General features: G+C 40.7%; 1 protein-coding gene, 1 long non-coding RNA gene and 2 pseudogenes across 3 annotated transcripts; 3 read left to right on the forward strand and 1 right to left on the reverse strand.

Moving 5' to 3' along the window:
• Positions 1-9,660: 9,660 nt before the first annotated feature.
• Positions 9,661-66,624, forward strand: ACBD3 (acyl-CoA binding domain containing 3). The gene is made up of 8 exons (XM_077168574.1): positions 9,661-10,029; positions 36,237-36,378; positions 37,015-37,155; positions 48,653-48,811; positions 50,648-50,822; positions 58,792-58,978; positions 60,852-61,136; positions 64,013-66,624. Exons 1-8 carry the CDS (start codon positions 9,744-9,746, stop codon positions 64,222-64,224), a joined length of 1,587 nt encoding a protein of 528 aa, XP_077024689.1. The 5' UTR covers positions 9,661-9,743; the 3' UTR covers positions 64,225-66,624.
• Positions 51,353-58,409, forward strand: LOC143690862 (low molecular weight phosphotyrosine protein phosphatase pseudogene; annotated as a pseudogene).
• A 10,920-nt stretch (positions 66,625-77,544) lies between the features above and the next one.
• LOC143690861 (DNA primase small subunit pseudogene) lies at positions 77,545-78,898 on the reverse strand (annotated as a pseudogene).
• Positions 78,899-115,547: 36,649 nt separating this feature from the next.
• Positions 115,548-135,630, forward strand: LOC143690863 (uncharacterized). 2 transcript variants are annotated; one of them, XR_013179233.1, is made up of 4 exons: positions 115,548-115,633; positions 115,727-115,772; positions 133,536-133,625; positions 134,932-135,630. It is a non-coding gene; the product is annotated as an uncharacterized LOC143690863 (long non-coding RNA). The 2 variants fall into 2 exon arrangements; XR_013179232.1 differs by having other exon boundaries at positions 115,573-115,772.
• The last annotated feature ends 8,549 nt before the right edge of the window (positions 135,631-144,179 follow it).

Here is a 144,179-nt window from a genome sequence, read left to right on the forward strand (position 1 = left end):
GCAGACCAATCTCTCTAATGAATATAGATGCAAAAATCCTCAATAAAATTCTAGCAAATCATATCCAACAACACATTAAAAGAATTATACATCATGACCAAGTAGGATTCATCCCAGGTATGCAAGGCTGGTTCAACATAAGAAAATCAATTAATGTAATACACCATATCAACAAATCAAAGCAGAAAAATCACATGATCATCTCAATTGATGCAGAGAAGGCATTTGACAAGATTCAACATCCTTTCTTGTTGAAAACACTTCAAAAGATAGGAATACAAGGGAACTTCCTTAAAATGATAGAGGGAATATATGAAAAACCCACAGCTAATATCATCCTCAATGGGGAAAAATTGAAAACTTTCCCCCTAAGATCAGGAACAAGACAAGGATGTCCACTATCACCACTATTATTCAACATTGTGTTGGAGGTTCTAGCCAGAGCAATTAGACAAGAAAAAGAAATACAAGGCATCAAAATTGGAAAGGAAGAAGTAAAACTATCACTGTTTGCAGACGATATGATACTATACGTCGAAAACCCGGAAAAATCCACAACAAAACTACTAGAGCTAATAAATGAGTACAGCAAAGTAGCAGGTTACAAGATCAACATTCAAAAATCTGTAGCATTTCTATACACTAGCAATGAACAAGCGGAGGGGGAAATCAAGAAACGAATCCCATTTACAATTGCAACTAAAAGAATAAAATACCTAGGAATAAATTTAACTAAAGAGACAAAAAACCTATATAAAGAAAACTACAAAAAACTGCTAAAAGAAATCACAGAAGACCTAAATAGATGGAAGGGCATACCGTGTTCATGGATTGGAAGACTAAATATAGTTAAGATGTCAATCCTACCTAAATTGATTTACAGATTCAATGCAATACCAATCAAAATCCCAACAACTTATTTTTCAGAAATAGAAAAACCAATAAGCAAATTTATCTGGAAGGGCAGGGTGCCCCGAATTGCTAAAAACATCTTGAGGAAAAAAACGAAGCTGGAGGTCTCACGCTGCCTGACTTTAAGGCATATTATGAAGCCACAGTGGTCAAAACAGCATGGTATTGGCATAAAGATAGATATATCGACCAATGGAATCGAATAGAGTGCTCAGATATAGACCCTCTCATCTATGGACATTTGATCTTTGATAAGGCAGTCAAGCCAACTCACCTGGGACAGAACAGTCTCTTCAATAAATGATGCCTAGAGAACTGGATATCCATATGCAAAAGAATGAAAGAAGACCCATGTCTCACACCCTATACAAAAGTTAACTCCAAATGGATCAAAGATCTAAACATTAGGTCTAAGACCATAAAACAGTTAGAGGAAAATGTAGGGAGATATCTTATGAAACTTACAATTGGAGGTGGTTTTATGGACCTTAAACCTAAAGCAAGGGCACTGAAGAAGGAAATAAATAAATCAGAACTCCTCAAAATTAAACACTTTTGTGCATCAAAGAACTTCATCAAGAAAGTAGAAAGACAGCCTACACAATGGGAGACAATATTTGGAAATGACATATCAGATAAAGGTCTAGTATCCAGAATTTATAAAGAGATTGTTCAACTCAACAACAAAAAGACAGCCAACCCAATTACAAAATGGGAAAAAGACTTGAACAGACACCTATCAGAAGAGGAAATACAAATGGCCAAAAGGCACATGAAGAGATGCTCAATGTCCCTGGCCATTAGAGAAATGCAAATCAAAACCACAATGAGATATCATCTCACACCCACCAGAATGGCCATTATCAACAAAACAGAAAATGACAAGTGCTGGAGAGGATGCGGAGAAAGAGGCACACTTATCCACTGTTGGTGGGAATGTCAAAGGGTGCAACCACTGTGGAAGGCAGTTTGGCGGTTCCTCAAAAAGCTGAATATAGAATTGCCATATGACCCAGCAATACCATTGCTGGGTATCTACTCAAAGGACTTAAGGGCAAAGACACAAACGGACATTTGCACACCAATGTTTATAGCAGCGTTATTTATAATTGCAAAGAGATGGAAACAGCCAAAATGTCCATCAACAGACAAGTGGCTAAACAAACTGTGGTATATACATACAATGGAATATTATGCAGCTTTAAGACAGGATAAACTTATGAAGCATGTAATAACATGGATGGACCTAGAGAACATTATGCTGAGTGAGTCCAGCCAAAAACTAAAGGACAAATACTGTATGGTCCCACTGATGTGAACCGACATTCGAGAATAAACTTGGAATATGTCATTGGTAACAGAGTCCAGCAGGAGTTAGAAACAGGGTAAGATAATGGGTAATTGGAGCTGAAGGGATACAGACTGTGCAACAGGACTAGATACAAAAACTCAAAAATGGACAGCACAATAATACCTAATTGTAAAGTAATCATGTTAAAACACTGAATGAAGCTGCATCTGAGCTATAGGTTTTTGTTTTGTTTTGTTTTTTTACTATTATTATTACTTCTATTTTTTTCTCTATATTAACATTCTATATCTTTTTCTGTTGTGTTGCTAGTTCTTCTAAACTGATGCAAATGTACTAGAATAAAAGAAACGATGATCATGCATCTTTGTGATGATAAGAATTACTGATTGCATATGTAGAATGGTATGATTTCTAAATGTTGGGTTAATTTCTTTTTTTCCGTTAATTAATATAAAAAAAAAAAAGAATTATACAGGGATGTGCGATGGTGGCTCAGCAGACAGAATTCTTGCTTGCCATGCTGGAGACCGGGGTTCGTTTCCTGGTACCTGCACATGCAAAAAAAAAAAAAAAAAAAGAATTGTACACCACAATCAAGTGAGATTTATCCCGGATATGCAAGGATGTTTCAACATAAGAAATAAATTAATGCAATATACCACATGAATAGAATGAAGGAAAAACCCACGTGATCATCTAATTGATGCAGAAAAGGCACGTAGACAGTATCCAGCACCTCTTCTTGATAAAAACTTACAGCAAACTAGGAATAGAAGGAAATTTCCTCAGCATGATAAAGGGTACTTGTGAAAAACTCACAGCTAACATCATACTCACTGGTGAAAGATGGAAAGCTTTCCATCTACGATCAGAAACAAGACAAGGATGCCCACTGTCACCAAAGGTGTTTAATACGTACTGGAAGTTTTAGCCAGGGCAATTAGGCAAGAAAAAGAAATAAGAGGCATTGAAATTGGAAAGGAAAAAGTAAAACTTTCCCTATTTGCACACAACATGATTCTATATATTGAAATCTTTAAAAACTGTATTTTCTGTAAACCTATAACTTCTCTAATAAATTAAAAATATATATATAAATAGCACCGGATATAAGTTCATGGTAAATACTATCAACAGGGCAGGCAATGGTGGCGCAGTGGCAGAGTTCTTGCCTGCCATGCTGGAGATCCGGATTCGATTCCCGGTGCTTACCCATGTAAAAAAAAAAAAAAATAGGGAAATACTATGAACAGTGTCTGTCACAAGGGTAAAAAGACTGTTGCAAACTTGTGAACATGTGCTCTAACTAAGGAGACAGCCTCTATACAGCTCCAGCTGAAACCACCACCGACTAACCCACTTTTCCACTGAAATAGCCCCTCCCATTGTGGTTTGCATACATTTTCATTTCCTTTGTTTAAGCTCTCACCTCCTCATGTTTATTCACTGAAAGAAAAGTTACTGTTTCTTCTCCCTTTGCAGCATCTATTAAAGCCCATTCTAGGTACCTCTAGCCACTCCCATGCACTGGGGCAGGCAGGAGAATCCCTGATCTAAAGTCACCTCTGCCTAATTATAATAGTAAAAACCACACCCACTGATCATGCTAAACCACCATTTTGAACAGGAGATGGATCGAAGTAGCATGATTTGGAACTGCGCATGCTGCACTTTAGCCTCCCTTAACCATGTCTTCTCACCCTATCCTTGCCCTCCCTTAAGCCCACCTTCCCTAAGCAGTCTAAGACCCATAAACCCCTTTTGCTGGGGCGACAGATCTGAGGTTTACCTCCTGATCCTTGCTGAGCTGCTTGCAATCAACTCTTTTTTTTCTTGAAATCCTGGTGTCACACTATTGATTTTCGTGCACATTGTGAGCAATGAGCCCACTTTGTGTGGTAACATAACTCCTTGTTATGTGCCAGTGCCAGTGCTGTGTCAGATGTCTTAATTTGTTAAAGTAAGTCAGAAATCGGATTTTAAGAATTCCATATTTTAAAATACTAGCAACCAATTCAAAATTTTTTTCTTCTTTTTTTTGCATGAGCAGGCATCGGGAATCGAACCCTGATCTCCGGCCTGGCAGGCCGAACTCTGCCTGTTGAGCCACCACGGCCCGCCTGCAACCAATTCAAATTTAAAGCATTATGGGGAGCCAATTCTTAGAAACCACATAAAAAATAGTGGGCTGGCTTTATCCTATTAGCCCCTAATTTGCAACCTCTCTTCTGCATTTTAACGGAATGTTGTACATAAGAGTGGCCAATATTTATTAAAAACTAGCTAAGTGCCAGGCAGGTCCTTTTCTAAGTGCTTTACACGTACTTACCCTTTCAATTCTCTCAACAGCCAAACATGTTGTATTAGTTAGGGTTCTCTAGAGAAACAGAACCAACAGGGAACACTTGCAAATATAAAATTTATGAAAGTGTCTCACGTGACCGTAGGAACGCAGAGTCCAAAATCCACAGGGCAGGCTGCGAAGCCGATGACTCCAATGGATGGCCTGGACGAACTCCACAGGAGAGGCTCACCAGCCAAAGCAGGAATGCAACCTGTCTCCTCTGAGTCCTCCTTAAAAGGCTTCCCATGATTAGATTTAGCATCACTAATTGCAGGAGACACTCCCCTTTGGCTGATTACAAATGGAATCAGCTGTGGATGTAGCTGACGTGATCATGACCTAATCCTATGAAATGTCCTCATTGCAACAGACAGGCCAGCGCTTGCCCAATCAGATGAACAGGTACCACAACTTGGCCAAGTTGACACCTGTCCCTAACCATGACACATGTGAACACTATTATTTTCCCTATTTAAAAGATGAGGAAATAGAAGTTAAGGAACCTGCTCAAGGTCACTGATTTGTTAAGTGAATTGCAGCCCTAGCTGCCCTAACGTAGTGCTACTCAAATGATCTCACCTACTGGATTCTGATTCCTTGAATTCAGACACTACAGCCATTCACCTTTGTGTTTCCGACAGTGCTGAGCATACTACACAGTTCCTAACTGTACGCTGAGCTGAATTGTATGTAATAGATGCAATTATACCTTCATTCACTCAATAAAACTTCCTGGGTGGCTGCCATGTTTCCTGTTGAGAGTGGGGTCCAAGGGCATGGGTCTTGCCCTCCAGGTGCTTGCAGTTTAAGGGGCACAAAAATAACTATCACTACTCAACTGCATTGAATTACTAAATAAGATTAACTGCAAAATTTTACTGAGTACCAATAATTAGTTCACTGTATAAAGCAGGAAACGTAAAATTAACACCCTGTCTGGTGACCTAACATATTTAACAAAGAAGATGAAAATATGCAAAGAAAGGGAAGGAGAACAAAGGGAAAGGCTGATTTTAGGGAAGAAACTTCAGAATGCATTTCAGAAATGTTAACACTTCTGGCACATGATTGAAGGCAATGGAGCTTAACTGAAATTCACAAAGTGAAGTCAGTAGGTCAAAAAGTACCCTCTTTTGTATACGAACATATTAGGAGAAGATGTCTGAAAGGTTTCAGAAAACTTACCTTTTAGTAATTCTGTGCTTCTCCTCGCATATATAAAAGAAGGTAATGGAAAAGCAGGAAGTTCTGAACTACATATATAAGTCAGATTCTATTGTGACTAGCACATTATAACAATGTTTATTGAAAAAGACATTTGGAAGAGAAAGAGATTACAAAATGGCCCAAGAAACTTTTAGGGATAATGGATATATTTATCTTGATTGTGGTAATGGTTTATGAGTATATAAATACGTCCAAACTCATCAAATCGTCAATATTTGCAGTTTATAGACCATCAATTTTATCTCAAAAAAAGATGCAAAAAAAGTTTCCTAGGCTCTTACTATTGAAAGTGTAGACGTAGACTACATCAGCATCACCAGAAAGTATATCAGAAATGCAGACCCTTGGTCCCTCTCCCCAGACCTACTGAATCAGAAATCTGTGGTTTAATAAGATCTTCAGGTAAATCTTATGCATATTAAAATTTGATCTATTACAATGATGTCTGGAATTCATATCCCACAACGAGCTGTTAAGGGAAGCTAGTTGTTAAAAAGGAAGTTATATTTCTTAATCTTTTTTTAGGTTATTAAGAACAACCTCCTACGGATGTATCTTTTTTCTTTTTAAAAAAATTTTTTATTTATTTAATTTATATAATTTAATTTTATTTATAATTACATATTTATATTTATTTATAATTTAAATAATTACATTTATTTATAATTTAAATATTTTTTATTTATATAATTTTATTTTTTATTTTTAATTAATAAAAAATTATAAGAAACACAAACATTCCGAACACATACACTCAGCAATTCACAATATCATCACATAGTTGCATATTCATCATCATGATCATTTCTTAGAACATTTGCATCAATTCAGAAAAGGAAATAAAAAGACAACAGAAAAATAAAACAAAAACAGAAAAAAAATTTTTACATACCATACCCTTTACCCCTCCCTTTCACTGATCGCTAGCATTTCAAATTAAATTTATTTTAACATTTGTTCCCCCTATTATTTATTTTTATTCCATATGTTCTACTCATCTGTCGACAAAGTAGATAAAAGGAGCATCAGACACAAGGTTTTCACAATCACACAGTCACATTGTGAAAGCTATATTCTTATACAATCATCACCAAGAAACATGGCTACTGGAACACAGCTCTACATTTTCAGGCAGTTCCCTCCAGCCTCTCCATTACATCTTGGATAACAAGGTGATATCTACTTAATGTGTAAGAATAACCTCCAGGATAACCTCTCGACTCTGTTTGGAATCTCTCAGCCATTCACACTTTGTCTAATTTCACTCTTCCCCCTTTTGGTCGAGGTTTTCTCAATCCCTTGATGCTCAGTCTCAGCTCATTCTAGAGTTTTTCTCAATCACTTGATGCTGAATCTCAGCTCATTCTAGGATTTCTGTCCCATGTTGCCAGGAAGATCCACACCCCTGGGAGTCATGTCCCACGTAGACAGGGGGCGGATGTCTCTTGATGGTTTCACTAGCACAGGGATTAGATGTTTGGTCTGTAAGATAGGCTCTTCAAGAATATTCAGTATGCTAAATTTAAAAAAAAACTGCAATGATTAGTTTCTTATATTCTATTTATCCATCTGTATTCTCTAGGTTTTAATATTTATACTCTTGAAAAATAGCTTTTTTTATTACAAAAGCAGTGTTTATTGTAGAAAACTTGGAAAACAGAAACTATAATTCTATGAGCAGAGTTATATACCCATCTCATTATCACTCTCAAAACTTATTGTATGCTAAAGATAGATAAAACAAAGTAATTATATTTATGACTTATTGGTGGGTAGGCCTTGTAATGTGCTTATTTTTAAACTAATTAAATCTAAAGATCCAAGCTAAGTGGGAAAATCATTGAACCTGGAGCAGAGGCTTAGTTTTGAGTCCCCTACAACTAGAAGTGAGTTTACCATAAAGTTAATGCTGTTTAAGCTTCAGGGCTCTTAACTTACACAGGCCCATTCTAAGGTCTTTGGAGGAAACATGGCGATATATTCACATGGTCAAATGTATTTATAAGATTTGCAGTGTAATATATTTAAGATGACTGTCTCTGCATTTTGACTTTTCTTCCATCACTCTTCTCATCTGTGTTAGGTGGTTTTCGGAATGGCCATCAGGTTTTTGAGGATCTGGCTAAGGTCCAACGATAGAGAAAGGGATACATTTAATTTGGGTTTAATAGCATACATTCATGTAGTTCACAGTCACTTCCACATACCATTAAAGTATTGCTCACCACAGGGGGAAGAATGATTTTCTGGAATACACCTACCGCCCATTATGCCAGCTCATTCAGCACCATGTCACAAAGCTGCAGGGCCAGAGGGCAAAGGAGAGTTGGAGTGCCTGGCACTGTGAGTGTGTAGACAGCAGAGGAGAAACAAATTTTGAAATAAAAGGAGTAAGAAGCTAGACCATAGAAAAGTCTCTCAACCATCTGAAGAAAAAATGGTAAATGGAGGAACTGATTCTCTCAATGCCTAATCAAATGTCAGTTCTTACTCTTCAGGGATCTACTAATGTTGTATATACAATTATAAATGCACTGTACTTCTTTTTGTTTATGGGATGTGAACTTTTAATTGTACTACAATGAGTGTCTGTATATGAAGTTGCATGTTTTATTCATCCCAATGGATCAGATCGTATCTTAATGTAGCAGACAAACCTTGTCCTGAAAAATTCTAGGGTTCCAGTAAAAACCATACAGCCCTGAAAATCTGTAGTTCATATGAGAGAAACTTGATACAAGTTTTCCCAAATTTGACAATAACCCTAAAAACACACACAAAACAATGTCAGTAATGAATTGTGAAGCTAAAGAAACTTATTAAACAATAATACAAATAAAATTCGATCAACCAGCTAAAGACTGATCTGTTTTTTTGTAGAAAATACTACAAAAATAATTGTCAATGGGAATGTTGCCAAAAAACGTGGGGAAAATTATCATAAATGGTGTTAAGTTTGGAAACAGATGAGTATACATAATTCCATTAAGATTATCTTCAATCCTTAAAAACAAAAAATAATTGTTTCCAGCCTTTATGGACATATAAGTATATTGGGGTTAATAAAAACATCATGGTTAGGGCGGGCAATGGTGGCTCAGTGGTCCAGCTCTTGCCTGCCATACCAGGGACCCAGGTTCGGTTCCCACTGCCTGCCCATGAGAGACAAGAAAAAAAAAAAAACACAAACTTTATGGTTGCATGTTTGTGGTTTTAACTTTTAAAAATGTCATTTGTGATTTCTTTCTCATGCTGAATATACATTCACTTTCCTACCTTTCTGTTCATAATTTTTTTGTATTTTTTTCTTAAAGAGGGCCTCACAAATTGCATGAGCCTTAGTACTTGCAAAACCATGATCTGCCCTCAGAGAACAAGCGCAGAGAAGCCATTCAATTCATCTCAGCCTCAGTTTCCTCTTATAAAAAAAAATTGGCTTATGCCCTGCATTTCCCTCAGAGTTGCTCTGGAGATCAAACGAAATCGTTGCGAAAAAGACTTGTGCAAACCACATAACTCCTTCCGACTGTGAAGGATGTGTGAGCCAAACGGGCCCCTCCCCACACGGACTCTCCAAGCAGAGCTCCGGCTTGACTCTATCCACTAAGGACAGGGCCGAGGGGCGACGGCGGCCGGGGAGGCCCAAGCAAAGGCGCAGCACCCAGGACCACTAGGAACTAGAATTGGCGAGGAGCGGGTGAGGGCGGGGCACGGCTGCGGGCCGCACGGGGGGAGGGGCTACGGAGAGAGAAAGCGCTGGGGGCGGTGCTGGTGCTGGCGGATGGTCCCCGAGGGGGCGGGACACCAGGCCTTCAGCGCCCCCCTCCCAGAGCCTTCGATACTTCACGGCAACGGAAGTTCCGGTATCGGCGAGTGGAGGTCAGAGGTCAGCAGGAAGTCGATACGTGGCCGCCGCCTGTCCCCGCCGAGGAGGCGCAGCAGCCGGAGATGGCGGCGGTGCTGAATGCAGAGCGACTCGAGGTCTCTGTGGACGGCCTCACACTAAGTCCGGATCCAGAGGAGCGACCCGGTGCCGAGGGCGCCCCGCTGCTGCCGCCGCCGTTGCCGCCGCCTTCGCCTCCGGGATCTGGTCGGGGCCCGGGCGCCCCAGGGGAGCAACTGGAGTCCGGGGAGGCGGTGGCTGGTGGCGCGGCGGCGGAGGCGCGGCGTCTAGAGCTGCACTGGGGCTTTGGCCTGGAGGACCTCTACGGCCTGGCACTCCGCTTCTTCAAAGGTGAGCCGGACCAGCCCCGCCGCCGCCGCCTCCGCCTCCTCCCGGCGCTGACTGTAGACCCCAGGGTAACTGGACCAGTCTTACATCCACCGCGATGACCGGAGCAGGGTTCCGTCCTTGGGGGTTACCCGAAGCTTGTCACTACCCGCTTGGCCACTAGATCACACCCCATAGAGGCCTGGAACCTTGGCTTAACAGCCCAAGTCTCGTCTCCCTGAGATTGCCAGGGACATTTCACCTGATTAAGTTTCTGAATTTCCAAGAGTCTGGAGACCTCTGTGAGCCCTTACTCTCCCAGAGATCCCATTCCGGGATTTTTTTTTTTTTTTAACCGTCGTTTTCCTTTCCCGTTTCCCATGGCTTGGCACATCAGGCATCGCTGAAATTTTCCCCCTTTCACATGGTGGGATTTCCATAGGTTCCATACATACTCTTTCTAGGAAACATAAACTCGAATAGGACTTTATCAGCTTGCAGTAATGATGTGACAGAGAGGAGAAAGTAAAGTATTAAGCCAATACATCCCCTCCGGCTTGTCAAACTCGAAAGAGAAAGGATGTAACTTCTAGATGGCTAAAATTTCACCTTGTAAGTAATTCGTAAAAATGAGTTCTCAGATCTAATGAGTATCTCTGTACTTCTCGTAGAATTAATTGTATAATGGCTTTTTTTCTTAGAGCAAGATTGTGGTATGTGGTATTTTTTTATTGGATGATTCACTTAGTCAAATGGTGGTGATAGTGCTCACATGATTTTTTTTCAGTGGGAAAGACTGATCAGAAGCCTGTTGGTTGATTCTTAGAGATATTTAGACTCCTGGGGCAGATGGGTGGGGAGAAAACTGGCAAATAAGACTTTTAAAAGTGGTTACTAGGTTCTGTAGACATTCCAGAACAGCATATTTATGACTCTTCCTAGAGGTAGTATCTTTTGAAGTACATATTCACCACCTGAAGTTGAGTAGTTCAGTATACTGTACATACTGTTTGTTTCCTTTCAGATAACTGCAAACTATTGAAAATGTCACTTTTATAAATTTTCCAGAACATGTGCTCATTCCACATTCATTGCTTTTTTTTTTTGATTAGAGAAGTGGGTTTACAGAACAATCATGTACAATGCGTTCATTGTAGTTTTTATTAAAATGTTTACTTTTGAAATATTCATCATCATTGCACAATGAGTTCAGCCGGTTGTGTTGGTAATGGCTAATGGGTTCTGAATCACTTGACCCCTTAGGTCGCTGGCTTGAATTTAGAGTGTTCAGGATGTTGTGCCACTTACATAAAAATCTGCTGGTTTCTGTAAGATTCATATAATTACACACTACCTTAAATTTTTATTGTTGAAACATATTTTTCCAGTATTCAATAACAAGAACTATATTGTAGCAGAGAGAGAGTGTACAAACTAAGATAAAAATCATCTTCTAATCCAAGCTTCTGCCACATGACTAACAAGAAGATAAATGGGTGATTTCATCTTCTGAGCCTATCTTCTCATTTCAAAATGGTAGTAAAGGATTTAAACACCACATAATTGCAGTGGATTTACCATAGTGTTGGAAGTCAGGAAGCCCTGGGTTCTAGTTACCATGTAAATTCTTAGACAATTTACTTTTCCTGACTCATTTTACTCTAATATTAAAAAAAAGAAGGCAGGGAGGGGGCTGGAATAGATGAGATTTGAATCCCCAGATTTAAAATTTAGTAGTTTAAACCTAGCAGATTATTTTAGCATGTTTGTTGAGTGATAGGAATCACAGGGGAGTCTGTAATTTGGACACCTAGTTATTATCATCGTAGAGAAAATCTACATTGATAGCTGTGGTTCATTTAGTTCCTAGGTAAGCTATCAAGCAATATACAAGTACTTACAAGAGAACTAGCATAATAGCAATTACAAGCTACCTTTCTGCATGGATCATTACTAACAGTGAAGAGACTAATTGAAAAAATAAAAAGGATCCAAAAATGTTCAGGTGAATTATGGGGAGCCAAATGTTGCTGGCTTTTCTTGTTGCTTTACTGCCTTTTCTTTTAATGAATGAATTTTTCTAGTGGAATACTTGTGTTTTTATCAGTTTGTGAAGACCCCTAATAGATCATTATTTTGTATCAGTATCTCACGTTAGACATCACATTACATTTTCTTTTCTTCTGTAGAGTAAATAGGAATCTTGAAAGTATGGGTATCTCTTTATATTGAAAATAGCTTGGGTTGAGACTCAGAAACCCATTATGACAACTGCCTACCCTCTTAATTTTGTGAAGGTAAAAATAATATAAAAGATGAAACTATAGGCAATTATAACACATTTTACCATCTTTATACAATTCGGAAGACATTTGTTGAATCCTTTTTATGATAAAGTTTTTTGGTTTTTTTTTTTTTAGAAAAGCTTTTACTTTGAATTTTTGATTCACATAGAAGTTGCACAAATGGTACAGAGTTCTCATGTACCCCTAGCTTCTACCAGTGATAACATCTGACAACCATTGTATGGTTATCATTGAGGAAATTGACATTGGTATAGGACTGTTAACTACAAACTTTGGATTTCACCAGTTTTTATATGTGTTCTTTTTCTTTTTTGGTAGATAATTCTGGGGAATTTTAATGCATGTATAGTTTTGTATAACAACTCCACAATCAGCATGTAGAACAGTTCCAAAGAAATTCATCACCCAAAATAAACTCCCTTATTGTCCTGCTAGCTGCATGCTCTTTTTTTTTTAGATTTTTACATGCTATTTAACCTGAAAAGGAAATTTAGAAAACAGTTCCATCCATGATAGCGTGAAAAAGAATAAAATACTTAGGAGTAGAGTTAATAAAAGAAATACAGGACTTGTACACTAAAAACTACAAAACATTGTAAGAAATTCTTGAATTGATTGGAGTACTTAATATCGTTAAAATGTCCCCAAATTGATCTACAGATTCAGTGCAATCTGTATCAAAATACCAGCTGGCATATTTATGGAAATTGACAAAATAGTCTATATATACATATGGAAATTCAGGAGACCCAAAACATTCAAAGCAATCTTCACCATCACACATTCACAGTGTAAACGCTGTGTAGTTATACAGCCATCTTCAAGAATCAAGGCTACTGGAATACCATTCAGAAGTTTCAGGTACTTCCCCCAAGCCACTCCAATACACCATAAACTAAAAAAGAATATCAGTATAATGCATAAGAATAACCTCCAGGATAACCCCTTGACTCTGTTTGAAATCTCTCAGCCACTGAAACTTTAATGTGTCTCATTTCTCTCTTCCCCTTTTGGTCAAGAATGCTTTCTCAATCCCATGTTGCCAGGTCCTGACTCACACCTGGGAGTCATGTCCATGTTACCAGGGAGATTTACACCCCTGGGAGTCACGTCCCATGTAGGCAGAGAGGACACTGAGTTTACCTGCCGAGCTGGTATAGAGAGAGAGGCCACATCTAAGTAACATAAGAGGTTCTAGAGGTTCTCTAGGGGTGACTCTTAGGCATAATTATAAGTAGGCTAAACTTCTCCTTTGCAGAAATAGAATCCCAAGATTAAGGGCTCAGCCTGTTGAATTGGTTGTCCCCACTGCTTGTGAGAATATTAGGAATTCTCCAGATGGGGAAGTTTAATTTTAATTTCCTCAGTCCAGTCTCCCAAGGGAACTTGGCAAATACTTTTTTATTCTCTACCCAGATTTACTCCAGGATGCATCAGGGCATCACACTAACTAATAAATCAACAAGATTTCATTCCCTATTCAAGAGTCCATGTAATTATGGTGTTTGAATAAACTGACCATACAAGTTAAATTAGATAATGCCCTACCCAAAATATAAACTTCATGCCAAATAAACATCTCTTCCTTTGGTCTCACACAGAAGTTGAAGTTTTAAAATATAGACCATATCATCCTTTACCCTATCCAGATCAGCTTCATTCATATCTTTAGTTGAAGTCAGATCACTTTTTCAACTTTTTTAACAGTTGCTGTATGGGTTAATGCTGACTTTCTTAGCTTCAGAGCTCTAACTCTGAGTCTCAGATGTTAGTTACACAAATACCGTAAGTTCCAGAGAATGACCAGGTTATACGCAAGTAGCTCAGCATCTCAGGATTTAGAAATAGCAGTTACAACTCCTGAATATATATGACTAAGAGCTTACAATCTAGGAACCTTTACAATAGGCCCCAACCTGATAATCTCTGCTCTTGACTTCAGTTCTCCAAGTTTATATATTATAGTTAGTCCATGAGTGAGACGTGATAATATTTGTCTTTTTTTCCTTACGTTTCATTCAACATACTGTCCTTGAGGTTCATTCACCTAGCTGCATGCCTCACAACTTCATTCCTTCTTGCAGCTGCTCAGTAATCTGTTGTATATCTACCACAGATCCCAGCTCCATTCCTTAGTTGTTGTACCCTTAGGCCATCTCCATCCATTGCAGATTGCAAACACTGCCTCCATAAACACCAATATTCATAAACACCAGTGTGCAAATGTCCAGTCGAGTCCTCTCTGTCAGTTCCTCCAAGTATGTACCTAACAATGGGGTTTCAGAATCTTGCAGCAGTCCCACCTCTAGCCTCCTATGGAACCATCAGAATGCCTTCCAGAGGGACTGCACCATTCTACTTTCCAACAAACAGTGAATAGGTACAACTTTCTCCACGGTTTCTCCAGTACTTGTATCTCTCAGTTCACTTTTAAGTGATTTTATTTACACATCATACAATCCAACCTAAGTAGAAAATCAGTGATTCTGGTATAATTACATAGCCATACCTTTACCGTCATAAACTATGAGGATGTCTCTTTCCCATATCCCTCCTTCATATTCCCCACTTATTGACATTAGCATATTGCCTTAGTTACATTCAGTGGAAGCCTATTACTGTTAACTATAGGCCCTAGTTTGCATTGATTGTATTGTATTTTTTCCTGTATACCACCCCATTTTCAACACCTTGCAATGTTGACATTGATTTGTTCTCCCTCATGCAAAAACATTCTTATATTTGTACATTTAATCACCATCATCTACTCTAGGCATTCCTAAGTTACACCATCTCAGTCTTTAGCTTCTGTCTTTCCTTCTGGTATCATACATGCCCCCAGCCCTTCTCCCTCAACCATACTCACATTCAGCTTTGTTCAGTGTACTTATATTATTGTGCTCTTTATATTTTATAGTAGGTTAGCACTGGGGGTGAATAGTACATTCCCTTTTGCCATCCAGGAACTTAGAGTCCAAAAGATGAGATAGAAGCCCAGTGACAACATCAGTACATTGTGGAGGATTGAAAGAGAAAATGCCATTCCAGAGAAGGAAAAAGGCCAAAAGTCATGAAGGTCTAAAAGGACATATGTGTCTGGAAAATGGTAAATAGGAAATAGTTTCCAAGAGAGCTAGAAAGGTAAGTTGAGCTCAGATCCTGGAGGGACTTGTATGCCGCTGGAAATACTTGGCCTTCTCTTTTTTTAATAGACGGTGGGGAATCATTGAAGATTTTAAAAGAGAATAGCAGAGTTGCCCAATTCTGGTTCTTCAAAGTTTAAGCTAAGGTTTATGAATTTTCTTTTCTTCTTGGGTTGAAGACCAATTGGATTGTAACCTTTATACTTTTTGGATGGAGTTGGAGAGTTGTAGTACTAGATTTTTCTTCTCAGAATACTTTATTCCCTCATTAAATCAAGTTGATAGATTACATTACTTCAGAATTCCAGAATAATAATTGCCACCAGTTATTGAGCAGATGTTCACTAAATGTCAGATATTATGCTGAAAGTTGTATATATACTGTTTTGTTTAATCCTCCCACCATTCCTTCAGTGAGGAACCTACCCTTGGCACTTCGTTTTTATTAGCAAGAGGCAGAATTTTTTCTCAAGTCTGTCTTAGGTCCAAAAATAGTTTTTCCCACTAGAGGCTGAACCAACCATACATTCTGATGGTGTATTGAGGAAATATTCAAAACAGTTTTCTCTTACCTTGCAACATTTTGGAATTTCTTTAATGTATTTACTTTTTTAAAAAATGTATTTACTTTTAAGTGTTAATCTAAGTTGATTAATTTTTTTAAGCATGATCACTTTAATGAGAGTCTCTTCAGGTGTCTGGAAAAAGAAAGTATAGGTTGGAGAACCTTCTACTCTGAATTCTCATGTACTATCAGGTTTGAAATTTTGAATGTAATGGAAAAATCCCCTCCTAAGGACTGAAGTAAATGTGCCCATTGAAAATATTGATAGCTTCATCCAATTGTTATTAATATAATATTCAAACTTTTCTTTGGAATGAATTAATCTCACCTTTCAGGAGGTCTGTATTTAATTTATGCAATCATTGTGTCACCTCTTTTACTGTTATAAACTAAAAATGGATGTGGAAAATTTAAAAATTATTTTTATTTAAAATTTTTTTTAACTTTCTTATTGTATAGTATAGCATATATACAAAGCAAAGAAAGAAAAAAACAATAATTTCAAGGCACTCTTCAACAGGTAGTTACAGACAGATCCCAGAGTTTGTCATGGGCTACCATTCCATCATCTCAGATTTTTCCTTCTGGCAAAATCTCTGGAACATTGGAGGCTAAAAGGAATATATATATATTTTTTTATCATCACAATTGACTTTTTTTTTCTTTTTTGTCAGAAATATATACAAAACAATAAATTTCAAAGCACAGTGCAACAATTAGTTGTAGAACAGACTTGAGAGTTTGGTATGGGTTACAATCCACAATTTTAGGTTTTTACTTTAGCTGCTCTAAGACCCTGGAGGCCAAAAGAAATAACAATATAATGATTCAGCAGTCATACTCATTTGTTAAACCCGACCTTCTCTGTATAACTCCACCATCACCTTTGATCTTTCTACCACTATTTAGAGGTATTTGTAACTTTTTCGTGTTGGAAGGGGCTATCGATAATATGGAGTAGGAAGTGAAATTAGCTGATGTTCTGAAGAGGCTGGCCCCTCTAGGTTTCAGGACTTGCCTGGTCTGGGGACCCATCTGGAGGTTATGGGTTTCTGGAAAATTACCCTAGTACATGGAACCTTTGTAGAATTTTATATATTGCCTAGGTATTCTTTAGGGTTGGCTGGAATGCTTTTGGTTGGAGTTTGGCAAGTAATGATAGGTAGCAGTGTCTAACTGAAGCTAGCATAAAAGCACCTTCCAGAGTAGCCTCTCGACTCTATTTGAACTCTCTCTGTCATGATACTTTATTAGTTACACTTCTTTTCCCCATTTTGTTCAGGATGGGATGGTTGATCCCACAGTGCCAGGGCTGGATTCATCCCTGGGAGGCATCTCCCATGTCACCAGGGAAACTTTCACCCCTGGATGTCTTGTCCTTTGTAGTGGGAAAGGCAGTGATTTCACTAGCAGAGTTGAGCTTTGAGAGAGTGAAGCCACATCTTAGCAACAAAAAGGCCCTCCAGAAGTAACTCTTAGGCATGACTATAGGTAGGCTAAACTTCACCGCCACCCACATAATTTCACAAGAGCAAGCCTAAAGGTCAAAGGCAGGGCCTATTGATTTGAGTGCCCCTAATATTTGACACAGTATCAGGGAATTTCCTGATGGTAAAGTTTAATAGTTCCATATTTTTTCTTATTGTGGAGAATTTTGAACATGCATTGTTGTAGTTTGCTAGCTGCTGGAATGCAACACACCAGAGATGGATTGGCTTTCAATAAAAGGGGATTTATTTAGTTAACATATAGTTCTTCAGAGGAAAGGCAGCTAACTTTCAACGGAGATTCTTTCTTACGTGGGAAGGCGCAGGGCGATCTCTGCTGGTCTTCTCTCCAGGCCTCTGGGTCCCTACAACTTTCCCCGGGGTGATTCCTTTCTGCATCTCCAAAGGCCTGGTTTGAGCTGCAAGTGCCGAGATGAGGTACGCTGAGCTGCTTGGGCTGTGCTATGTTGTGCTCTCTCATTTAAGAACCAGCTAATTAAATCAAACATCATTCATTGCAGCAGGCATGCCTCCTAGCTGACTGCAGATGTAATCAGCAACAGATGAGGTTCACATGCCATTGGCTTATGTCCACAGCAATAGAACTAGGAACCTTCACCTAGCTAAGTTGACACCTGAATCTAACTACCACATACACAAAAACTGACAGAATAGTGTAGTGGGCCTCATGTACCCATTACCAGCCAGACCTACTCCATCCATTTCCCAGGTCATCTGTAAATATTTCATGTGTATCTTTAAAAGATCGGGGTTCATTTTTTTCTAAAGTAACCACAATATCATACATAAAAAAATTAAAATTTATAGTAATTCTCTATACCATAAAATCAGTCAACTGATGAAATTTCCTGTTTCATAAATATCATAACTGTTTTTTTTAACAGTTTATTTAAATTAGTATTCAAATAGGATCTGCACATTGGGAATTAGTTGATATGTTCTCCTTTTTATTTCCCTTGCATTTGAAGAAGTTGGGTGATTTTTCAGTAGATTTTGCTGATTCCATCTATATAGTTATTAACGTATTCCTCTGATCTTTTTATTTCCTGCAGTTGGAGCTAAAGACTTGATCAGATTCTAGCTTTTTGGCAAGTCTATTTCATACTGTATCTCTTTTAGTGATATTAGGAGGATTGATGATCAATATCTGAATCTGTTAATTCATTAAGGATTGAAAATGTTGATATTCTAGTTGTCTCTTCTTTGGAATACTTTCCCTCTGCTATTTGATTTCCTAAAGGCACAGTTCAAACAGGAAAGAAAAGATTAAGTGCTTTTTCCCAGTTAGTTTTCAAAATGATGAGTGGCAGTTTTTAAAATATCATTATGAACTCATGCTTTAAATATATATATATATTTTGTTTTTGTTTTTGTTTTTGCTGTTATTAGTACTGATACTCAAATTCTACTGCCTTTGGATAGTGGAAGCCTCTTCTGATTGGATCCTGAGTTCCTTGGACATGATTTTGATAGTCTTCTATAGCTTCCTTGCTGTCTGGTATGAAAAAGTGATCAAGATTCGTCTTATACATTTCCTGCTCAGACCAGGAGGCAACCATTTTTCCAAAGAGCTATGGTTCCTTTTAGTGGGAAATGGCGTTTAAAGAGCCAGAATCCGATGGGGCAGGGTGTAACTCACTGCTCATTGTTACTGGATTGCTCATTGTTTCTAGGCTTTTTCAGTAGCCAATCTAGGTTGGGGGAGAGGTGAGGGAGAGTTTGATTATATATGTGAAAGGTAAAAAGAAAGCTGTGTTGGGTTCCAAGAGACTTACATTTCTGATTTAGTTTTTTTATGGAATAGTTAATGTGTTTCTGCTAGCATTGCTCTTGATTTCTCTCAGTTACATTACTGACAGCAGAGAGGCAATCTAATGGAAATCCTGGAATAGTTCATTTCCTCTTGTCGTCCTTTAATCAAAGACATCTACAAGAACTTTTATAAATGGCCTCATTAACATTTTAACATACATCCTGTGTAATTTATTCATTGTCAATTTATATGTAATTAGCTTATGTGTCCAGAACCTGAGCATTCTAGCCTCAGAAAATTTCAAATTTAATTGTTACTAACAGCCATTACATTTTGAGTTTATTTTCCCCTTCCTTCTTTACAGTGTTTACCTTTGATACAGGTGTTTAATCGTATAGAAGTCTGAGACAGTCAAAAGTCAGAAAAAAAAATCGTATCCACAAGGAACAGTAATGCTTTTTAAACATCTAAGTTTTGATTTGCTGATTCATAATACATTTGAACTGGACTAAAATTTTCCTTTGAAGACTGAAATCAAGGAGATGTATGTGTATATTTTAATATAAATGATTTTAACAGTTGCCTGAGGGCTCCCCTCTTTTATTTCCCATACATAAGAGAGAAGTACACAAATTGCATGTGTATAGCTTGGTGAATTTTCATGAACAGAACACAACTAATGTAACCCACACCCAGGAGATGTTTACTTTTAACACTTCACTAAAATGAAAACTCTTGTGACTCAATATTTAGAAAGGTAGGCTGTGGAGTCAACACTGCCTAGGGTATGTTTTCCTCCTAGTTTGCCACTTAATTGTTTAAGCTGTGCCTTTCTTTTCTCAAAGGTTTGTAAGTGTGTATATGAACTCTTAGGCAGAGCACCTGGTAGTTGGTGTTCCGTGGCTCTTATGTTGTTGAAGAGGAGGGATTACCCAAAATTGATTATGGGTTGTGCTGAATTAATGTGGGAGAAGTCTTGACTTCTGTTAAGCACTTACTACATACTAAGCAGTTTCCAAGGTGTTTTATTTTGGCTCAGGAATATTGCATTTTATTATTCTTTCAAAGTGTCTTCTGTGTAAGGTAACAATGTTATGTGGCCATGAAGGAAAAAGGATTTGGTGTTAGACTGGTTTGGTGGAAATAGATATCTAGACTGAAGGACCAGAACGATGGTCCCACTCTCTTCTGCACTTGTCACACAAGGCCAAGATAGTTCTTTCAGTTTGTGGTTTCATCTTCTAGGGTGATTAAAGAAAAATGGAGCAACTTGTATGGGTAGGAATTCAGATCCCTGCTATCATTATTAAACTACTGTTTAGTCAGTGTCTGCTCTGTGGAGGCACTATGCCATGCACTTCTTAACACATTATTTTTTACCCTCACTAGAATCCTAAGGAGAAGTATTATCTCCACTTTTTAAACTGAGGCTTAAAAATGTTTAATAGCTCGTCCATCTAGTTAGTAAATAAATAGCAGAGCTGGGATTTAAACTTAGGTCTTTTTATCTCATGAGGTATAATTAAGCCAGGGATATTTAGCATAGAGAAGAGAGAACCCAGGGCAAACATAATGGGTATTTTGTTTTGTTTTTTTTTTTTTTTTGAGGTCTCCTTAATTAGAAGTGTTTCAGTTAACACTGAGGACTAGAAATATATCCTGTTGATAGAAATTAGAGATAGCAACTCAAAGGACTAAAAATCACAGCTATCAAAGTGGGAATGGTGTTGAAATGGTGAGCTCCCATCACCAGAAAGTGTTCAAGCATAAGTTAGCAATTGCTAGGGGAAATATAGAGGGGACTTGAGCTTTGATTATGTAATTTAATCATTTTTCTTTAATATCCCTTCTAACCGATAGATTTTATGGCCTTCATTTCATCAAACGAAGGCTAGAAGGGACATTGAAGTAATTTGGTACAACTGCTTACCTTTACCTCTGGAGAGAGGAGAAAAATACAAGTTCTCCTGTAAACGTATTCTAGGTCATTGAGGTGTGAGTCTAGTAATCATTTTTTAAATGCAATTTTATTGAAATATATTCATGTACCATACACCCCATCTGAAGTATACAATCACTGGCTTACTGTAACATCACAGAGTTTTGCATACATAGTCTTGGTCAATTTTAGAACATTTTCATTACTCCAGAAAAGAGATAAAAATTAAAAAGAAAACCCAATTCCCCCCATACCCCTTATCTTCCCCATTATTGATCCGTAGTATTGGTGTGGCGCATTTGTTACTGTTGATGAAAGAGTATTAAAATATTACTGTTAACTATAATCTATAATTTGAAATAGATAAAAATTTCTACATACCCCTTTATCATTAACTCCTTGTCATAGTGTCATACATTTGCTCTAGTTCATGAAAGAACTTTTTTCTGTTTGAACAATTGATCACAGACATTGTTCACCACAGGATTCACTTTGTTAAACATTCCCGTGTTTTAACCTCCAACTTTCCTTCTGTTGACATACATGATTCTAAACTTCTCCTTTCCACTAATAACCTTTTGTGTTACTAATTACAGTGGAATGGACTCCATTTAAATCTTTGAGAGGTTTGGGTTTGACAACTCTGATTATAAAGCTATTGCCAAATTATTTATGCAGCCTTATTAGAACTATAAAGTTAAATACTTATGAATTTAATAACTCAGAAGCCACTTCTGTTTTAATTGCTTGGAAAAATATTTTGAATGTTGTATTAATTTTGTATTGCTGCTGTAACAAATTAACACAAACGGTGGCTTCAAACAACACTCATTATTTTAAAGTTCTGGAGATCAGAAGTTCTAAGTGGATTTTACTGGGCTAAAATTCAGGTGTCTACAGGGTTGTGGTCCTTCTGAAGGCTCTAAGGGATAATATTAGATAATTCCTTGGCTTTTCCTCTTTCTAAAGGCTAGGGTTCCTTCTTTCATCTTCAGATCTCTGCATCTTCTGCCTACCTTTCCACTGAGGCAACCGTCTTCAGTATCTTAACTGTTTCTTTTGAAACTCACCTCCATTTTCCTGGTCCTTCCTGAATTTAAAAAATGAAAAAATTCTATCTTGTGTGTGTGTGTCTCTTACTCCTTCCCTCTGCCAATTCCTAATTTTAGGATGTTACATTTTGTGGTTAAATCAATATTGTCCATATTAGTTTTATTCATAGCCCAGACAGTTTGTATGTTTTGATTACATTTTGGCTCTTGCATAAACTCTTTGTCTTAGTTTCTTTGACCTCAAATAAACTTTTTTTTTAAAGGCATCTCTCCTAGATGCTCTTAAATTCTTTTTTTTTAAATTTAATTTAATTTGTATTATCAAACCAAAACAACGTATAGACATGAATATTCTTAACATACAAACCTTCCAAGTATGATGTACAATCATTGGCTCACAGTATCATCACATAGTAGTATATTCATCACCATGATCTTTTTTTAGAACATTTGCATCACTCCAGAAAAAGAAATGAAAAAAGAAAAAGTCACACATACCACTTATCCCTCCCTCTCATTGACCACTAATATTTCCATCTATTCAGTAGATTTTAACCTTTGTTGCCCCCTTTTTTTTCTATATCCCTTACCACTCCCTTTCATTGTTCACTAGTATTTCAATCCATTCAATTTATTTTAACATTTGTTCCCCCTAGTATTTATTTATTTATTTGCATGGGCAGGCACCAGGAATCTAACCCGGGTCTTGGGCATTGACAGATGAGAACTCTGTCACTGAGCCACCATGTCATGCCCTATTTATTTATTTTTAATCCTTATTTTGTACTCATCTGTCAAATAGTAGATAGAAGGAGTATCTGACACAAGGTTTTCACAGTTACAGTCACATTGCAAAAGCATTATCATTATATATTCATCTTCAAGAAACAGAGCTACTGGAACACAGTTCTACAGTTTCAGGCACTTCCCTCTAGCCTCTCTAATACACCTTAAACTACACTAAACTAAAAAGGGGATATCTATATAAAGTATACGAATAACCTCCAGGATAACTTCTCAAATCTATTTGAAATCTCTCAATGACTGACACTTTATTTTGTCTCATTTCTCTCTTCCCCCTTCCCGTCAAGAAGGTTTTCTCAATCCCTTGATGTTGAGTCCCTGCTCATTCTAGGATTTCTGTGCCACATTGCCAGGGAGGTTTACACCCCTGGGAGTCATGTCCAATGTAGAGTGGGGAGCACGGTGAGTTTGCCTGCTGTGTTGGCTGAGAGAGAGAGATAGGCCACAAGTGAGCAACAAAAGAGGTTCTTTGGGGGTGACTCCTATGCCTAATTTAAAGTAGGCTTAGTCTGCCCTTTATGATGATAAATTTTGAACAAACCCCAAGATTGAGGGCTCAGTCTATTGATTTGGTTGTCCCCACTGCTTGTGAGAATATCAGGAATTCCCCAAATGGGGAAGTAGAATTTTCCCCCCTTTCTCACCATTCCCCCAAGGGGACTTTGCAAATTCTTTTTTATTCACCATTCGAATCACTCTGGAATTTATTAGGGCATCACTCTGGACAAACCTACAAAATCTCACGCCCTATTCAAGGTTCCATGTACTTACGGTGTTCAGTTAACCTAAATTGTTATATTAGGAAATGCACTAGTCAAAATATAAATTTCGTACCCAGTAAACATTTTTTTGCTTTAATCTCACACATAAGTTAAAGTTTTTTTTAATTAATAAAAAATTTTTTAAAATAAAAAAAATAGTAAACACAAACTTTGTTCCTATAAGTTGAAGTTTTAAAATATGATTTACCATTTATTTTCAGCACCCTGCAATGTTGACATTCCTTTGTTCCTCCTCATACAAAAACATTTTTTTCCCCTCTTCGGTTCTTTTTTTCTTAATTAATTTTTAACTTTTTTTAAGAGTATAACAACAAACACAAACATTCTTAATGTATGATCATTCCATTCTACATATATAATCAGTAATTCAAAATATCATCACATAGTTGCATATTCATCATCATGATCATTTCTTAGAACATTTGCATCAATTCAGAAAAAGAAAAAATAACAGAAAAAGATTCATACATACCATGCCCCTTACCCCTTCCTTTCATTGATCACTAGCATTTCAATCTAAGTTTATTTTAACTTTTGTTCCCCCTATTATTTATTTTTATTCCATATGTTTTACTCGTCTGTTGATAAGGTAGATAAAAGGAGCATCAGACACAAGGTTTTCACAATCACACAGTCACATTATGAAAGCTATATCATTATACAATCATTTTCAAGAAACATGGCTACTGGAACATAGCTCTGCATTTTCAGGCAGTTCCCTCCAGCCTCTCCATTACATCTTGGCTAACAAGATGTTATCTATTTAAGGCTTAAGAATAACCTCCAGGATAACCTCTCAACTCTGTTTGGAATCTCTCAGCCATTGACACTTTATTTTGTCCCATTTCACTCTTCCCCCTTTCGGTCAAGAAGGTTTTCTCAATCCCTTGATGCTGAGTCCCAGCTCATTCTAGGGTTTCTGTCCCACGTTGCCAGGAAGGTCCACACCCCTGGGAGTCATGTCCCATGTAGACGGGGAGGGCAGTGAGTTTGCGTCTCATGTTAGCTGAGAGAGAGAGAGGCCACATCTGAGCAACAAAAGAGGTTCTCTTGGAGGTAAATCTTAGGCCTAATTTTAAGTAAGCTTAGCTTATCCTTTGTGGGGTTAAGTTTCATATGAACAACCCCCCAGATTGGGGGCATAGCCTATTGCTTTGGTTGTCCCCACTGCTTATGAGAATATCAAGAATTCTCCACTTGGGGAAATTGAATTTTCCCCCTTTCTCACCATTCCCCCAAGGGGACTTTGCAAATACTTTTTTACTCACTGTTCATATCACTCTGGGATTTATTGGGGCATCGCTTTGGACAAACTTTACAAAATCTTATGCCCTACTCAAGATTCCATGTACTTATGGTGTTCATTTAAGCTGTCTCCATAAGTTATGTTAGGAACTGCACTAGTCAGAATATAAATTTTGTACCAAATAAACATTTGCAAAAACATTTTTTAATTTGTACATTTAGTCAGTATCATTGTATACTCCAGACATTCCTAGATTATACCATCTCAGTCTTTATTGTCTATCTTTCCTTCTGGTTTCATTTGTGCCCCCAGCCCTCCTCTCTATCATTCTGACATTCAGCTTCATTCAGTGTCCTAACATTATTGTGCTACAATTAGGTAGTATTTTACTATCCGTTTCTGAATTTTTACAATCAGTCCTGTTGCTCAATCTGTATCCCTTCTGCTCCGGTTACCCCAAATCTACCCTATTTCTCTCTTTGATGGCCTCTGTTCTTAACTGAGATTCTCTAAGTTCATTCATTAATGTTAGTTCACATCAGTGAGACCATACAGTATTTGGCCTTTTGTTTCTGGCTAATCTCTCTCAGCATAATGTCCTGAAGGTCCATCCATGTTGTTATATGCTTTATTACTTTATTCTGTCTTATAGCTGTGTGCCATTCCATCGTATGTATATACTACAGCTTGTTTAGCTACTTGTCTGTTGATGGACATTTGGCCGGTTTCCATCTCTTGGCAATTGGTAGATAATGCTGCTATAAATGTTGGTGTATAAATGTCCGCTTGTGTTCTTGCCCTCATGTTCTCTAACGGATACCTAGCAATGGTATTCCTGGATCATATGGCCATTCTATACTTAGCTTCCTGAGGAACCACCAAACTGTCTTCCACAGCAGTTGTACCATTTTACATTCCCACCAACAGTGGATAAGTGTGCTTCTTTCTCTCTTAAATTCTTGATCCATTCTTAGCTTTCCACCTTTTAGGTCTACTGCCCAGTTGTCATCCTGGAAAGTACACTGACCACTGTGTTCTGTTTTCCCTGAATTCCTTATTTCTTTTGTTGTTGCTGTTTGTTACTTTACTTTAGAAGTACATATCTTCTAATAACTTCTTGAGAAAAGAAAAGGGTGATGGGAAGTAAGATTTTGGATACCTTGCCTTTCCAAAAATGTCTTTGCTTTACTTTCATATTTGATTGACATGATTGGGTATAAAAGTCCAGATTGAAAATAACTTCCCCCTAGAATTTTAAAGACATTATTCAGTTGTTTTCTAGTTTTTATTATTCTTAAGAAGTCATTCTAATTCTTGGTCCTATGTATGTGACCTGTTTTTCTCTTTGGAAGGTTTTAGGCTTTATCTTCCCTGATAAAAAATTTCTGAATTATTGCCTGTTTGTTTATTTTTTATCAGTGATCATGCTGAGTGTTTGTTAGTACTTTCAGTCTGGGAATGTGTGTTCTTAATTTCTGGGAAACTTTCTTGTGTTATTTCGTCTATACCTTCCTCTCCTTTTTCTCTTTTCACTCTCTGGTACTGCTAACTATTCAGATATTCCATCTTCTGGATTGAACTACTAATTTTCTTATCTTTTCTCTCTTATTTTCCGTCTTAGACTTCTTGTTCTGATTTCTAGGAGATACCCTCAACTCTGTCTTCCAGCCTGTTACAAATTTTTTAACTTCTGTTTTTGTATTTTTTGCTTCCAAGAGTTCTCTGAATGTTCTGTTTTTCTAGTGTCTTGTTTTGCTTTATGGATATAATAGTTTCTGTCTCTAAAGATAGTAAATATAATTTTTTGAATTTCATTTTGTTTTTTTTAAGACTTTTTTTCCCCCGCTTGGAAGCTTTCTTCAAATGTCTGTTAATCTTTGAACATCCATTTATGATAAAGGCATTGAGCAGCTAATTATAACCTTGAGTAGAAGCCCCTAATATAGAGTGATGTGGCAGAGGTTTCATTTGGGAACCCTCTAACATCAGTACCTGTAGATCTTTTCTTCCAGGTCAGTTTTTCTAGAAATCTCTCCTTTCTCCTTTCTGGAATGTATGAAACTGCCAACATTTGGGAACTGAGAAGAAGAACGGGCAGGTGGAAGTTGCTCACTATTTAATAAGGAAACTTTCATTTCTTGTTTTTAGTCCGACAGTTCATTCCAGTCCTTGCTCTGTCTAGTGTCCTTACATCTGGAGCTTCTGCAATTCATCTTCTCTGGTAAACATCTAGCCCTCTGCTAGAGTAGGAGCAGGTAGCCATCTACCTGCTTGGGGTTGGTACACTCAGTGGGAGAGAGTGATTATCTGCTTCTTATGTGACTTTTAAACCAAAGTTCCTGTTTTTATCTAGACTCCAGCTTTTAAACCAGATACCTTCAATTCCTGAACCTTTCCAGGGTTCTCTGTATTGACTTTCTTACTCGTCTTTGTGGAATTTCATGAAGGATCAGTGTTAATTTTGTGTTTAATCCACCATGTTTGACTGGAAGTTTTTATGTGTATTTTTAATCCTTAAATTGTATTTGCATTTTTTCAGACTTCTGAAAGTCGTTTGACTTTTTTAGTTTACTTCTTTGTCTAGTCTGGGGGTTAGCAAACTTTCTGTAAAGGGTCAGATAATAAACATTTTAGGCTTTGAGAGCCACATACGGTCTTTGTTGTTTATTCTTTGCATTTGTTTTGTTTTGTTTTACAACCCTTTAAAAATGTAAAAGCCATTCTTAGCTCACAGACTTTGCCAAAACAGTGTGGCTATAAAGGGAAGATGGGTGGTATGCTCCGCTCACAACCTCAGTCCTGCTTTGTGTGTCACTGTTGACATTTTCTGTGGTCACTTGTCAGACCCAGCAGCCAAACTGGTGAAGCAGATAGAGAGGTAGGAAGATTTTTAGGCAACCTTGAAGGATGCTGGAGATAAACTTGTGGTAGTTAATTTCTCTGCCACATGGGTAGGTTTTGCAAAATGATCAAACCTTTCTTTCATTCCCACTTTGAAAAGTGTACAAGGTGATGAGTCAAGTGCATGCCAATATTTCAGTTTTATAAAAAGGTGGGTGAATTTTCTGGCATGAATGAAGAAGAGCTTGAAGCCACTATTAATGAATTAAGCTAATTATGTTTCCTGAAAACATAAGCAACTATCAGCTGTTTAAAACTTGTAATTTTTGAAAATTTTCATTGTGGTAACATATACATAACACAAAATACCTTATTTTAGCCATTTTTAAGTGTACATTTCAGTGGCATTAATTACATTTACTATGTTGTGTGGCCATCACCATGTTCTATTATCAAACCTTTTTCAACAGAGACTTTGTCCCAGTTGAGTAAAAACTCTCCACCCCCCTGCCCCAGACCCTGGCAGCCTTTTATCTACTTGCTTTTTTTTCCCTTCTAATTTTCATTTCTAAAATTTCACCTTTTAACCACATTCACATATATGATTCAGTGATGTTAATTACATTCACAGTGTTGTGCTACCATCACCACTACCCCTTACCAAAACTTTACAATCAACCCCAATAGAAATTTAGTACAATTTAAGCATTAACCACCCCTTCCCTATCCTCAACACGGCTCTTTGTAACCTGTATTCTAAATTCTGACTCTCTGAGTTTGCTTATTCTAATTATTTCATATCAGTGGGATCATACAATATTTGTCCTTTTGTGTCTGGCTTATTTCACTCAACATAGTGTCTTCAAGGTTTATCTGTGTTGTTGTATGAATCAGAACTTCACTCCCTTTTTAAAAATTTTATTTATTTTTTAACTTTATTTTAAATAGTGAAGTATAACATATATACAAAAAAGCAATGAATTTCCAAATACATTTTAACAAGTAGTTATAGAAAGATTTTAAAATTTGGTATGGGTTACAGTGCCATGATTTTTTTGTTTTTTCTTCTAGCTGCTCCAAGGCACTGGAGACCAACAGAAATATCAACACAATGATTCAACAGTCCTACTCATTTGTTAAATCCTATCTTCTCTGTTATACTCCCCCTTCTCTTTAAATAACATATCTACATAAAAGCAATGAATTTCAAAGTACATCACAATAATTAGTTGTAGAACAGATTTCAGAGTTTGGTATTGGTTACAGTTCCACAATTTTAGGTTTTTATTTCTAGCTGCTTTAAGTTACTGGAGAATCGAAAAGAAATATCAGATTGAGCACTCGTAGTCATTTGTTAAGCCCTGCCTTCTCTGTATAGCTCCACCATCACCTTTGATCTTTCTTCCACTCTTTAGGTGTATTTGGGCTATTCCCATTCTAACTTTTTCATGTTGGAAGGGGCTGTCAACCATATGGGATAGGGAGATGGAACTAGTTAATGTTCTGGAGGGCTGGCCCTTCTAGGTTTCAGGACTTATCTTCTCCAGATGGGTCATCTGGAGGTTGTAGGTTTTGGAGAGTTACTGTAGTGCATGGCGCCTTTGTAGAATCTTACATATTACTCTAAGTGTTCTTTAGGATTGGTTGGAATGGTTTTGGTTGGGGTTTGGCAATTATGATAGGTAGCAACATCTAACAGAAACATGCGTAAGAGTGACTTCCAGTGTAGCCTAGCAACTCTATTTGCATTCTGTTTTTATAGCTGAATAATATTCCATGTGGTATAATGTGTATCTCCTCATTGGTTGATGGACACTTGGGTTGCTTCCTTTTTTGGCGGTTGAGAATAAGACTACTGTGAACATTCGTGTGCAGATATATCTGTTCAAGTTCCTGCTTTCAGTTCTTTTGGGTATGTGTCTAGAAATGTCTATACTTACTTTCTGAGGAACCACCAACCTCCTTCCACAGTGGCTGCACCATCTTGTATTCCCACCAGCAATGGATGAGCAGTCCTATTTCTCTGTATCCTCTCCAACAAGTAATTTTCCATTTTTTAACCATAACCATTCTAATGATGTGTGTGCTGGTTTGAAAGGATGTATGCCCCGTAGAAAAGCCATGTTTTAATCAAAATCCCATTTCATAAAAGTAGAATAATCCCTGTTCAATACTGTATGTTTGAAACTGATTGGATCATCTCCCTGGATGATGTGATTTAGTCAAGAGTGGTTGTTAAACTGGATTAGGTGATGACATGTCTCCACCCATTTGGGTGGGTCTTGATAAGTTTCTGGAGTCCTGTAAAAGAGGAAACATTTTGAAGAATGAAGGAGATTCAGAGAGAGCAGAGAACGCTGCAGTACCATGAAGCAGAGCGTCCACGAGCCAGCAACCTTTGGAAATGAAGAAGAAAAATGCCTCCCAGGGAGCTTCATGAAACTGGAAGCCAGGAAGAGAAAGCTAGCAGATGAAGCCGTGTCCACCATGTGCCCTTCCAGCTGAGAGAGAAGACCTGATTGTGTTTGCCATGTGCCTTCTCACTTGAGAGAGAAACCCTGAACTTCATCAGCCTCAAGGTATCATTCCCTGGATGGATACCTTTGATTGGAGATTTCTATAGACTTGTTGTAATTGGGACATTTTCTTGGCTCTAGAACTGTAAACTAGCAACTTATTAAATTCCCCTTTTAAAAAGCCATTCTGTTCCTGGTATATTGCATTCTGGCAGTTAGCAAACTAGAACAATGTGAAATGGTATCTCACTGTGGTTTTGATTTGCATTTCCCTAATAGCTAATGGTGTTGAGCATTTTTTCATGTGCTTTTTAGCCACTTTTGTATATCTTTGGAGAGATGTCTGTTTAAGTCTTTTGCCCTTTTTTTTTTTTTTTTGCATGGGCAGACACTGCAAAGTGAACCCAGGTTTCCCTTTTGCCCAATTTTTAATTGAACTCGAAATGAAGTCCTGATGAGTGCGGCAGCGTGGATGAATCTTGAAGACATTAATGTGTGCTGGATGATGTACTTGTAGTAGTTGATTTCTTTTTTAATTGTGAAAAGTAACATATATACAAAAAAGCAATAAATTTCAAAGTATATCACAACAATTAGTCAGTCATAGAACATATTTGAGAGTTTGGTGTGGGTTACAGTTCCACAATTTTAGGCTTTTCCTTCTAGCTGCTCCAAGACAAACTGGAGACTAAAAGAAATATCAATATAATGATTCAGCAGTCATACTCATCTATTAAATCCTGTCTTCTCTGTTGTAATTCCACCTTCTCCTTTGATCTTTCTCCCAATCTTTAGAGGTATTTGGGCTATGCCATTCTAACTTTTTCATGTTGGAAAGGCCTGACAATAATATAGGATAGGAGAGGATATAGTTGCATGGAACTAGTTCATGTTTTGGAGAGGCTAACTTCTGTGAACTTCAGGACTTATCTGGCCTAGAAACCCATCTGGAGGTTGTAGGTTTCTGGAAAGTAATCATAGAGCATGGAACCTTTGTAGAATCTCATATAGAACCCTAGGTGTTCTTTAGGGTTTGCAGAAATGGTTTTGGTTGGGGTATGGCAAACTGGGAAATTGTTTATTTTTATCTTAGGTTCGGTGTAAATGTTTGGAGATGGTAGCACACTTTGATGAGTGTAATTAGTACTGAATTATTTGTGATTGTGGTTGAAAGGAGAGGTTTAGAGTTGTGTATGTGACTAGAAGGAAAGCTAGAAGATAAACATGGGACTGTATAATACAGTGACCTCTGTGGTGGACGATGAATTTGATTAATAGTACAAATATAAAAATGTTCTTTCACTAACTAGAACTCTTACAAGGAGTTAATAATAGAGTGGGATATGGGGAAAATGCACTTAATGCAAATATGGACTATAGTTAGCAGCAGTGTTTTAATAGTCTTTCATCAACAGTAACAAATGTATCACACCATTGCTAAGGGTCAACAATAGGGGAGATAAAGGGGTATGGGATGTTCTGTTTGATGATGGTTTTGTTTTCTAAAATTGATTATGGTGATGAATGCACAACTATGTGATGATACTGTTAACCACTGATTGTATATTTTGGATGGATTGTATGGTGTGTGAATATATCTCAATGAAACTGCTATAGAAAAAAGAGATGAAGTATATTAAAAAAACAGTATGTGAGCATAAAGAAGAAAGGAATGTTGCCAATATGGCATAAATTCTCTTTGATAACTTCTCCTAATTCTAGTTTCTTCCATGCTTTCTCATTCTCATCTGTTTCAAATGACTCCTAGATCTCTTTCTTTGCATTCACATTCATATAAATATACCTATAGATTATCTGTGTGGGTGTGTTTAACATGCTTTGTTTCATCAAATCTGAGTCTAATATTTTATGTACCATCAAGAAAGAAAAACTTTTGCAAATTGTAACTGTAAGTTAGCTGTAGACTGTAAAACCTAACCTGATTTTAGAGATGTTAAATGTTTGACAGGGAGAACAGCAGGGAGTGGTTCTTAGAATTGATGAAATAGATTGTGTATTTTGATCGTATGTGGTTATCTACAGCTTGCTTTTTTCACTTAATATAATATTTCCTATAATTGCTTCGTTTATATCGTAGTCTGAGTATACCATGTTATTTAACCATGCTCTCATTGACAAACTTCTAAGTCATTTCCAGTAATAAGAAAACAGTATTGTAATGAATGTATTTGCCTATATATTTGGGAGTACTTATCAAGGGTAGATAATGAGAACTACTGGATCATATGGCATGCATATTTACAATTTTGAAATATATTATTAAGTTTTCCCCCAAAATAATTGTACCAGTTATTACACTCTCATGTACATTGGTATATGAGAGTATCTGTTTGTCCCATTCTCACAAACTTGATGTTATCTTTTTTTTAAAACCTGTTTTATGGGAAAGGAGACCTTGAAATCTCTTGGTTTTTAATTTCCATTTCCCTGATTACCAGTGAGGTTGAATATCTTTTTGTATACTTATGGATTATGTCCTTTTTTTTTCCTTTTTTGAACTTCCTGTTCATATCCTTTGACCCATATTCTTCTGTCATTCACTAACTGCTGATTTTATTTTGGTAAAAGCTGTGTACAGGGAAGAAATTAACTTGTTGTAGGGAATATATGATACTTTCTACCCACTTTTTAAAAAAAATACTTTTTATTGAGGAATCTTCACACACATGCAGTCCATACTTGATTTACTATTAGTGGCTCACAGTATCATCACGTAGTTGTGTATTTATCACCATGATCATCTACCCATTTAAGAGTTTGAAATGTGGTAGTCTGTTATCATTGGACTCAATCAACAATTAATGTTGCCATTTCTCAGAGAAGCAGAACTACGACTAAAGGATTTTCCATGTTAGCAGCACCCCATTTTATATTAGTGGGTTTCTTGGCAGTACTTCAGCCTTTATAGGTCAAACTGGTTGTAATAAAAATAAATGGATGGCATCCAGATTGGAAATGAAGAAGCAAAATTTTTCTTATTTGTAGATGGCATGATCCTATATACAGAAAATCATGAAAACTCCACCACAAAGCTCCTTGAGCTAATAAATGCATTCAGCAAAGTGGTGGGGTACAAAATCACAAAAAAATGAGTAGCGTTTCTATACAAAAGCAATGAACGATTGGAAGAAGAAATTAAGAAAAAACGTTCATTTATATAGCTACTGAAGGAATCAAGTATCTAGGAATAAATTTACCTAAAGCTGTAAAAAACTACACAGAAAACTACAAAGCATTGCTAAAAGAAACCAAAGAAGACCTAAATAAATGGAAGGACATTCTGTGTTCATGTACTGGAAGACCGAATATCATTAAGATGTCAGTTCTACCCAAAGTCATTTACAGATCAGTGCAGTCCAATAAAAATTCCAACATCTTCTTGAAAGAAATGGAAAAGTTACTCATATTTTAAAACTTTTACTTACGTGTAAGACTAAAGCAAAAAATGTTTATTGGGTACAAAATTTATCATTTGACTAGTGTATTTCCTAATATAACTTATGTGGACAGTTTAATTGAACACCATAAGTACATGGAACCTTCAGTAGGGCATGAGATTTTGTACGTTTGTCTAGAGTGATGCCCTGATAAATCCCAGAGTGATTTGAATAGTGAATAAAAAAGTATTTGCAAAGTCCCTTGGGGGAAAGACAGAAAGAAAAAAAAATAGAAGAAATGGAAAAAACAGCTATCAAGTTTATATAGAAGGGTAAGGGGCCCCACATAGCCAAGGCCATTTAGAAAAACATTAATGAAGTTGGAGAACTCACCCTTTCTAATTTTAAAACTTATTACATAGCAATAATTAAAACAGTATGGTGCAGCACAAGAACAGACATATAGACCAATGGAATCTAATTTGAGAGTTCAGAAATCAGCCTTTGTGTTTATGTGGCCAAATGATTTTTGTCAAGGGGTAAAGACCATTCATTCAGTTGGGAAAGACTAGTCTCTTCAACAAGTGGTACTGGGAAAACTGTATGCCTATATACAAAAAGAAAAAAAAAATCAATTCAAAATGAATTGAATGTATAAATATAAAAACCAGCGCTATCAATTCCTAGAAGAAAACATAGTGAAACATCTTTAGGATCTTGTGTTAGGCAGTGGTTTCTTAGACTTTATGCCCAAAGCACAAGCAACAAAAGAAAAAATAAATGGAACCTCACCAAAATTTTTAAATTCTATGCACCAAAGGACTTTATCATAAAGTAAAATAACCTACACAATAGGAGGTGTTTGGAAACCACATATCCAATAAAGGTTTGATATCCAGAATATATAAAGAAATTCTGCAACTTAAAAATAACAAGGTAATCAACCCAATTAAGAAATGGGCAAAAGACTTGAATAGACATCTCTCCAGAGAAGATATACAGATGACTAAAAAGCACATGAAAAGATACTCAGCATCAGTAGCTATCCATGAAATGAAAATCAAAACCACAATGAGATACCATTTCATACCCATTAGAATGGCTGTTATTTTTAAAAATCCAGAAAATGACGAGTGTTGGAGAGGATGTAGAGAAACAGGAACACTTATTCATTGCTGGTGGAAATGTCAAATGGTACAGCCACTGTGGAAGACAGTTTGGTGGTTCCTCAGAAAGTGAAGTGTATAGACTTGCATTTGACCTAGCAATCCCACTTCTAGATACATACCCAAAAGAACTGAAAGCAGGAACTTGACAGTTATATTTGCATACTGATGTTCATAGTGTTATTATTCACAGTTGCCAAAAGATGAAGCAACCCAAGTGTCCATCAACCCATCAGTGAGTGTATAAACAAAACATGTTACATACGTACAATGGAATATTGTTCATCTAGAAAAAGGGAATGTAGTTCTGGTTCATGTGACAACATAGATGAACCTTGAAGACATCATGTTGAGTGAAATAAGCAGAAATTAAAGGACAAATATTGTTTGATCTCACAATAGGAAATAATTAGAATAAGCAAACTCATAGAGTTAGAATCTATAATATAGGTTACCAGGGGACATGGTAGGAATAGGGAACAAGGCATTAAGGCTTAAAATGTTCAGAATTCCTGTTTGGAATGACAGAAATGTTTTGTTAATGGATAGTGGTGATGGTAGCACAACATTGTTAATATAATTAACTGCACTGAAATATATACCTTAACATCGTTAAAAGGGGAAACAGTAGGTTGTATGTGTATGTTAATAGAATTAAAATTTGAAACTAAATTTGTGAAACCACACCACAGAAACTGAATGTGAAGTTAAATCACGGATTGTAGTTAATAATGAAATTATGCATTCACCAATTGTAACAAATGTACCACACTAGTGCACGTTACTAATAGGATGGTATGTGGGATTCCTGTGTTTTATGCAGGATTGTTCTGTAAACCCACAACTGCTCTAATAAAAAAAAAATTGAGAGAAAAGAAAAAAAATAGTACTTGGTTGTTTCACATAATTTTTAATTGTTAAAGGTGTTCAATGGTGAAACTATACCTGTGCCTGACTGTAGCTGACTGGTTGCTTTTATGCAGTAACTTTAACATAAATATTGGTACCTGGCTTCATTTTTTAAAAAAAGAAATAACTTAGCATAAAGGATTTCTGACTATTATAATTTAGTAATTGAATTTTAAAATCTCACTATAATAGTGTTTCTATATACCACAGGCAGTTTGTGACATACTTGATATCAAAGTGTCGGTGTATAATGCTGAAATTACGTACTTTTCCAGGGTTAATTGTTATATCTTTTCGTTATAGAAAAGGATGGCAAAGCATTTCATCCCACTTATGAAGAAAAACTGAAACTTGTGGCGCTGCATAAGCAGATTCTTATGGGTCCATATAATCCAGATACTTGTCCTGAGGTTGGATTCTTTGATGTGTTGGGGAATGACAGGAGGTAATAATGGTTTGTTTTGTAAATAAAGATAATGTTGAAAAGAGTACAGTGTGAATTGATTAGGATGTAAATAGCTGGTCCCTTTAGAATAAAAATTGAAACATTTTCCTTGCACCTTCTGGAATCTTCAAATGTTTATCTATTTTTGGCTTGGAGATATTTATGGCTAAATATTGTGAAAGAAATGTACTCATCTGATTATGAACATTAGACAAGTGTAGCTTCATTTGGTTTTTCCTAAACATTATTAAAAGTTGCCTTTAAATACATAGTAATTGATTCCCTCATTTGAGGATGTGTGGAGTTATGAGAAAAGAATACATCGAGCATTTTATTTATTTAAGGCTACAGTATGTTACAAGGAAAATAAAATTTTTATACCCTTTGTTAGGAATTATAAGTGCTGTTAAATATATCTTAGAATAGCTGGTCATAGAACCTGGATTGTATGTGGCATACCTAATTTAATAAGTCAATACGTGCTTGTTGAAAACTTGAAGCTTTGAGCCTTTTGCTTATACTAGAATCAAATTCTTCATTTTAGTTATAACTTAGAATTGTTCATTTTAAGTTTAAATTACATCATGTTCTCATTTTTTAATAGGGGTAGGTAACTGTTCTGGTTATTCCTTACAGGAGAGAATGGGCAGCCCTGGGAAACATGTCTAAAGAAGATGCCATGGTTGAATTTCTCAAACTCCTAAATAGGTGTTGCTATCTCTTTTCAACATATGTTGCATCCCACAAAATAGAGAAGGAAGAGCAAGAAAAAAAAAGGTGAAATTTGAGGGCATGGAATACATTGTATGTTTTGGAATACCAAAATATTGATGCTTTTGCTTTATGAAGTGTCTGTTCTAAATCAGGTGCATTATTTATTTCCCTTGGATCCCTACTTCTTATGGCAGTTTGTTCATACTTCCTGATGTTGGCAGGTATTTATGAGTTTTTGAGTGGAGCGGGTGTTGCTTCCGTTTGGCTATACCTTTAAAGGAAACTGTCCATCTGTCACAACAGCATGCCTTTTGTCTTTTTACACTGTTTTCAAGGAAGCTCTACTACGAATTCAGTACCCCCTTTCTCCCTACCCTTTTGGTCTGATATACATACACATACCCTTTGCTGCTCTCTCCCTTGAACTTCTAGAATATTTATATACCATTTCATGTTTATTAACTTGCTGTGTCGTGCACCTTATATAGATATTCACATTTGCTCTGGCTCACAATGGTTTGTTTCTGGTTTATATCTGAAAGTTGGAAGGGGCAGCTCCAAATGAGCTGTTTGTGTTTATGGAATTCTCTGTTGTGATTGTGAGTTAAATTGAGTTATAGTTAATACCTTATTTACCTAACTTTGTCTACAACTTCTAGATAACCAAAAAGATGCTGTACGTCCAGTTTTTCCTGATTATATTATACTTTAGATACAGTTTTGTTCTGGTTTGCTAGCTGCTGGAATGCAACACACCAGAGATGGATTGGCTTTCAATAAAAGGGGATTTATTTAGTTAGCATATAGTTCTTCAGAGGAAAGGCAGCTAACTTTCAGCTGAGGTTCTTTTTTATATGGGAAGGCACAGGGCAATCTCTGTTGGCCTTCTCTCCAGGCCTCTAGATTCTGACATCTTTCCCCTGGGTGATTCCTTTCTGCATCTCCAAAGGCCTGGGCTGAGCTGCATGTGCTGAGATGAGGTATGCTGAGCTGCTTAGGCTGTACTTTGTTGAGCACTCTCATTTAAGCACCAGCTGTTTAAATCAAACATCATTCATTGCAGCAGGCATGCCTCCTAGCCGACTGCAGATGTAATCAGCAGCAGATGAGGTTCACATGTGGACATGGCTTATGTCCACAGCAATAAAACTAGGCATCTTCACCTGGCCAAGTTGACATCTGAATCTAACTACTACATGTCCACCCCTTGTCAACGTGGCAACTACACGTATCACCTTAAACAATATTAAAGTGCAAAAAATTCTCTTCTCGCTGTGGACCTGTGAATCTCAAAACAAGTTACCTGATGCCAATATGCAAAGTAGGACATTCGCAGGATACAGGTTTTCATTTCCATAGGGAGAAATTGAAAGTAACACAGGAGTCACAAAACACAAACAGTTCTGAAAACCTGCAGTGCAAACACCATTGGATTTCAAAGTCTGAAAGTCATTTATCCTTCAGCTTTAGAAAGTGGCAGTCCCACCCTTTCCAAGGGCTTATGCAGTGGCCCCCTCTTTCCGAATCAACCTCTGGGGACATTGAGGAGACCACCTTTTTCTGGACTCCACCCTCTCCAAGCTTTGGGGCCACATCTGGGCTCTCTGCCATTTCCGGGACACACGCTCAACCCCTCCATGTGGTGGCAGCCAGGCTCTCCTCAGTCCCCAAGGAGCATGCTGTATCTTTTCCAAGGCCTAAGGTGGCACAACTCTTCACTGCAACGAAATGGGAGACTCATCCTGTCCATGTATATGGGTGGGTCAACTCTCTTGGCTGAGGTTTCTTGGCTTCAGATCCAAGCTTCCATGGTTCTCACTCTGCAAACTCCAGTTTGTCCTTTTTGTGTCCCCCTTTGTCCAGATTGGCAGTGTTTTCATTTACGCCAACAGTCTCTTCAAGCACTCTAGGACTTCTCCATCATTCTCTTCACAGTTCCTCCAAAATCTTCCCCTGTCAATCCAAAAAACTGGTCCAACATGTCTGGTGTTTGCAAACTGCAGCAGCGCCCCACTTCTCTGGTACCAAATCTGTTCTAGTTTGCTAGCTGCTGGATGCAACAGACCAGAGACTACTGGCTTTCAAATAAAATTAGAGATAACAGATTGCAGGAGAAAATAGCCTGATAGGGAGTAAACATGAAAAGTAGGCACAAGACTTTTAAAAAACATGGTAGTCAGGGGTCATTTAATATGAAGGTAAACTTCGCATCATTGTCTAATTTTTATGTTTGAAGTTATAAACCATACGTCATCAAGAGACAGTCTACTAGATACAGTTTATTCCTGTAAACAAGGGAGAAAATGACTTCATACATTCTCAGAAGAAAATGACTTAAATTATCAGAAAAATTTTAACTAACGGAATTTTTTTTTTCCCTAAAGGAAATACATTGATTCTTACAATGAATGAGGTCATTTTAACTGGAAAATTTGACTGATGTGCTAATAGTCCATTGTGTAGTGATGTTGAATCAATGAGGTGTACTTGTAATGTCTTTGGATGTATACATTGCTTTAAGTCCTTATTTTAACGATAAATGTTCAGATTTCTCTTCAGCAAAGTTACTCATTTTAACATAAAACTACATTTTTCTTTTCAAAATCCATAGAGAATTCTTTGTTTTTTTAATCATCATTCTGTTTTACATATATAACCAGTGATTCACAATATCATTACATAGTTGCATATTCATCATCATGATCATTTCCCAGAACATTTGCATCAATTCAGAAAAAGAAATAAAAAGACAACAGAAAAAAATTCATACATACCATACCCCTTACCCCACCCTTTCATTGATCACTAGCGTTTAAATCTACTAAATTTATTTAACATTTGTTCCCCCTATTTAATTTTATGCTGTATGTTTTACTTGTCTGTTGATAAGGTAAATAAAAGGAGCATCAGACACAAGGTTTTCACAATCACACAGTCACATTGTGAAAGCTGAATCATTATACAATCATCTTCCAGAAACATGGCTACTGGAACACAGCTCTACATTTTCAGGCAGTTCCCTCTAGCCTCTCCATTACATCTTGACTAACAAGGTGATATCTGTTTAATGCATAAGAATAATGTCCAGGATAAGCTCTCGACTCTGTTTGGAATCTCTCAGCCATTGACACTTTATTTTGTCTCATTTTGCTCTTCTCCCTTTTGGTAGAGAAGGTTTTCTCAATCCCCTGATGCTGAGTCCCAGCTCATTCTAGGATTTCTGTCCCACGTTGCCAGGAAGGTCCACACCCTGGGAATCACATCCCATGTAGTCAGGGGGAGGACTGTGAGTGTGCTTGTTGTGTTGGCTGGAGAGAGAGGCCACATCTGAGCAACAAAAGAGGTTCTCTTGAGGGGGTGACTCTTAGGCCTAATTTTAAGTAGACTTGACCTGTCCTTTGCGGGGTTAAGTTTCATATGAACAAATCCCAAGATTGGGGACTCAGTATATTGCTTTGGTTGTCCCCACTGCTTGTGAGAATATCAGGAATTCTCCACTTGGGGAGGTTGAATTTTCCCCTTTTCTCCCCATTCCCCCAGGGGACTTTGCAAATTCTTTTTTACTCACTGTTCAAATCACTTTGGGATTTATTGGGGCATCACTCTGGACAAACCTACAAAAATCTAAGCCCTTCTCAAAGTTCCATATACTTATGGTGTTCAATTAAGCTGTGCACATAAGGTATATTAGGAACTGCACTGAAAATTTAAATTTTGTACTAAATAAACATTTTTTGCTTTAGTCTCAAACATAAGTTAAAATTTTTAAATATTAATTACCATCTACTTTCAACACCCTGCAGTAATGACATACCTTTGTTCTTCCTTATGCAGAAACATTTTTTAAGTTTGTACATTTAGTCATTATTATATACTCTAGGCATTCCTAGATTATACCGTCTCAGTATTTATCATCTATCTTTCTTTGTGATTTCATTTATGCCCCAGCCCTCCTCCGTCTATCATTCTCATGTGCAGCATCATTCAGTGTTTCAACATAATTGTATTACAGTTAGGTAATATTGTGTTGTCCAGATCTGAGTTTTTATATTCAGTCCAGTTGCATAATCTGTATCCCTTCAGCTCCAATTACCCAATATCTTACCCTATTTCTATCTCCTGATGGTCTCTGTTACCAACGAAATATTCCAAGTTTATTCACTAATGTCAGTTCATATCAGTGAGACTATACAGTATTTGGCCTTTTGTTTCTGGCTAATCACATTCAGCATAATGTCCTTAATATCCATTCATGTTACATACTTCATAACTTTATTCTGTCTTACACAGCTGCATAATATTCCATCTTATATAAATGCCACAGCTTGTTTAACCAACCATCTGTTGATGGACATTTTGGCTGTTTCCATCTCTTGGTAATTGTAAATAATGCTGCTATAAACATTGGTGTGTAAATGTCCAGTTGTGTCCTTGCCCTCATGTCCTTTGAGTCGAGACAGCATATTGATGGGTCCTGTTTTTTAATCCATTCTGCCAGACTATGTCTTTTGATTGGAGAGTTTAATCCATTAACATTCAGTGTTATTACTGCATGGGTAGTACTTTCTTCTGCTATTTAGCCTTCTGGATTTTATATGTCATATCCAATTTTCCTTCTTTTTACCTTTACTCATAGTCTTCCTTTCTACACTCTTCTCCACACCTCTGTCTTCTGTCTTTTCATATCTCATCTCTAGTGCTCCCTTTAGTATTTCTTGCAGAGGTGGTCTCTTGGTCACAAATTCTCTCAGTGATTTTTTGTCTGAAAATGTTTTAATTTCTCCCTCATTTTTGAAGGACAATTTAGTTGGATATAGAATTCTTGGTTGGCAGTTTTTCTCTTTTAATAATTTAAATATATCATCCCACTGTCTTCTTGCCTCCATGGTTTCTGCTGAGAGATCTGCGCATAGTGTTATTGGGCTTCCCTTGTATGTGATGGATTGCTTTTCTCTTGCTGCTTTCAAGATCCTCTATCTCTTTGACCTCTGACATTCTGATTAGTAAATGCCTTGGAGTATGTCTATTTGGATCTATTCTCTTTGGAGTACACTGCACTTCTTGGATCTGTAATTTTAAGTCTTTCTTAAGAGTTGGGAAGTTTTCAGTGATAATTTCCTCCATTAGTTTTTTTCCTCCTTTTCCCTTCTCTTCTCCTTCTGGAGCACCCACAACACGTATATTCGTGCACTTCGTATTGTCTTTCAGTTCCCTGAGTCACTGCTCATATTTTTCCGTTTTTTTCCCTGTATTTTCTTTTTCTTGCCGGATTTCAGATGTTCTGTCCTCCAGTTCAGAAATCCTATATTCTGTCTCTCGAAATCTACCGTTGTAGGTTTCCACTGTTTGTTTTTCATCTCTTCTACCTTGCCTTTCATTCCCATAAGTTCTGTGATTTGCTTTTTCAGGCTTTCAGTTTATTCTTTTTGTTTGTTCCTTACCTTCTTTATATCCTCCCTCAATTCATTGATTTGATTTTTGATGAGGTTTCCCATGTCTGTTTGTATATTCTGAATTAGTTGTTTCAGCTCCTGTATGTCATTTGAGTTGTTGGTTTGTTCCTTTGACCGGGCCGTATCTTCAATTTTCCTAGTGTGATTTGTTATTTTTTTGCTGGTGTCTAGGCTTTTAATTACCTCAATTAGTTTATTCTGGAGATTGCTTGCACTTCTTTTACCTAGGGTTTTCTTGCTGGATGAATTTGTTGTCTATCTGTTCTTTGACATTCAGTTCAGCTTTATCTGGACCTTTAGCTTAAGTTTTGTTTAAGAGAGGAGAATTTTTCAGTTCTTGTTTTCTTGTTTCTTGCCCTGCTTGTGTGGTGCCTTTTCCCCCCTACAATTAGGAGGGTCTACTTAGATATTATAGACCCCAGCCAGATTTTCCCAGACCAAACTGGCCTCCTGTCTGAAGGAAGGAGTCACCTGCGTCGGTTTTCCCTGAGGGTGAGACCCAGCAGGTTGAAAGACTTTCCTGTGAAGTCTCTGAACTCTATTTTTCTTATCCTGCCCAGTATGTGGTACTTGTCTGCCTGCAGGTCCCACTAGCATAAGATGATTTGGTACCTTTACTTTTGGCAGACTCTCCCTGCTAGGGGCATGGTGGAGACAGAGGAGAGGTTGTAGGCTGCTTTTAATGACTTCAAATTACCAAGCCCTGGTGTCTGAATTCCTTGAGGGAGGGATTCAACCTGAGTTGGGCTTCACCCCTCCCCTGGGAAAGGCACAGTCTCCAGACAAGCCCCCAAAAGAGCTCGCTTCTGCCTATGCCTGGGACAGTTGCAGCCTGAGAAGTCCTGCCGCTATATCCAAAGGGAGTCAAGCCTTTGTAGAAACATAGCCACAAAAACCTCTGTTTCCTTCTCGCCCCCCCCCCCCCCGCCGTTTTCCGTCAGCCCTGCCCCCTTGGCACTGGGGCAAAAATGAGCAACCTCTGCTTTGACCAGGTTCACCTAAGCTGGGGGCCTATTTTTAGTAGTCAGAATTTTTTAATTAATTCCACAGTTGGCGTTTGATTGTGCCCAGTCCCTCCTGCTGGTAAAGTCCTTGCCTTTCCCCTCTGGGAAGCGGCCTGTGGGGGAGGGGCACTGGCTGCCGCAGCTTTGGGAACTCACGATTCTGGGGAGGCTCGCAGCCAATCCAGCTGGCCCAGACTGGGGTATGCTGTGTATCTGGTCACTGATGTGGCCCCAGAAGCTGTTCTGTACTGTTTCTGGTTATTTAGTAATTGTTCTAGAGGACAAACTAAAATGTGTACATTGTTAAGGAGCCATCTTGACCTGGAAGCCCTTTACTTTCTTAAGTTCTTTGATACACAAAAGTATTTAATTTTGAGGAGTTCCCATTTCTTTTTCTTTCTTCAGTGCTCCTGTTTTGGGTATAAGGTCTAGGAAACCGCCTCCTAATATCAGATTTATAAGATATTTCCCTACATTTTCTTCTAACAGTTTAGTGCTCTTAGATCTAATGTTTAGGTCTTTGATCCATTTTGAGTTAATTTTTGTATAGGGTGTGAGATATGGGTCATCTTTCATTCTTTTGCGTATGGATATCCAGTTCTCCAAGCACCTTTTATTGAAGAGATTGTTCTGTCCCAGGTGAGTTGGCTTGAATGCCTTATCAAAGATCAGTTTTCCGTAGATGAGTGGGTCTATATCTGAACACTCTATTCCATTGGTCAGTATATCTGTCTTAATGCCAGTACCATGCTGTTTTGACCACTGTAGCTTCATAATATGCCTTAAAGTCAGGTAGCATGAGACCTCCAACTTCATTTTCTTTTCTCAGGATACTTTTAGCTATTTGGTGCATCCTCCCCTTCCAGATAAATTTGTTTATTGGTTTTCTATTTCTGGAAAGTAAGTTTTTTGGATTTTAATTGGTACTGCATTGAATCTGTAATTCAATTTAGGTAGAATTGACATCTTAACTATATTTAGTCTTCCAGTCCATGAACACGGTATGCCCTTCCATTTATTTAGGTCTTCTGTGATTTCTTTTAACAATTTCTGGTAATTTTCTTTGTATAGGTCTTTTGTTTCTTTAGTTAAATTTATTCCTAATATTTTATTCTTTTGGTTGCAATTTTAAACGGAATTTTTTTCTTGATTTTCCCCTCAGATTGTTCATTACTAGTGTATAAAAACACTACAGGTTTTTGAGTGTTAATCTTATAACCTGCCACTTTGCTGTACTCATTTATTAGCTCTAGTAGTTTTGCTGTGGATTTTTGTGGGTTTTCAACATATAGTATCATATCATTTGTAAACAGAGTTTTACTTCTTCCTTTCCAATTTGGATACCTTGTATTTCTTTTTCTCGTCTAATTGCTCTGGCTAGAATTTCCTACACAATGTTGAATAATAGTGGTGATAGTGGACATCCTTGTCTTGTCCCTGATCTGAGGGGGAAATTTTTCAGTTTTTCCCCATTAAGGATGATGTTAGCCATGGGTTTTTCATATGTTCCCTTTATCATGTTGAGGAAGTTCCCTTCTATTCCTATCCTTTGAAGTGTTTTCAACAGGAAAGGATGTTGAATTTTGTCAAATGCCTTTTCTGCATTAATCGAGATGATCATGTGGTTTTTCTGCTTTGATTTGTTGATATGGTGTATTACACTTATTGATTTTCTTATGTTGAACCATCCTTGCATACCTGGGATGAATCCTCCTTGGTCATGGTATATAATTCTTTTAATGTGCTGCTGGAATCGATTTGATAGAATTTTGTTGACAATTTTTGCATCTATATTCATTAGATTGGTCTGTAGTTTTCTTTTCTTGTAGTATCTCTGTCTGGTTTTGGCATGAGGGTGATGTTGGCTTCGTAGAATGAGTTAGGTAGCTTTCCCTCCTCTTCAGTTATTTTTTATTTTTTTTTTATTTTTTATTAATTAAAAAAATTACAAGAAACACGAACATTCCCAACACATACACTCAGCAATTCACAATATCATCACATAGTTGCATATTCATCATCATGATCATTTCCCAGAACATTAGCATCAATTCAGAAAAAGATATAAAAAGACAACAGAAAAAAAAAAATTTTACAGGCCATACCCCTTACTAATCCCTTTCATTGATCACTAGCATTTCAAACTAAATCTGTTTTAACATTTGTTCCCCCATTATTTATTTTTATTCCATATGTTCCTCTCATCTGTTGACAAGGTAGATAAAAGGAGCATCAGACACAAGGTTTTCACAATCACACAGTCACATTGTGAAAGCTGTATCATTATACAGTCATCATCAAGAAACATGGCTACTGGAACACAGCTCTACATTTTCAGGCAGTTCCCTCCAGCCTCTCCATTACATCTGGGATAACAAGGTGATATCTACTTAATGCATAAAAATAACCTCCAGGATAACCTCTTGACTCTGTTTGGAATCTCTCAGCCATTCACACTTTGTCTCATTTCCCTCTTCCCCTTTTTGGTCGAGAAGGTTTTCTCAATCCCTTGATGCTGAATCTCAGCTCATTCTGGGATTTCTGTCCCACGCTGCCAGGAAGGTCCACACCCCTGGTAGTCATGTCCCACGTAGACAGGGGAGGGTGTTGAGTCTGCTTGCTGTGTTGGCTGGAGAGGGAGGCCACATCTGAGCAACAAAAGAGGTTCTCTTGGGGGTGACTCTTAGGCTTAATTTTAAGTAGGCTTGACCTATCCCCTGTGAGGTTAAGTTTCATATGAACAAACCCCAAGACTGGGGGCTCAGCCTATAGCTTTGTTTGCCACACTGGTTGTGAGAATATCAAGAATTCAACTTGGGGAAGTTGAGTTTTCCCCCGTTCTCACCATTCCCGGAAGGGGACTTTGCAAATACTTCTCCACTCACTGATCATATCACTCTGGGATTCATCAGGGCATCCCCTGGACAAACCAACAAAATCTCATGTCCTACCTGAGATTCCAAGTAGTTATGGCGTTCAATCAAACTATCTACATAAGTTATATTAGGACATGCACTAGTCAAAATATGAATTTTGTACCAAATAAGCATTTTTTGCTTTAGTCTCATACATAAGGTAACATTTTAAAATATTAATTATCATCTATTTTCGGCACCATGCAATAATGACATTCCTTTGTTCTTCCTCATGCAAAAATGTTTTTAAAATTTGTACATTGTACATTTCACTATTATTATACACTCTAGGTATTCCTAGATTATACCATCTCAATATTTATCGTCTATCTTTCTTTCTGATTTCATTTATGTCCCCAGCCCTCCTCCCTCTATCATTCTCACATGCAGCTTCATTCAGTGTTTTAACATAGTTACATTACAATAGGCAGTATTGTGCTGTCCATTTCTGAGTTTTTTTATCCAGTCCTGTTGCACAGTCTGTATCCCTTCAGCTCCAATTACCCAATATCTTACCCTATTTCTGTCTCCTGATGATCTCTGTTACCAACGAAATATCCCAAGTTTATTCACTAATGTCAGTTCATATCAGTGAGACCATACAGTATTTGTCCTTTAGTTTTTGGCTAATCTCACTCAGCATAATGTTCTCAAGGTCCATCCATGTTGTTACATACTTCATAAGTTTATTCTGTCTTAAAGCTGCATAATATTCCATCGTCTTCCTTATTTTTGAAAGACAGTTTTGCTGGATACAAGCATACCTGAGAGATATTGTGAATTTGAGCTGGTGAGGGCTAGGGACTTGGAGGCTGGCCAGGGCACCACGAGATCCTGTCACTTTTAGGTAGCCTTTTACTTGATTGAGCGCTCATCCTATTACTAAAGTCCTTTAACTTTTCTAGAACTCTGAGAAAGATGTTACTGTTGGTTCTTACTGGTTGTTCAAAATTTCTGTGGCAGGAGAGAGCCCTGAAGCATCTCACTTTGCCATTTTCATTGAATCAGGGTCCTATATGAATTCTTTTAAAGGGTTTAAGACTAGACCTCATCCATCCAATGTCATGTTCCATACATCTTGGCTTATGGAACATCTTGCCCTCTACTGTTGTGACACATTAAAAGTAAGTCGTATTTTTGCTGTATCTTGAGTCTTGGATGTGGCTCAGATACGTCGTTAATCAATAAGAGTAGCTGGGGGGAGATAGTGGGCTAACCCAGCTAGTTCTCATAGTGGGGCCAAGAAATGGTGTCTTCTCTGTAAATCCTCAGAAATTGCCCATATCATCCTACTTTCAACTTCCTTGTCCTCCATAGCACTCTTGCACACAAAAGGTCATTACTCTGTGGCAGATCCATTTTCACTTTTGGAAAAGTTGTGTAAGGATGAGTAAAAGCTAGGTAACAACTGACACTTAGATGTCCAGTAACTGTTGTTTTCTTTTTTAAATGACAATTTTTTTTAATTTCTAAAATAATACACAAATATATGAAATATAAGTGATTTTCCATTTATGGTACTATATGAAGTATGAAGTAAAATCTTCCCTCCCTCCTCTCTTTTAAGCCCATACTCCTTTGTATAGATAGTAACAGACACATTTATGGTGTGCCCTTTCAGACCTTTTTCTGTGTAGTTACTGTATTTTACATTAAACAAATGTATTAAACTATTTATTAGCCCATGTAGTTCCATCTTTTTTTTTTTATGGGTATATCACATTCCAGTATGGAGTTTTCATTATTGTATACATTTGTTGAGTGTTTGTTCTTTCCATTACTGTGCTGAGTTGTAAGGATGTAGTGGTATGAGATATGTGTTCTCGACTCATCACTCACGTACAATTGAAACCGTAGCTAGTAATATGAAGGAAAAGCTCATGGTGCTGTCAGCGTGTATTAGAGGGGAACCCTCAGGGTATGGGTGTATCATAATGATTCAAGTAGTATTGATATTATTGGTGGACCCCTTTTTCTGTTGCTGTGCTGCAGTAATTATTCTTGGGTTGGTATTGTAAATAAATCATACAATAAATTTCTGGGAGTATATGTGTTTCAAATTTTGATAAATATACCACATTGTTCTCTTAAAAGGTGTTGTGTCAGTTTTTACTGGGAAATAAAGTCTTAAATTATTTCTAGACAGGATTCATTGTCTAGGGTTCGTTCTCTGTCCTTTAACTCGTAGAAAGGAAGAAGAGGAGCGAAGACGGCGTGAAGAGGAAGAAAGAGAACGTCTGCAAAAGGAGGAAGAGAAACGTAGGAGAGAAGAAGAGGAAAGACTTCGACGAGAGGAAGAGGAGAGGAGACGAATAGAAGAAGAGAGACTTCGGTTGGAGCAGCAAAAGTAAGTTTGTTATGGCTAGTCATAAAAAACGAGTAGTCTGCCGCAGCAGTATTACTTGCCTTTTTACCATTTGGTGCCTTAGAATCATTGTATGAGTTATAAAAGTGGGAGACAGACCAAGTTTAGCTACTTGCCATTTTTACCAATGATCTATTACCTAAGAGGGTCTTGTCTTAAGCATCATTTGGTTGCAAAAAGGTGACTGTATTGGAAGATTTGGGATTAGCTCATGGAACCCAGGGACTAGAAGCAAAAGCTGAGGTTGCTCAGTTGTGCTCTCTGTCTCTGGGTCCACATAATCTCTTGTCTTTGCTGCTCTCAGCTTTTGTCTCTTCTTTGTTCATCCTGCTCTCTGCAAATTGTTACTTTCTGCTTTGGCATGCATAAAGCTATCCCTGCCTGGATTTATGTAGTCTGTGTTTTCATGCATCTGTCACAGATGGGCTGAAGTCTTTGAGACCCAGTTAAAAATTCCCAGGAGAAAGAATCTTGTTGGCCTAGGCCATGTGTGGTGTTCATCATTAGTTCCTGGTATAGGACTTGGAAGTTGAAACCATTTCCTACTCTGCATGGATGAGGGCACCTGGCTCACAGGGATAGGTTCTTCATGAGGCTGCTGTAGCTATGAGAATGAAGTGATTAGCATCCTTGAGACACTGGGGGAAAAGGCCTGTAGTACTAGAGGTGGTATAGCTTATAGTTTAAACTAGAGAACATAAAAGTTCATGGCTTCTCATTATTTGTGGGTAGTACCTCAGAAACATTTCAGCATTACTCTTTTTTTTTTTTTTTTTTTTTCCCATGGGCAGGCACGGGAATCAAACCCGGGTCCTCTGGCATGGCAGGCAAGCATTCTTACCTGCTGAACCACCATGACCCACCCCTCAGCATTACTCTTAAACCAATCCAAGACCTCATTCTACTTTGGAGATAGATTATGAATACTGCTTTTTTTTTTTCCCCAGGGTGAATGAATACCCTAAGTGGACCCAGTAACACACTGTATTCAGGAGTTTGTAGATTTTGCTTTATGAATATATGGCTTTGAAGTTTTTGTGTTATGAAATTTTTGCTCAATTCATCATATAACTGAGTTATGAACCATGTGGTTCCTTTGTAAAAAGAAGTTGTAAGAAATTGGTAGATCCTTACCAACTTGCCTACATTTTAGGGCAGGCTTTAAATGAAGTGGTGTGGATCCTCAAATTTTCACTGGCTTTACTTATATTTACCAGAGTCACCTGGGCCATCTTTTAATTATTCTTCTTTCCTCTTGGTGCTTTTCATGTATTTAGGTAGAGACGTCATAATCAGTGGTTATAGATGCCATAGATAACAAACCCTCATGTTACAACACTGTGGTTGAAAAATATAGGCTCTGGTACCAAACTGCCTGGATTCAAATTGTAGCTTTGGCATATACCAGCTGTGTAATCTCAATTAAGTTACTGCCTCCATTTCCTCCTCTGAAACCCTGCCTCATAGGGTTGTTGTGAGGACAAAAAGGGCCAGCACACATAAGTGCTTAGAACACTGCTTGGCACATAGCATGTGTGCAGTGAATATTAGATTATTGATGATAATCATGATGATTTGCTTATTATTTTCCGTCTCCATCCTAAATTTTCCTTGCAAAACCTAAGTAAAAATTCAGAGGCCAGATGTATTTTTTAAGTCTTTTTCCTGGGCCTGGGACACCTGCTGATTGGTATATATTACTCCAGCTTAGTCATTTTGGAAAGCTATAAAATTATTTTAAAAAATTGCAGGGACATTTTATTTTGTCATGAACAATCTCCTGTAGTCAGACTAGTATATATTTTTTAATGTTTTTAGGCAGCAGATAATGGCAGCATTAAACTCCCAGACTGCCGTGCAGTTCCAGCAGTACGCAGCCCAACAGTATCCAGGGAACTACGAACAACAGCAAATTCTCATCCGCCAGTTACAGGAGCAGCACTATCAGCAGTATATGCAGCAGTTGTATCAAGTCCAGCTTGCACAGCAACAGGTATGATAGACAACCCCAGACTTCAGCCTTAGAGAGGGTTTTTTGTTTCACTGGAACCCAAGTTCTATTTTAACTAGCTGCTAATAAATTTTGCATTATTTAGCCTCTAAGGTATAAAGTAGCTTCTATGTTACTTTTTTTAAGGGCAAATTTTAGCATTGCACTGGCAATTATGAAAGAAAATATGATATTAAAGCAGCAGTGATGTGGCCACTGTTGTCATAATGGTATTTGGGATTGTGTGGACCACAAGTCATGCCAGTGAGTCTAGCATAGACCCTAATAGTGGTCCTGGAACCATAATGAACTCGTAACCAGCCTTAGTTCAGCATGTTCTTCAGCCAGTGCACTGTCAGGGACCAGGACAGCCTCCAGTGGGAGGATCCCCTAAGGCTGTAGGTTGGTTTTCCAGAGCTAGGATGGGTCCATCCTGACTTTTATTTTAAGTGATTGTAGTGCCCTGGAATTGTGGAAATGGGGGCACCCGAGGATTAGTAGCTTCATTAGTTCTCGACCATAACTAGGTAATACTCACATACAACACATTGATACTCTTCCTTTATCTCTCCACCTCCAAATATTTTGCTTCCATATAGGAGAGGTGGTTTGGGGAAAGGACATGGTACTGGGGCTCAAATGTACTTGGATCTTGTCCTGGCTTTGCCATTATCTTGTTTGATTTTAGAAAAGTTACCAAATCCTCTGGTTTTTCTGCCCCTTCTCCCAGTTTCTAAGCATGGATATAAAATTTAGTTACCTGTCCTGGTTACCTAATGGGACTATCAGTGGGATGAAATGAGAAAATAGTTATTGTGTGTAAGTGTTTTGTACATATGGAAGATACTGATTTTATATTCATTGTTTACATCTTGCAGAGGTATAAAATGCCTCCTTAAACTAGGTAAGTTTTACTTATTTCATTTTCACTTACAAAGCAGTTAGCACCTGTCAAAAAATCTTAGTGAAGAAAGGTGTTACACTATAGGTGCTCAATATTTCTTCTTGGATGAAGTAATCTTTATCATTTTTGTGACACTCATATTACTTGTAAAAGTATATTCTTTCCTGAGATACTTTTTTCCCCAAGTCTTTGGCATCAGTGAGAAGTTGAAAAGCATTGCAGGTTTTGGTTAATCCATGAGAGGAAAAAAAAAGAATGAACTAGTTTTCATTTGAGATAAAAAGCGGTATTTTCGAGTGATTTCTTCTCTGTCCTCTGCAATCTGTTTTGACTAGCAGGTCACTCCCCCTTTTCTTATTATTTGATGAGCAGTGAGATAATTTAGTAATAGAATTGCTCATGCACTTTCCTTAATGAGAAGAAAGTCGTTCAGGTTGGGCAGAACCAGTAGTCTTTGAAATGGATCAGAAAGTAATAATTTAGAATGATCAAACTGATCGGTGCCTCTGGGAAGAGAGAGGGAAAGAGAAGGGGAAGGAATATAGGGATCATCAGCTCTATAAAGTATTAAGTTTTATCAATTTCAGTAAAATGATAAAACGTAAACACTTGTTAATTTGGGGGTGTAGTTAACATGGCTGTTTAGTAACATTGTTCCTATGGATTTCTGTGCTTTTAAAAACTTCCCAAAGTACAGAAGAGAAATGATGTAAAGAAATAATTTCAGTCTGCTGCAGTAAGCATATTAGATGCTTATTCATGGGCAAGGAGATCCCATAGAAGGTACTTGTTTATTCCACTAGAGAGTTTCAGGAAATTTCACAGAGAGGGACCATTTGTGCTGGGCTTATTGCTGATTAACAAAAATGTTCCTTTTGCCTTCCTGTCATATGGTGAATGTTCTGAGTGTTCTACTTTGTTTGATTTTATGTGCTTTTTCTAGAAAACTAATGTGGAAATTACTGACAGTAGGTCAGTCTAGGCCTTGGGAGAAAATATGTATATATAATGAAATAAGGACATGCATGAAAAAAATACATACCTGTATTTTTCATGCATGTCCTTATTTCATTACCGTTCTACCCATGCACTGGATAAGGAGATGTCTGCACAAAGTTTTTACAATCACACAGTCACAAGATAAAGGCTATAAAGTTATAAAATCATTATCAAAGATCAGGGTTACTGAATTACAGTTCAACAATTTCAAGTATTTCCTTCTGGCTATTCTAATACACTAGAAACTAAAAAGAAATAGCTATATAGTCAATAATTGTAATCATTTGTTAAATCCTAACTTCTCAGTTACACCTCTTCCCTGTCATTTGATCATTCTCTCAGTCTTCAGGGATATCTGATCACTCTTCTAACTTCATGCTGAAAAGGGTTGTTGACATTATGGAATAGAGGAATGAAACTGGTTGATGTTCTTGGAGAGACTGGTACCTCTGAGCTTCAGGGCTTATAGGAGCCATCTGGAGGCTTTAAATTTCTGAAAAAGTAAAACTTAATAGATACACCTAGTAACTGGATTGCAGGATCATATGACAGCCCTATATTTAGCCTCCTGTGGAACTCCCATACTTCTCCAGAGGGGCTCCACCATTCTACTTCCCTGCCCACAGTGGATAGGTATAGGAAGAAGGTATTTAAAATCCCTCTCAATTGACTTAGCATCAAGGGATTCAGAAAACCTTCTCTACCAAAAGGGGGAAGAGAGAAATAAGACTAAGTGTCAATGGCTGAGAGATTCCAAACAGAGTCGAGAGGTTATCCTGGAGGTTATTATGCATCAAGTAGATATCATCTTGTTATTCAAGATGTAAGGGAGAGGCTGGAGGGAACTGCCTGAAAATGGAGCTGTGTTCCAGTAGCCATGTTTCTGGAAGATGATTGAATAATGATACAGCTGTAAAAATGTGACTGTGTGATTGTGAAAACCTTGTGTCTGATGCTCCTTTTATCTACATTGTCAACAGATGAGTAGAACATATGGAATAAAAATAAATAATAGGGGGAACAAATGTTAAAATAAATTTAGTTTGAAATGCTAAAAAATAGTAATAAAATAAACATGACGTTTAAGAGATAGTAGGGGAAAATTTGAAAACTGGAAGCGTCAATGATGATAAGGGATTTTTATTATTTTTTAGATGTGATAATGTATCGTGGTTTTTTTTTTAAGCCCTTATTTGCTAGAGATCCATACTGAAATATTTATGGATGAAGTAATACACTGGGCTTTGCTTCAAAATAATACAGAAGAGGTGGAAAATGGGTGGGGTGAGGATGGGGCAGGGCTGGCCAATGGTTCACTGTACTCATCTCCTCTTCTGGATGTTTTAAATTCTCCACAATAAAATAAAATAATAAAGAAAAACCCTCTCAATTGTGCTGTTACTAGTCATAGAGAGAGGTGTTGTTGATGTTCATTTAACTAAATGGTTTGTAGATGATACATTAAGTGAAATGTGTATGCAGATATGCATTGTAAAAATTAGAATGATATATCAAAGTATGTGTCATCCCTAGATGATGGGATTAAAGGTATTTTTTTCCCTGTATTTTCTGATTTTGTTTTTGTTTTGTTTTTTTTACTACAGTGAACATATGCTTACTTGTAGCTTAGTGTTTTAGTTTTAAAAATTACATAATGCTCATCAGTAGTAGAATGGAAAATTAAATTTTACATTTTCACAGTGGAATATCCTATAGCAGTGCAGATGACAAACCAAAACCATTCGTGACGTTATTTATGAACATCACAGAAGTAATGTTGAGGGAAAGAAGCCAGACACATAGAAAAGAAAGGCACTATATGATTCCGTTTATGTAAAGTTTGAAAACAGGCAAAACTGATCTACGGTGTTAGAAGTCAGGCTAATTGTTACCCTTGGTGGTGTACCTGGAATGGGGCACTAAGAAAGATTCTGGGATGCTGATAATTTCTTAATCTGAGTGTTGGTTACATGAGTGTCTGAATTGTGAATATTCAAGTTGTACAATTATGATTTGTGCACTTTTCCATGTGTTTATTATAATTCAATGTGACATTTCCCCCAGAAGTTACTCAGGTAATACTTGTTTTTTCAAATAGTATTAATAACTGTACATTTTCATTTAAGAGGAGAATGTCCCTAAATGGTTGAGTAGTTGTCCTTTGGGTACAAAATGTGTTTACTCTCCCATTTTTAATGCAGAGGACATTGGTTGGGGGGGAGTGTTCAAAATTTGTTCATTTTTATTAACATAGGGCATCTATGGAAGGGAAAAAAGTCAGTGCAAACCTAACTCTGATAGATTCATTGTCTCAATGAGTATGTCCAAGATTTTTAATCATTAATTTCAACCAACCTTTATGCAAGAGTACTGACTGGAGATAAAAAGAGGGAATGATGCTTTTTTTGCGGGTGAGAAGATGGCAGCAGGGCCGCCCAAATCGGTGCTGTTTGTATGTCTGGGTAACATTTGTCGGTCACCTATTGCAGAAGCAGTTTTCAGAAAACTTGTAACTGATCAAAATATTTCAGATAATTTGATCATTGACAGTGGTGCTATTTCTGACTGGAACGTGGGTCGGTCACCAGATCCAAGAGCTGTAAGCTGCCTAAGAAATCATGGCATAAAAACAACCCATAAAGCACGACAGATTACCAAAGAAGACTTTACCACATTTGATTATATACTGTGTATGGATGAAAGCAATCTGAGAGATTTGAATAGAAAAGGTAGTAAAGTTAAAAACTGCAAAGCAAAAATTGAACTACTGGGGAGCTATGATCCACAAAAGCAACTTATTATTGAAGATCCCTATTATGGGAATGAGTTGGACTTTGAGAATGTGTACCAGCAGTGTGTTAGGTGCTGCAAAGCATTTTTGGAGAAGTCAGAGTAAAGCTGCAGCTGTTCATTGCTGAAGGCCAACAATGATTAACATCTTACAGTGATGTTCTAGATTTTTCAGTGTGTTAAAAATGTAATGTTTCATAGCTCAAGACCACAACTTTTGTTTCAATTGACTCATTTATCTTAAAAAATAATTGTAGCTGAAAATCAATGTTGTGTTTGCAGAAGAATTAATAAAATTCTCTGATTGAGCTTATGGGGTACATTAAATGTTCTTAAACAAATGGGACCTCTTCTCTTGCCCCGATTACAAAAATAGTGAAACAAACAAAATTTAAAAAGTAGGACAAACAAAAAAGTAGAACCACAAAATACAATGTTTTGTGTGTTTTGTAACAATCGTTTCTTTTCAGTGTTTAACCTTAAGATACTATCCATGGGCAACTAGCCTTCTAATATGCTTAATTATGATCTTAGTAAATAATTAAACATTTCTTTCAGGCCCAAGTCAATATTTGAGCCCATTGAGACTTTTAAATAATCTACCTCTTTAATAAGACGATACGTATAACTTGATGGACAAATGTCTTCTCTTTACCTATACTACCTCTTTTCTCTTACCCCAGGGCCTTTTATTGAATTACATACTACCCTAGTTATGGGTTTTCACAATCTTGATAGTATTTTGATTCACACATACCCAGAGTGCACATTTGTATGTTAAAAGGAGAGGAATAGAATAATTTATGGTATAAATCTTTAGCATTAGTCTTAATTTTTCTTTATCTAGTTTATTTCATGAGGAAATCAACTTTTTACTCCCATTTGGACCACGTTACCTCTGAAAATTTAATCTTATCCAGAAAGGACACTGTATACTGTTTCATCATACGCTCACTTTGACAAATGTGTCTGCTTTGTGTGCACATATAACCCAAATGTCAAATATTATATATTGGCTTATATGGGGAAAAAAATAGTTTAAAAAGCTAGAAAAAGAGAAATCTATTATGTTGAAGTCCTTAAATATGTGTCATGTTCTTTTGTCAGTGTTTCATTTATAGGTAATTACTCTGTGCTTTGAGAGAACTGTATTTGGCTATATAGCAGAAAAGGTTGTTTTCAAAATAAACTGGGGAGTATAAAAATACAAAAAAAATAAAAATAAAAAAAATAAAAAAAGAGGGAATGCTTTTCATTTCTAAGTAACTGCCTCTGAAGGTTGCTAGAACAGTCTCCAAATGTCGTCAGTGGAACTCTTTCATTGCCATTTTGGTAACTTTGTCAACCATACCAACTACTACTGGAATCAAAATTTAGGGAGTCTGAGATTTCTTGAGCCTGTATCTCATCACTGGCAAAGACACAGATGCATGCAAAGAAATTAATGCATCTTGTGGTTGCCTTATCCTTGAAGGTATTTTACTTGTGTGATTTCGAAGTTTGGCAGGAGCAGAAGAAGTGGTGCTCAGGCAAGCTTTTGGCACTGATTTTCTATGCAAAGGATGCATGCAATACCCCAAACTATGCTTCTGGCCTGTCTTGCATTTCACCACCAAAATGTTTTTGGTAATCCTCTGTCCCAGGGGACCCATGGGTTCCATGCCAACTGCAAGATGGTTGTTTGGTTTCTGGGAAGATCTGCATTGCATTCAGGACCAAACTCTTAAAGGTCAGAGGGTGGCCTCTGCCTGGCAGTTCACTGCCAGCTTGATGTGCTAGTACTGGTTTTTTTCACAAAGCCTTGGGTGGCAGCTTTGAGGTGTGAGGGAACATAACATCATCCATAGCTCAGCCAAGTGATGACCATCCTGACCAGTGTCTGGATTGTTATCTCTGACACACCTAGATCCACAAGCATTGGTCATCTGGGTCTTGATCTCTTTGCCACACAGAGGAGACCTGAAGCTCAGAACCTTTCAATATTTTGACAGCTTCATTACTAGGCTGCTTAAGTGCACTGTAGCAGAATATAGTTCCGCATGTCTTATTCTTACAGCTTAGTCCCCAGGTACCATTGTTTGTGCCACATTGGCAACACTTTCTCATTCCCCACAGTGCGGCCTTCCCCAAGTCTGATAAGAAAGCTGGAACTTTAATCCTCAGAGAGTTTGCTTCCATTTTCACAGATCCTGTACCAGCTGACAGGGCATCTGGGAAACAGTGCAACCTTAATTCATAAGATCTGAAAAGTGTTTCATTAGTCTATGAGCATCAGGATGAACAGGTGAAGACATATCTTTTGCAGAGTAAATAATACTGCTTAATCTAAAGCCTGCAGTTTGAACTCTGTGCTATAACAATGCAGACACTCTGCTTCCTCCTTTCTGACCAGCCAATGGCAAAGCTCCTTGCCCAATATTCCACAGTCTCAAAAAAAGATTCCTAGTGCCCCAAGGGGGTCATCTTAACAGCCTGCCCTATACCCCATCGTGAGCTCCAGGCACCCCTGGATATTTTGACTTCATGTTTTTGAATATGCACATTTGAATCATAATTAATACACAGTGATAAATTTCAGTGTGAAAGTAATTTGACCTCAGACTCCATTTTATAAGCCTGTTTAATTCCTAGCTCATAGGTTTTACAACAAGATTAACACTTTTCAGTTTAATTGCAATCAGAATTTTTCTGTGTAAAGTTTACAGTGAAGATTTAATTAGTTATCTGTATTCCTATTGTCCATATTTGATTTATTGGTTAGTTTGGAAGAGCCTTATCAAGTTTATTAGGTTTTACCAATTATAGCTTCTGCCTTTGTGAATTTTCTTCTATAGTCATTTATAGTTGAATTTTCCTGATTCAAATCTTATGTATCTGAATTATCAAGAATATTTCAGTCTCCCATCAATTTTAATAAAAATGTTATGTTTTATTTTTGCCCTTAATAGTTTTATTTTGGGTTATTTTATCTAGTTTAATTTTTCCTTGGTTTTTCTAGTGATCCTCACATCACAAGAATATGATTGTCATTCACAGTTTTTTTGTCCTTGTTACTCTTTATTGTTTATGACTGCTAGTTTTATTTTGTTTTGATAATTATTTACACTAATATTCACTTAGAGGTAGAATAAAAATTATTTAAAACTTTATTAGGGATTTTTTGGAGGACGGCACATTGGTAGCCAAAGGGGGTGGGCAGCAAATCAGAATGCACTCTGCTCAAATGTCCCACTGTTAGGCTTCTTGGTCCCTGTATCCTCACTTTTTTTCAACTTGTAGGCAGCATTACAGAAACAACAGGAAGTAGCAGTAGCTGGGGCTTCTTTGTCTACATCATCAAAAGTAAATTCAGCTGGTCCAAGTGATATGATGTCAGTTAATGGACAGGCCAAAACCCACACTGATAACTCTGAGAAAGAGCTGGAACCAGAAGCTGCAGAAGAAGCCCTGGAGAATGGACCAAAAGGTAGGGTTTGCACATGTTCTTCTGCCCATGTCATAATTTAGACTCCATGGAAAACCAGGAAATCAGGTTAACTGGCTTTTGAGAGCAATTACATATTTGTGAGAGCTGAATAGTTTTTCATTCATTTTAGTCTAAATTTGACCCTTCTTGTGACCTTTAGTATAGTGTAGAAGAAAAGCAAGTCACTTTGATTTATCTTCTTATATATGTTGGTTATTATATAGCTTTGTAGTAATTTACATGAAAATTTTGCAGCTTAAAATAATACCAAACATCTGTTATCTCATTATTTCTGAAGGTCAGGAGTAATAACAAACATCTATTATCTTACCGTTTCTGTAGGTCAGGAATTCAAGAGCAGCTCAGCTGGGTAGTTCTGGCTCAGGGTCTCATGAAGCTGCCGTTAAGATATTAGGCAGGGCTGTAGGTATCTGAAGACTTGCCTAGGACTAGAGAATTTGCTTCCAAAATTGTTCATTCATGTGATTGGCAAGTTGGTGCTCGTTGATGTCAGGAGGCCTGAGTCCCTTGTCCCATGAAACATTTCAGGCTGCTACATGTCCTCAAGACATGGTGTCTGGCTTCCCCCAGAGCATATGATCCAAAAGGGAACAGGGTAGAAGCAGCAATGTCTCTATGCCCTAATCTTGGAAGTCACACACCTTCACTTCCAGGGTAGTGGGAGGAGGACAAGGACTATATAAGTACATGCATAGCTAGAGGTGAGGATCATTAGAGGGGCATCTTCGAAGAGGTCTACTAAGTATTAACAATATATTTTTTGAGACTTAAAGTACCATGTTACCCAGAAGATAACTTAGTGTTTTCAAAATTCTTTTATCTTTCATGGGGAGCACATTCATTCATTCAACAACTAGCTGAAGGTTTTCTAAGTGTTAGAGGTATGGTGGTGGGGCAAAATAGCACACATAAAATGTAGATTGTAGCTGTGATAAGTACTGTGATAGGAGTATGTTACATGGGAGGTTTGACCTAGGCATAGAGACACCAGAGGCTTTCCTGAGGAAGGGATAATTGAGCTGAGATCTGAAGCAAGAGTAGGAGTTGAAGTAAAAAAGGAAAATAAGAGCAAGCATTTCAGTGACAGTGAGCAGGGATGGTAGTGTGGTTTTTAAGAAGTTTGGTTTCAGAGATCTTCCTTATCTTTTTAAACAGGTAGTAGAACACACCTTCAGAAAAGACCTTGAAATTCCTTAGTTTACCTTCCTCACCATTTTCTCTTATTGAAAGTTACCAGTATTCTCTTTTGTCACAGGCTCTGTTACTTAGTCTGAAAAACTTGTTGAATACTCCAGTGTACATAGGTACTGCTTAGTAACAAGACCTGACTATTCTACTCAGTTCCCAGGGGTTTGAGCAGCACCAGAGGTTTTTTGTTTATTTCTTTGACTTCCTTTAAAATAACCCCTAGAACTAAAATCGAAGCCCAGTTCTCTTTGGTCACATGCAAAATAATAATAATATTAATAATAATAATTATTATTATTATTATTATCTATTCCTAGGTCCAGATCTCTGTTCCTTGATAGTATGTTTCCCTAGCTCCAGTTAGAGAGTACATTCTTAAATCCTCATAAGTAATTAGAGTGTTAACAAAAATTACTTCTAAAATTGTGGACTGCATTTGGTACTTGAACTAGTACGTTGACCTCTGAGTGCCTCTGTTATTGAGTGTAGTAATTTGGGTAGGGTGAGACTTCCATGGGGAAATTCTTACCTCCCTCCAAATTCTTCATCTAAACTAGCGTAGCCCTGAGGCCAGACTATAATTGCACTGGGTGCCAAAGTATGGCTGGGCAGGTGGGTCTGTGCACATGTCCTCTTTAGCTTTTGTAATTCCTGTTGCCTTTAGAATCTGTTCCAGGAGTAGCAGCTCCATCCATGTGGACAAGACCCCAGATCAAAGACTTTAAAGAGAAGATTCGGCAGGATGCAGATTCTGTGATTACAGTGGGCCGAGGAGAAGTGGTCACTGTTCGAGTACCCACCCACGAAGAAGGATCATATCTCTTTTGGGAGTTTGCTACAGACAATTATGACATTGGGTTTGGGGTATATTTTGAATGGACAGACTCTCCAAACACTGCTGTCAGCGTACATGTCAGTGAATCCAGTGATGACGAGGAGGAGGAGGAAGGTAGAGAACCTTTGTTCTATAGCTAGTAACTGCTAGGTTGTATATTGGCAAAAATGGTGTGCAAATCAGATGTCAGCCTTTTTTATACTTTCTGATTAATACTTCATGGTAAGTAAAAACTTTCTTTAATAGTGGAACTTAAGGCTGAAAAAGTTGTGCAAGAGGCCAGCCTCCTGTGTGGTGGATTGGGACCTGAACATGAATTTTTCTAAATGCTAGGAGAGTGTTTGGCAACTTACTTGCCATTTTACAGCTTTCTGAATACCATTTTACTTCCAACTTTGTGTGTTGAAAAGCCAAATGTGCAAGGTCTTTTGAAAAATTTTAAAGGAACAAATAAATTCTGTCAACCCTGGAATTTATTTAAACTTAAATTTCTTTCATTAGTGTTTTAGGTCATTTTTCTAAGTTGTTTTTTTTTTTAAATCTTCTATGCTGTATGGTGGGGGTCACACTTCATTTTTTCCATGTGGCTATCCCTTTATTGCAGCACCATTTGTTGATTTTTTTTTTATTCTGAGATTTAAAAAAATGTAAATACAGAAAAACTTTCACCAGAACATTCTACCTTAAAAAATTTTTCAATTCTTCCCTTTGGAAATCTCTTATTTTACTGCAGTGTGTTTTAATTCCTTGGCTGCTAAAACAAATACTGTGCAAAGGGTTGGCTTAAACAATGGGAATTTATTGGCTCACAATTTGAGAGTAGAAGTCCAAAATCAAAGCATCATCAAGGTGATGATTTCTCCCAGATACCGTAGATCTCTGGGGCTGGTTGCTGTCAGTTCTTGGTCCTTGTATTTTCTGACACATGGTGGTGCTTATGGCAGCCTCCCCTGGCACCTCTGGGTTCTTTTCACTGTCAGTTTCTTGCCTTATTTTTTTTTCCCTGTTTCTGAATTTTATTCTGTTTATAAAGAGCTCCAATAATAGGATTAAGACCCAACCTGGTTCAGTTGGACCACATCTTAACTGAAGTAACCTCAACAAAAGGCCCTATTTACAGTGGGTTCACATCCACAGAAATGGGTTAAGATTAAGAACATGTTTTTCTGGGCTACATATATCCAAGCCACCACAGTGTATAATTGTTTTATTTTTATCTAAGAAGGCAAATTTAGGTATTTTCAAGGACAGTCTAAACTATCTTGGCCTAGGAAGTATATTATAAAATGTATTATTTATTGAGAAGTTGGTCTTCTTAATTTTGTTATCCAGAAAAATCAGAATTTGAGGCTTTTCTTTATCCCTAATAAGCTCTTAAATTATTTATTGACTTGAGAGTGGTGAGGAAGAAGTCCCCTGTCTGTGAGAATGGAAAAAACACCATCACAGTTCTTTGGGACTGACTTTCAGGTGATTTGTTAAACAGACTGTTTATTCTTGTAGAGGTTGGTAATGTTGTTAACCAGAGTTTATATTGGAATCAATTTAGAGAGACACTATTGAGGGAGAGCGGAAGGAGCCTAAAAAAGTACACAGTTGTTCCAGTCATGTTACCACACCACATTCTGGGATACTTGGTATCATATATAGAAACACACACACATAGCAAGTGGGCCATAAGCATTGCTTGAAATTAAGTTTAATTTTAATACCTGATTTCACATTTAATATTTAATATTCTTCATATTTAATTGATATTAATCAGTCACTTTTTCAGTTCCAAAGACAGTTTTTGTTTTGTTAGACCATCTCTGTGAACCATTAGCGTGTCCCAGAAATTCTAGTACATCTTATAGATTGACTCATCCCAGAAGCAGGTCAGGAATCCTTTATAACAAAGTGGGTCTAGATATGAGCTGGTAAAGGTACCATGTCCATGGACCGTTGTCATTTAGGAGAACTCAGTTTCCCCTCTTGTTAACATCTTATATTGTACATTGTACATAACTACTGAACCAGTATTGAATATAGTATTAACTAAAGTCTGTATTTATTCGTATTTCCGTAGTTTAATGTCCTTTTTTGTTCTAGGATCCCATCTGATATACTACATTACATTTAGTTATCATGTCTTTTTATTTTCTCATACACACCTTGTTTTAAATACCTGTTAGTAGCCACTGAGAACATAACCCCATTAATTTGTGCCACCAAAGTTCACCCTGCCATGTTATAAGCCTGGAAATCTTTCATCATCTGTCCTTAATGCTCCCATGACCTACTTCCTTGAGACTGTTTATATTTAATATGTTAAACTGAAACTTTTTAACTGGTTCATAATTTTCTCAGTTATCCTAGTAGGTTTCTAGAAGTATAGAAACTATACTGACATAAATCTATATAATCACACCTCATTTTTTTACCACTTTTACACCAGCCTAGTAAAAATAATTGAATTTTCAGGTTTCCACTGGATGCTTACTTTTTTGCTGTGGTTTTCTCATTATACTCTTTAGTATATATAGAAAGCAGTAATCCTCAGAAGCTCCCTTCCCCACCTTCCTGAAATGGGAAGGAGTCTCATAATGTTGAGAAGAGGAAGTATCAGAGCATCGTTTTTCTTGGTTATACTCCTGTTTAGAGAAATTAGGAATTGCATGGATTTGGAAGGGGGAAAATGGGGTCCAGAGATAGGAACAGTGGAGCACAGAATGGGATAGAATGCTGATCTCTTACACTACCAGCTGTTATCCCCTGGACTCGTAGGTCCCCAGAACAGTGTTTGGTACATATCAGTTATTCAGGTATTTGAATGAATGAATGAACGAGCAATCAAACGAACAAAAAATACATGTTTTCATGCACATAAGTTATAAAATAGAGTGAGCAAATTCCTAGTAAGGGCAATTTCTCAAAGAAAGAATGGCATTTAATTGCTTGATACAAATGTAGTATCTGTTAATTAACTTATCTCTTATTCTGTCTTACAGAAAACATCAGTAGTGAAGAGAAAGCTAAAAAGAATACCAACAAGCCTCTGCTGGATGAGATTGTGCCTGTGTACCGACGGGACTGTCATGAAGAAGTATATGCTGGCAGCCACCAATATCCAGGAAGAGGGGTCTATCTCCTCAAGTTTGACAACTCTTATTCTTTGTGGAGGTCAAAATCTGTCTACTACAGAGTCTATTATACTAGATAAAGATGTTACACAGAGTCTGGAGTCTAGGGTTGGGCCGAAGATGGCATTTAATTTGGAAATTTCTTTTGACTTTTGTGGAGCATTGGAGTCAGTGTTTACCTTATTGAATTTGGTCTGATGGTTTATGAACTCTTGTTGGGAATGACACTTTCTCTGAGGCCCTTTAACTTGAGTGCTTCGGGGTTAAAAATGATCCCTCAGAATCAAGTCCTTGGGTGCTGACCAGCAGGGTCCCTAGTGAATGCTGAAGTTAATATGAGTTAAGTAATTAAATATCTGAAGTCTCCAAAATAAAACATCCCAACATTGACCCCACTTGGCTGATGGCTAGTCCATTGCTGCCTGCTCTGCGTGTTTTATGAAAGCCCATAGTTACATTGCCTTCTAATTTTAAATCCTTATATTAATAGGCTGTGTCAGATGTACCTGGCTTTGATTGAAGGTCACCATTTTAAAAAATCTTAAAAACTCAAGACCTCACTGAAATAATAGAAAAAGAAGTTGTCTCAATTTGATCTTGTTGTGAATGACCCAGATTGTTTTTGCTTTTGGTGCAGCTGTGTTTAGTTCATAGTTACATTACAGAGGATTATTTTCTGAGATAATGTTACACCAGAATCTTCAAACCTGATTGAGAGTTAAAATATCAAGATATATATAACATCTCAAACATTCTTCTCAGCGAGCCTCCACAAATTCTCAGTCTTTTCATCAGTGATTTATCTTCATCCAAATTACCAGTAGCAAAGCAAAATTAATTCACTTTTTACTTAATTTGACTTCATAGTTCATATCAAATTGAAACTGTTTTCCGCACAGCCAGTTAAGGATTTTATAAATTCAGATTGGTACCTATTGAATTTAAATGTTAATAATTTAAGTATAATTTAGTGATGAAAAGTAATATTGCACTAATATAATATGGAAATCACTGCCAGAGACAGTCCATTCTATTTATAACTGGTTACTACTTAGGCACAAACCCTACATGATTCCTGTTTGGACTTATCAGAATTGGAAATACATATGCACATGCTTAACTTTTATAGCTTTAATCTGTATTATGTCTTTTGATGGGAGGAGGTGTGTCATTGTTTTCCTCACTGAAAACAGATATGGATTAATTGCCTCAAGTTTGTGTAAGTGATTGACTAGTTTAGAGATTCTTGTTTTCAGAAGAAAGTGTGGTATAGATAGAAAATGACAAAGATGGCAATATATACTTAACATTATTATTAATATGTTACTGAAATACTTAGATTTTTAAAATTTCAAATCATAAATCACTTCTCGTAGAAGGGTTTCCATTGATTAGCTGCAGTATATACAGTTCACTACATAAGGGGCTGTTTGAGTTTCTTGTGTACTGCATTTCTTTCTGTTTTTTTAATACCTGGTTTTGTACATATCTAACTGTTCTCTTTTGGTTGTTCCAAAACTGGATTATTTTCTCCTAGGCAGTGCTTCATTTGTGTTTTTAATTTTGATTCAGAAGTAGTCCCAGGTCATAGATGTCCATACTGTTACATCCAGAATATTTGTCAGGCCATCTGTCAGCTCTCATGTACATATGGTATAGAAACCATGGGGCTCAGCACTTCCTAGCTTTTTTGTTTTAAATGAGAAAAATATTGTATTTAAAATGTAAAATAAACTTTTAAAAAGCAGGCATTAATATATATTTCTTCCAGGCTTTGATTACAGGTTTTGTCCTTACACATGTTAAGATGAATTATCTTCTAAAGATACATTGTTCTTGGGAGCAGTGTATGTTACCTTACACATAGCAGCAGTTCCTGTCATGTGTTCATGTCAGACATTTTTGGTTTTGAACTTTTTTATTGCCTTTGGCTGTTGATTAGTACAGTACAAGTACAATTTAAAAAAGATCTTAATATATTTAATCAATTAAAATGTTTATCTGTAACTTGTTGATGTTTCATTAATGTAGTTGCTTTCTGAAGCATTAATACTGTATTTCATCATTTGGGTAGGACAAGAAGAGATGTTTTAAATGACCTTTTCTGTTTTAAAAAAAGGTCTAGTTAAAAAACAAAAGACTATTTCGTCTTTCACTGATTTAGATTCTGCTGTGAATTATCCTAATGCTTAAAATGGGTTTTAAAACTTTCAGACTTCTTGATGTAAAGGAAAAGCACTGACTTCTTATTGAAAGTGGCTTGTTATAAATTGTTTCCCCTACACACAACCATGTGTATAGCTTGTTCCTTGAAGTGCCTGGAGGTGTCCAAAATAGCGCCTGTAGGACAGCACTGTATTCAGTAGATTGCAAAGCAGTATCCCAGTCAGTGTGATTAGAGTGCCAGAAACTATTCTTTTGAAAATTGATCCCACTGAAATGTAGGTGACTTGGACATTAAAAAAAAAATTTTTTTTTTTAATTTGGAGTAAGAATGAGGTTATTATCTTGGTATTTCTACTGAGTGGGAGACAGACAGGAGAACAATTAAGGAGAGCTGTTGATGTGTGAGTACCTCTTAGAAACCATGATGCCGAGTCTTGACCATCTATTTTATGGAAGAGAAGGAACAATCAATTCAAAATAATAAATGATTGCTAATAATTCATTGGGGCTTAGGGTGCAACAGTGTAATCCCCAAACTGTCTTTGTATCTGTCCCCAACCTTTTCTTAATTCGGTTCTGTCAGCAACCTAAAAATGTGTGCATGTGCATCTTCTTGGGGTAGAGCAAATTTTTATATCCATTTATTGACTTTTCAAAATGTGTGTGAATCAGTATTGGATTTATCCACATAGATGAATTTAGGATTCTTTAGTTTTCTTACTGAAAATTTTTCAAGACCCAGTTGATTGTTGTTTGCAAAACCCTTATTTTTAATAATATGTTGTCATTGTTTCAAAGGTTTTTTATTTTTTAACTCCCTATTATAATTGACATGCCACTTTGAAGTTTTGACTTGATTAGGGCACTTAATGTAGTACCAGGAAACTAAATGGCTGACTTTTCCAGAATTGACATTGAGATTTGAACTCAGGCAGTCAGACGTGGGTTAAAAGTATAAATGGGAGCCCTAAACTCATTTCTCTTAGCTATAATGAAAGCTTGGTCTGATTACTTAGTTAACTCTGTGATAAACTGTTGACTTGCACAACTGTATCTGAAAAAAGCACCTGCAAATTGGATTATAAACGCTGGTCTTTTTTTTTACCTTTCTTTTATGGCATTTCTCTATAATTATAACAATTTTTACCCATTTCTAGGATTATCAATTTAAATATCTCCAGTTGAAAATAACGTACTTTTTTTTTTTTTTTAAGCATGGCAGAGTATATAAATTTAGATGTGTTTTTCATAAAATCTACATTTGGTCACTTTTTTTTTATTCCACATTGTATCTTGGAGAACTTTTCCTATTAGTAATATAGATCTCCTGTATTCCTTTAATCTTTTTTACCTTCTTCCATAGAATAGCTATTTGATCATTTTTCTGTTATTGAACATTAGGTTACTTATGATTTTTATCTTTGCAAGTGGTGTTGTTTCAGTGAGCAAATGCCCTTTTATGTGTCTTGCTACAGAGCTACCTTGAGATTTTTTCCAGGGGTAGATACTGAGAAGTGAATTTGCTGGATCATAAGTTCCCTGATTTTTTATTTTAATAGATGCTACCAAATTGTCCTCTGAAGTGTCTGGAGGACAGTAGTGTATGAGAAAACTACTTTTTCTCCATCAACTTTTGCTATTATCACATTTAAGTATTGGGTAAAAAATTTATTTTAGTGTGCGTTTCCTTGATAAATAGCAAAATTAAGCATCCAAGTTTATTGGTCATTTGTATTTCCTTACCTATAAATTGTGTTTGTGTCTTTACTTATTTTTCAATTGGGTAATTATTTTATATTGATTTGTTACCATTTAAAAAATGTACTTTGTTTACTAGTCATCCATTATATATGTTTGAAGTATTTTCTCCCAGTTTATCACTGCTAGTTTGTTAATTTTGTTTATGGTGCTCTGTGGTTTTAGGTCTTTGTTTTTGGTCATAGATGTTTTAAATTATGTTGTCAATTTTATCCTTTTTTCCTTTATGACTTTTGTTTATTTCCATATATGTATATATATAATATGGGTCTGTTTCTGAATTTTGTTCCTCTTATCTGTTTGTCTACTTAACGTAAAATGACATTTTAAACTACTTTAGTTTTACATTTTAATATAAGGCAAATCCCCCAGTTCATTTTATAATTTTCCTTGACTTTTTTTGTACTTTTGCTCTTCCATATGAATTTAATCATCTGCTTGTTTCATGAAATATCTTACTGGGATTTATATTGAAATATTTTGCTGAATTTATAGATTAATTTTTGAATATTCGGTCACTGATTTCTAATATGATCTTAGATTGCCTTTTTAGAAGATTGATAGCTTTGGTTTTTTTCTTAATATCTTCAGTAGAAGAGATGGAAGGTATAGCTCTTAAGTGACCTTTCCTGCCATTATTAGTATACTGGCTAATCTGGGACAGTAGAGACTGGAAAATACAGTGACTCAAATAAGAGAGTTTATTTGCTCTATTGTGTAAGTTAGAGGAGATGAGGTACAGGGGAGGTAGGCTCCTGTACTTTATGAAGTAGTTCAGGATCACAGGTTTTCTTTAATTTTGTATGCATAGTTATGTTTTTGTATGCATAGTCAGAAGCTGGCTGAAACATTCCTGTTTCAGTTAGAGAGGTAATGACAAGTAATTGCACATAGTCACATGGTTCCTCTAGCTGCAAGGACTGTCGGAAATATCTCTAACTGTGCAGTCATGTGGCCAGCTAAAACTCAGAGAAGGGTGAGTGTGTTATGAAAAGAAGGTGGATTCTAGTGGGCAGTTAGCAAACTGCCCCACTGCCCTGGTCGTTTGTTAGTGGGTTTTAAAATATATAACTTCCATTGACTTTTTCCCCATTATAAATGCTATTTATTGGAGAAAATTTAGTATAGATATACACAAAAAAGAATAAAACTAGAATTATAAATCTACCTTTGAGAACTAATGGGTATCATCATTTTGGTAATTTTGCTTCTGGTCTTTTTTTCTGATTTTCAATTATGATGTAATTCTAGCATACAGAAAAGTATAGGGAGTAATCTGGTGAGTATTTAACCTCCATCCATATTGGTCACATCTCACCATTTTTCCGTATTTGTTTCATATCTTGTCTAAGTAATAAAACATAATGAATTTGAGCCCTATTTACCTTTCCTTGATTGCCATTCCCCTTTCTTTCTCTCAAAGGCAATTATTATCCTGATTTTGGTGTTTATCATTCCATATGTTTCTTTTTTTTTTTTTAAGAGAGAGGGAGGAAGGGAAGGAAAGACAGAGAAGGAAGGAAGGATGGAAGGAAGGAAGGGAGGAAGAAAGGGAAACATTTTTAAACATTTTCTTGTTTTATTATATTTTGTTTGTTTGTTTGTTTTTTACATGGGCTGGGGCCGGGAATCGAACCGGGGTCCTCCGGCACGGCAGGCAAGCACTCTTGCCCGCTGAGCCACCGCGGCCCGCCCCATATGTTTCTTATAAGAGATATGTTACCATTAAAAACTAGATAATGTAGTTTTCCCAAGATGCTTTTGAATTCTGTATGAATTGATATCATTCAACATTTGTTTTTTCCAAATCACATTGTTTTTTAGTGGTATCGAGGTGATTGATTAACTCTAGTAGAATCCATTATATAGATATTGTGTGTTACCATCTAGTCCTCCTCCTGCTATTGGACATTTAGGGGCTCCCCAGGTATTCTTGTATGGGTCTGCTAATGCCATGTGCAAGAGTTTCTCTCATGTATCTTCCAAGAACTAGAATGATACAGTTATGAGCTGTGTAGATTTTCAGCTGTTCTAGATATGCAGCGTTGCTTTTTATTTTTTGAGGCAGAGGGTGTGCATGGTCCAGGAATCAAACCCGGGTCTCCCACGTGAAAGACAAGCTTTCTACCACTGAGCCATGTGCACCCCAGAGTTGCTTTTGAAATAATTGTCACACTTCTAGTTTCTGTTCCACAATGCATTAAATGTTTCTGTTCCACATTTTGGTTAACAGTTGTAATTGTTAGATTTTATAATTTTACCAATCTGATGATTGTAACATAGAATATCTGTGGTTTAATTTGCATTTCCTTAATAACCAGTGAGGGGGTGGGCCACGGTGGCTCAGCAGACAGAGTTCTCGCCTGCCATGCCCGGGACCTGGGTTCGATTTCCAGTGCCTGCCCATATAAAAAATAATAATAATAATATAACCAGTGAGGATAAGCATCTTTTCATATTTACTGGTCTTTTGTAAATTGCATATTTATATCCTTTTATCCATTTTCTATTAGACTTTTTCTTGATTTGTGAGAGTACTTTAAATATTCTGGATGTTGTATCTTTTGTCATGTCCACCACAAATAACTTGTGCCAGGCTTTGTCTTTTTGTTTTATAATGTCTATTATTATTTACAAGTTTTTACTTTTACTACCCCCCCCACCCCATTCACAAACTTATTACAAAGCTATAGTAATCACAGCAGTGTGGTACATACACATACCCCAATGGAATAGAATTGAGGGCCCCAAAACAAACCCCCATATCTGTGGCCAAATAATTGCCAACAAGGGTGCTAAGTCCACTCAGTGAAAAAAGAACAGTTTCCTAAACAAACAATTTATTTTTGATTTTTTACTTTATTCCTGAGGATAAGGATACTCTTCTTTATTTTCTTCTGAAAGTGTACAAGTGTGGCATTTACCAATTAGATCTCATGCATTTGAAATTCATTTTTGGTGCATGATAAGAGTTTGATTCTGCTTTATTTTTTCATACGGATAACCAGTTATCCCCATACTATTCATAGACTAGTTCTCCTTTACCTATGATTTGTAATGCTACTTTTATGTACCAAACCTCCATATATATCTGAGTCTATTTCTGTAAATGGTCATATTTTGTCTGTTCGTGTACCAATATCACACTGTCTTTATTACTTTGGCTTTAAAATATGCCTTGTTGTCTGGTAGAGTGAGAGTCCCACCTCTCCCAATTATTTTTTTAAATTGTTTTGGCTAATTTGGGTCCTTTGCTTTTCCATATGGACTTGACTTTTGTTCATTTTTTTCCTTTTTAAATTTTTGAGTGCTAGAATATTTACATCATTCAGAATTCAAAAGATACAAAGGCTTATATAATTCCTAACTTCCTACCCTTGTCCCCAGCCATGCAAGGAATTCACATTTTTCTCCTTTAAGGCAATCTGTATTGTCAGTTTCATGTGTGTTATGCATATCAAAGTAGATAAGTACAAATTTATAAATTCTTCCCCTATTTATACCCTATTTTACAACTTTTTTCACTTAAAAACATTTTGGCAATCTTTCTATATCATTATATAAGATCTTCCTCCTTCTTCTCTATGAATGTACAGTATTTGATTGGTGGATGGACCAGTGGATTTTCCTGCCTCACTTATAAAGGACATTTAGGTTGTTTCCAATCTGCCATTCAGATTTTGCAGTGAATGATCATGTTTCTAAATTATTCTGCAAATGTATCTCATTTTATAATTTAATTTGTCTTAGGAGCAATCCTGAGCATCCTTAAGTCTCATACCTTTTTTGTTATTGTAGATTATAACTTTATTTTTTAATATCAGGTTTATTGACGTATAATTTATATACAGGAAAATGGACCTTTTTAAATGTACAGTGAGCTGTCATCATGCCAGTAATTTCTGTCTTGTCCCCCATTGGAGTCAGTCCCTTTTTCTGCTCCCCTCACAATCAAAAATTTAACTTTGCTAGAATGTCATATAAATATAATCATACAGCATGTGCCCTTTGGTGTCTGGCTTCTTTCACTTAACGTAATACTTTGAGACTCATGCTTGTTAATGTATCACTAGCCCATCTTTTTACTGAGAAATATTCCACTTGTATACACACTATCCATTCTCCTGTTGATATTTGGGTTTTTCTAGATTTTGGTGACTGCATAAAGCTGTTCTTAACATTTATATATAGGTCTTTGTGTAGACAAATGTCATTTCTCCTGGGTTAGTTATCTAGAAGTAAGCTTGCCAGCTCCTGTACTAAGTATGTGTTTAATTTTTTTAAAACTGCCAAAATGTTTTCCAAAGTTAATGTGCCATTTTTCATTTCTACCAGCATTGTATATGTGTTTTAGTTGTTCTGCATCCTCATTAGCACTTTATAGATGATCATGCCTCCACAAAAAAGACAGTTTTCTTTCTAATGCGCATTTCTTTTCTTTCTTTTTCTTGTCTTATTGCACTAACTAGAACTTCCAGTGTTTAATAGGAGTGGTAAGAATGAACATCCTTGCTTTATTCCATCTTAAGGGGAAAGCATTCAGTCTTTAACCATTAAGAATGGTATTAGCTGTAGGTTCTTCTAGATACCCTGTGTCAGATTGAGGAAGTTCCCTTCTATTCTTAAGGTTTACTTGAGCTTTTTTATTATCAAGGGATGTTGACTTTTGTCAAATGCTTTTTCTCCATTTCTGGAGATTTATGGATTTTCTTTAATGGTCTTGGTATGATGATTTACATTGATTGCTTTTTGAACTTCATATGAACTTTGCATTTCTGGAATAACCCCACTTGGTAGTTATACTTTGTTCTAATATTGCTGGATTTGATTTGCTTTGTGTTTTGTTAAAGAGCTTTATGTCTGTTTATAAAGGGAGTGATCTGTAGTTCTTTTTTCTGGTAATATAACTTTACCTGGTTCTGGTGTCAGGGTAATGAAGGACTCATAAAATTAGTTGGGAAGTATGCCTTCTGCTATATTCTGGAAGGGTTTCTGTAGGATCGGTATTATTTCTTCTTTAAATATTGGTAGAGTTTTCCAATGAAGCCATGTAGGATCTGTAGTGATGTCTCCTCTTTCATTCCCATTGGTAATTTTTGTCTACTCTTCTTTTGATCTGATTTGCTAAAGGTTTATCATTTTATTGATCATTTCAAAGAATCATGTGGGTTTCATTGATGTTTTTTCCCCCATGTATATATATATATATTTTTTTGGAAGGGCAGGCATTGGGACTTGAACTCCCCTATGTTTTTTGTATTTTAAATTTAATTGATTTCCCCTCTTATTTCTTTCCTTCTGCTTGTTTTGGGTTTAATCTGTTTTTTCTTTTTACTGAATTTTTTCTAATATCATTTAAAGCTATAAATGGTAAGCACTGCTTTATCTGCACCAGTAAATTTTGATATGTGAGTTTTTGCTTGCATTTAGTTTAAAATATTTTCTAATTGGCTTTGTGATTTCTTCTTGGCATGGGTATTTTAGGAGTACATAGCTTAATTTTGAAATATTAGGGGAGATTTCCCAATTTTTTTTCTGTCCTTGATTTTTAATTTAATTCCTTTGCAGTTGGAGAATGTGTCTTATGTGACTTCAATTGTGTTATATTTACTGGGACTTGTTTTATATTCCAGAATATTCTCTCTTGGTGGATATTCCATGTTTACTTGAATAGAATATATAGTCTATTGTTGGGCTAAGTGTTCTAAGTGTCAAGCAGTTGGATGGTCAGCAGTGGTGTAAGCATCTTCTTTATCTTCACTGATGTTATGTTTATTTCTTCTCTCAATTACCAAGAGAGGAGTATTGAAATCTTTAATTAAATTGTGGGTTTATCTATTTCTCCTTTTAGTTTTATCAGTTTCTGCTTAGTGTATTTTGAAACTTTTAATGGGTATATACACACTTATGATTAAGTCTTGTTGAATTGATCCCCTCATTATTACATTTCTCTTCATCCCTAGTTATATTCTTTGACCTGAAGTTTATTTAGTATGGTATTGATATAGACACTCAAACTTTCTTTGACTAAAGTGCACATAGTACCCCATCCTTTTCCTTTTAACCTTAAATCTATGTCTTTATAATCAGAGTAGGTTTCCTGTTAACAGCACATATGGGGGGATGGTGTGTCTGTGTGTGTGTACAATCTGACAGTCTCTTTCTTTTAATTGGGGTATTTAGATAATTTACATTTAGATCTACAATCTTGCTGCTCTCTTTTGCTTTATTCCAATGATTCTTTAGGTTTTTCCCCTCCTTTTTATGACCTCCTTTTGAATTGAATATATTTTATGATTCCATTTTATCTCTATTATTAGCTTTATAAATAATTTTGTTTGGTTTTGGTTTGTTTGTTTAGAGTTTGAAAACAGGGTTCATGATATATATCTTTGTATATGACAGTTTACCTTCAAGTAACATTCATGTACAGTGTAAGAACATTGCAGCAGTATATTTCCATTTCCTCCTTAATGGTTTTAAAATATATTTTTGCCTAGGCTTTGAAGGCCAGAGGATTTATTTCACTTTTCCGGTGGCTGAAGGCTTTTGCTTCATTGTAAAGAAGGGTTCTGCAGAAGTGGGCGAGGGTTGCATACCTGTCCCCCAAGAGCAGCAAATCCTTGTGAGTTCCCTATCTGGGTCTCTCAGCTGTTCGATAGTGATGACATTAGCTCACACTTGGACTTTAAAAAGTCATTTAACATTTTAGCACACTTCTTATTCCCTAGCTCAATAGCAGCCATCTTTTTCTTCCATGCTCAGCCATAGTGAAAGAGTTTCTAGTCTATACTGTATTTGGGTAGGGTTGTCACTCTTTGGAGTTCAGTTTACTTCATTGCTTTGCAGTTTCACCTCTCAGAATAACCCAAGAGAAGTTACGATTTTGAATATTATCTGTTTTCTTCTCCTTGTTAGTATAGTAATGAAGTTCTCTTAAACCTTTCTTTGTCTTTACCAGGAGTGAAACCTAGATATATATTATATATATATATTTTATATATATATGTTTTTTTTTTAATTTTATTCTAGTAACATACATATAATCTAAAATTTCCAGTTTTAACCACTTTCACATATACAGCTCAGGGGTGTTAATTACATTCATAGTATTACGTTACCATCACCACCATCCATTACCAAAACTCCTTCATCACAAACAGAACCTCTTTACCAACTAAGTGTTGACATCCCACTCCCTCCTCCCACCTGTATTCTAGTTTCTGGTTGTATGTATGTGCATATTCTAATTATTTCATATCAGTGAGAGCATACAATATTTGTCCTTTTATGTCTGGCTTATTTCACTTAAAATGATGTTTTCAGAGTTCATCCATGTTGTCATGTGAATAGAGAATCATTCCTTTTTTTTTTTTTTTTTTTGGTCTCCAGCATGGCAGGCAAGAATTCTGCCAGTAAGCCACCGTTGCACTGCCCATCATTCCTTTTTAAAGCTGAATAACAGTCCATTGTATGTTCATCTGTTGTTGAATGCTTACTTGGGTTAATTCCATCTTTTGAGAATTGTGAGTAATGTTGCTGTGAATATAAGTGTGCAAATATCTGTTCAAGTCCCTGTTTCTTTGTATATTTTGTAAGCTTTTGCTGAAAACTGGACTTCTGATATTTTAATGTGCTATTGCTGAAATTTAGACTCCGAGGCATCTCTTCCTTAAGTTGTATCCAGCTATTCTTATGGATAGAACTTTGTTTGATTGCCAGGAGCTAACAAAAAAATAAAAATCAAAGAAGGAAAAAACTATATTTCCCATTCTTTGCAGATTGACCTGTGTTGAGACCTCTGGTCCAGGGTTTATTTATACAATGGATTGTATAAGAATAGCTCCAGTCCAAACCCTAGGGTCCTCCCTGATCCTCCCCGCAGGCAGTCTCACCTGGGGCGTACATGCATGGCCCCAGGAGTTCTCTCTCTACATAATAACAGATATTCCCCACTTCCCTGGGGCAGCTAACAGATCTTTGCCCCAGGCAGTATGACTTGACTTCTCTCCCACAGCATTCTGTTGGAGAGCTCAGTGAGCAGCCTTCTGCATAAAGGGCATTTCTGGAATAGCAAATTCCTCAGGCCACCATCTCACAGATTAAGCCAGACAAACATGCTCCTGTTATGTGCCTGAGGAAGCAGGTTCAAGGGCCTGCACTGGGAGCACAGACCACCCCTGTGCCCAGCCAGTAAGGGAAAATGTCTTTTTTTTTTTTTTTAAATTCAGTGCTCACCCTGATACTACAGACCTCTTAAGTGTTTTCTGAGAAAGATGTTTCTGCCAGTTCTTGCTTGTTCAGAGTTTGTATGGGAACAGAGCCGTGAAACATCTTATCCCACCATCCTGGTTGGAGTAGGTGCCCCACTCTATATTTTACTGTGTTACTCTGGGATTTAGTCACTGAACTGTCTGTTCCTTAAGTTTGTATCCAGCTAGTGAGATGACAGAGGTTTGTTGTTTTGTTTTTTGTTTGCACAATAGCCTTTAATATTTTTTCTTAAAAAACTTACAAAAGAGAAAGGAATGCAAAGTTTTTTCAGCATATTGACTTCATTAAAGAGGGTTTTATATAAACCATAAGATAAAATTTGAAAAGATTATAGAGGAAACAGTGTTAAAGGAAGTTTAAAGGAAAGAAAATTTTAAGTCACAGGAAAGCACTAGCCTAATGGCTTATTTCTTAATGTTTCTCAAAAGATAGAATGTAAATTAGAGCAACTGTTTTGTTTAGAGTGGTTGTAAGACCAGGCAAGTGAAATCTGACTTTAGATTCTGTCACACAAAACCAAACATGGAAGAAGTTAAACTTTTAAGTATTCTATCTAAATATATAAAAAGCTTCTTTGACAAATAGAGCAGGCTTTATATTGGTGAAGATGGTAATTTTTCTAAGCTGCTTCCTTCTGATTAATCCAGTTGCTCTCTGAGAGAAAAAAAAGTTAGGAGTTACAGTTGCAACAGCTGTAAAAGAAACAGTATAAAAAGTTCTGATGTTGTTAGTCTAGTAATTGATATTTTTTGAATTGAAATTTTGGTAAGTTTAGATTCCTTGTTTAAAATGATTTTTTAAAAATGTGTAGTGGAGTGTGGCCTAAACAATAAGAACATTAATAAGCAAAATAGGGAAAGACTAGATGTACACTTCAGGTATAATTAATTTAAGAGACAAAGAAGGACAAAATCCTCACTCATCCAGAAATTAGAGGTTACAGTGAGGTAAGAGGAAAGTCTTGGATATATTACTACTAACTCTATTTACAGTACCTATTTGAAAGGAGTATTTATATCAGAAATCTTAGAATTCTCTTTGTATATTATAAATTTTATAAATCTTATCTGAAATCCAACCATCACTTAGTCCTCCCTTTAGTACTCTTTCCAGAAACCCTGACACTCTCCCATCAGTGATCTCAAGGAGTCTTTTCAGCATGATTATTTCTCAAGAAAAGGAAATTTTACTTTGAGCATTAAGACACATACATGGTTTTGCCACATTTATTAAATGGCCCTTGAAGTGTGTGATCTTTGGTTGAAGGTAGAAGATAGCCATATTGGTTTGAGGGGAGTTGTTACCTTGAGAAATCTTTCTGAAAATCACTCTTCTTGAGAAGCTCTCCTTTTTGGTATTTATCCAGTTTTTCAAGAAATTTTTCAAAAATTTTCACATAAGGAGCTAGCCCAGTTGTATAATCTCTGGTTCTACGTTTGATGTCAGACTCAGCTTCATTCTCTTCTTCCTCTTCGTTAGTGGAAATGGTGTTCAGTTCATGACAGATGGAACTTATGGTTGAAACAGCAAATGGGTCAAAGTGATCCACATTCTGTAAATCAATAGTAACAGAAATGCAACCTGTTTAGGGTGAACACTAAAAGGGCTCTTTAGTAAATGATTGAGTCCTTTGCTAACATTGATATCTAGCCGTGGAAAACGTGGAATATGATCTCCCATTCTAGCCAGGGCCCACATTTGTCATTTTTTATATTCTAGCATCTGCTGGTTACTTTCTTCAAATACTCCAATGCTGAAGTGAACTGTGATGCTTTTGGAAATCTTGCTGAAGTTCATCATGAATTGTTTCAGGAATAAAGGCTAAGATCTTATCCCAGCTTGATTTATTTTCAAGAATATGTTGATTGACCAAGGCATAGTCTTCAAAGTATTTTTTATTTTTATAGACTTTCTGACGAAAGGGTGAATTCTTTCACCGAGGTGAACTTTCTTTTTAGCTTCTTGACCACCCGTTAGAAGACTCAAATACTCAGCTATCCCAGAACGTACTGTGGAGGACAGTTTTCTAATCAATTCATCACAAACCCAACAATGAACACCTTTCCTTCCAAAATATATATACCTAGAGATGATGCTTGAATCCAAAGTCCTCCTTTAATGCTTGGTCGATGATGTGTATGGCCATTGTCATGAGGGTCCAACACTTAGAACATAATGTCTGCAGAACTACATCATCTCCTCACATCGTCATAGCCTGTCATATCAGTGTCAAACACCAGCACTTTTTCCTGAGCCTGGAAAGTTCCCAGCTTCACAGTATTGTATTGACTAGGTCTGTGGGAATATATTGCACCTATGTTAATCTTGTATGGATTCAATTTTCTGCATTTCCTTTTCCAGCTCACCCTGGTTGATGAACGATTGGTAGCGAATGTAAAAATCATCTTGCAAAGTGAATGAAAATGCATGGTGCTGAAAATAATTCTTTATCATTCCGCCATAGTTGAGCCAGGGATAGTACTGGACATAGGGAAAGAGCCTCCAGTAATAAAGCTTAGGCAGTTCAGGCAGCTTGGAGGGGTCAGATGTCTCCATAGCGTAACAAACTCAATGCAGGTAGGATTAGCGCAGGAATTGGCCATCAGAGGTTTTCTTGAGTGCCAGTAGCTAACAAAAACAAACCTACCAACATGTTAAAAAAAAAAACCTTTCGTGGTCTTTGTAAATTGGCTCTGTGTGACTGGTGCTCTCCTTCAGAATTTAAACCTGCCAGTAAGATCAGCCCAAGGCAAAAATGCATGGTCCTCTTTTCTGAGCCTGCTTCTTGACCTGGGTAATGCTTTGTGGCCTTAGAACAGGAATCCAGATGCCCCTTTACTTCCTGTGCAATCAAACCCCAGCCCCCACCCCAGCAGTCTAGTGTATGTCTTGAATCTGTTAATCCTTTACCCCAGGCAACTTTGATTTAGTTGTTTCTTACCCTGCTTTACATGTAAGCAAACTCCTGTCTCCTGAGCTCGCCTGGGAAAAGGAGTCAGAAGTGTCCTGGTTCATTCATTCTTGCTGTCTACCTGGTAGGTTGGCACTAACATACAGGCACCTGAGTGTGTGCGTAGTGGCAACAGTTCCTTCTGGAAAAGGGCCAGGGACCTAGGATGAGAGCACTGGCCAGCAAAGATATCAGGGAGCTCCTGTTTTTATGTTGTGCTTTCTTGATTTGGCACTTGCCTGGTTATTGAAACATTTTAACTGTTCCATAATTCTAAGGAAAATGACTCTGCCAATTTTTGCTAATTAATCAAAGATTCTATGGAGGAATGGAACCCTGAGGCATCTTAACACCACCATCTTGGTGGACCAGAGCTCCAAAAGTGGAATCCAGGTATACTTTTAATTAATATACATTTTCTCATTGTTTATTGTTAATTGTCTTGCATATCTTGTATACAGGAGTCATTGTCTCCTAGAATTAAGTTATTTATTTTGAGGATAGTTCACTTTTTTTCTCTCCAGGACAAGATCTGTTGACCCCTGAATTCAGACATGGCAATTGTACCAACTTGGTGACAGATTGATTTTTTTTTTTACTTTTTTTTGTTGTAAAATATAACATATATACTGAAAAGTTATAAATTTCAAAGTACAATTTAACAAGTAGCTATAGAGCACATTTCAAAGTATAGTATAAGTTATAGTTCCACGATTTCAGGTTTTTCCTTCTGGCTGTTGTAATATATTAGAAACTAAAAAGAAATACATATATAATGATTTAATAGTCAATCCTTTGTTAAATCCTAACTTTTTTTGTTACAACTCCTTCCCCTCACTTGATCATTCTCTCAATCTTCAGGGATATTTGGACAATGATCATTCTAACTTCTTCGTGTTGAAAAGAGATGCCAACATTATGGGTTGGGGAAATGCAGTTGGTTGATGTTCTGGGAGAGAGTGGTACCTCTAAGTTTCAGGGTTTATCTGGCATAGGAATAATCTGGAGGTTTTAAGTTTCTGAAAATTAAAATTAATAGAAAAGACTTTCATAGAAGACAGATTGATTTTTTAAGCAGTAAGGATAGAAGAGGTTAGGGGAGAGAAAGTAATGCTGCCCACATCTACCCACTGGGCTTCAGGATTATACTGAGCTTCAGGGCCAAGGTCTGATTAAGACAAAGATTTGTCATAGGCGATTGTTGATGGAACTTTGAGGCCTGCATTCAGTACAAGTTCCCCTTTGTGCTATCAGAGCCTTCTATTTGACTAATGATATTCTTCTTGGGGCTTTTTGCCTTTTTTTTTAAGACCATGTTCTCAACCATCTGTGACAAAACCGGAGTTACAGGATTTTAGTCTTGTATAGTCCTTCCACAGTGATTGTTGGGTACTACTCAGAGGTCAGCCTTTTCTAAATAAGGTGACTGCCCCCACCACTGGACTAAAATTCTCATCACATCATTTTAGTTTCCTTGGCTGCTCAGGCAAATACCATGCAATGGGTTGGATTAAACAATAGGAATTTAATGACTAACTGTCTTGAGGCCAGGAGAAGTTTAAACCAAGGCCTTATCAAGATGATGCTTTCTTCCTGAAGACTGGTGTTCAAGGGCTGCTTGCTGGTAATCCGTGGTCCTGGACGTCTCTGTTACTTGGCAATGCGTATGGTGGCCTCTCCTGGCCTCTTCCTTCTCTTCTAGTTCTGTTGATGTTCAGCTTCACCTGCTCCCTTTGTGGCTTTCAGTTTCTCAGCCTGAATTTCATTCTGCTCCAGTTAATAGGATTAAGATCTGTCCTGATTGAGTTGGGCCTCAAAGGATATTACATTGGATTCATACCCATAGGAATGGATTAAGTTTAAGAACATGCTTTTCTGGGATTCATAGCTTCAAACCAACAATCTCTTTGTTGTTAAAGGAATTGACAGCTTGGGTTTCGGACAGTTCACTGGTGGCTCAGTGGCAGAATTCTTGCCTGCTGTGTCAGAGACCAGAGTTCGATTCCCGGAGCCTGTCCACGTTTAAAAAAACAAACAAAAAAAGACTTGGGTTTCTTTGCAGTATTCTGCTGTGTTTACCACTCCTTCCTTCCTTGAAATTCTTTGCTTCACTGTCTTCCAGCAGTCTCTACTGTATTCCAGCTGCCTCTCTGGGTACTCTTTCACCCTCTCCTTGGCCTTGGGTTCCCCATCTGTCTCCTAAAGGCCGATGTCCCCTAGTATTCTATCTTCAGCCCTCTTTCCCCTTCCATTGAGCTAGGGGAGGCAATATTGCCTAGCCCCACCCATTTTTGGCCCAGAAATGAGATTTTTTGGCTTTCTTAGCAATTTTAATGAGGTCTTGTGTGTAAAACACACAACCAGTAAATAAACAGTGTTTGTTAGCAGTCAATAGAATTTGTGTGGGAGGGAGGGCTTCTCATTTGCACCTTGGTCCCCATGGATCCAGGCTGTGGTGATACATGAACCCCCTGGAATCTAAATGCAAGGTTTGTACGTGTGAGCATTTAACTCAGTTTCTACCCTCGTAGCAAAGGACTCTGTGATCCCAGAAGTTATTGCTCACTACTCTGCATTCTGGGTGATCTCTCCTCCAGCTCCCACCAACTCCTCAGTATTCATCCCCAGCCCAGCTTTAAACTGGTGTAAGGAGTGCACGGTTCTAAAAGGAAGCTCATTCACCGCCAGAGCAGGAAATGGAATGGACTTTGGAACTGGGAGAGGAGAGAGGTACTAGAGAAAGGCTGGCTGGCCCGAGCACGGAAGTGGCTGAAGACTATGAAGGTGCTGACCCACACCCAGATTGTTCAGTGAAAAGACTGGCTTTATGGACACAAAGCTGTGGAGTCAGCCCATTGCTGAGCAGAAACAGGATGATCAACTCCTCAGCCTGACACTTTCACTGAGTGCTCTCTGCAAGTGACAGGGATGTTACTGGGCTGTCCAGATACGAGGCTAGGGAGCAGTTTGGGCCACGGTTTCTGCAGCATTCATTAATATTTCATTGCACAGATACTCCTTGCGCACCTGCGCTACCAGTCGGTGCCAGAAACTGATGATACTGGGGTATATGCTGGCCTGCTGGCAAACAACTAACAAGTCAAAAAAGAAATGAAATAATGCCAGATAATGAGAAAGCGATAAAGTGACTGAAGATGTGGTACTGTGACTGGGGCTGCTAATATAGCTTGGGAGGTCAGGAAAGGAGATATTTTGTCTGAAGCCTAAATAAAGTCAATCCTGTGCAGATGTGGGGTCAGAGCCTTCAGATTGTGGACAGTCCTGAGGCAGGAACAAGTCTTGTGTGTTTGAAGAAAGAAAGTGACCAGTTAGAATTGAGAGTTGGGGGAAGTAATAGGGGAACGAGGTCAGAGAAAAATAAGGCAGGGCCCAATCGCAGAGCCCCTTCTGGGCCAGGCTAAGTGGTCTTAGATTTTATGCCACGTGCAGTGGGAAGGATGTTAAACTGAGGAGTGACATGGTCTGTTTGCTTTTCTGGCTACTCTATTGAGAATGGGGAAGCAAGAGTAGAAGGATGGAGACACTTAAGAGGCTGCTGCAGTGGACCAGGTGAGGTGACAGGCTTGAACTAGGGTGTGGCAGTGAGGGTGGGGAAGTGGGTTAAATTCAGGATACATCTTAGAGCTGGCAGGTGCGGCTCCGTCCTGAGCAGCCGTGTGCAGAGGAATTGCTGCGCCCTGCCCCTGTGAGTATCACCACACCAGATGGGGGTGGGGGAGAGCTTGGGCAGTGTAAAAGCGCCCCTTGGGGCTCTCCACTGGAGACCACATGAACAAGTATCCACCCTTTAAACGTGGGAGGTTCCAGGGCCCTTGGTCAGATAGGAGGAAGCATCTGGGGAGGGGTAGGTAAGTCTGCAGATACTAAGGGTAGGGGGGCTGAGTGGTGTATTTAGAAACAGCGGGGCGGGGGGGGGGGGCTGTTAATCATGCTCAAAATGATGCCCCAGTTAAATTAAGCTATCCAGGTACCTACTGGATGCTACTGTGGAATCTACAAACTCTCAGGGTCCAAAACTTGCCCCAAATCTTCCCATCTCCAAAATCCCCCATGTTAGTGAATAGTGTTCTCTTTAAATTCTCCCTCTGACTCCCCCCACCCCATCAGCCTCCAAGTCCTTTTGATCCACCTCCTGAATATCTCCCACTTCCACCTCTGTGCCTGCGTCATCACTGCGCTGCTCGCTATGGCACTGTCAGAGCCTCCAGGCACCCGCATCGTTCTCTGTGATCTGGGCCAGAAAGCTTTCCATAAGGCAAATCTTAACATGTTCTTCCTCAGCTTAGAACTCAAACTTGGGGCCTGGGAGGTAGATGATTTCCTTTCCCAGAAGGCTTGCTTCTAAGATTGCTCTCGCTCCCTTCCTGAGGAGGGGGCTAAGGGCTGCTCCCTGGGATCTCGGTTTGCCAGCTGCTCCCGTGGGGCTGGGGTTCTCTCTGGAAAGCCAGTGCTGAGGAGGCTACCACAGTGGCCTGCCAGAGTGCCAGGAAGATATGGGGTTTTCCTGGTTGGCACCAAGAGACCCTTGACCCACCTCCCATTTCCTGCGCCCATTGCCTGGGCTTAGACAGGAGAAGGTGCAAGGACATGCTGATTAATTGGAACTTGCAGCTCCCTGACCCAGTTCCTCATTTAGGCCACTTCTGGAAGCATGTTCCCACAGCAGCAGCAGTATCACCTGGGAACTTGTTAGAAATGCGACTATCACCCCTACCCTAGACCTCCAGAATTTGAAACTCTAGGACTGGGTCCCAGCCATCTGTATCTTCATAAGTCCTCAGGTGTTTCATGCACACTAGAGTTTGAGAACCACTGCTTTACCTGGGAACTCAACAGTTTGTCTGGAACTCTCCCAGCTTTAGCACTGAAAGTTGTGAGAAATCTTTCAGTCCCAAGCAAACTGGGATTGTTGGTCACCATTAGGTTTAGGTCTTGTGTTCCATTATCCAATGCCGTGAAATATCACAACCCCACACTGTAATAATGACTTAAAGCAATATTAATTTTCTCATGAATCTGCAATTGGCCAAGGACATCTCATGCTGCTCCACTGTTCTCTGTAGCATCTCTAGGACTCAGGTCTGGAGTCACCTCAAGGTTCGCTCACTCCCATCTGACTGGTGCTGAGATGACTCAGACCACAGGGGACTGGACCAGCTGAGGTTCTCAGCCATCTCTGGCTATACCTGGTATTTCCAGTAGGGCAACTCAGGATAGGACTTCCAACTATCAGCTAAGGGATCCCAAAGGCTATGTCCCAAGAGAGAATGCCAGTGAAAGCTGTAGCATCCCAGAACATCACTTCCAAATTAGTCACATGTCCACCCAGATCCCAGGGGAGGGAACTTATCTCAAGCTCAGTAAAAGTGTCAGCATCACATTGTAAGAGGAGCATGCGGGGTGAGATACAGGTGCAGACAACTGGGAGGTCTACTCTGCCACACCTTGTCTCCTGTTCAAGCACAGAAAATTGAGGGGAGTTCCAATAAGCTACAATTCATTCTTCCTTCTCCCTTCTATCTGCTAAGTTAACTGAATCTCCAGTTCTGCTAGGAGCTGGAAGTAGGGACTAAAATGCAGTGCTTCAAATTCATTTATTTATTTTTAAAGGCAGGTCTGAGCTACAGTTCTGATAAATAGGGACAACTTCTAATGCTGGGAAGAGGAACAAGCCTGGGGCACTGGCATGGCTGGATAGCGCATCCTGGGGGACTCTGAACTTAGGGAGGAGAGCGGATGACAGGAAGGAGGAAGAGGGGTGGGGTGGGGGGAGGGATATGCTGCTGCTTTGAAAGTTTCCTGGATAAAAAGTAATAAGGACCACAGCCCTTCTTGCCTGGGTGAGGGCTTTCAGGGTTTCAGAGCACCCTCCTTTGCACCAACACTGATTCTCAGTTGAGTTTTAGAACTGTGCCCCTAGTACATTGCAGTTTGTCCGGTGTCTATTTCCTCTGCCTGACAGTGAACACCACTGGGGACAGGGACTATTCTTCAAATCATCACTGAGCCCGGCATGGCCCCTCCCCCCAATCTCCCATCCAGATCCAGTGTATTTCACAGAACAGGGCTCATCTGCGGGTTCCAGCAATACTGAGAACAGAACCAGTCTCACCACACTTCTTACAGTCCAGCCACTGGGAGCACTTTCTGAACTCGTACGAATGAGAGGAAAGCAGCCCTGTCCGACAGCTTGAATTTCAGCCCTCGCCCCCCTCCCCACCCCCACCCCCCCAATCCCACCTTGGCCTTTGTAGGCTTGGGAGAATCTTTACTCCTCCTCTGGGACTCGGATCCACTTAAACTGCAGCAAGTTGGGTCCTCCAACCAGTTTCATTTTCCTGGCCTCAGTGCCATCTAGTGGACACACGTGGATTGGCGTGGACCACAGGCCTATCCTTCCACAAGTAGCAAAACCAGCAAATTAAACCTGGTCCCATGTAGTACCTCAAAGCCCCAAACCCACAGTCTCAGCCACCTCCCACCTCAGCTCACTGCCAGCCTTTTCTTCAACACAAGCCAACATGCCTTCACCTCAGATTAACAGGAACTCCTCCCCTAACATTCCATGGTCTGTACCCAAATTTGTGTACAGAAATGGACATTTGTTATAGCAATGCTGAATGAAACATCCACAAGTCCATCAAGATGGAGTATTCTTCAGAATGTTGTGTAATTATATGAAATATAATAAGGAAAGTGTACTTAACTGGAAACATCTTCAACAAGCAAATTTAAGAACAGTATGTACAGTATGATCCCTTTTAGTAAAAGAGACAGACAAACCTAGACCTATTATTTACATGTAAGTTTGAAAATGTATGAGAGGAGACATCAGAACACACACCAAACTAATACAAGGAGCTCTGGGGAGAGGAGGGGCCATGAAGGGTGAGAAGGTCTTTCCTTTTACACACTTACTGTATCTTTTTAAAGTTTTTAAGGCAAAAGGTAACTTTGCCACCGTATGAGTCCCAGGTGCTGCAAGGATGAGCGTAGCTGGCCTTCTGACCTTCTGACCTTCTGATGATGGCTCTTTATCCCTGCTTTCTGAGCATCAGGTTCCCCAGGACGGCTCCTCCTCAGCCCTGCTCCTCTTCCCACACACCAGCGGTGGCCGCCCAGCCTCGACAAGGCCCTTCTCAGCCACCTGGCCTTTTCCCAAGCACTCAGGCAGTCTGGCTGCTTGTCTGTGCAAGGCCTTGGTGGCTCAGCAGGAGCATTCCTTCGTGTTTAGGGGCAGTCTCTTTTGTACAGAGCATCGTGGGAGCCAGGTCCCTCCTCCCATGTCAGAGGCTGAAGCTGGGCAGCCATTCCCTCTCCATCCCCTGGACAGCTGGCGTGCAGGGCCCTGGCCCAGTCTCGGGCAGCTGGGAGCTCTCCTGTGTCCAGCAACACTGTGGTCCAGTAGTGGTGGTAGCCACAATACAGGCAGCGGTGTCTGTACTAGACTGTCCCTGGCTGTGACTGTGGCCACCCAGGGACCTTTGCTCCCTGTTTATTTTCTGTCTCCTCTTCCCCAGACTTCCAGGCTCCTCAGTACCCTCCCAGTAACTCATCTTCTGCCTGAAGGCAGACAGGGCTGGTCTTGATTGCTGACTACTCCGATCTAGTGAGGGCGGGCCAGGCATGTGGGGCTCCGTCCCACAAATAAGTGACCGTGTGTGAGGGGCACCTAGTCATTGTGATATAACCTGGGGTCCACGTAGTGACACGGCATTGCTGGTGTAGCAGCAAGTTGTGTCAGAACTCAAAGAGTCAGGAAGTGTGACTTGCTAAAGGCAAAACCATGGAAGACAGTTTTGCTGGGTTTTCAAAGTGTAGTGGCAGGGAGGGAAGTGTAGGAAGCTTGGTGACGACCCACTGGGGGCTTCCCTTGCCTAGGGAAGCACCATTGTCACCAAGGAGCATGGCCCAGGGAGGAGCAGGAGGGATGCCAGGGGATGTGAGAGGGGCCACCAGACATGCCTGGCCTCAGGGCCTCTGCAGACGTGCACTGCTGGTACGTTGTCTTGCAGTAAACAGTCACTTGTACAGAGGTAAGTGTGGGTGCCCACATCACCAGGCCACTAACCACCCTCTGGAACCCTCTGCCAGCCCTTCAGACCACCTAGCCAACCTTCTCAAGTAGAGACCCAACTGGAGCCTCTGCTCTGCCAGCTTATTCATCCAGGCCCTGCAAACTCCTGGGCTACTGTCAGGATCAGAAAAGATCTTTCTGGACCTCTCTGGGCAGCCTGAGCCCGCACAACTCATCCCACCTCCATCATGAGCCAGAGCGTAGACAGCTTGGTAGAGACACTGCCGAGGGGTTCCCTAATCCCTTGCCCTGAAGCTTCCAGTAGCACCAGTTCAGCACTTGGTGCATCATCTCCTCTACCGGGGGCCTGCAAGGTGGGGCCCGGCGCTGCGATCGCCCTGAGTTCTCTCCTCCTCAGCCTAGGGTCACAGGCCCTCAGATGACCCCTGCCTCACAGGCCAGCTGAGACCAACTCCCATAAATGCCCCCCAGTCTTCTGGTTTCACAGTCCGGAGAGCGGCGTCCTAGGCTTTGTAAAGGCCAAGGGGCGCTGGGGACTCATCCACTAAACCGTCCCCGACCCCCACCCCGACTTTTCCAAGGGAAGGAGGGCGGGAGGGGGAGCGGTTCGTCCGGGGAGAGGCGGGGGCACGCGAGGGGCGCCCAGCGCCGGCTGGAGCCGCTGACCCGACTCCCGTCCTGTCACCTCCGGGGCCGCAGATTGCCCAGGTGAGAAAACGGGCAGAAGCGCCCGCCGCTTTTCTCCCCGGGTGACCGGCGAGGTGCAGGGACGGAGGGGGCGGGCCTTCCCAGAGCCCCCGGCGGTGGGGCCAGGGCTGGAGACGAACAAGGAGCCGCGCGCGGGCGGGACGGAGGCGGCGGCCGGGCGGGCGGCGGGGCGGGGGCGCGGGTGCCCCGGGCCTTTCCTCACCCTCCGTGCGAGGGCGCGGGGGCGGGGCCTAGGCGGGGCGACGGGGCGGGGCCTAGGCGGGGCGACGGGGCGGGGCCTAGGGACGGGGCGGGGACGGGCCCGCAGCGCTGCCGCAGTCTCGGTGTCTGCCCCGCGCTGCCCACGCTGTTCGCTCAGCGCGGCCGGTGCGGCGGGAGGCGTTTGACTTCCGTCTTGTAGGCCGTGTAGCCCTGCTCATTTTACTGAAATTAGGTCTTACGCAAATGTGTTTCCCCTTCGTAGTAAAGGAAACGCGGCCGCGGAGCCCGGACGCTCCCGCGCGCGGTGACCACCGGAGGGCGCCCGTGAATCTAGCCTGGCAGCCGCGACCCCGCCGAGCTCGGGCCCGGACGGGAATGAGCGCGGGGCTTAGGGTGGCAGGCGGGCCTTCCGCTGCCCGCGAACCGGGAGGCCAGAGGGTGACGGCGGAGGCGCGCGCCGACCCGGGCGGGCGGGGTTGGGGGGCAGCGGCGCGGCCTCCGACAAGGGCCGGGTCTCTGTCCGCCCTCGCCGCGCCCCTGCTCGCGTCGTGAACGGTGCGGGCTAGTGCTGGGTCCTCCAGGACAGCGGGCAGAGCGCGCCCGGCCGGCCGGGGAGCCCCCTCCTGCGGTTTCCTCAGCGGACACGGAACAGGTCACACAAACCGCCCTGCCGTCCTTTCCGATCACAGCAGCGGCCCGAGGGCGTGGGCCGGGCGCTCTGACTCCCGCGGGCGGTGTCCTGTCACTAGGCCGTATTTGCCCCGGAAATAATGGGCAGATCTTTAGACATGCTCGGTGAAGGGAAACCTGGCCTACTCAGGAGAAGAGCAGAAGTTATCTGCTTTCCAAATGGGATCTCTCCGTGGACAAAATAATTTGCAGTGGGGTTTCTCTCAGTGAAGAAGTTGTAGGCAAATGACTTTTGTAAATAAAATACTTCTTATGGGCCAGGAGATTTGGGAATGAATCCTTTTGTGAAGTAAATACTTTGGTAAAAATAAATATAGGGCCAAGGGCAGGTGCGTGATCTCGCCCCAGGACCAGTTCTGGGCCTGATTCTGTCCCGCTCCGTCTACGGCCGCCACAGCAGGGCGTCAGAAGTCTGCCCCACCCAGCCTTGGGGTCCTGCAGCTGGGCTGCTTTCTGCCCCGTGTCCCCTCCCACATCGCTCCCTCCCGCGTGACCGCTCCACACTGCTCGGCTGCGGGGCACCTGCACTGGCCAATCACCCTGCGCCACAGGCGGTGCTCCTCGGGGCGTCTCTGGTTTCGCTGCCTGCTTAGGGGCGCCCACCCGTTCCCTACTCCACCCACACTCACCCACAGGACGCTGAACTCAGTGGGGCTGGGGGAGGGCGAAGATGACAGCTCAGAATCTGAGTCCACAAGAAGCCTGGACCACCTTTTGGCCCACCAGCCCCAGCCTACCCTGTGCAAGGGGAGGCTCGGCTGCCGGCCACAGCCAGGCTGGCCACACACACCTTCCTCTTCTTTGGGCCATTCGGTGCTGGTCAGGGACTCACTCATTAGCAGGTACCACTACTCAATGCTCTTAAATCTCCTGAACGTTGTGAATTTTTCATTAGATCCAAAAAAGCTGGTGGACCACCACACTTCCCTCTCCACTGAGGGGAAGGCAGAAGCCAAGGCCTGAATTTCACAGGGTCCTCTTCTCAGTCTCTCTCTTTTTTTTTAAAATTATCCCAACATATATATATATATATATATACACACATATATACATAAAATTTCCCAATTTAACTGTCTTCAAGCATACATTTCAGTGGCACTAATTACATTTGCAATATAGTGTTAGCATCATCACCATCCAATACCTGAACTTTTTCATCACCCACCCTAAACTCTGCACCTGTTATGCATGAATTCCCCCCATCCCCACTGCACCGCCATTCTGGTGACCAGTGCTAGTTTCTGTCCCTATGAATTTACATATTCCAGCTATTTCATATAAGTGAAATAAAAATATATCTGTCCTTTGGTGTCCACCTTATTTCATTCAACATGATGTCTTCAAATTCCATCCATTTTTTAGAATCTGTTCTAGTTTGCTAGCTGCCCAAATGCAGTATACCAAAAACAGAACAGCTTTTAAAAAGGGGAATTTAGTAAGTTACAAGTTTACAGTCTAAGGCCATGAAAATGTCCCAATTAAAGCAACTCTATAGAAATGTCCAATCTAAGGCATCCAGGGAAAGATACCTTGGTTCCAGAAGGCCAATGAAGTTCAGGGTTTCTCTCTCAAGTGGAAAGGCACATGGCGAATGTGGCGACATCTGCTAGTTTCCTCTCCAGGCCTCTTGCTTCATGAAGCTCTCCCAGGGGCGTTCTCCTTCATCTCCAAATGTCTCTGGCTGGTGGACTCTGCTTTGTGACTCTCTCGTCGTTCTCAAAAAGTACTCTCTCCAAAATGTCTCTTTTATTAGATTCCAGTAAACTAATCAAGACTCATGTAGAATAGGTGGAGGGACGTCTCCATGTAATCAAATTTAATACGTACAATGGATTGAGCCGCATCTCTGTGGATATAACCTAACCAAGTTTCCAACCTACAGTACTGAATAGGGATTAGAAGACACCATTGCTCCCACAAGATTGAATAGGATTGAAACATGGCTTTTCTAGGGTGCATAAATCCTTTCAAACTGGCACAGCATCCGTCAGCACTTACTCCTTTTTACAAGTGTATAATAGTCCCTTTTAAAACATTTTGTTTATCCATTCATCTGTCAATAGACACAGGTTGCTTCCATTTTTGGGCTACTGTGAATAGTGCTACTATGAGCATTGGTGTACAATGTCTGTCTGAGTCCCTGTTTTCAACTATTTGGGGTATATACTGAGACGTGGGATTGCCAGCTCGTATGGTAATTCTATGTTTAACTTTTTGAGGACTTGCCAAATTATTCTCCACAGCACCTGCCTCATTTTACATTCCAACCAGCAGTGCGAAGTGTTCCTATTGCTCCACAGCCTCATCAGCACTTGCTATTTTCTGTTTTGTTTCCAATAATAGCCGGCCTAGTGGATGTGGAGTGCTTCTCACTCCTATTTAAACTGGAAAGCTCCCTTCTCCCAGGAGCCCTGTCCTTCCCCTGCTGCTGCTGCTGCCCAGGCTCACCCCAGCAGAAGAGAGGGAGCCAAAGCCTCGAGGTCTGGGGAGGGTGTCAACCTAGAGCCTCAGGTGGGGCTCACCTGGCTGCCTTCATGAAGCCCCAACACGCCCCTCCTCTACCACCCCGTACGCCTGCAACCCAGAGGAGGGGCTCCATCCTCCGTGCAGAAAGCACCTCATGTGCAGAAGATACCTCATAGAGCAGATTTCATTTACTCATTTTCTCATTTCTCTTCATTCATTTGCTCTTTCCCCAGTTCCTGACGCTTATTTTTAACCAGGCTCTCCAGTAGGAGTAGGAGAATATGAAGACATTTTTATAGGCTTCAAAGAGAGTGCTTCTTACCTCTGACTTCACCATTTACCAGCTGTGTGGCTTGGGGCAAGTCACCCAACCTCTCTGAGACTGTTTTCTTATCTGCAAAGTGGGACTAAGAGAACCCTGCACTGTGAGTCATGGCCATAAGGCTGTAAGAGATCCCAGTGGACTTTTCTCTGGCCACCAGCAGGAGGTCAACCTGGAGCTTTGTGGATGGCGGAGACTGCCCAGACCGTTGCCCCAGCGTCCCTTTGTCTCTCCTCTGTCTTCCCTCCACACCTGGGACTCCTGCCCTCTGGACTTCCTCACCATCCTCTTCCTGGTTGTCTGGTAACTTCCAAGGGCTTGCTGCCTGTCTAATTCCTAACTGACCGACTGAACACTAAGGGCCACTGAGGGTTCCTGTCTAGTACATGAGGGACCCTCAAGTCACCTGCTCAGGAGGCCCCGCCCATGTCCCAGCTCTGCCACTCACCCCTGCATGATGTCCTCTCGTGGGCTTCACGCCTGCTCCGGAAGGCGTCGTGCAAATCAACCTTCCATCCCAGGGAATTCGTTATGCTTCATCCAGGCCCTTCATCTCCCCACCTTGGAAATAAAGGTTCCTTCTATACCAGGAAAATGCCCTTTCACTCCTCGAGGGCCTAACTATCTCCCCGACCCACCGCACGCCAGCGTTGCTGAAGCAGCAGCCGGAGGCCCTGGCCTCAATAACGTGGCCTTGAAGAAAACGCTCTTCTCCTCCACCCCTACTCCCCTCTCCCCCTCCCCTCCGTCCTCCTCCCCTCCTCTATTCAGTAGGCAGCAGCCCAAGGTCAGTAGGGAGACACACGCCACCAAGCACAGTTCCCCCTGCTGCCTGGCATCCTAACGACCTTGGTGAACCTAGACAGAGGCCACCAGAGGCAAGCTGTCTGACCAGTTTCATTCTCCAGCCTCACGTGGACATGGCACCACCCAGAAGATGTTCGGCCCACCTCACCCACATTCATCATAATTATCCTTCGGTGCCGCTGTTAATGTCAGAGGCTTATTTAATGAACCTTCCAGCCGACAGCTGCTGCCACCCCACAAGAAGTGACATTCCCTTGCTGGAACAGGTCATCTGAAGGTGGAAAATCCTCGTCCAACTTCCCTTCCTGCCCTCGTTTCCCCAAATACCAGAAGACCCCGTACCATCAGGAGTACGGCTGGCTTTTGTCTCCATACACAAATGGCAAGAGGCTCACCTCCCCCCAGCAGAGGTACAGGCACCTGTCTGCAAGAGCTACGTGTGTGGAGGGACTTAGAGACACAAATCAGAAATTCTCCAATACTTGAAATTCCTCATTGGCTTGATGGAAGAGTGAGTAGGGCTTTGGGACGCTCAGGGAGGATGAAACTCAACCCTGCCACCCAAGAAAGGGGAACTAATGGGCAGGAGGCTACCAGCCCCAGGCCTTGTGGGTCAGTTAGAGCCAAGAGGTTTCAAGGAAATAGAGTCCGGGAACAGTCCTGGATTAGGCCCAAGACTAGGTCTCAACCACCCCCACAAATGCCATCAGGACCCTCAGACCGAGCTTACGAATGAGGGCCCAGGCAGCTGACTGCCATGCTCTTCTCATAAGATGAACTTCTCGGCCTGGGTAGGCAGCTCCCCACTCCCTTGGACCTGGGCAGAGCTTTCCCCTCATTTTGGGGGCCCTCTCAACCAACCCCCTGCCTCTATCCCACCTTGTCTTCTCCTGATTCAGTGCAGAGCACCCCACTCACTTCCATGTAAATGCTTCCAGACCAGCCCTTCACTGTTCCCTTGTAGCTTCTCCCAGCCCCCAGCCCCTCTGTGGCCCTGCCCTCCTCTGACCTTGGCATTCACTGCCATCTGCAGCCATTTAGTCAGTCAGGGTTGCCTTGTGGGGTCTTTGTCCCCATGATATGCCCAGAGTCTCACAAAACGGGGTCCTCCTGCGGGCAAGCTCCTAGTGCTTTATATCCTGACGCTTAGCACAGCTCCGTGCACCTCCAGGACCCTGAGTGCAAACGTCACGGATGTTGGGGTCCCACCGACTGATGTTACAGCCCTGGGTCAGCCTTTTGCATATTCAAAACTGTGCCCACAAATTCTTTGGCGATGATCCTGCAAAAGATGGAATGGAATCCACTCCGCTTGAAGGTTAGCTGGACTTAGGGATTCACTTAAAATGAATAGATTGTGGTGGAAGGAGTGTGGTACCTGAGCCTAGGTCATAAGAGCACCGCAGTCTCCACCTGACTCCTCTCAGGATGCCCCACGGAGGCCTCGCCGGCAGCCAGCACTAACTTATAGCCCCATGTGGGAGTCCCTAGGAATTGGGTCCTCCAGGCCCGGCTAAGCCTGCAGCTGACCACAGCCGCAGCTGACATCTTGACTACAGTCTCGCGAGAGACCTGAGCCGGTCCTAAGTCACTCCCGAATTCCTGACCGCAGAAAATGTGAGAGGTAGTAAACATGTACTGTTTGAAGTCACTGTGTTTTGGGGCAAATTATTATCCAGCGCAGGCTAGCCAAGAAAAGGCCCCTATAAACTGAATGTCCTTGGGTGAATTACTTGAGTTGAGCCTCGGTTTCCTCACCTGTAAACTGAAGATAGGTGCACCTCACAGAGTTATTGAAAGGATTAAAAATAAGACACACAACATATAACATTAGTAGCAAAGGATTAGAAATAAGGTATTTAATGACATAATATAGTAAGCCCTTACTACATGGTGGTGAATATTAACCAAGCAGATGTCTGTCCTGTGTTCGTCCATCCCTTTCAGAAGCATGGTGGGTCTTAGATGAACAAAGCAAAAGCCTGGCTCTGGGCAGGGCAGTCCCTGCCTCCAGCGTGGAGACGAGAGGTGCTCCTGACAGATGGCCTCACGGTCCCATGGACAGAGAATGTTTACCACATACCCAGGAGCTGAAACCTTCCAGCTGGAGCACAGAATCGCAGCTGCCACCATAGGCAAGAGTTGGCTAGCTAGGGGTCAAGGAAAGGAGGGAGTTTGTTCCTGAATACTCTTTTGCTCCTTCTGAATTTTGAACTATGTGAATATGTTGTCTATCCACCAAGCAAATAAGAAAATAAAACAAATACTTAAAAAGTGAGGCTTACACTGAAAAAGAGATCAGACTTTAATTTAGAGATCTAAAGGAAGCTGATCTGGTTAGGACTAAGGGAAATCAGAATATAGGGTAAAAGATGCGATAGTCTGTATTTTAAAGCTTCAACTTCTGTTTGAGACTGGAGGGACTGATGTTTATTTTGTCCAAAATTTACATTTTCTGTAGCACACTATCTGATTTAACCTGTCTGGTCAGTTTATTTAAACAGCCTCATTATACGGAACCTAGAATAAGGAAGGATTTTTGTTATTCTGTACATGTTATGGTTAGCACCCCAATACATTTCAGAGTATTTGGGGCAGAAAACAAAAAAAAAATATTTGCAAGTTTCCTTGAGGGACTAGAGAAAAAACGGGGAACTTTTAAACTTCCCAACTGGAGGAATTCCTGATATTCTCTCAAGCATTAGGAACTCCCAGTTTAATGTCAAGCCCTCAGTTTTGAAGCTTGCCCTTAAGAAACTTATTTCTATAATGGTGAAGCTAAGCCTACTTATAATTATGCTTAAAATCACCCCCAGAGAACCTCTTTTGTTCCTCAGGTGTAGCCTCTCTCTCTAAGCCAAACTCTGCAGATAAATTTACTCCCCTCCCTGTTAAGTGGAACATGACTCCTAGAGGTGTACATCTCCCTGGCACTATGGGATCAGCAATGCCTTCTTGACCAAAAGACAAAGACGGGAGAGAAGTGAAGCAAAATAAAGTTTCAACGGCAAGAGATCTGAAATGGAGTCAAGAGGTCATTCTGGAGGTGTCTCTTATGCAAGCTTCAGTCGGATATTACGAATTGCCACAAAATGCCGAGCCTCAACCAACAGTATTCCTGAAAACCCTAAAGAATACCCTGGGCTTCAAGACTCCATAAAAGTTTTACTTAGAAGGTTTTTGTTGTTGTTGTTTGCTTGTTTTCAAGAATTTAAAGCCTCCAGATGGCCCCTATGCCAAACAAGCCAAGAAACCCAGAAGTACCAGTCTCTCCAAGAACATCAACCGGTTCCATTCCTCTACCCCACAGGGTCAACACCCCTTTCCAGCACAAAGAGGTCAGAAAGGTCATTGCCCCAACTTCCCTGAAGGTTGAGAGAAAGATCAAATGAGAGGGCTGTAATGGAGTTGTAATGGAGAGGTTAGGATTTCAGAAATGATTGTGACCACTGACTCATTATATAGAGATTTCTTTTTAGTTTCTAGTGTATTAGAATAGCCAGAAGGAAATACCTGAAATTGTTGAACTGTAATCCAGTAACCTTGATCTTTGATAATGATTGTATAACTTTATAGCCTTCATCTTGTGACTGTGTGACGTAAAAACCTTGTGACTGATGCTCCTTTTGTCCAGTGAATGAGTAGAAGACTAATAAAATAAATACTTGCATGGAAAAAAAATAAGCGGGAAAATGGGGGGAAAAATACCTCCATGTAAACTATGGAGAATAGTTAATAGAACTACTTCAATAACCTTTCATCATTTGTAACAAATAAGTGCTTTCATCAATTGTAACAAATTCTGCTTACCTAGCAAGCATTCGTGGGTGGTGTATGGGAACCCTGTATTTTATGCATAATTGTTCTGTAAATCCACAACTTCCCTAATTAAAAAACAAATACACAAACAGAAAAAAAAAAAAGCGAGGCTTACAAAGAAAAATAACAAATGAATCACAAAAGAATAACAGATGCCAATCTTAGAAATCCATCAAAACCAGAGTGTGGCAGCCCAGTGCAATGTGCCAGTTTGAAAGGATGTATGTACCCTAGAAAAGCCATGTTTTAATCCTAATCCCATTTTGTAAAGGCAGCTGTTTCTTCTAATCCCCGTTCAGTATTGCATGCCTGAAACTTTAATTAGATCATCTCCCCGGACATGTGACTTAATCAAGAGTGATTATTAAACTAGATTAGGTGGAGACATGTCTCCACCCATTCTAGATGGATCTTATTAGGTTACTGTAATTCTATAAAAGAGGAAACGTTTGGAGAAAGCAGGAGATTCGGAGAGCGCAGAGAAGAACAGCAGAGCCATGAGGAAGCCACAACGGAGAACGCCGCAGAGCCGCAAAGCAGAGAGTCCACCAGCCAGCGGCTTTTGGAAATGAAGAAGGAAAACACCTCCGGGGGAGCTGGAGAGGAAGCTAGCAGATGACACGTGTTTGCCATGTGCCCTTCCAGCTGAGAGAGAAACCCTGAACTTCACTGACCTTCTTGAATCAAGGTATCTTTCCCTGGATGCCTTAGATTGGACATTTCTATAGATTTGCTTTAATTGGGACATTTCCACAGCCTAACAACTGTTAACTTGCAACTTATTAAATTCCCTTTTTAAAAGCCATTCCATTTCTGGTATATTGCATCCTGGCAACTAGCAAACTAGAACATGCAGTAAGCCAGGTGCAGGCACTGTGGTGGCAGAACCGGGGGGCGGAGGGGGGGGTCACAGGGGCAGGATGAGCAGGAGGGAGAGAGGTGTAGGAGGAAGCTGTGGTGCCCCCTCTGATCCTTTAGAGCCCAGTCTCTTCCCACCAATAATCCCATCCCTCACCGCTGCTCCCAACTCACCTCTTGCCTCTCAGGGTCAGGGTACTTGTGGTGCTGGCTTAGAACTGATCCTTTCCCCACCCTTAGCCCCCAGTTTCTTGTGCTTGGGATCTGTCTTTGCTGCCTCTTTCCCAGCGCCCCGGTTGGTAGCCTGCTCAACGCATGAGGGAAGAGGAGAAATGAGAAGGCTATATGTATAGTTGGCTCAGGATCACAGTCTCCATTTTTATTCTACAGTGCAAAGACCCCAGATTTCCCCTCAGTACCTAGGCAGTGAAGCTCAAGTTCTGGGGCTGTGCCTGCAGTCCTGACGCACAGGCACCCTTCTTGGCCATGGTGACAAAAGAGTTAACACTGGCTGTCAGTGACTTTGTACCCTGTCCACTGGACAGGAAGGGAAGGAGGGAGAGAGCCTTATAAGGGGTAAGCGCCATTTATCCCAGGAGGTATGGAAGGCTGCATGTGTGCCTAAGGCTGGATCTCACTCAGGAAAGACCAGAGAGGGCCCCAGCTACCTGCATCTGTAGCGAAATGTTATGCCTTGCACACAAGCAGAAGAGACATGAGAGGGCCTGGCAGAAAGAAAAAGTTGCTTCATGTTTCTAAAGCTGAACTTTGAATGTGTTCCACAAATCCACACACAGCTCCATCAGCAAAAGGACGAAAGCCTTAGTGGCTCAAAATGTTTGGGCACAACCTCCGACCAATCATTGACTCACTACTAAGCTATGTTACTGTAAGGACAACCCCTAAGAATGCAGGCTTAAATATAAAAACAGGAAGAAAAAGAGCTGAGCAGAGATATCAGCACCTGCACATTGGGGAAAAAACCGACTCCACAGAATTAGTCCAAGGGAATCATCAAACAAGCCAACAAACAAAACAGAGCAGTAACAATGGGGGAAGAGGTGAAATTAGAACTCAGAATTGCTACAGTATATTTTTAAATGCCCAGTTTTTAGCAACAACAACAAAAAACACAAGCATGACACATGGAAAGAAACAGGAGTGGGACCCATGCTCTAGGATAAAAGGAGTCAATAGAAACCGGCTCTGAGGGAGCCCAGATGTTGAACTTTTTTTAAAATTAATATATATTACATATTCACATACCATGTAATCATCCAAAGTGTATAATTAGTGGTTCACAATATCATCATATAGCTGTACATTTATCATCACAATTGACTTTTTTGTGTGAAAAATAATGGATATACAAAAAAGCAATAAATTTCAAAACACACTACAACAATCAGTTGTAGAAAGATTTCAGAGTTTGGTTTGGGTTACAATTCCACAATTTTAGATTTTTACTTATAGCTGCTCCAAGACACTGGACACTGAAAGAAATATCAATATATGATTCAGCAATCATACTCATTTGTTAAACCCTACCTTCTCTGTCTAACTCCATCATCGCCTTTGATTTTTCTTCCACTCTTTAGGAGTATTTAGGCTATGGCCATTCTAACTTTTTCATGTTAGAATGAACCGCTGTTGATAATACGGGGTAGGGATATGGAATTAGCTGACATTCTGGAGAGGCTGGGTCCTCTACATTTTAGAATTTATCTGGTCCAGAGACCCATCTGGAGGTTGCAGATTTCTGAAAAGTTACCCTAGTGCATGAAACCTTTGCAGAGTCTTATAAAACGTCCTAGGTATTCTTTCAGATTGGCAGGAATGGTTTTGGTTGGGGTTTGGCAAGCTATGATAGGTAGCAAGTCTAACCCAAGCTTGTGTAGGAGTGACCTCCAGAGTAGCCTGTCGACTGTGTTTGAACTCTCTCAGCCATTGAGAGTTTGTTACACTTCTTTTCCCCCTTTTGGTCAGGATGGCATTATTGATCCCACGGTGCCAGGACCAGGCTCATCCTTGGGAGTTATCTCCAGATGCTGGAATTTGCCTTCCTTCTTACCTCTCTTTCTTTTGTTTAAATTTCCAGGGAAGGTGACCCCTGATCCTATCAATTGTGGATCTGTACTAACACGGCAGGTGGGTGCCACCTTTTTGACCCCAGTGGATGAGGATCAGTTCCCAGAGGAAAGAGAAGCCAGTGGTTCCAATTTAGGCAGACACTCCCAAAGGTGTCCACCACGCTTGCTTCCTTTCTGAAAAAGTAAGCAGCAATGCCCCCCAGGAGCCCAAAGGCATTCAGATTTATTCTCTCCCATCAGAAGGAGTACACTGCCTTCTGGACACCCCTTAGGCTGGTACTTTGCAAGCATCCATTCTCTCCATGGAGGGGGCTGTGGAGAGTTGGGAGAAGTAAGGGGTGGGTAGGAGGAGGTAAGGGGTGGGTGGGAGGAGGTAAGGGGTGTGGGTGGGAGGAGGTAAGGGGTGTGGGTGGGAGGAGGTAATGGGGATAGGTGGGAGGAGGTAAGGGGGTGGATGGGAGGAGGTAAGGGGTGGGTGGGAGGAGATAAGGGGTGGGTGGGTAGGAGGAGGTAAGGGGGGTGGGTGGGAGGAGGTAAGGGGTGGGTGGGTGGGAGGAGGTAAGGGGGGTGGGTGGGAGGAGGTAAGGGTGGGTGGGTGGGAGGAGGTAAGGGTGGGTGGGTGGGAGGAGGTAAGGGTGGGTGGGTGGGAGGAGGTAAGGGGTGGGTGGGTGGGAGGAGGCAAGGGGGGGTGGGAGGAGGTAAGGGTGGGTGGGTGAGAGGAGGTAAGGGGGATGGGTGGGAGGAGGTAAGGGGGGTGGGAGGGAGGAGGACTCATTAATCCCCAGTTCTCAGAAATGGTGCCATCATTCATTTTAATGTAAATTGCACTCAGAAAATGGTTGTTGGATCTCTTCCTTTCTGTTTTATGTCCCCTCCTATTCCCTTGACTCTGTGCCTACCAAGGATCAAAACTGGGCTGTATATCCACAGGATATGGGTGGGAGGGATGACAACACTCAGGGTAGGCCTCATGTGAAATGCAGCTCCAAAGGAGCAAGGAGAAGACAAAAGGACCAGGAACAAGAAAAATAAAAGGTATTAAAATAGGCTTAGCTACTTTGGGGGTTTCCTTTGTATTTATTTTTAGCAAGAATTGTGTGCCTAACTCTGCATTAAAAGAGCTGATGCTACCAGTTATTGTTCCAGGCCCTTGCACGCTGCAGCCTGGCAGGCTCTCTGCAGCCAAAAGTGAAGGCAGCTGGCAGGGCCCAGCCCACCCAAGCTGGGGAGAGGGCATTTGTTTCATGGACCACCCCCTCACCGAATCCTCATCTGCATGAACGCAAACAGCAGCATGGTGCTTTTGGTAAGGCTCAGAGCTAGGAGAAAAAGCTCTTCCGAGGCAGCCATGTTTGAAGGACTTATGCCTCCAAATACCTCCCTGCTGACTGTAGTAAAAAGAGGGCGGAAATCCTTCTACTGGATTACCCATTCCAGCACCCAGGAGAGAAAGATGCCACAGCCAGCTCTCTTCACACTCCACAGGGACTTTCCTTTGAGTAAATTTCCTAGGAGTTGGGGTCAAGGAAACCTTTTAATAAGCAAGTTAGAATTCCTGAATTTGTCACATCCTCTCTCCTGGCCCACTGGCCAGTGGAGCTCTGTTCACCTGGGAGGAACCAGTGTGTCTGGGGTGGGACAGGATGGTGTTAGGGTGGAAGGGGCCAAGGGACCCTGGAGGAGAAGGCAGGAAGGTCCATCAGACAAAAATTACCTTTGCCCAAGTATTCCCAAGTCTCGGCCCGGGTGCCAGTGACTTCCACGCAGAGCTGGACAGGGTCCGTGAGCAGAGTGGGGTGGTTAATTGCCAGCAGGAAGGTTGCCATAGTGTCTGCAAATGACAAATACTCAGGAGAAGACAGTGTAAGTTCTCTGTGTGTGATGACTTCCATTCACACTCTGGGGACAGCTAGCATTTGAAGTGCTAACTGAAGCCAGGAGTCCATACTCCAGAGGTGGCTGGGGGCTAAGACAACCACTTTAAATATCATTACCTAAATATGTACCGGAAGAGTGTTAAAAACCACTTTTTTTTTTTTTAGCAAAATTATTGGTGTTTCAGATGTGTTTGGCTAGAACTAAGGAGGTACCTCTGCCCTTGAATGAAGGGGATTATTAAAATCTGGCAAGCTCTGAGGAGTTGCAAGTCTAGAGTTCCATTTATTCCCGTGTTTTCCCCCACCCACCCCCTTTTTATTTTCAGGGGAGGAGGTAAAGGATTCTGTTGGCTGATACTACGGTTAAGAAAACCGTTTCATTTGCTTCCAAATGACCCTTTCCCACCAGATATATGTCAAAAATCTGGGGCCTCACTGTTGGACAGGCGTCCTGTGACTTCCAGCAGTTTATTTAGCTTCTTCTAGTGCCACGGTTCACTTATATAGAATGGAGATAACGATCATCCTGCAAGGTGACTGTGAGGTTCCGAATATCAAGTGTCTGCTGCAGCACCCACCAGCTCTCTGGCTGGGCCACGGCCATAACTAGAGTCCGGAGCTGGGCTTGGCCCAGGTCCTCCAGGCTCTGGGCCTCACGGTCCCCGGCTTCCCGTGAGCACAGTCGGTGGCGGGGCCAGCAGCTCCCTGCTCGCGTTGATGCTCCCTGCTCGTGCCGGTACTCCCTGCTCGCGGGGATGCTCCCTGCTCTAGGGGCCGCTCCCTGCTCGCAGGGATGCTCCCAGCGCCGCCCTGGCTTCCTCCTTCGCTCTGCTCGGTGGAAGCCTGGCGCTGGCGCCCAGGGTCTCGGTGGCGTCGCAGCTCGGTATTCCGCGCGCTCCCCAACACCCCGCGCCGTTGTCCCGCCTCCCAGCTCCCGCAGTCTGGTCCCCAGGCAGCCCGCGCCCCACCGGGGCCGGGGCAAGTCCTTCCCCACAAGGGGCGGGGGCTGAGTCTGGGAGACCCCGGGGTCTCCCCCTGGGCCGTGAGCTCGTGCCCCCGAGAACGCTGGGCTGAGGACAGCAGCTGCAGTCCCTCCTGCCTGCCCCTCCCTCACGTTTAACTTGGCTCTTCCCACCACCAGCACTCAAGCAGCTGCCAGGAACTGAAATATTAATAGGCACAAACTTCCTGGAAAGATTTTCGTCTCTAAGACAGATGACCCCACCCTCTCCCACCAAAGATAAATAAATAAAGGCACAGCTCTGAGGTCGGCGTGGCCGGGACTGGCCGCCGCAGGTCCGAAGGGTTCGGCTCTTTGTAAGGGGGTGCAGGAGCGCGCGGCGGGCACGAGGATTCACGCGAGGGCGCGCACGCCCGGGTACGGGCACGCCCTTCCGCCCCGCCGAGCGCCGCGAGGGGCAGGGCCTGAGGTGGCGCCTGGCGGCCTCGGCCTTCAGGATCCAGGGTGGTCGGAGAGCAGAGCGCAGACGTCGCGCTTGCGCCCTCGGCAGCGCTTCGCAGTTCCCCTGCCCACGGCCGGGACCGTGGCCCCTCTCCACGGACCACGCGGTGCACACGGCCCCGAGCCCCTCCTCCGCCTGCCGGAGTACTCAGAACAAGACCCTGTGGGGTGTGGACGCGATTTGTTTTTCCGAGTCCTGAGGCAGCCCTCGCTTGCGGGTCCTGGACGGAGGCGGCTGGAGTGGAGAAGGCCGAACCCCCCGGGGAGGCTGCGGCGCCGCAAGCCCGCGTCCAGCGCCCCGCCTGTCCTGCAGGCCAGGGTTCCAGGGCAGGGGACTTAAGTTGCCACCCCGAACCCTAATACCGCTCAGCGGCCTGGGCCCCCTGACGCCAGCACATCAAGGTGCTGAGGGAGCAGCTGTGCAGGGGCCGTTCGTCCCCACGCATGACGGCCTTTCTGAATATTTGGTGTCCACGCGCTGCTGTCTGTGTGTGCGAGCTACCGCCGCAAAGAAAACGCGATATTCCTGCCCTCCTGGGGCACAAACGTGATGGGAAAGACAGAGCAACATAAATAAAATACATTTGGTAGTGAGAGTGAAGGTAGAGAGGAGGAGTTTGAAATGTGTGTGGGAGGGTGGATTAAGTTTTGGACAGGATAACTGGGAAGACCTCGCTGAGAGAGTGGTAGAGATTTTTTAGTCAAAATTTGGAAAAAAGCCTGAGGGGACTGAGTAGCTGGCATGCAGGTATGCGGAGGCCCGCTGTGTCCCAAGACAGCCCGGAGGTCAGTGGCCCGAGCAGAGTGGGTTGGAGGCTGGGCTGGAGACACGGGGCGGCCGGAAGTCCTAGGACCCTATGAAGGCTGTAAGGACCTCTGCGCCTGTCTTGGGCGATGCACCCCCGCGGTTCTGACCTGCTGAAGCAGTGCCTGGAGTGGAGAACAGAATGCATGAGGGGTGGGGAGAGTGGTTGAGAGGCTGGGCCCAGCGCGGTGGCAGCCACAATGAGGCCAACGGGCAGGATTCTGGATTCGGGATCTCTTCCCAAGGAAGAGCTGACAGGAGTTACTGCCGGGGCAGATATGAGGTGTACTTGTGAGAGAGAGAGGAGTTGAGAAGAGTTCCAAAGTATTGGCCTGAGCAAGAGACAGAAAGAGTTGCTATTAACCGAGATGGAGAAAACTCGCGTTGCTAGTTTGGTGGGTGGGACTGCCAGGAGCTCAATTTTTAAAGGTTAGCTTGAAACGCCCATTCTACTTGGCATCTAAGTGGAGGGTTGAGTAGACACTGGTTAGACAGGTCCGGGGTTCAGGAAAAACTGGAGATAAATACAGGGAGTCAGCTCAGAACCTGCTGGAATTTAAAGCCACACTTTTCTGAGGTTACAAAGCTCTGTGCTGTCCAATATGGTACCCACTAGGCACGCCTGGCTGTGGAGCCCTTGAAATGTGGCTAGCGAGACTGACACTAAATAACTGAATTTTTAATTTTATTTAACTTTAATTTTAATGAAAAATTTGACACAATTCAGTTATTAGAAAATTCTTAAGTATCTTTGGAACAACTTGAAAATGTAAATATACGTTTCAGCTGGAGAGTTTATGAAATCTACATACAGATCAAGAATTTCTAATGGAAATCTAGATCACAAATTGAGATGTGCTACAGGTACACAATACACATCAGATTTCAAACACTTAGTACAAAATGTAAAATACCTTATTAATGTTTTATATTGATTATATGTTTAAATGATAATATTTTGGCCATGCTGGGTTAAATAAGATAAGTTATTAGAGTTAATTTTCCCTGTTTTTTGTTTCTTTTTCTAAATGTGGCTACCAGAAAATTTTAAATTACACTTGTTGTTTGCATTAAATTGCTATTGGATGGAGCAGAACCAGAAAGTGAGTGTGAATAGAGAAGAGAAGAGATTCAAAACCTTTCCCAGTTTTTTCCTCTTTCTCTCACTGGCTTCTAAATAATGGAATACCCCAGAAACAAAAAGACAGATATTGTATGGTCGCATTTAGAAAATACTTAAAAGAAAATTGGGGCCTAGATTTTAAGCTCTTATAGCAGTCACCTTTAGTCCAGAGCTGTAAATGTTATTTCTAGATTTTGAAATGCTGTGCTATATATGTATAACCTGGTATCTCCCTGGAACTTTGACTATCTGTGTGACATTTAAGACTCAGAGTTGGAGTTCTGCAGCTCTGAAAATCAGCATTGCCACATACAACAACTGTTAAAGACACCGAAAAAGAAATCAGGATTCAATTAGAGATAAACACTAAATAGGGATTTCTTTTAATCCGTATTTAGTGCTATAGGTTGGAAAATTGATTAGGTTATCTCCATGGAGAAGTGACACACCCAATTATGGGTATTAACTTTTGAATAGAGGGAGGTGTGACTACACCCCTTCCAGGTGCGTCTTGATTAGTCAGCTGGAACCCTTTAAAAGGGGAAACATTTTGGAGAGAGTCCCTTTTTAGAGCCACGAGAAAGCCACAGCAGAGCCAAGTAGAGCCATGGCAGAGCCAGGAGGCCGAGAGCCCACACTGCCAGAGACCTTTGGAGATGAAGGAGAACGCCCCTGGGGGAGCTTCATGAAACAAGAAGCCTGGAGAGGAAGCTAGAAGAGGTTGCCATGTTCACCATGTGTCTTTCCAGTTGAGAGAGAAATCTGAACTTCATTGGCCTTTTTCGAGTGAAGGTAACTCTTCTAAGTTTGCTAGCTGCCGGAATGCAATATACCAGAAATGGAATGGCTTTTAAAAAAGGGGAATTTAATGAGTTGCTGGTTTACAGTTCTAAGGCCGAGAAAATGTCCCAATTACAACAAGTCTATAGAAATGTCCAATCAAAGGCATCCAGGGAAAGATACCTTGGTTCAAGTAGGTCAATGAAATTCAAGGCTTCTCTCTCAAGTGAGAAGGCACATGATGAACATAGTCAGGGTTTCTCTTTCGGCTGGAAAGGCACATGGCAAACATCTGCTAGCTTCTCCTGGCTTCCTGTTTCATGAAGCTCCCCAGGAGGCATTTTCCTTCTTCATCTCCAAAGGTCGCTGGCTGGCGGACTCTGCTTCTTGTGGCTATGTCATTCTGCTCCACTCTCTCTGAATCTCTCTAGTTCTCCAAAATGTTTCCTCTTTTATAGAACTCCAGAAACTAATCAAGATCCACCCAAATGGGTGGAGACATGTTGTCACCTAATCCAGTTTAACAACCACTCTTGTATTTTTTTTTTTAACAACCACTCTTGATTAAATCACATCTCCAGGGAGATGATCTAATTACAGTTCAAACATACAGTATTGAATAGGGATTAGAAGAAACTGCTGCCTTTACAAAATTGGATTAGGACTAAAATATGGCTTTTCTAGGGTATATATGTAATTTTGAACCAGCACAGTAACTTCTTGGTGCCTTAATTTGGACATTTTTATAGACTTGCTTTAATTGGGACATTTCTCAGCCTTAGAACTGTGAACTACAACTTTACCCAAATTCCCCCTTTTAAAAGCCAGTCCGTTTCTAGGTATATTGCCTTCTGGCAGGTAGCAAACTAGAACAGTTGCTGTTCTAGATGAAGTTTTAGAACTTCATCTACTGTATGAGACCATAGGAAGAAAGATTTATGTTGTCCAAAACCTAAATTTTCTGTAACACATAATCTAACTTAACTTGTCTGTATAGCTCATTTAAACAGCCCAACATAGGGAGTTCAGAATGGGAATGCGGGCTTGTTTTTCTGTATAGCTTCATGTAATGACCAGATACATCCCAGAGTATGTTGAGCAGATAATTTAGAAGGTTGGCAAAGTCCCTTGAGGAACAGAAGAATAAATATGGAACTATTACGCTTTACCATCAGGGAAACCCCAATACTTTAAAAAACTAGGGACTCCCAAGTCAATAGGCCAATCTTGAGGCTTGCTCTTGTGAATCTTACTTCTGTAGCAGAGAACTTAAGCCTACCTACAGTTATGCCTAAGAGTTACTTCCAGAAAACCTCTTTTGTTGCTCAGATGTGGTCTTTGTCTCTCTAAGCCCAATTCTGCAAGTAAAATCATTACTCTACCCGCTAAGTGGGACATGACCCAAGGGCAAAAGTCTCTCTGGCAACATTGGATGTGACTCCCAGAGATGAGCCTTGCCCTGGCATAGAAGGATCAACAATGCCTTCCTGAACAAAAGGGGGAAAAGAAATGTAAGATAAGGTATCAGTTACTAAGAGAGTTCAACTAGTCTGGAGGCTACTATTGCGCAAGCTTCAGCTAGATATTGCTAATTAACAGGGTTTGCCAACTTTCAACCAAAACCATTCCTGTCAACCCTAATAGGGCTCTGTCAGATTCTATAAACCTTTCATCCACTAAGATTACTTTCCAGAAACCTACACCCTGCAGATAGGTTCCTAGGCCAGATAAGTCCTGAAACCCAGAGGGGCCAGCCTTTCCAAAACATACACAATAATAAAGGGATTATTGACATCCCTTTCCTGCATGAAAAAGTTAGAATAGGCATAGTTCAAATACCCCTAAAGAGTGGGAGAAGGGTCAAAGGAGAAGGAGGAGTTATAACAGAGAAGATAGGGTTTAACAAATGAGTATGAGTGCTGAATCATTATATTGATATTTCTTTCAGTCTCCAATGTCTTGGAGCAGCTAGAAGGAAAAACCTAAAATTGTGAAAATGTAACCCATACCAAATTCTGAAATCTGCTCTATAATTGTTACAATGTACTTTTAAATGTATTGCTTTTTTGTATATATGTTATATTTCACAATAAAAATTGTTTTTTTAAAAAAAAAGAGGCCAAGATAGCAGCTTAGTGAGGTGTAGGATTTAGTTTCTCCTCCAGAGCAGCTACTGAATAGCCAGGAACAGTACAGAACAACTGCTGGGGCCACATTAGTGACCAGACACACAGCATACAGACAGTCTGGACAAGCTGGACCACCTGCGATCCCACCCAGAACTGAGAGTCCCCCAAGCCGTGGTGGCCAGTGCCCTTCCCCCACTGGCTGGTTTCCAGAGGGGAAAGGAAAGAGACTTTACTGACAGCAAGGGGCTGAGCTCTACCAAGCTCCAATTTGTGGAATTAATGAATAAGTTCTGAGTACTAAAAATAGGCCCCCAGCTCAACTGAACCTCCAGTAAAAGCTGAGGTTGCTGATTTTTGCCCCAGCACAGAGGGGGTTAGGGCTGACAGAAAAAGAAAGGAAGAAAAAAAGAGGGTTTTTGGAGCAGACAGCACAAAATACTTGAAAGGGTCTACCCTGAAGGAAAGGAGGGGGCACACAGGACCTGGAGATACACAGAACAATGTAACAACTTTAGCTCTTGATTGACAAATCCGAGGAACAGGGGCCCTGCTCTGAAAAGGATTTCTTTTTTTCTTTTTTGTGGCTGTGTTTCTACCACTTGACTGCTTGTTGGATACAACTGCAAGTCTTCTCAGGCTCCAGCTGCCCCAGGCAAGGGTGGAATTAAGCTTGTCTGAGAGCTTGTCTGGAGCCTGTGCCTTCCCCAGGAGAGGGGTGGGGCCCAGTTCAGGTGGAATCCCTCCCTTAAGGAGTTCAGACCCCAGGGTCTGAAAAACTGAAGCAATTAAAGCCAGACTACAACCTCTCCTCTGTCTAATCACACCCCTAGCAGGGAGAGTCTGCTGAAGTTAAGGTACCACATCACCTTATACTGGTGGGACCCATAGGCAGACAAGCACCACATACTGGGCAGGATAGGAAAAACAGAGAACCCAGAGGCTTCATAGGAAAGTCTTTCAATCTGCTGGGCCCCACCCTCAGGGAAAACTGATGCAGATGACTTTTTCCTCCTAACAAGAGGCCAGTTTGGTCTGGGAAAATCTGACTGGGGTCTATAATACCTAAGAAGACTCTCCTAAGGGGGAAAAAAGGCACCATATAGGCAGGGCAAGAAACAAAAAAACAAAGAACTGAAAAATTCTGATCTGTTAAACAAAACCTAAGCTAGAGGTCTATAATAAGCTGAACTGAATGTCAAAGAACAGACAGACAACAAAGTCATCCAGCAAGAAAATCCTAGGTTAAAAAAAGTGAAAACAGGGCAGGCCATGGTGGCTCAGCAGGCAGAGTTCTCACCTGCCATGCCAGAGACCTGGGTTTGATTACTGGCGCCTGCCCTTGCAAAAAAAAAGTGAAAACAATCTCCAGAATAAACTAATTAAGGAAATTAGATGCCTAGATGTTAGCAAAAAAAACCAGATCATACCAGGAAAATTGAAGATATGGCCCAGTCAAAGGAACAAACCAACAATTAAATGAGATACAGGAGTTGAAACAATCAATTCAGAATGTTCGAACAGATATGGAAAACCTCATCAAAAATCAAATCAATGTGAAGATGATTGTGTAATGATATAGCTTTCACAATGTGGCTGTGTGATTGTGAAAACCTTGTGTCTGATGCTTCTTTTATCTACCTTATGGACAGATGAGTAAAACATATGGATTAAAAATAAATAAATAATAGGGAGAACAAATGTTAAAACAAGTTTAATAGATTGAAATGCTAGTGATCAATGAAAGGGAGGGATAAGGGTTATGGTATGTATGAATTTTTTTCTGTTTTCTTTTTATTCTTTTCCTGAATTGATGCAAGCGTTCTAAGAAATGTACATGATGATGAATATACAACTACGTGATAAAAAAGAATGTTCATATTGTATGTTGATTGGTTTTATTAATAAAATTTAAAAAATAAAAAAGAGCAAGTGAAGGAATGCAAAAAAAAAATCAAATCAATGAATTGAGGGAGGATATAAAGAAGGTAAGAGATAAACAAAAAGAAGAAATTTAAAGTCTGTAAAAACAAACCACAGAACTTAAAGGAATCAACGGCACAGTAGAAGAGATGTAAAAAGCAATGGAAGCCTACAGTGTTATTTCAAGAGGCAGAAGATAGGATTAGTGAACTGGAGGATGGGACATCTGAAATCCAACAAGCAAAAGAAAATATAGGGAAAAGAATGGAAAAATATGAGCAGGAACTCCGGGAACTGAATAACAACATGAGTACACAAAAATACATGTTGTGGACGTCCCAGAAGGAGAAGAGAAGGGAAAAGGAGGAGAAAAATTAACGGAGGAAATTATCACTGAAAATTTCCCAACTCTTATGAAAGATTTAAAATGACAGATCCAAGAAGTGCAGCATACCCCAAACAGAATAGATCCAAACAGACATACTCCAAGACACTTACTAATCAGAATGTCAGATGTCAAAGAGAAAGAGAATTTAGAAAGCGCAAGAAAAAAGCAATGGTATGATGTATGTAAGATACGAAAAGAGAAAAACTGCCAACCAAGAATTCTATATCCAGCAAAACTGTCCTTCAAAATGAGATGGAAATTAAAACATTTTAAGACAAAAAAATCACTGAGAGAATTTGTCACCAAGAGACTGGCTCTGCAAGAAATAATAAAGGGAGCACTAGAGACAGGAAAAGACAGGAGAGAGAGAGGTGTGGAGAAGACTGTAGAAATGAAGAGTACAAGTAAAGGTAAAAAGAAGAAAAATTAGATATGACATAAAAAATCCAAAAGACAAAATGGTAGAAGAAAGTACTGCCCTTAAAGTAATAACACTAAATGTTAATGGATTAAACTCCCCAATCAAAAGACATAGATTGGTGGAATGGATTAAAAAACAGGACCCATCTATATGCTGTCTAAAGGAGACACAGTTTAGAATAAACATAGGCTGAAAGTGAAAGGTTGGGAGGAGATATTTCATGCAAACTACAATCAGAAAAGAGCAGGAGTAGCTATACTAATATCCAGCCAATTAGACTTCAAATGTAAAACAGTTAAAAGAGACAAAGGACACTATGTATCAATAAAAGGAACAATTCAACAAAAAGATATAACAATCATAAATATTTATGCACCAAGCCAGAGTGCTCCAAAATACATGAACAAACACTGAAAAGAGAAACTGACATATCTACCATTGTGATAGTTAGATTCAGTTGTCAACTTGGCCAGGTGAAGCTACCTAGTTCTGTTGTTGTGGACATGAGCCAATGGTACATGAACCTCATCTGTTGCTGATTTACATCTGTAGTAGGCTAGGAGGCATGCCTACTGCAATGAATGACGTTTGACTTAATTGGCTGATGCTTAAATGAGAGTGCACAACATGGCACAACCCAAGCAGATCAGCATACCTCATCTCAGCTCTTGCAGCTCAGCCCAGGCCTTTGGAGATGCAGAAAGAAATCACCCTGGGGAAAGATGTTGGAACCTGGAGGCCTGGAGAGAAGGCCAGCAGAGACCATCCTGTGCCTTCCCGCATAAGAAAGAACCTCAGTGGAAAGTTAGCTGCCTTTTCTCTGAAGAACTAACAAAATAAATTCCTCTTTTAAAAAGCCATTCTGTTTCTGGTATATTGCATTCTGGAAGCCAGCAAACTAGAACAACCATCATAGTTGGAGACTTCAATTCCCTGCTGTCATCAACGGACAGAACATCTAGAGAGAGGATCAATAAAGAAACAGAGAATTTGAATAATGCAATAAACAAACTAGACATAACAGACATTTATAAAACATTATACCCCATACAGCAGGATTCATCTTTTTCTCAAATGCTCATGGATCATTTTCAAGGATAGACCATATGCTGGGTCACAAAGCAAGTCTCAACAAATTTAAAAAGATTGAAATCATACAAAACACTTTCTCAGATCATAAAGGAATGAAGTTGGAAATCAATAATAGGCAGAGTTCCAGAAAATTCACAAATATATGGAGGCTCAGCAACACATCTTAAACAACCAATGGGTCAAGGAAGAAGTTACAAGAGAAATCAGTAAATATTTCGAGGCAGATGAAAATGAAAACACAACATATCAAAATTTATGAGATAACTTCCTCCATTAGTTTTTCTCCTCCTTTTCCCTTCTCTTCTCCTTCTGGGACACCCACAACATGTATATTTGTGCGCTTCATGTTGTCATTCAATTCCCTTAGTCCCTGTTCATATTTTCCCATTCTTTTCCCTATATTTTCTTTTGCTTGTCAGATTTCAGATGTCCCATCCTCCAGCTCACTAATCCTATCTTCTGCCTCTTGAAATCTGACATTGTAGGTATCCATTGCTTTTTTCATCTCTTCTACTGTGCCTTTCATTCTCATAAGGTCTGTGATTTGTTTTTTCAGACTTTCGACTTCTTCTTTTTGTTCATTCCTTGCCTTCTTTATATCCTCCCTCAATTCATTGATTTGATTTTTGATGAGGTTTTCTATGTCTGTTTGAACATTCTGAATTAATTGTTTCAACTCCTGTATCTCCTTTGAATTGTTGGTTTGTTCCTTTGACTGGGCCATATCTTCAATTTTTCTAGTGTGATTTGTTATTTTTTTGCTGATGTCTAGGCATTTAATTAGTTTATTCTGCAGATAGTTTTCACTTTTTTTTACCAGGATTTTCTTGCTGGATGACTTTGTTGTCTCTCTGTTCTTTGACATTCAGTTCAGCTTATTCTAGACCTCTAGCATAGGTTTTATTTAACAGATCAGAATTTTTTGGTTCTTGTTTTCTTGTTCCTTGCCCTGCCTGTATGGTGCCTTCCATCCCCCCACCACCACCTTAGGAGGGTCTACTTAGGTATTATAGACCCCAGTCAGATTTTCCCAGACCAAATTGGCCTCCTGTCAGGAGGAAAGAGTCACCTGCATCAGTTTTCCCTGAGGGTGAGACCCAGCAGATTGAAAGACTTTCCTATGAAGCCTCTGGGCTCTCTGTTTTCCTATCCTGCCCCTTATGTGACACTTGTCTGCCTGCGGGTCCCACCAGCATAAGGTGATGCAGTACCTTAACTTCAGCAGACTGTCCCTGCTGGGGGCGTGGCTGAGATAGAGGAGAGGTTGTAGCCTGGTTTTAATCGCTTCACTTTTCCAGACCCTGGGGTCTGAACTCCTTGAGGGAAGGATTCCACCTGAGCTGGGCCCCACCACTCTCCCTGGGAAGGCACAGGCTCCAGACATACTCTCAAACAAGTTTAATTCTGCCTATGCCTGGGGGAGTGGAGCCCGAGAAGCCTTGCAGCTGTATTCAAAAAAGCAGTCAAGCTATAGAAACACAGCCACCAAAACGAAAGAGAAAAATCCTTTTCAGAGCAGGACCCCAGTTCCTCGGGTTTGCCAATCAAGAGGTTAAGTTGGTACATTGCTCTGCGTGTCTCTAGGTCCTATGTACCCCCTCCTCTCCTTCAGGGCCCAGACCTTTTCAAATCCAAAAAAACACTCTGTTTTGTTTTGTTTTTTTCTTTTTCTGTCAGCCCTGCCCCTTCTTTTTTTGCCCCTCTTTTGCTAGGGCAAAAACCAGCAACCTCCACTTTTACTCGAGGTTCAGCTGAGCTGGGGGCCTATTTTTAGTAGTCAGAATTTGTTAATTAATTCCACAATTGGAGCTTGGTTGCACTCAGCCCCTGCTGCTGGTAAAGTCTCTTTCCTTTCCCCTCTGGGAAGCAGCCTGTGGGGGAGTGGCCCTGGTCACCATGGTTTGGAGGAACTCACGGTTCTGGGGGGAGCTCATAGCCAGTCCAGCTGGTCCAGACTGATGTACACTGTGTGTCCGGTCACTGATGTGGCCCCAGCAGTTGTTCTGTCATGTTCCTGGCTATTTAGTAGCTGCTCTGGAGAGACGAACTAAATCCCACACCTCACTAAGCCACCATCTTGGCCCCCCTATATAAAATATGTTATCACCAATTGTAACCACACCAACACAAGTGTGGGTGGTAGGATGTTACATGGGAAACCTGTATTTTATGTAGGATTGTTATGAAAATCCACAACTTCTCTAATAAATTTAAAAAAAAAGAGACAGGAAGAAAAGCAGGCAGGTGTGTTCTCCTAGAAGCCACTGGGAGATGGGTTACTAGGAGAAGGAAGTGATCGTCTAGTCAACTGTTGCTGAAAGGTCAATAAGGTGGACCAAAGCCTAACTGAAATGGGTCCAGAAGAGAGGGGAGGGGAGAAGTGTGGACAGCTCTTTAATAGAGTTTTAGTCTAAATGGATGAGTGAGCTGAAGGGCCACATAAAGCAGAAAGAAATTGTTCTAGATGGGAGAAATATCAATAGGTACATGGGAATGTTCCAATGGAGATGGGGAAATGCTGGAGTAATGTCCTCGAGTGGGTGAGAGCTAGATTGAGCACACTGGCAGGGCAGTTGGCTTTCAGAAGCAGGGAAGGTACATCCATGGGTGCAAGAGAGAAGGCAGAGTTCTCAGGCCCAGATGCAGGGAGGCGGTGAGGCACTGTGGGGGTTGTGGAAGTTCTCTTTTGATGGCTATAATTTAGTCCATTTGATTTGCCTCACAAAGTGTGCCCAGTTTGCAATTATCTGCTTGGCCATTCCCCCACCAGAACCTTTCTCTTTGGTACAAAACTCAAGGGAACCGTACCTGGGGAAGGATATGCCATCTCCTTTGCCTCCTAGACACCCCAGGCCTCAGGCAGTGCTGGATCTCTTTCCTCCCCAGGATCAGTTCCTTCTCTTCCCACCCTCTGCAGCACCTGGCACTCCTCAGGACACAGAAAAACTCTTGCCCATGTCCCCTCCTACCCATCAAGCGGTGGAAAAGGTACAGATTACTGAGTCCTTTTCTCATTTGAGACATCTGCATTCTAATTAGCTCTGCTCTGGACTTGCCGTTGTAGCCTGTGTGGATATACACCCTACTTCTTCTTTGTCACCGTCTTCCTTAAACTAACCTCTAGAGGACTGGACCAAAGCTGCACAGTGCCTGGTACATCTATAAGGGAATGTAGTTGGGTCTCTGGAAGAAGCAATGCTTTAACCTAGCATTTCCCAAGTGTGCTCTGCAGGTGGCGGCCTGGGAGGTGGAGCTAAACGCCCATGCTCATGATCCGCTCACAGGTTTTAAGCTATGGAAATTAGGTTTGGGGAAGACCTGAGGAAAGAAATCTGTTTAGGAAACATGCCTAAACAGATTTGACCACAGACCCTTTAAAAACTAGATTGCTCATTAACATTACCCAAGGCCAGACACTCCGGAAAATTCAATCTCTTAACCTGGAGGGGAAATTCCCCGAGGGAGCCAGTTAGGCCAACCTGGAGCAGAGAAGTGCTTGAAATCAGGGTTTGCTAGGCAGCGGCCCTGGATGCACCTCTGCCTTGGCCGGCAACCTCTGTGCTGCCGCCTGCTTTCACCTCCAGTTTCTGGGATGGGCAGTTTCCAGGGGACTGGTTACTTTCTGGACAGCCCACTTATCTGAGGTTTCTGTCCCACAGGGCCTGCCTCTAGGGTCTTCTTTGTCCAGGACACTGACCACTCCTTCCGGGGCACATAGGGGTCCCTCCCCCTCAACATTAGATGGCTGTCACAGTCACAGCTCCAAGAAACGCAAGTTTACAAAACACATCAGCGTTGGCAATTATATTGATATTACAAAAGATTTCTTTCATGTGGCTCTTTGGGACTTTTACTTATTTGTTTACTGGTCATTACCCAATTAACTGAGGAAAAAAATTTTGGACCCTGGTTAAGTGTCACTGCCAACTGAATACTGGATATCAAAGACATCTCTAAAATTAATAAAGTCAATGGGGAACAATGACTAGATTTGTAAAACTCTGGTTTGCATAGAATATTTTAGGAAAATGCTTAGGACCCAGTATCCTCCCTCAGTATGGAAGTCAATGAATGAGTATTTTATTTGACAAGGAGTTTTTTAAGAGACTACTTCTTATGTGATATGAAATGACTTAAATCCAGTTATATTTGTCTGTCTATCACATAACATGTCACAAAGCAGGAATTCCAGGGTTGGGTGACAGCCCCACAGTCACAAGGACCGCCATTAGTTCATGGTTTCATCCTCAAGGTTGCCTTATGCTGACAAAACAGCTGCTGGAGCTCTAGCAATCTCCTCTGAGTCACAACAAGGAGGACAGGGGTAGGACAAAGGTGCTAAAGTCCCTGTCTAGAGAGTTTTCCCAGAAGCCCCATCCAAGGACTTTCACTTACATCTTGGTAATCCCTTCCACAGGAAAGGCTGGAAAATGTGGAGCTTAACTTGGTAACAGAAAGAAGAGGTGAGTGGATATTGAGTAGGCAACCAACAACCTCTGCCATGACAACTAAGGTGAATTTTCTCTGTGCCTTGTCTTCTCAGGAGCCTAGAGGGGAAATTATTCTAAACTCAATTTTAGCGCTCAGACCTTTTTTTTTTTACCATTCTGGGAGCCAGGGGCAGAGCTGGGGTGGGTGCATGGCCTTGGCTCTGGATATGTAGGAACGAATGAAAGCAAGGCAACCACTAAAAGAATCAGAGACTGAAATAGTGGCAGGTGACAGAGTGTAGCAGATAAAGACAGGGTGGGGCCACCTGGGTCATGTACCACAGGAACAAAATGGCCATTGTGAGGCAGTGCTCAAAGGGGCTGCCTCTGTAAATAGTAGTAGTTACCTGCTTGGTCTCCATCATTATGTTTTCCTCAGAACATGGAAGGCAATAGACCTAAGGACATAATGACTCTCTTTCCATGTAGAAAGCACTGAATTTCCACAATAACCTGTGCAGTAGGCAGACAACTATTATTGTCCCATTTTATAGATGTGAAAACTTCCTAGTGATATTCTGATCATAAAGGGCAGAGCTAGGATATTGAGCCCCAGTCTCGGGGCTCCTGATGCTGCAGGGTAATTACAAGGAGGAGGCAGTGGTAGCACCATCGACCTGGGAAGGGAGGAGGCCCTGGAAGTCCTTTAGGACCTGCTTTCTGGCCTGGGCTGGGCTGGAATTACGCCTAGAGTGCTGGTTAGGTCTCTCAGACTTCCAGGGGAATGAAGGCTGGTAGGCAGGCTGGCCTCTCCCTACTTTTGTTTTTGGGGATCTTGCAGTATAGAGGATGAAGGAATAATCCTTTCCAGCTGTGGGCAGCTGTGCTGGAAAACAACACAGTGCTATATAACAACCCACTCTTTTGTCCACCAAGCCTGCCATCCCTGAGTTGGTTTTGACTTAACCTTTCCAAATGTACCTAACTCTGCAAAGCTATTTCATGGTAGAGTCTGTAACGTCACAACTTCAGCTTGGTTGCTGCACACTTTCCTTCCTCGGGTACCCCTGGGTGGAAGGGGCTTTTCCTGAGTCTCTTCTTATGAACAGCCACTGCCTCGCTCTACTCTCCACAGAGCAGGGGCTTCAGTGTACTTACAGCTTTGGCTCTCATTTTACTCATGGTTGTGCTTCCTCATGGTTTCAGCTTGTGGGGACAATCATGGCCCCATCTCCACTTTAACACCCCTAAATATATTATTTCAATTCCTCCTCCTACTGCTATTGCCTGCTTCCCAATTAAAATTACCTAGAAAGAAAATTTCATTGGCCCAGCTCATCTTTTCATGCCAGGCCCCATCATAGACCACTGCCCAGGTGATGGCCTGATTCATTTAAGTCCAACCAGCTGTGGCCTGGGAGAGGGAGTGGGGTCACATGATCAGCTTAGGGCTGCCCCTTTAGCAGGACTGTGGGCTGGGCAGTTTCACTTGAGGGTGACTCTGGGAGTTGAGAGGAACCATCATAGATATGTCTGACATGTGGATGATATGCTGTGGGAAGAATCTGGAAGCCTTTTTGGATGAGGTGATTGGCTTGGAAGAGTGAGTAGAATTCCAGTGAGCAAAGATTGGTTAAGACATTCCAGGAGGAGAAAAGCAAATAAATAAAGCAGATGTTCATGGAGCAGCAGGGAGTCTTATGTAGCTGGAAAGGGGTACCGGAGGGGGAGTTGAGGGAGATGAAGCAAAGAGTTGAGCTGAGGCCAGCCTGGGTAGGGACTGCATTTTGTCAAAGGTGGGGAAGCAGTGGGGTCAATGTTATTAGAGCTGAGCTCTAGAAATAGGGGAGCAGGTAGAGGGTAGAGGCAACTGAGAATGAGCCACACCTTTCCCTTCAAACTCTGTCATCCATCTTCCTGCATCCAGGAGGGGACCAACCTCCTCTCCAACCTGGCACTCATCAGGCTCAAGAGACGTTCACTGTCCATAGAGTGCCTGTGGGCTTTTCCACCTTTCTGATGGTCTACAGGCTATGAATGTAAGTGACCTGTGTCACTTTTGGATCAAAGGGTGTAAGTTCTCTATGCCCTATTTGCTCGTACCATGGTGACTGGTGATTGTCAAGGGTCCCTGAGACACTGAGTAAAAGAGCCCTTCTCTTCCATCCCCCTTCTCCCATTGCACTGAGCATATGACACAATTGAGAAATAAGCTTTCATTGTGTGAAGTCACACACGGTTGGACCTAGCCTAACCTGACTGATATACTTCTCAGCAGATGGGCCTCCCACCCTACACAGAGGCAGGCTGGGGTATGTAGAGGGGGGAAGACATCAGGATTTCGAACCCCAGGAGAAGGATTTGACCCAGGCCTCTAAAGCAGAAGGGTCCACCTCCATGGGGCCACCTTTCTGGGCCGAGCCTGCACTGACTGCATACATGGACTTCTACTGTGGGTGTAGGAGGCATCTGAAGATGACAGGGAGGACCTGCTTGCAGAGAATCAGCCAGTGGCATCTAAAGAAGGACAACTGTGTCTAATTCACCAGTGGCTCAGGCCAGCACAGGAAGGACCCTGCCCCAGGAAGGAGTGAGGCCAGAGACCAGACTTGGCCCTCACCACCTCTCTCCAGGGTCACATAAGAGGTCTCTGGCCTCTTCACTGAACTTCGGTCTTACCTCCTTCAGCCGGCTCTCCAAGGGGAGCTCAGAGCAAGGCAAACTTGATCATGTTACTTCCCTACCTAGAATGCCCCTGCATCCTGAAAAAGTCCTCCTACACCCTGTTCAAATGTCACTCATCCCTCTGTCTTTCCTGGCCTGCTCTTGTTCTCTCCATGCTTGCTGACCCTCTGCCTTTGTCCCGCTGCCTTGCTGGAAGAGGTTCCTGCCCATAGACCCTGCCAACCCTCCGGGGGTGCGGACAAGGGATCATTCACTCCATCAAAACCCCCATCAGGTACTATGCTTGGTGTCACCTTGCTGGAGCTGACAGTCTTGGGGGCAGGTGCAGGTTAAACAAATGACCAGACAAATAAATCTAGACATCTTGCCTTGAAGGGAAAAGTAGATTCCACATCTGGGATCTCTTTTAGATGTGGGATGGGGGTTGCCAGGGAAGGTCTCTGTGAAGAGGTAGATTTTAAACTGAGGCCTGAGGGATAAGGTGGACTTGCCAGCTGGTGGGAGAAAAAGTACCAGAGGCAGAGGGAAGAGTGTGTGCAGGAGCCCCGAGGGACAGTGGGAAAGAGTGGAATAATGAACCTGAAAGCAGTTTCAAAACTGCAGAACCTGCAAGATCCAAGTCATTCTCATTCCCCTTAGCATTTCTTTTTCTCCCTCTCTCTGCTTCCTGTTCTCCCACCAGCTCCACTGCCCATGTCTTAACTATAGCAGGTGTCCTGGAGAGCACCATGCTCTGCGCTGAGGCCTCTATACATGCTCATTCCTGCAACAGCCCTGGGAGACTAGTACAATCATCTCATTTTATAGACAAGGTAACAGAGTTTTGGGGACCTGCTTAGGTCTCTAGCCAGCAAGTGGTGAAGAATATATCCAAATCTGGGGCCTGGCTTGTGCTACATCTCTGCCCTGAAGTACTCTGGAGTTTTGCTTGTGCCCCATGGCCCTACCCAGACCAGACAGTGGATCCTAGTCCTGCCTGGCTTGTCTTCTGTACAGGCTGGGGGTGTTGTCAGAGGGGGACAGGAGAGAGGCGAGGGGAGGGAGCTGTGGCTCCAGAGCCAGGCATCCCGCAGAGTGCCCACTCCCCTCCACTGGTAACAGAAGGCCCTTGACAAAACTGTGTTGTGAGTGGCTAAATGGTTTTAGTCTGCCAGCAGCTCAAAGAAAGTAAGAATGTCATAATAAATTAAGGGGGTATGCCATCACTCAGGCCTGATGATTCGCCGACAGCATAATTTCTATGATTCAAACAGAGTCCAGGTAAATATAAAGCAGCCAGGTCCAATCACATCCGTAGCAGGTGCCCAGAAGGAGTCAAGGGTAGGAACCTCCCTTTGCTGGGTGCCCACCATTCTCAGAGGCAGCAACCCATGACAATTCCATTAATCCTCACAACAGCCCCTGGAGAGGCAAAGGTGATCGGCGCCACTCCTGAGTGAGATAATTGAGTTTTCCAAAGATTCAGTCAGGAGTCCAAGGTCACATAGCTAGCACAAGAAGAGCTGAAATTAGAACATAGGTTCCCTGACCCCAAAGCCCATATTTCTTTGCAGCCTACTGCAGGGAGGGGAAGCCAAGGTTTAGCAGAGTGGACTGGAATGGCTTCTGGGAGTCCAGCCCAAGAAGCTTCCCTTCTAAGAAATGGTTGAGATTCCGGGAACCTCCCCAGCAAGGTGCTTGGGATCTCCTAAGCCCTTGCTGGAAGGCCTTCATAGAAATCTTTCTGGACTCAAGACTTGTCTTAGTTTTCCTGGGACTGCTAGAACAAAGTACCACAAACTGCATGGCTTAAAACAACAGAAATTCATTGTCTCACAGTTCCGTAGACTCTAGGTCCAAAATTAAGGTGTCAGGAGTGCATGCTCTCTCTGAAACCCATAGGGGAGAATCCTTCCTTGTATGTTCTATCTCCTAGCATTTGCTGGCAATCTTTGGTGTTTCTTGGTTTATGATGCATCACTCCAGTCTCTGCTCCATCTTCAAATGGTCTTCTCTTTGTCTATCAGTGTCTGCGTCCAAATTTTCTCTTCTAATAAAGGTCACTAGTTATGCTTTATTAGGGCTCACCCTAATCCAATTTGACCCCATCTTAACTAATTACATCTTTAAAGACCCTATTTGCAATTATTAGGTCATATTCAGAGGACAAGAGCTAGGATTTGAACATATCTTTTTTGGGGACACAAACATGGTTAAATGTTTTCTGCAGTATCTGAGGATCTTCATACACTCAAGGGTCACTACTCTAGGATCTCATTTCCCAGGTTCAAGACCTTGAGAGCATGAGGAGGGAAGTAGGGCTGATAAGGAGACACTCCAGGAGCCCCACTGAGGGATATGAAACTATTTTTCTAGGGTGGGAAATCAGCCTTGTTTCTTTCTATTTCTTTAATTGTTTATTGACTCTACAACCTTAGGAAAACTGTAGGTCAATAAGCTTTCAGTTTGCGTGGGTGGATGTGGTGGTTGGAAGGGCAAGGGCATGGGAGTGCAGAGGAGTTGAGGCTTTCTAGTTTCCCCAAATCCCTTAGTCTGCTCTCTGCAGATCGAGACTCTCCCTTCTGCAGTCACCCCGCAGGGCCCTTCACAGCTTAACTGACTAGGATAGCTTCCAGAAGCAGTGCTTCCTCTTGGTACTCTCCAAGATCCTGTAGCAGGATGTAAAGAAAGAAAAACACCCCCTTTCCTGAGGCCAGGAAAGAACAGATTTAGGGATTTAGAGATCTGAGCCACTACGCAGATCGATTTAGAAGAAGAACTAGCAAAACAACAGAAAAAGATATAGAATGTTAACATAGAGAAAAAAATAATAAGAGTACAAAAATAAAAAAAGACAAACAAACGGACAAAAAAAAAAAAAACCTATAGCTCAGATGCAGCTTCATTCAGTGTTTTAACATGATTACTTTACAATTAGGTATTATTGTGCTGTCCATTTTTGAGTTTTTGTATCTAGTCCTGTTGCACAGTCTGTATCCCTTCAGCTCTAATCACCCATTATCTTACCCTGTTTCTAACTCCTGCTGAACTCTTTACCAATGACATATTCCAAGTTTATTCTCGAATGTCGGTTCACATCAGTGGGACCATACAGTATTTGTCCTTTAGTTTTTGGCTAGTCTCACTCAGCATAATGTTCTCTAGGTCCATCCATGTTATTACATGCTTCATAAGTTTATTCTGTCTTAAAGCTGCATAACATTCCATCGTATGTATATACCACAGTTTGTTTAGCCACTCGTCTGTTGATGGACATGTTGGCTGTTTCCATCTCTTTGCAATTGTAAATAATGCTGCTATAAACATTGGTGTGCAAATGTCCGTTTGTGTCTTTGCCCTTAAGTCCTTTGAGTAGATACCCAGCAATGGTATTGCTGGGTCGTATGGCAATTCTATATTCAGCTTTTTGAGGAACCGCCAAACTGCCTTCCACAGTGGTTGCACCCTTTGACATTCCCACCAACAGTGGATAAGTGTGCCTCTTTCACCACATCCTCTCCAGCACTTGTCATTTTCTGTTTTGTTGATAATGGCCATTCTGGTGGGTGTGAGATGATATCTCATTGTGGTTTTGATTTGCATTTCTCTAATGGCCAGGGACATTGAGCATCTCTTCATCTGCCTTTTGGCCATTTGTATTTCCTCTTCTGAGAGGTGTCTGTTCAAGTCTTTTTCCCATTTTGTAATTGGGTTGGCTGTCTTTTTGTTGAGTTGAACAATCTCTTTATAAATTGTGGATACTAGACCTTTATCTGATATGTCGTTTCCAAATATTATCTCCCATTGTGTAGGCTGTCTTTCTACTTTCTTGATGAAGTTCTTTGATGCACAGAAGTGTTTAATTTTGAGGAGCTCGCATTTATTTATTTCCTTCTTCAGTGCTCTTGCTTTAGGTTTAAGGTCCATAAAACCACCTCTAATTGTAAGTTTCATAAGATATCTCCCTACATTTTCCTCTAACTGTTTTATGGTCTTAGACCTAATGTTTAGATCTTTGATCCATTTTGAGTTAACTTTTGTATAGGGTGTGAGATACGGGTCTTCTTTCATTCTTTTGCATATGGATATCCAGTTCTCTAGGCACCATTTATTTATTTTATTTTTTTTATTAATTAAAAAAAGAATTAACAAAACAATTAGAAATCATTCCAATCTACATGTACAATCAGTAATTCTTAATAACATCACATAGTTGCATATTCATCATTTCTTAGTACATTTGCATCGATTTAGAAAAAGAAATAAAAAGACAACAGAATAAGAATTAAAACCATAATAGAAAGAAAAAAAAACAAAAAAAACAAAAACAAAAAACCTATACCTCACATGCAGCTTCATTCAGTGTTTTAACATAATTGCATTACAATTGGGTAGTATTGTGCTGTCCATTTCTGAGTTTTTATATCCAGTCCCGTTGTACAGTCTGTATCCCTTCATCTCCAATTATCCCTTCTCTTTTTTTTTTTTTTTAATTAACGGAAAAAAAGAAATTAACCCAACATTTAGAGATCATACCATTCTACACATGCAATCATTAATTCTTAACATTATCACATAGATGCATGATCATCATTTCTTAGTACATTTGCATTGGTTTAGAAGAACTAGCAACATAACCGAAAAAGATATAGAATGTTAATATAGAGAAAAAAATAAAAGTAATAATAGTAAAATCAAAACAAAACAAAACAAAACAAAACAAAACAAAAACCTATAGCTCAGATGCAGCTTCATTCAGTGTTTTAACATGATTACTTTACAATTAGGTATTATTGTGCTGTCCATTTTTGAGTTTTTGTATCTAGTCCTGTTGCATAGTCTGTATCCCTTCAGCTTCAATTACCCATTGTCTTACCCTGTTTCTAACTCCTGCTGAACTCTGTTACCAATGACATATTTCAAGTTTATTCTCGAATGTCCGTTCACATCAGTGGGACCATACAGTATTTGTCCTTTAGTTTTTGGCTGGATTCACTCAGCATAATATTCTCTAGGTCCATCCATGTTATTACATGGTTCATAAGTTTATCTTGTCTTAAAGCTGCATAATATTCCATCGTATGTATATACCACAGTTTGTTTAGCCACTCTTCTGTTGATGGAGATTTTGGCTGTTTCCATCTCTTTGCAATTGTAAATAATGCTGCTATAAACATTGGTGTGCAAATGTCCGTTTGTGTCTTTGCCCTTAAGTCCTTTGAGTAGATACCTAGCAATGGTATTGCTGGGTCGTATGGCAATTCTATATTCAGCTTTTTGAGGAACCGCCAAACTGCCTTCCACAGTGGTTGCACCCTTTGACATTCCCACCAACAGTGGATAAGTGTGCCTCTTTCACCGCATCCTCTCCAGCACTTGTCATTTTCTGTTTTGTTGATAATGGCCATTCTGGTGGGTGTGAGATGATATCTCATTGTGGTTTTGATTTGCATTTCTCTAATGGCCAGGGACATTGAGCATCTCTTCATCTGCCTTTTGGCCATTTGTATTTCCTCTTCTGAGAGGTGTCTGTTCAAGTCTTTTTCCCATTTTGTAATTGGGTTGGCTGTCTTTTTGTTGAGTTGAACAATCTCTTTATAAATTGTGGATACTAGACCTTTATCTGATATGTCGTTTCCAAATATTATCTCCCATTGTGTAGGCTGTCTTTCTACTTTCTTGATGAAGTTCTTTGATGCACAGAAGTGTTTAATTTTGAGGAGCTCGCATTTATTTATTTCCTTCTTCAGTGCTCTTGCTTTAGGTTTAAGGTCCATAAAACCACCTCTAATTGTAAGTTTCATAAGATATCTCCCTACATTTTCCTCTAACTGTTTTATGGTCTTAGACCTAATGTTTAGATCTTTGATCCATTTTGAGTTAACTTTTGTATAGGGTGTGAGATACGGGTCTTCTTTCATTCTTTTGCATATGGATATCCAGTTCTCTAGGCACCATTTATTGAAGAGACTTTTCTGTCCCAGGTAGAGTTGGCTTGACTGCCTTATCAAAGATCAAATGTCCATAGATGAGAGGGTCTATATCTGAGCACTCTATTCGATTCCATTGGTCGATATATCTATCTTTATGCCAATACCATGCTGTTTTGACCACTGTGGCTTCATAATATGCCTTAAAGTCAGGTAGCGCGAGACCTCCAGTTTCGTTTTTTTTCCTCAAGATGTTTTTAGCAATTCGGGGCACCCTGCCCTTCCAGATAAATTTGCTTATTGGTTTTTCTATTTCTGAAAAATAAGTTGTTGGGATTTTGATTGGTATTGCATTGAATCTGTAGATCAATTTAGGTAGGATTGACATCTTAACTATATTTAGTCTTCCAATCCATGAACACGGTATGCCCTTCCATCTATTTAGGTCTTCTGTGATTTCTTTTAGCAATTTTTTGTAGTTTTCTTTATATAGGTTTTTTGTCTCTTTAGTTAAATTTATTCCTAGGTATTTTATTCTTTTATTGCAATTGTAAATGGGATTCGTTTCTTGATTTCCCCCTCAGCTTGTTCATTACTAGTGTATAGAAATGCTACAGATTTTTGAATGTTGATCTTGTAGTCTGCTACATTGCTGTACTCATTTATTACCTCTAGTAGTTTTGTTGTGGATTTTTCCGAGTTTTCGACGTATAGTATCATATCGTCTGCAAACAGTGATAGTTTTACTTCTTCCTTTCCAATTTTGATGCCTTGTATTTCTTTCTCTTGTCTAATTGCTCTGGCTAGAACCTCCAACACGATGTTGAATAACAGTGGTGATAATGGACATCCTTGTCTTGTTCCTGATCTTAGGGGGAAAGTTTTCAATTTTTCCCCATTGAGGATGATATTAGCTGTGGGTTTTTCATATATTCCCTCTATCGTTTTAAGGAAGTTCCCTTGTATTCCTATATTTTGAAGTGTTTTCAACAGGAAAGGATGTTGAATCTTGTCAAATGCCTTCTCTGCATCAATTGAGATGCTCATGTGATTTTTCTGCTTTGATTTGTTGATACGGTGTATTACATTAATTGATTTTCTTATGTTGAACCATCCTTGCATATCTGGGATGAATCCTACTTGGTCATGATGTATAATTCTTTTAATGTGTTGTTGGATATGGTTTGCTAGAATTTTATTGAGGATTTTTGCATCTATGTTCATTAGAGAGATTGGCCTGTAGTTTTCTTTTTTTTGTAATATCTTTGCCTGGTTTTGGTATGAGGGTGATGTTGGCTTCATAGAATGAATTAGGTAGTTTTCCCTCCACTTCGATTTTTTTGAAGAGTTTGAGGAGAGTTGATACTAATTCTTTCTGGGAAGTTTGATAGAATTCACATGTGAAGCCGTCTGGTCCTGGATTTTTCTTTTTAGGAAGCTTTTGAATGACTGATTCAATTTCTTTACTTGTGATTGGTTTGTTGAGGTCATCTATTTCTTCTTGAGTCAAAGTTGGTTGTTCATGTCTTTCCAGGAACCCATCCATTTCATCTAAATTGTTGTATTTATTAGCGTAAAGTTGTTCATAGTATCCTGTTATTACCTCCTTTATTTCTGTGAGCTCAGTAGTTATGTCTCCTCTTCCATTTCTGATCTTATTTATTTGCATCCTCTCTTCTTCTTTTTGTCAATCTTGCTAAGGGCCCATCAATCTTATTGATATTCTCATAGAACCAACTTCTGGTCTTATTGATTTTCTCTATTGTTTTCAATTTCATTTATTTCTGCTCTAATCTTTGTTATTTCTTTCCTTTTGCTTGCTTTGGGATTCGTTTGCTGTTCTTTCTCCAGTTCTTCCAAGTGGACAGTTAATTCCTGCATTTTTGCCTTTTCTTCTTTTCTGATATAGGCATTTAGGGCAATAAATTTCCCTCTTAGCACTGCCTTTGCTGCGTCCCATAAGTTTTGATATGTTGTGTTTTCGTTTTCATTTGCCTCAAGGTATTTACTAATTTCTCTTGCGATTTCTTCTTTGACCCACTCGTTGTTTAAGAGTGTGTTGTTGAGCCTCCATGTATTTGTGAATTTTCTGGCACTCTGCCTATTATTGATTTCCAACTTCATTCCTTTATGATCCGAGAAAGTGTTGTGTATGATTTCAATCTTTTTAAATTTGTTAAGACTTGCTTTGTGACCCAGCATATGGTCTATCTTTGAGAATGATCCATGAGCTCTTGAGAAAAAGGTGTATCTTGCTGTTGTGGGATGTAATGTCCTATAAATGTCTGTTACGTCTAGCTCATTTATAGTAATATTCAGATTCTCTATTTCTTTATTGATCCTCTGTCTAGATGTTCTGTCCATTGATGAGAGTGGTGAATTGAAGTCTCCAACTATTATGGTATATGAGTCTATTTCCCTTTTCAGTGTTTGCAGTGTATTCCTCACGTATTTTGGGGCATTCTGGTTCGGTGCGTAAATATTTATGATTGTTATGTCTTCTTGTTTAATTGCTCCTTTTATTAGTAGATAGTGTCCTTCTTTGTCTCTTTTAACTGTTTTACAGTTAAAACAGTTAACTATTTTAAACAGTATACTATTTTGTTGGATATTAGTATAGCTTCTCCTGCTCTTTTCTGGTTGTTATTTGCATGAAATATCTTTTCCCAGCCTTTCACTTTCAACCTATGTTTATCTTTGGGTCTAAGATGTGTTTCCTGTAGACAGCATATAGAAGGATCCTGTTTTTTAATCCATTCTGCCAATCTATGTCTTTTGATTGGGGAATTCAGTCCATTAGCATTTAGTGTTATTACTGTTTGGATAATATTTACTCTAACATTTTGCCTTTTGTATTATATATATCATATCTGACTTTCCTTCTTTCTACACTCTTCTCCATACCTCTCTCTTCTGTCTTTTCGTATCTGACTCTAGTGCTCCCTTTAGTATTTCTTGCAGAGCTGGTCTCTTGGTCACAAATTCTCTCAGTGACTTTTTGTCTGAGAATGTTTTAATTTCTCCCTCATTGTTGAAGGACAGTTTTGCTGGATATAGGAGTCTTGGTTGGCAGTTTTTCTCTTTTAGTAATTTAAATATATCATCTCACTGTCTTCTAGCTTCCATGGTTTCTGCTGAGAAATCTACACATAGTCTTATTGGGTTTCCCTTGTATGTGATGGATTGTTTTTCTCTTGCTGCTTTCAAGATCCTCTCTTTCTCTTTGACCTCTGTCATTCTAACTAGTAAGTATCTTGGAGAACGCCTATTTGGGTCTATTCTCTTTGGGGTGCGCGGCACTTCTTGGATCTGTAATTTTAGGTCTTTCATAAGAGTTGGGAAATTTTCCGTGATAATTTCTTCCATTAGTTTTTCTCCTCCTTTTCCCTTCTCTTCTCCTTCTGGGACACCCACAACACGTATATTTGTGTGGTTCACATTATCCTTGAGTTCCCTGATCCCCTGTTCAAATTTTTCCATTCTTTTCTGGATAGTTTCTGTTTCTTTTGGAATTCAGATGTTCCATCCTCCAAATCACTAATTCTATCTTCTGTCTCTTTAAATCTATCATTGTATGTATCCATTGTTTTTTCCATCTTTTCTACTTTATCCTTCACTTCCATTAGTTCTGTGATTTGTTTTCTCAGTTTTTCTATTTCTTCTTTTTGTTCAGCCCATGTCTTCTTCATGTCCTCCCTCAATTTATCGATTTCGTTTTTGAAGAGGTTTTCCATTTCTGTTCGTATATTCAGCATTAGTTGTCTCAGCTCCTGTATCTCATTTGAACTCTTGGTTTGTTCTTTTGACTGGGCCATATTTTCAATTTTCTGAGCGTGATCCGTTATCTTCTGCTGGAGTCTGGGCATTTAGTCAGATTTCCCTGGGTGTTGGACCCAACAGGTTGAAAGATTTTTCTGTGATATTTCTGGGTTCTGTTTTTCTTATCCTGCCCAGTAGGTGGCGTTCGTGGCACACGTTTGTCTGCGGGTCCCACCAATAAAAGGTGCTGTGGGTCCTTTAACTTTGGAAAACTCTCGCCCTGGGGGAGGTTCGCCAGCTGAAGCGGCTTGGAAGAGTGCCATCTGGCCCGGGGATCCGAACGCGGGGAGGGTCGCTGGCGCCGCAGCCCGGGAGAGCGCCTGTCCGAATCTCCTAGTCGGCCTGGGGCGCCAAGCGTGGCGCGAGGGCGCCAGCCGCCGCCACCCGGGAGAGTGCACTGTTCCCAGCTGGACCGGGAAGTCACGTGTTTGGAAGGGACCCCGGTCACCGTTCTCTGCGGCCTGGGGATCTCCAATCCAATTCTCCCAGTTGGTCCGGGGGGCCGCGCGTGGGAGGGGGCACCGGCCGCCGTGGCTTGAGGGGACCGCCTGTCCAATTGCCCCAGCTGGCCCGGGAAGGAGGAAGGGAGGGATCCGGCCGCTTGCAGCCCCGGCCCAGGGAAGCCCACGCCCCTCGGCGATCTCACCAGAGCGGGTTCTCTCAGCCAGTCAGCCGTTCCAGGATGGGGTACGCTGTCTTTTTTATCTCTGTCGTGGCTCCAGGAGCTGTTCTGTATCGTTTCTACTCCCCTAGTAGCTGTTCTGGAGGAGGAACTAAGATCCGCGCGTCTTACTAAGCCGCCATCTTCTCCCCCTAGAGTGCTTTGAAGAGACTGTTGGTATAAACGTAACCACTGCCAGTCTGGACAAAAAGGGGCAGAAAAGAGACAAATTGGAGTTTCCAGAGTGAGAATCATGAAAGCTAAGGTCTGAAGACAAGAAGACTCACCCATATATGTGGGGAGGGTGTTTGTCCCTGGAGCAGAGGGCGGGCCTACTGCTTCACTGTTCAGGAAGAGGTGTGCCACCCAGGCACTGGAGAGGGTGGAGTGCATAAACCAGGGATTGGGGTGAGCCTGGCTGCCACCCCATTGTTCTGGAAGGATTGAGCACACGCCCCAGAGATAACAGAGATCCTGGGTGGTGCCCCAAAGTTTGGAGAGGGTGGAGCTGAGAAAAAGGTGGTTACCCCAGTGCCCCCCTAGACTGCAACCACCCCAGTGTTTGGAGAGAGAAAAGCCACTGTGTAGGCCCTTGGAAAGGGTGGGACTGCAACTTTCTAAAGCCCCAACAATACACGACTCTCAGACTTTGAAATCGAATGGCGCTTGCCCTTCAGGTTTTCAGAACTGTTTGGGTCCAGTGACTCCTGTGTTCCTTTCTACTTCTCCCTATGGTAATGACAACATGTATACTATAACTTTTCCTCTTTTGTATATTGGCAGCATCCTTTGTGTATTGGCAGCAGATAACTTGTTCTGAGTTTCACAGGTCCAGAGCCAAAAGAGAACTTTTGCCTTAGAACAGACCATGCCTGTAGCTGACTTTGTTGAGATTTTGTACTGATTTTAACTTTGTATTGTATTTGTATTGTTGCTGAAATGATTTAAGGCTTTTGTGATATTACAATGAAACGAATGTATTTTGTATATGGAAAGATTTACTGCATAGTATGGGGACCGATGATAGTTGCTGAGTTGACAAGGGGTGGATATGTGGTAGTTAGTTTCAGGTGTCAACTTGGCCAGGTGAGGATGCCCCGCTGTTCTGTTTCGTAGACTTAAATAATCAGTATGTGAAATTCAACTATGGTTGATTACATTTGTGGTAGGCTAAGGAGAGTGCCTTTCACGATGAGCTGGGTTTAATTTAATTAGCTAGAGGCTTAAAAGAGAGAGGTCAAAAGAGCACTCAGTAGCTGAGCATACCTCATCCTAGTGTTTGCAGCTCAGCCCAGATGTTTGGATATGCAGAAAGGGATCGCCCAGGATAGGCCAGTGGAACCCAGAAGCCAAGAGAGACCAGCAGACATCACCATGTGCCTTCCATGTAACAGACAGCCTCAGAGGAAAGCTAGCTGCCTTTTCTCTGAAGAACTATAAATTTTTAACTAAATAAATCCCCTTATTAAAAGCCAATCCATCTCTGGCGTGTTGCATTCTGGCAGTGTTAACAAACTAGAACAGCATGTGTAACAGGAGTTTGTTGCTTTTTATTGTTGAATAATATTCCATTGTATGGATATACCATGTTTTGTCTATCCAGTTTTGGACTAATAGGAATAATGCTGTTAAGAGCATTTGCTTGAAGATACTTGATGTGGATTGAATTCTGTACCTCACTTTGGACACGTTCTTAGTCTTAATCCACACTGGGCTGGGTGTGGACCCACTGTACAAAAGGTCTCCTCAAGATGTTACTTCAGTTAAGGTATGGCCCAACTGAATCCGGTTTGACTTTGATCTGGATTACTGGTCCTTTAAAGGCAGAATGAAAGTCAGACTGAGAGAGAAGCCACGGGAAGCAGCCAGAAGTCAGAAAGTCAACGGATTGGTGCTTCTTAGGTCACAAGCCAAACTCAGGTCCAATAAGTGTGGCCTGAAGAATAGGGTACTACAATGGTCCAGGCCTGACTGCCATGCCCTTCCTCGTGGCTAGGAAACCAGAGCCTATTACTAGGAGAAAGGGAAAGGGTATTTGAGCTGGGCAGCCATCAGCATCACTTCCTCACTATCACATTTACATTGAATCATTCACTATCACTGCAAACATTACAGACAAGGGGTCTTAAGAAAGAATATCTGAAGTTTATGGTTCATCCATTTTGTGGTGAGGTAATGTTGTAAAGAGGTTAATTATGTTTCCAAGAACTATGTTGTTTGAAGGACTTAATAAAGCAATGAAAATATGCATGTAATATACTGAATGTAATTGTTTAAACTCTCATCAAGTCAAGATTTGTTTACAGACAGCTCTCTAATAGAAACATGAAAAATTTTTTATGGCTAAATCTGTGAATCTGCCACACTGAATTTAAGCTCCAAAGTATTGGCTTATATTTATCTCTGCCTTTAGACTGTTTGAAATCTCTTCTGCATTCCCTCCAAAGGTCTAGCATCCTGCTACTTCCATCCTTTTGCTTACCTTCTCTTTATCTGAACAGCCCTTCCTCCATTTCCATTTATTCAAATCAAACCTCCAAGTCTCAATTCCATGGGGCCCTTGCTGCCGGCTCTAACTGAAAACAATTCCTGCCTCTGCTGGATTCCCACAGTACTCTTGCCAGGACCAGTTATATGGCAGGCATCAGAGAACTTGTTACAGGGTAATTTCCTAAGCATTAGTTGAGTTCTTCCTTCCTGGGTTTTCCTTTTCTTGTTTTAGGGAAATAGCCCGACTCTTCTGTGCCTTTGCCTCAGGGAAGGTTAAGTCACTTGAGATCCTTCCTGGACTACCTGGGTAGAAATTAAGCTGCTATAACAAAGAGACCCCAAAACACAGTGATTCAAAGAAGATATAAGTTCATTTCGCTCTCACGTACCAATCTGGAGGTTCACAACTGTGGTTTAAGATGGTAAGGTGCTTTGCTTCAAGGGTTATTCAGCGACCCTGGATCTTCTCACTATTATCACCTCCAATGCCTAACTTGTGGTACCAACTGCTCTATCAGTCAAGGTCCAGAAAGGAGAAACCACAATAGTTGTTTGAAGGGACAAAATGTGTCTAAAGAACTCTTAAGTAAGGTAGAAAGGTAACTGGTAACCGAAAGAGTAAAAGAGAATTTTAATACCTCATGAGGGTAGCAGCTGCGGGAAGCAGCTACTATCCTTAGGGCTGAGAGAATAAAGGTAATAGATTGGAATTATTAAAACATTACTGCAGTGTGCTGAAAATAGATGGTACTTAATATTTAAAAATTTCAACTAATGTGTGAGACTAAAGCAAAAAATGTTTATTTGGTATAAATCTATACTTTGACTAGTGCATCTCCTAATATAATTATGTAGATAGTTGATTGAACACCTTAAGTACATGGAACGTTGTATAGGACATGAGATTTTGTTGGTTTGTCCAGGTGATGCCCCGATGAATCTCAGAGTGATTTGATCAGTGAGTGGAAAAGTATTTGCAAAGTCCCCTTTGGGGAATGGTGAGAACGGGAGAAAACTCAACTTCCCCAAGCTGAATTCTTGATATTCTCACAAGCAATGTGGACAACCAAAGTGATAGGCTGAGCCCCCAGTCTTGGGGTTTGTTCACATGAAACTTAACCCCACCTTAAAGGATAGGTCAAGCCTACTTAAAATTAAGCCTAAGAATCACCCCCAAGAGAACCTCTTTTGTTGCTCAGATGTGGCCTCCCTCTCCAACCAACACAGCAAGCAGACTCACCACCCTCCCCCTGTCTACGTGGGACATGACTACCAGGGGTGTGGACCTTCCTGGCAGCGTGGGACAGAAATCCCAGAATGACCTGAGATTCAGCATCAAGGGATTGAGAAAAGCTCTAGAATGAGCTGAGACCCAGCATCAAGGGATTGAGAAAATCTTCTCGACCAAAAGGGGGAAGAGTGAAATGAGACAAAGTGTCAATGGCTGAGAGATTCCAAACAGAATCGAGAGGTTATCCTGGAGGTTATTCTTATGCATTAAGTAGATATCACCTTGTTATCCAAGATGTAATGGAGAGGCTGGAGGGAACTGCCTGAAAATGTAGAGCTGTGTTCCAGTAGCCATGTTTCTTGATGATGATTGTATAATGATATATCTTTCACAATGTGACTGTGTGATTGTGAAAACCTTGTGTCTGATGCTCCTTTTATCTACCTTGTCAACAGATGAGAGGAGCATATTGAACAAAAATAAATAATAGGGGGAACAAATGTTAAAATAAAAAAATAAAAAAATCGTTTAAAAAAAAAAACAAAAAAACTTAAGAGGCGAGGCCCTGGAGCTGCAACACAGACCTTTGAGGAGGGTGCACTACCACTCAGCTGGTGCTGGTGTCTCTGAGCACAGAGGAGGGGACCATGGGTTGTCAGAGACTTCTGGGGACGGAACATCACCCGGCTCGTCCTTGTATCTCTGGTGGAATGTGTGTGCATGTGTGTGTGTGTGTGTGTGTGTGTGTGTGTGTGTGTGTGTGTGTGTGTGTGTGTGTGTGTGTGTATGGGATATATGAAGTGGCTGCTTCTACGAGGGTAGGAAAAATTGCAAACTGGATTCAGCTGCTGCTACAGACAAGCTGTTGCTGCTGGGTTGAAAAAATCAAAATGGGTGATGATCACAGGAATTAGAAGCTAATAGAAAGCTCATAGGTAGTCCATGGAGAATAGAAGTCCTTTTTTCTCTAGCCTCACAGTCTCTCTACTCTGCTCTACTAGGGGAGCCTCAGAAAGAGAGAGACATCTGGAGAGCAAAGTCCTGTCACTACAGCACAAAGCAGAACCAGCATAGGATAATATACAGATATGGTAAAGACCACAAGGCAGTATTCTGGTGATTCAAGTTTGGATACTAGAGGGTGGGTTCACATTTGTCCTCATATGCCTCAAAAACTTAATAAGCATTTCATATATTTCTTAACTAGGTAAATTCACTATTTTACCAGGATTGAAGTTGAGATCTGTACTATAATTCTGACTCTGCCATTTAATATTTGTACAACTGGAGTCTGTCATTTCACCTTTCTGAGCTTCAGTCTCTGTATTTATAAAATAGGGAAAACAATACCTATTCCTCAGGGTTGCTGCGATAGAAAAATGAAAGCTTAGCAAGGCACTTGGCCCATGGTGGAGAAGACATTTCAAAACATCTGTTTGCTCTAAATCTGAAGCCAAATACGCCCTCTTTAAATTGTCAGCTTTTTTCAACATTAAGTTCCAGGGTCCCTGGAAACTCTTTAGGCTAAACCATTGTTCTTTATTTCCCAAGAGTGGGACTAGAAGTAGAAGTCCATAGAGCTTTCCCCTCCCTCCCTCTCCTCCACTGGCCAGTAGAGTGGAAGGGACGCTCCCGGGAGATTCCAAGCAGGACCTTGAGTAGAGGTGCAGTTCTGAATTTGGATGTGTCCTTTTCTTGAGAAAACACCAACACCACCACCCCGGCCAGGGCTCTGCTCAAGGCAGTTTTTCTTTAAGACCTTCTCTAGGACTCTTTCTGTAAGATTCATTGCCAAATGTTACTATTCTGTGGGATGGGGGAAAGGTTTCACATTTATTAAATGGTCCTGTTAAAATTTCTGGGCAGGGGTTGGGGTGGGGCAGAGGGTGGCCCTGGGCAGTGATGCCTGAAAGGTGGTTTTTGTCCTTTGGGCCCTCCCACCCACCTCCCAACCCCCAAACCAAGGCCCACTGGGGGCCCTTACCCTGCCAATGGGAGAAGCCTTTAAGATGCCCTTGAGAGAAAGCCCCCACCCGAGAATTGCTGATGCGGCGAGCCAGGAAGCCGTTGATGAAAGTCTTCTAAATACTTTCCACCTTTGGTGTCCCCAGTTCTGGCTCCTCCAGGACTTAGGGTCCCCTCCTTCCCCTGAGCCAGCTCTTCAGGCCTAGTGGTCACAAATAACTACTTTGTAACAATCCCACATGGCTGGCTTCTAAGTAAAAACCGCTTCTGAATCTTCACCATGGGTATCTAGTCCTGACCTGTAAAACTCCTGCTGGTCCACGACATCCGTGGCTAATGTCCCCTCAGCGGAGACACGGCCCTGCTCCCGAGGGCTCCCTCCGGAAGCTCCTTCTTTGGGGTGCGGGGCAGAGCCTGTTCATCTTTCTCTAGGACTCCTCGGCGGGAATCAGAGACTGGAAGCTCCAGGAAATAACAAGCTAAGCCCACAGGGCTGGGAACCCGGCAGGTCTGGTGTGGGCTGGGGCGCAGGTTCCTCGGCCCCTGAAGGCCCCTGAACTGCCCTTCAGAGGCGTGAGGCATCCAGGAGTTTCCGGATCAGTTTCACCAGGTCCTGAGATTTGAAAACCGCAGCTAAAGACTTGAAGCCCACTTCCGCGGGTAGAAGGTACCGCGCTGGAGGCTCGGGCAGACGAGGCCCTACCAGACTCACTGCTCCCGGAGAGCAACAGCGAGAATTAACCTAATACTGGTGTGCTAACGGGTTCTCCGTTTGTAAATAGTACATTTGCAGCCACCCAATATGGAGGCGGACGTCACTAACCAGCTTTGTTTTCCAGAGACTGCTCGCCTTTCGGGCAGATGGGCGGCACCTTCACGGCCGCAGCCGTAGCTCGTAAGCCTCGAGGAAGCCACCGGGTCAGACCTGGGGCGGAGGGCGGGCCGGCGCCCTTCACCTCAGGGGAAGGACAGCGGAACCAGCGAGACCCTGCCCTGTCCCCGGCGAAGCTGAGGTCTTTCCACGGGGGTGTCCGGGGTCGTGTGGGCACCCCGGCCGGGGGTAAGTCCGCTGGAGGTGCTGGCACAAAGCACCACGCAAAGGCAGCGACGCCGCGATGAGCTTGGACCCAGGCCGGGCGCCGGGCGGGGCCTGCGAGGGGCGTGGTCGGTGTAGAGGGGCGTGGCCTGAGATCGGCTGGCCTACGTCACGTGGCGACCCGGGAGCCTGTGGGGGCGTGTGCAGTGCACCCCGCCCGAGAGGAGGAAGTGAGGTAAGGTTGTGGTTAGCTTGTGGAAAGTTCCTTCCAGCACCCGCGGAGGGCTAGCCCCGAAGGAGTGAGCTGGGGTTAGAAGGCTAGTCGAGAAACTCAGGCGGGGAAGGGGAAAGCCGCCCCAGGAGCGGCCTCGGAGGGGAGCGAGGGGAGACAGTAAGACCAGCGTCCCCTAGCTGGAGGAGGGCAGCGAGGCCCTAAGCCCGCGGCCCCGACGCCCCGGCAGCGCCGCCCCCCCAGGCTGCTCGCACGGTTTTCCGAGGCCGGGCCCCTGCTGACCAGCCGCTGCGGTCGGTAGTGCAGCGTGAGTCGTCTTCACCCACGTCGGGCCCCACCCGACCGGAGGCCTTGAGGATGTCGGAAGTTGACGGCCAGCAGAGATCCTGCCACCTCTCAAACCTCCACCTCCCTCCGCTTCACTGGGGATCACAGATGCTTTTGTCAGGCCCGAATGTGATAGTAGGACCAAATAAAATCAGCTGTGGACCGAGCCCTCCGTGGGTGTGTCCGGTGATGAACATTTTACAAACATTCTCTCCTTTAATACTGATACCTTCTACCCCACTCGTCATTTTTGCCTTCCCAGCATACCACTGGTTCTCTAATTTATTCATTCACAATTTTGACTGACTCAGTTTTTAAACTCAGTGAGGTACTACCTGAAATCACGGGTTTGACGTGCAACTTTAATCTTACTAATTCATATACAATAAATACATTTTTTCAAATGTTCACTCATAAACCACCTGAGATCATCTCACGTTCCATTGGTAGTTGTTGTCTTTTAAATCATGGAGATTGAGCCGCCTTCCCACACTTGCGGCATGGGCTGAGCTTACCCCCTTCTAACTACCTGAAGCGTCAGTTCAGGGATCCGAAGAGGCGGACCAATACCCACGCCCGGGGGCTGAGCAGTGTGGGAGGTCAGAATACGCCAATTCCCATATATTCTTTTTTTTCCTCATGGGCAGGCACAGGGAATGAACCCAGGTCTCCCGCATGACAAGCGGGAATTCTGCCATTGAGCCACCATCACACCGCCTGATTCCCATATATTCTTGGTTCTGCTTCTAGGCTATTTATTTAGTTCCACTGACCTATTTGTTTATCTTATGCCAATATTAGTTGTAATTATTGTAGGTTTATAATATACTTTGACATCTGTTTAAAGCAAGTCCTTTCTCTTTTTTCTAAAATTTCTTGGCTCTTTTTGCATATATTCTCTTCCAGGTAAACGTTAGAATTAACTTGTCAAGTTCCTTTAAAAATCCTGTTGAAATTGCCAAGAGATGGAAACAGCCCAAATGTCCATCAACAGATGAGTGACTAAACAAGCTATGGTATATACATATGATGGAATATTATGGAGCTGTAAGACAATAAAATCATGAAGCATTTAACAGCATGGGTGGACCTTAAGGACATTAGCTGAGTGGGATTAGCCAGAAACAAAAGGACAAATACTGCATGGTTTCACTGATAGGAACTGACATTAGCAAATGAACTTGGAGAATTTCAGTTGGTAACAGAGACCATCAGGAGATAGAAATTGGGTAGATACTGGGTAATTGGAGCTGAAGGAATATAGATTGTGCAACAGGACTGATTGTAAAAATTCAGAAATGGATAGCACAATACTAACTGTAATATAATAATGTTAGAACACTGAATGAAGTTGAATGTGAGAATGATAGAGGAAGGAGGCCTGGGAGCACAAATGAAATCAGAAGGAAAGAGACCATAAAGACTGAGATGGTACAATCTAGGAATGCTTAGAGTGTATAATGATAGTGACTAAATGTGCAAATTTTTTTTTATTAATTAATGGAAAAAAAGAAATTAACCCAACATTTAGAAATCATACCATTCTACATATGCAATCAGTAATTCTTAACATCATCACATAGGTGCAAGATCATCGTTTCTTAGTACATTTGCATCAGTTTAGAAGAACTAACAACACAAGCGAAAAAGATATAGAATGTTAATATAGAGAAAAAAAATAAAAGTAATAATAGTAAGAACAAAACAAAACAAAACAAAAACCTATAGCTCGGATGCAGCTTCATTCAGTGTTTTAACATGATTACTTTACAATTAGGTATTATTGTGCTGTCCATTTTTGAGTTTTTGTATCTAGTCCTGTTGCACAGTCTGTATCCCATCAGCTCCTATTACCCATTATCTTACCCTGTTTCTAACTCCTGCTGAACTCTATTACCAATGACATATTCCAAGTTTATTCTCGAACGTCGATTCACATCATTGGGACCATACAGTATTTGTCTTTTAGTTTTTGGCTAGACTCACTCAGCATAATGTTCTCTAGGTCCATCCATGTTATTACATGCTTCATAAGTTTATCCTGTCTTAAAGCTGCATAATATTCCATCGTATGTATATACCACAGTTTGTTTAGCCATTCTTGTGTTGATGGACATTTTGGCTGTTTCCATCTCTTTGCAATTGTAAATAACGCTGCTATAAACATTGCTGTGCAAATGTCCGTTTGAGTTTTTGCCCTTAATTCCTTTGAGTAGATTCCCAGCAATGGTATTGCTGGGTCGTATGGCAATTCTATATTCAGCTTTTTGAGGAACCGCCAAACTGCCTTCCACAGTGGTTGCACCATTTGACATTCCCACCAACAGTGGATAAGTGTGCCTCTTTCACCGCATCCTCTCCAGCACTTGTCATTTTCTGTTTTGTTGATAATGGCCATTCTGGTGGGTGTGAGATGATATCTCATTGTGGTTTTGATTTGCATTTCTCTAATGACCAGGGACATTGAGCATCTCTTCATGTGCCTTTTGGCCATTTGTATTTCCTCCTCTGAGAGGTGTCTGTTCAAGTCTTTTTCCCATTTTGTAATTGGGTTGGCTGTCTTTTTGTTGTTGAGTTGAACAATCTCTTTATAAATTCTGGATACTAGACCTTTATCTGATATGTCGTTTCCAAATATTGTTTCCCATTGTGTAGGCTGTCTTTCTACTTTCTTGATGAAGTTCTTTGATGCACAGAAGTGTTTAATTTTGAGGAGCTCCCATTTATTTATTTCCTTCTTCAGTGCTCTTGCTTTAGGTTTAAGGTGCATAAAACTGCCTCCAATTGTAAGATTCATAAGATATCTCCCTACATTTTCCTCTAACTGTTTTATGGTCTTAGACCTAATGTTTAGATCTTTGATCCATTTGGAGTTAACTTTTGTATAGGGTGTGAGAGATGGGTCTTCTTTCATTCTTTTACATATGGATATCCAGTTCTCTAGGCACCATTTATTGAAGAGACTGTTCTGTCCCAGGTGAGTTGGCTTGACTGCCTTATCAAAGATCAAATGTCCATAGATGAGAGGGTCTATATCTGAGCACTCTATTCGATTCCATTGGTCGATATATCTATCTTTATGCCAATACCATGCTGTTTTGACCACTGTGGCTTCATAATATGCCTTAAAGTCAGGCAGCATGAGACCTCCAGCTTTGTTTTTTTTCCTCAAGATGTTTTTAGCAATTCGGGGCACCCTGCCCTTCCAGATAAATTTGCTTATTGGTTTTTCTATTTCTGAAAAATAAGTTGTTGGGATTTTGATTGGTATTGCATTGAATCTGTAAATCAATTTAGGTAGGATTGACATCTTAACTATATTTAGTCTTCAAATCCATGAACACGGTATGCCCTTCCATCTATTTAGGTCTTCTGTGATTTCTTTTAGCAGTTTTTTGTAGTTTTCTTTATATAGGTTTTTTGTCTCTTTAGTTAAATTTATTCCTAGGTATTTTATTCTTTTAGTTGCAGTTGTAAATGGGATTCGTTTCTTGATTTCCGCCTCCGCTTGTTCATTGCTAGTGTATAGAAATGCTACAGATTTTTGAATGTTGATCTTGTAACCTGCTACTTTGCTGTACTCATTTATTAGCTCTAGTAGTTTTGTTGTGGATTTTTCCGGGTTTTCGACGTATAGTATCATATCGTCTGCAAACAGTGATAGTTTTACTTCTTCCTTTCCAATTTTGATGCCTTGTATTTCTTTTTCTTGTCTAATTGCTCTGACTAGAACCTCCAACACAATGTTGAATAATAGTGGTGATGGTGGACATCCTTGTCTTGTTCCTGATCTTAGGGGGAAAGTTTTCAATTTTTCCCTATTGAGGATGATATTAGCTGTGGTTTTTTCATATATTCCCTCTATCATTTTAAGGAAGTTCCCTTGTATTCCTATCCTTTGAAGTGTTTTCAACAGGAAAGGATGTTGAATCTTGTCAAATGCCTTCTCTGCATCAATTGAGATGATCATGTGATTTTTCTGCTTTGATTTGTTGATATGGTGTATTACATTAATTGATTTTCTTATGTTGAACCATCCTTGCATATCTGGGATGAATCCTACTTGGTCATGATGTATAATTCTTTTAATGTGTTGTTGGATACGATTTGCTAGAATTTTATTGAGGATTTTTGCATCTATATTCATTAGAGAGATTGGCCTGTAGTTTTCTTCTTTTGTAATATCTTTGCCTGGTTTTGGTATGAGGGTGATGTTGGCTTCATAGAATGAATTAGGTAGTTTTCCCTCCACTTCGATTTTTTTGAAGAGTTTGAGGAGAGTTGGTACTAATTCTTTCTGGAATGTTTGATAGAATTCAGATGTGAAGCCGTCTGGTCCTGGACTTTTCTTTTTAGGAAGCTTTTGAATGACTAATTCAATTTCTTTACTTATGATTGGTTTGTTGAGGTCATCTATGTCTTCTTGAGTCAAAGTTGGTTGTTCATGTCTTTCCAGGAACCCGTCCATTTCCTCTAAATTGTTGTATTTATTAGCATGAAGTTGTTCATAGTATCCTGTTATTACCTCCTTTATTTCTGTGAGCTCAGTAGTTATGTCTCCTCTTCCATTTCTGATCTTATTTATTTGCATCCTCTCTCTTCTTCTTTTTGTCAATCTTGCTAAGGGCCCATCAATCTTATTGATTTTCTCATAGAACCAACTTCTGGCCTTATTGATTTTCTCTATTATTTTCATGTTTTCAATTTCATTTATTTCTGCTCTAATCTTTGTTATTTCTTTCCTTTTGCTTGCTTTGGGGTTCGTTTGCTGTTCTTTCTCCAGTTCTTCCAAGTGGACAGTTAATTCCTGCATTTTTGCCTTTTCTTCTTTTCTGATATAGGCATTTAGGGCAATAAATTTCCCTCTTAGCACTGCCTTTGCTGCGTCCCATAAGTTTTGATATGTTGTGTTTTCATTTTCATTCGCCTCGAAGTATTTACCAATTTCTCTAGCAATTTCTTCTTTGACCCACTTGTTGTTTAGGAGTGTGTTGTTGAGCCTCCACGTATTTGTGAATTTTCTGGCACTCCGCCTATTATTGATTTCCAACTTCATTTCTTTATGATCTGAGAAAGTGTTGTGTATGATTTCAATCTTTTTAAATTTGCTAAGACTTGCTTTGTGACCCAGCATATGGTCTATCTTTGAGAATGATCCATGAGCACTTGAGAAAAAGGTGTATCCTGCTGTTGTGGGATGTAATGTTCTATAAATGTCTGTTAAGTCTAGTTCATTTATAGTAATATCAGATTCTCTATTTCTCTATTGATCCTCTGTCTAGATGTTCTGTCCATTGATGAGTGTGGTGAATTGAAGTCTCCAACTATTATGGTATAAGAGTCTATTTCCCTTTTCAGTGTTTGCAGTGTATTCCTCACGTATTTTGGGGCATTCTGGTTCGGTGCGTAAATATTTATGATTGTTATGTCTTCTAGTTTAATTGTTCCTTTTATTAGTATATAGTGTCCTTCTTTGTCTCTTTTAACTGTTTTACATTTGAAGTCTAATTTGTTGGATATTAGTATAGCTACTCCTGCTCTTTTCTGGTTGTTATTTGCATGAAATATCTTTTCCCAACCTTTCACTTTCAACCTATGTTTATCTTTGGGTCTAAGATGTGTTTCCTGTAGACAGCATATAGAAGGATCCTGTTTTTTAATCCATTCTGCCAATCTATGTCTTTTGATTGAGGAATTCAGTCCATTAGCATTTAGTGTTATTACTGTTTGGATAATATTTTCCTCTAACATTTTGCCTTTTGTATTATATATATCATATCTGATTTTCCTTCTTTCTACACTCTTCTCCATACCTCTCTCTTCTGTCTTTTTGTATCTAACTCTAGTGCTCCCTTTAGTATTTCTTGCAGAGCTGGTCTCTTGGTCACAAATTCTCTCAGTGACTTTTTGTCTGAGAATGTTTTAATTTCTCCCTCATTTTTGAAGGACAATTTTGCTGGATATAGGAGTCTTGGTTGGCAGTTTTTCTCTTTTAGTAATTTAAATATATCATCCCACTGTCTTCTGGCTTCCATGGTTTCTGCTGAGAAATCTACACATAGTCTTATTGGGTTTCCCTTGTATGTGATGGATTGTTTTTCTCTTGCTGCTTTCAAGATCCTCTCTTTCTTTTTGACCTCTGACATTCTAACTAGTAAGTGTCTTGGAGAACGCCTATTTGGGTCTAATCTCTTTGGGGTGCGCGGCACTTCTTGGATCTGTAATTTTAGGTCTTTCATAAGAGTTGGGAAATTTTCCGTGATAATTTCTTCCATTAGTTTTTCTCCTCTTTTTCCCTTCTCTTCTCCTTCTGGGACACCCACAACACGTATATTTGTGCGGTTCAAATTGTCCTTGAGTTCCCTGATCCCCTGTTCAAATTTTTCCATTCTTTTCTGGATAGTTTCTGTTTCTTTTTGGAATTCAGATGTTCCATCCTCCAAATCACTAATTCTATCTTCTGTCTCTTTAAATCTATCATTGTAGGTATCCATTGTTTTTTCCATCTTTTCTACTTTATCCTTCACTTCCATAAGCTCTGTGAGTTGTTTTTTCAGTTTTTCTATTTCTTCTTTATATTCAGCCCATGTCTTCTTCATGTCCTTCCTCAATTTATCGATTTCATTTTTGAAGAGGTTTTCCATTTCTGTTCGTATATTCAGCATTAGTTGTCTCAGCTCTTGTATCTCATTTGAACTATTGGTTTGTTCCTTTGACTGGGCCATATTCTCAATCTTCTGAGCATGGACCGTTATCTTCTGCTGCTGGCGTCTGGGCATTTAGTCAGATTTCTCTGGGTGTCGGACCCAACAAGGTTGAAATATTTTTCTGTGAAATCTCTGGGTTCTGTTTTTCTTATCCTGCCCAGTAGGTGGCGCTCATGGCACACGTTTGTCTCACGTGTTTGGAAGGGATCCCCCCGGTCACCGATCTCCGCGGCCTGGGGATTTCCAATCCAATTCTCTCCGTTGGTTCGGGGGCCCGCGTGTGGTGGGGGCGTCAGCCGCCATGGCTTGAGGGGACCCTGTGGCTGGTCGCCGGCCGCAGCGGGCCTGGGGAATTCGCCACCGGACCAGGAAGCCACCCGCGGGGGAGGGTCATCGCGGCTTGGGTAGCCCTCTGATCCGAGACTCGTAGCTGGACCAGGAAGCCGCCCGCAAAAGAGGGGCGCCGGCCGCCTCGGCTTGTGAAACTTGCCTCTCCGAGACTCTCAGCCGGCCTGGAAAGGAGGGAGGGAGAAGCTCCGGCCGCCACAGCTGCCGCTGCTCGGGAAATCGCGCGCCGCTTGGGGATCTCACCGCAGTCGAGTCTCACAGTCAGACTAGCCAGTCCAGACTGGGGTACGCTGTGTGTCCATTCCCTGTCGTGGCCCCGGGAGCTGTTCTGCACTGTTTCAGTTCACCTAGTAGTTGCTTTGGAGGAGGAAATAAGATGCATGTACCTTACTAAGCTGCCATCTTGGCCCTGCCTACCTGGAGGTTAAATGTGCAAATTTAAAAATGTTTCTGCATGAGGAAGAACAAAGGAATGGCAATAATGCAGAGTGTTGAAAATAGATGGTAATTAATATTTTAAAACTTTAATGTATGTGTGAGACAAGCAAAAAATGTTTATTTGGTACAAAATTTATATTTTGACTAGTGCATTTCCTAATGTAACTTATGTGAACAGCTTAATCGAACATAATAGTACTTGGAATCTTGCATAGGGCATGAGATTTTGTAGGTTTGTCCAGAATGATGCCCAGATAAATCCCAGAGCAATTTAAACAGTGAATAGGGAAGTATTTGCAGAGTCCCCTAGGGGGAATGGTGAGAAAGGGGAAAAATTCAACTTCCCCAAGTGGAGAACTCTTGCTAGTCTCACAGGCAGTGGGGACAGCCAAAGCAATAGGCTGAGCCTCCGATCTTGGGGTTTGTTCATAGGTAACTTAATCCCTCAAAGGATAGGCTAAGCCTACTTAAAATTAAGTTTAAGAGTCACCCCCAGGAGAACCTCTTCTGTTTCTCAGATGTGGCCTCTCTCTCTTGGCTGACACATCAGGCAAACTCACTGCCTTCCACCTCTCTATGTGGGACATGACTC

The sequence above is a fragment of the Tamandua tetradactyla genome, chromosome 7, assembly GCF_023851605.1.
Source record: "Tamandua tetradactyla isolate mTamTet1 chromosome 7, mTamTet1.pri, whole genome shotgun sequence".
Taxonomy (NCBI): domain Eukaryota; kingdom Metazoa; phylum Chordata; class Mammalia; order Pilosa; family Myrmecophagidae; genus Tamandua; species Tamandua tetradactyla.

Coding starts and splice junctions, on each gene's coding strand:
- ACBD3 (XM_077168574.1), top strand. CDS start 9,744: ATGGCGGCGGTGCTGAATGCAGAGCGACTCGAGGTCTCTGTGGACGGC. Junction 10,030..36,236: donor GGCACTCCGCTTCTTCAAAG/GTGAGCCGGACC, acceptor TTTTCGTTATAG/AAAAGGATGGCAAAGCATTT. Junction 36,379..37,014: donor GTGTTGGGGAATGACAGGAG/GTAATAATGGTT, acceptor TATTCCTTACAG/GAGAGAATGGGCAGCCCTGG.